Below are 143653 nucleotides of genomic sequence, written 5' to 3'. Positions count from 1 at the left end.
CGTGAAGAAAAGCTGTCTTCACATCAAGCTGCTCTAAGTGAAGATTCTCTACTGCCACCATGCTCAGCACCGCCCGAATAGAACTCATCTTGACTACAGGAGAAAAGATCTCCGTGAAGTCGATACCTGCTCTCTGCTGAAATTCTTTTACAACCAGCCTGGCCTTGTACCGTTTCTTCCCATTCTGCTCTTCCTTCAGCCTGTAAACCCATTTGTTTGACAGTGTTTTCTTCTCCTTGGGCAGATCCACCAAATCCCACGTTTGATTCTGCTCCAATGACTCCATCTCATCATCCATGGCCAACTCCCACTCCTTCCTGGTATCAACCTCCAATGCCTCCGTGAAGCATTCAGGTTCGCCATTATCTGTGAGCAGTAAATAACTAAGAGTCCCATCATACCTTTGAGGAGGCTTCCCATGAGTACTACGAGTGGACCTTCTTAGTTGTGGAGAGGGTGCCAATACTTCAGGTTCTTGCTCTGACTGAGTCTTCTGACCAGAATTTGTAGACTCCTCTTCAGGATCCACAAAACACGGCTCAACAGGTTTTGTTTCTGATTCAGTGCTCTGCTGCATTTTCTCATTAAATACCACATCATTACTACGAATGATCTTCCTGTGTTTGGGATCCCAAAAACGATACCCAAACTGTTGACCTCCGTATCCAACAAAAATGCACTTCTTTGATTTGGCGTCTAATTTGCTTCTTTGATTGGAATCAACATGAACATAACTGGTACAACCGAATACTCGTAAGTGCGCCAAATCAATCTTCTTCGCTGTCCATGCTTCCTCAGGAATTCCAAATTCAAGTTTCTTTGATGGCCCTCTGTTGATCAAGTAGGCAGCAGTGTTAACTGCTTCTGCCCAAAACTGCTGTGGCAATCCAGCATGTATCCTCATACTCCTGGCACGCTCATTAATTGTTCTGTTCATCCTTTCAGCAACTCCATTTTGTTGTGGTGTCCCTGGAACTGGCCTCTGCCTGACGATCCCAGCTTCTGCACAGTAGTCCTCAAACTCTCTGCTACAATACTCACCACCGTTGTCTGATCTCAGGCATTTTAACCTCCTTCCTGTCTCGAGTTCTACCATTGCCTGCCATCTCCTGAAGACCCCAAATACCTCTGACTTGTGCTTCAAGAAGAACACCCAAAGCTTCCTGGTAGCATCATCAATAAAAGTAACATAGTACTGAGATCCACCAATGGAAGAAACCGGTGCAGGCCCCCACACATCCGTGTGCACGAGATCTAGCTTTTCTTGCTTCCGAGGTTTACCTTCTTTGTTGAATGAAACACGCTTCTGCTTTCCGAGAATACAATCCTCACAGAAGTCCATCTCAACACTCCTGAGACCCTGCAGCTTTCCCAACTGGTGCATCACCTCCAGTCCCTGATAACTCATGTGCCCAAGTCTGCAATGCCATAACTTGGCGTCCACATCTGCTGCAGCAACTCCAATAGAGTTTTCCGTGCCGTTGGCGATATAAAGTGTCCCAACCTTCTTGCCACTAGCCACCATCAACGAACCCCTGGATATCTTCCACTGATCAGCTATGAAAATAGTCTTGTACCCCTGGCTCGCCAACTGTCCAACAGAAATCAGATTCCTCTGCAGTTGAGGCACGTGCCGTACGTCCTCAAGCTCAAGTGAAGATCCAGAAATCAACTTCACTTCCGCGCTTCTCCTTCCTTGTATGGTGCAAGGCTCTCCATCCCCTAAGTAGACTTTGCCGAAATCTCCCTTCTCATATCCTCCAAGAAGCTTCCGTTGGAATGTAGCATGGAAAGACGCGCCTGAGTCTATCACCCAAGACTCGTCACCGGTAGATAAAGATAGAACGAGGGCATCCATGTCACCGTTTTCAGCAAGATTTGCCAGATCCTTGCTGACTCCTTCGGTGTGGTCGCCTTGCTTCTCTTTAGGAGATTTGCAGTCCCTCCTAAAGTGCCCCATCTTTCCGCAGTTCCAGCACTTCGCTCCCTTGTTCTGAGGTGCTCGAGACCTGCTGGATCTCGACTTCGAGTCGCTTCAAAATCGACCGTCCTTCTTTTGTCTTTCCCGGTTAGAGATGTTTAGTGCACTTCCAGACGACTCCGTAGCTCCAGAAGATTTTCTTCTTGCTTCTTCACTCAGAAGCACTCCCACAACGTCATCAAAGATCAACTTCCCCGTCGCCGAAGAGTTGCTCACCGCCATCACCAGGCCCTCCCAGCTATCAGGCAGTCCGGAGAGGATTAGCAATGCCCGAATCTCATCATCAAAACTAATCTCCACTGACTCCAACTGGGCCGTGAGTCCGTTGAACTCGTTGAAGTATTCTGCTATGCTGCCGCCATTTTTCATACGAAGATTAAACAACCTCTTCATGAGAAATACCTTGTTTGATGCTGAGGGTTTCTCGTACATCCGCGACAATGTTGCCATCAACTCCATCGTCGTCTTCTCGTTTTTGATGTTGAATGCCACTTGGGATGCAAGTGACAATCTAATGGTGCCGAGCGTCTTCCGATCGAGGACCTCCCAGTCTTCATCGGACATCTTCTCTGGTTTCTTCGCTCTACCTCCAAGAGGTAAATAGAGATCCTTCTAGTAAAGATAATCCTCTATTTGCATCTTCCAAAATCCAAAGTTCGTGCCATTGAACTTCTCAATTCGCAACTTTTCTTCATCCGCCATTGCAGAATACCAATAGCTCTGATACCAGTTGTTGGCAGCGACCCGCACCGAAACCCACTCACACCGGTACAACCACCAACGTCGGACAAGCAAAGAGAGAAGCAAACGGATAAGCACTCTCTCGCTCCCTCGACACCGGACTCAAGGATCACCGCTTCGCTTCCGCTACGAAGGGCAAAAGATTACCCCGTGGTATCAATAGGGTAAAACACTTGAGCACCGCAGCGGATTATCAAACCAAAAGAAGAAGAAATAGGAAGAAAATAGCAAAGCAAACACAAAGATGTAACGAAGTTCGGCTACAAGTAGCCTACGTCCTCCACCGCTCCAAATCTCAATTAGGATGAACAGATTACAGAGATAGCACACACCCGAACGATCACACGCGATCGCTCTACAAGAGATTCACACAGAATTCTCTTTGCACAAGAAGTAGGATCCCAATCCTCTTCTTCTCTAGAACCCTAGCCGCACAAAACAAGAGTCTCTCTCAAAAATATCCTTGAATATCTCACCTCCTAGGGCTCTCTTGAGTCCTATATATAGTCTCAAGACCTTCAGATGATCATAGCCGTCGAAACGCCACCAAAAACACCAAAAGAAAATCGTTCGTACGATTTTTTGCGAGCCCGAGTCGACTCGGCTGTGGTTCGAGTCGACTCTGGCACGTCTGGACAAAACTGGCACGATCTAGAGTCGACTCGACTGTAGCTCGAGTCGACTCGACGATGCTTCGAGTCGACTCGACTGTATCTCGAGTCGACTCTGACAGTCGAGACAGAAACATGGTTTTCTCGGTCTTCTGGCCTTTCTCCTCCCGGGTCGACTCGACTGTTCCCGAGTCGACTCGACTGTTTCCGAGTCGACTCGACTGTAGCTCGAGTCGACTCCGACAGTCCGCCAGACAGAATTATGCAGAATTGATTCTCCTTCAATTCTCTTCATCACCAATGGTCTCCACATACCCCAACACATTGATAGGCCGATTAGCTCACCACATATTCAACATGAGGGTCGATTTCAGATGGAGGTGTTGCCTCCTCGAGGTCATGAAATCACTCGTCCGACCTATGCACCTCAGCCATCTTGATCTTGAGAGGTCAGTTAGCTCGCTAGGTCTTTGGCACAAAAACCAATTCAGGATGCAGGTGTTGCCTCCTCGAGCTGTGGAATGGTTTGCTCGACATGTTATGTTCAAAAGAGCCATCATCGATGGTCAGTGAAGGGACTCACCTGACAATAAAATTTCTGATTGGCATTTATTGGAATAGACACCCAACAAGGATGACTTAGGTTCACGCTCTTGTTATAGGTATTGTGATTAGTGGTTTTTGAGAGACACACTTGATCACCTTCGGCTCATTAAAGAGCAAGTTGCTCATTAGAGAGTAACACCCCTTGAAACACTCTTGACAATTTTTGGAGGAAATAGTGTTTCATTCATTGAGGTTGTGTTTACATAAGATATCTCTTACAGATAATACACTTAGAGATCGGCTGAATTCGATGTCCCAAGTATATGTGACCTAATGAAATGTTGTAGGCAATAAGTTTTGGGGCGGATGACCTCCAATACTCGATATGGTCCTTCCCTATTTGGTGCAAACTTACTTTATTCTACTAGTTAGGTCACCTTAGTCTTTTTAAGCATCAAATCTCCAGGTTGGAAAAACTTAACGTTCACTCGAGCATCATAATATTGAGATACTCATTATTGATATGTGGCCATTCAGATCTAAACTCGTTTCTTTGTTTCTTCCAGTAGATCCAAGTTAGTTCGGAGGTCTTTTGAATTTCTTTACTCGTTGAAGTAGTCCACCTACTGGAGGGTAGACCAATCTCCAAAGGGATCACAACTTCAGTGCTGAAGGTGAGATTAAAGGATGTTTCTCCTATTGGAGTTCGATGAGTAGTTTGATAAGACCAGAGAATATTGTGGAGCTCGTCCATCTAGAGCCTCTTTGCTCAATCTAGTTGTGCCTTCAGGACCTGCAGAATAGTCCTATTGGTTACCTTGGCTTTCCCATTGGCCTGAGAATGTTCGCTCGAGATGAACCAATGATCTATATGAAAGTCGATGCAAAACTCTCTACAGTAGGCAATGTCGAACTACCTTCTATTTCAGTGATAATGGCCCGAGGAAGTCCACACCGGCATATAAGGAACTTCTATACGAAGTCTTGGGCGTTCTTCTCAGTGATCTAAGCTAGTAGCCAGCCTCAATCTACTTAGTAAAGTAGTCGATGGCCACTATTAAAAATTTTCTATGTCTAATGCCATGTAAGAATGGTCTGATAATGCCCATCCCCTTTTAGTAATAGATCTTTTTGATATGTCTCAGTCTCCGCGGCAAGGAAGAGAAAATGCATCGAGTCCTTTATCAAGAAAGTGGACGAGCATGGTGGTCCCTATATCTCTGAGGGGTGTACCACTGTAGTAGTTTTCAAGTCAGCTTAAGAGAGAGCTCGGCTCAAAAGAAAAAGTCACTCTCTTTATTCTTTGCTAGTGGAATGGAAGCAAGACTCTTTCCTATCCACTTTGCCGAGGAGAGAGAACTATCAGATAACTCAAGCTAGACAGAAAGGTGCAAAAGTCCACAGTTCCTTAAGGATCCTGTAAGCAAGTAGGTTCAGATTGTCATTTAGCTTCAATTTCTTCAGTCTCACAAGTGGGTCCGCATGCAACAAATCAAAAGGCCGAGGAGCGTTGATTCGCATGAGAGAGGCTGTCAGCTGTCACTAGATGTTCACATTGTCACTGACATTAGTTGCACCTCTTTATCAAGTTAGATGCATCCTTCTAGATGGTCAGTTAGTAATCGCCTTGTTGGAGGACCATGTAAGCTAAGGCCCACCCTACCCCCCAAGTGGTTTTGGCAAATTCCTTCATCGACTTTTTGGAGTGCATATTCGACTTCAGATGGTTAGAGACATCAAAGGAAGGTAGGATGAATGACCTCTTATGGAGCTTTCCCATCGGGAGGATGTAGCATGGGGATTGAATTTTAAGCCTCCGAGCTTTTTTCTTGTCCTCGTGAAGTCTTCTATCTTAAAGATAATTGATGAGGGGGTCAATCCAACTCAACTCAAGATTAGCTTGTAAAACTCAAGCTAGCTCATCCTCAATGCTCGACTTGTCGGGCACTTCAAGACATGACATTGTTGCTCAGAGATGGTCACCCAAGAGGGGGGGTGAATTGGGTGTTTTAAAACTTTTGTCTAATTAAAAAATAAAACACACAAATGTATGAGCTAAAGCTAAAATAAAGCTATGAAGACAAACAATCGCAAACACAAGCTTTTATAGTGGTTCGGAGCCTCCACTGCTCCTACATCCACTCCCCAAAGCACCTTTGGAAATTTCCACTATAATCCACGATTACAGTACGGTAGTTTTGCGAGTTCACTACCCAACTCGTTGTTTTACACCGGGCTAACAACAAACCCTATAACCCCCAATTTCACTTAGGCTTGGGACGCCTTTCCCTTGTTCCAAGTCCCTTGACTGGAACAAGCACCACAATAAAAGGTTTTACAAAGGATTGAAAAGCTCTAAATAAGCAAATATGACAATGATAAACAATAGAACCCGGAAGAATCCTTTTGCCGTTGGAAGCGTGGAAAATGATGATTCTTCCGATGTGGATCGCGTAGGCTTGAGTATGAGCTTTGAATCCCGAGCGGAAGAGAGTGGTTGAGCTTGAAATCACTTGGGAAGCTTGAAAGCACTTGATTTCTTCACTTGAATACACTCACTCCCTTGAACTTCTCTCTCTTGCTTCTCTCTTAAATGATCTAGCTTTTGGTTGGTGAAGAGTTGTTGAGAAGCACTTAAGAGGTCCCTTTTATAGCCCAAAAAGCAAATATAGCCGTTAGAGATAAAGTAAAAGAGATTTGAAATTCAAACCAAACCTGCAAAAGTTGTCAGTCGCGTCCCAGGCGCTCCGGAGATGTCTCCGCTTCAACGCGAGACGTCTCGGCTGTATAAATTTACTTTTCACTTTGTTTGGGGTCGACTCGGCACTTTACGGGGACGACTCTGGAATTGTATCGTTTGAATCCTTGTTTTTCTGTTTTTCTGAGAGGGTCGTCTCTGTACTTTACGGGGACGTCTCGGCTTGTTTGCACTTTTTGCATGGGGACGACTCCGCTGCCTTGGGGACGACTCCGCTGTAATAACTCCGAAAAACATGTCTTCTGGAATTCTCTGAGAGAGTCGACTCCGCTCTTTCAGGGGACGTCTCCGCTGCCTTATCACCGAAAATGACATCCTCTGGAAAACCCTGAGAGAGCCGACTCCGCTACCTCGGGGACGACTCGGGAAGTCTGCTTTTTACTTGCGGGGACGACTCCGCGTACGGTGGGGACGTCTCGCGCATATCTCTTGAAAACTGCCTTTCTGCCGTCACTGAGAGAGTCGACTCCGCTACTGAGAGAGTCGACTCCGCTATCGCGGGGACGACTCGGCAGGTGCCGGGGACGTCTCCAGACGTGCCAGTTTTTCCTGTTTGTGCCAGAGACGTCTCTGAGACAACCCGGAGACGTCTCGGCTGTCCCTGAACTTTTTCTTTCATCTCAAAAATTCTTCAATAAGTCCTTAAAAAATCATGGGAACTTGCCTAGACATTTCTTAACAATATTCTTAATAAAATACATGAAATCCTCAATTAAATTGTTAAGATAAATGGAATTATACTCTAGTGTTTTGTATTCATCAAAATCCATTAGGGGGTCAACAATCTCCCCCTTTTTGATGATGACAAAACACTGAGTATATGCAAAATTCGAAATTTAAACATATACACAGTATTTGATCAGATGTACAAGCATAATGTTTTGATTAGAGCTAGATACAGTGTGCATAATTCAAAATAGTCAATTTTCAGTTCTATCATTATGCATAAGATTGATCTTTATAGCTCTTAAGCAATTTTAGCATATCAACTGAATTTGAATTAAGTTAAAATTTGAAAGCTAAGTTCTTTTTGACTCCCCCTTTCTTTTCCAGAAGGGCAATTATCTAAAAGCCAATATTTTTCAATTTTATCTTTTCTAATTCAACTTTGGAGTATGAATTTCGTATTTTGCATTCCAATGTATCCAATATCCATATTGGTTCTACTCTTGGTTCTACTCCCCCTTCTATATATCTACTCCCCCTTTTTGTCATCAACAATGAAGGGGACAAATTATCCTTCCATGAACTACTCAAGGAGATTCAAGTTGTGCTCCCCCTGTCCAAGTTATTTCTATTAAAAAATTTTAGTCATTCATATCACTCCCCCTTTGTTTTGGAATTCATTTCAGACTCCTCCTTTTGTTTAACATAGTTATCACAAGATGTGCTCCCCCTGTGTCATATGCATGGATAAGTTGTGTTGAATTTGAATACTTAAGGTATGTTATGAGATTTTTATGGCACATCACAAGAAACACATACACAGTCACAGAATCACATACACAGTAGCACATACACAAGGTTTCAAAAGAAATTGTATTCATGTATCATTGTAAACCTTTGAAGTCAGTACATAGTTAAAAGAAGAAATCATTACAAGTATTGATTTCTACTACAAAAAGTGTTTCAAAATAGCCTAGGGTATACAAAAAGAAGATCCCTAGATGTCTACAAAAAGTCCCTTATCGGCGACGTTGCTCATAAGCCCTACAAGCTGCATCTATAAATGCATTGATTGAATCCATTAGGGTCTTGAACTGATCTCCCTGTGACTTATGGAAGGCGGCCACGAGTGCTTCAAATTCTATGGTTGCCATTTCAATTCTTCCTCTAAGTTGGGCAACCAAGGTGCCCACATTTCCTTCTGGGCTTGTCAACTCTTTAAGACTCTTTGAAATGGTCTTCAAGCTGTCCTTTAGCTCAATTGATCTGAATGTTTGGGTGGCACCCACACCAACTATTTCTTGCGTTGTAGCTTCAATTTGAGCTATAATTTCCTTCAGCTCTTGTAGAAGCCCTTCATGTGAAGCTCTGATGGGGGCCAACTCAGTAGAGATCATGGATTTCATTTCCTCCCTCATCTGCTGGCAAATGACAGATGCTAAGGTACGCATCTGGTCTTCTGATAGGAAGGAGGGCCCACTGACTGGAGGAGGTGGTGGCATGGATGTGGAAGGTCCAGCTGAGCTGGAGGGTATATCAGGGAAATCCATGTGGCTGGGTGGAGGAGAGTGGTGGTCAGACTCCTGATGTGGGATCTCAGGCTCTAGGGTTTGAGCTTTTCTTTTTGGTACCTTGACCCAAGACCCATCTACCTTTTGAAACTCCATTCTTCGCATTGTGCCCTCATTATAGTAGTCGGTGTTTCTCAAGGGTTTTGCAGGTTCATTTTCGGGAATGTGAACCTTAAAGTGTTTAAATACTAGGGTAAATATCATGCCATAGGGTATACTAAACCTAGAATACCTATGACATAGAGCAATGTAGTTTAACATGAGTCTAGGGAGGTTTAAAGGAATCCCTAGTAGGATATGGTGCATGATAACTAAATCTCGCTCCGAAATAAAATCGAAGCGACCGGTTTTAGGAAACAAGACCCGGTTGACAATACTTAAAAGTAATCTCATCTCGGCATTTAGGTCTTGTGAGTTCACTACATCAAGAGGGCCGCAGTCCTCTCGTCCTAAAAGTAAGTTTAGGGCTATTTCCCTTTGGGGATGTGAGGTTGGAGCCTCACCGTCCTTAGGGATTTGCAAAACAGTGGATAAGATGTCCTCATTAATTTCTACTAATGTCCCCCGGACATATGCAGTGTACCCTAAGTCCCCTAAAGCCATATTACTAAACATTTCTCTAACAAGGCCGGGGTAGGTCGAGGTATTGAGGGTACAAAGGTGCTCCCACCCTTGGGCTCGGAGTCTCTCTCCAATAGAGAACCCCTCATTATCTAGAAAATGAAAATCTATGTACCTCCCGGTTGTTACTGTGCGATTTGCACAGGAAATGGTTGTGGTCGGCGGAGCAACCGGAGGAGACGGCGTGGAAGGTTCTTCCCTCCGTTCCTCACCGTCGGCCGCTGCCCTAGGACGCCTCCCACCAGTCCTCCTAGCTCTTTTGGGTGCCATTGAATGGAAATCCTAGGGAAATGAGGAGAAAGAGGCTAGGGTTTGTGTTGGAGAAAAATGGAGGCTAGGGTTTTTGTTTTTGTCGGGGATGAAAGGGAAAGCTCGGGTCGGCTCGAGCTGTTTCGACCTATTTTAAAAACCCTCGTTCGGTCCCCGAGACGTCTCCGCGACTAAGGCGAGACGTCTCGCCTGGGGGGACGTCTCTGCGATTAGCCAGAGACGTCTCCGGCACTGAAAAATTTCAGACTGAATTCTATCTTTTCCAAATTTTTTATTTAATCACCCTAATCAACATGATTTCTTTTGATAAACACAGAGTGAATTTGTTTGTGATCCTCCCCCTTAATAATACATTCTATAATAATTTGATAATAATTTTTGAATTATTAATATTGAAATGAGGAATGTTTGACCAAATTTCGAATACCTATGAAATAGGCTCTGAAAATATCTCCATGAAGAGTCCAAGGGAGGGTAACCATCCTCCGGAAAGTCAAACAGTTCGTCATTTAGCTTAGATGAATTCATGCTTTCACTTACGTTTACCTTGAGGTGGATTACTAGTTTGAGTAGCAAAGCAATGCAATACAAGTTCAATTTATTTGCTAGGATCATACAAGCTCAAAGCATTCCTTAAGAAGTTGAATCTATCTTTACAAAGAGGCTTTGTAAAGATATCGGCCAATTGATTTTCAGTACATACATATTCAATCATCACATCATTTTTCAGCACATGATCCCTAATAAAATGATGCCTAATCTCTATATGCTTTGACTTAGAGTGTTGGACAGGATTTTTTGTTAAATTAATTGCACTTGTATTATCACATTTAATTGGTATATTATCCATTTTGATACCGAAGTCTTCAAGTTGTTGCTTAATCCAAAGAACTTGGGCACAACAGCTTCCAGCTGCAATGTACTCAGCCTCAGCTGTGGACAAGGCAACTGAATTTTGTTTCTTGCTAAACCAGAAAACCAAATTTGCACCTAAGAATTGACATGTGCCACTTGTGCTTTTTCTGTCGAGTTTGCACCCGGCAAAATCAGCATCGGAATAAGCAATTAAATTTATGTCAGATTGTTTAGAATACCATAAGCCTACATTAGATGTCCCTACCAGATATCTAAAAATTCTTTTAACAGCTTGCAAGTGTGATTCCTTAGGACATGCTTGGTATCTAGCACACATACAAACACTGAATAATATATCTGGTCTACTAGCAGTAAGGTAAAGTAATGAGCCTATCATACCTCTGTACAATTTGCAGTCTATACTTTTACCTTTTTCATCTTTGTCAAGCTTGCAACTTGAGCCCATGGGTGTGCTGATTTCCTTTGCATCCTTCATCTTGAATTTTTCCAACATTTCCTTGACATATTTGGACTGACTGATGAAGATGCCTTCCTCTGATTGTTTTATTTGTAGCCCAAGGAAGAAGTTGAGCTCACCCATCATGCTCATTTCAAATTCTCCCTGCATAAGCTTGGCAAACTCTTGACAAAGACTATCATTAGTAGCACCAAAAATTATATCATCCACATAAATTTGTACAAGCAGTAAGTCATTTCCTTTTCTTTTAATGAAGAGGATTTTGTCTACATTTCCTCTCTTAAATTTGTTTTCAATTAGGAAATTACTTAATCTTTCGTACCATGCCCTAGGGGCTTGCTTAAGTCCATACAATGCTTTATGCAATTTATACACATAATCTGGATGTAAGTGATTTTCAAAACCTGGAGGTTGTCCTACATAAACTTCCTCCATTATATAACCATTTAAAAACGCACTTTTTACGTCCATTTGATAGAGTTTAAAATCCATGAAGCATGCATATGCCAAAAGTAGTCTAATAGCTTTTTTAACCTAGCAACAAGAGCAAAAGTTTCATCAAAATCTATTCCTTCCTCCTGATTATAGCCTTTGGCCACTAGCCTAGCTTTGTTTCTTATTACTATTCCATCTTCATCTAGTTTATTTCTATATACCCATTTGGTGCCTATAATTGAAACATTAGGGGGTCTTTTCATTAAAGTCCAAACTTCATTTCTTTCAAATTGGTTTAATTCCTCTTGCATAGCATTCATCCAATTATCATCTTTTTCAGCTTCTTCTAGTGATTTAGGCTCGATTTGTGAAACGAATGCAAGATAATTACTAGTATTTCTTAGAGAGGATCTTGTCCTTACCCCTTGTGAGGGATCACCAAGGATTAGATCCCTTGGATGACCATGTGCATACCTCCATTCCTTAGGAAGATCTTGATTTCTCAACGGAGGTTGGTCTTCTTCTTCATCTTGCTGAATTGTATCTTCTTTGATCTCATCCTCTTGTTGTTTGTCTTGTATGGAGAATTCCTTCATTCGGTCTTCAAGTATACCAACACCAATGATTTGACCTTTAGCATTGTCTCCAAATGTGACTACTCCTCCTTCTTTTGATTTCAAAGTGACGAAGAGACTCTTGTCACCGGTCATATGCCTTGAGCAACCACTATCAAGATACCACATTCTTCTTTTATTCCCGGCTGCAAGGCATACCTGCAAAATGATCATGTGAAGCTCTTAGGTACCCAAGTTTTCTTGGGTCCTTCGTGGTTAGTGTAGTTGGTTCCCTTAGGCACCCATACTTTAGTTATGTTTTTAGCTTTCACAAATGTACTCTTGTTAGTTTGGATCTTTCTTTGAATACAAGAGTAGGCTTTATGTCCATTCTTTCCGCAATGAAAGCATGTAGGTTTTTCAGTTTTTACATCTTTTGCTTTTACAAAGAAATTCTTTAGATACTTTTGTTGTTTGTTAGTTTTATATCCTAATCCGGCTTTATTAAAAACAGCTCTTTGATTTGAAAGAATAAGATTTAATTTTTCAGAGCTTTGTGTGAATTTTTCAACAATTGGTTTGTATTTATGTACCTCATTCTTAAGATTTAAATTTTCTTTAACTAGTTCTTCCTTATCCTTTTTAAGGGATTCAACATTTTGTGCAAGTGAGGTATTATTATCGAGTAGAGATTTTACTTTTAGATTTAATTCCTTAATTAGTGTTTTTCCCGTTTTATTTTCAATGCTAAGTTTTAAGTTTCTATTTTCTAGGTCAATGGTGTTAATATTTTTAACGCTCTCCTTCTCAATCAATAGGTTTTCAATATCTTCTTTCAGTTTTTGATTGGAGGCTTTTAACTCTTTATTCTTTGCTCCTAACATACTACAATCACCCATAAGTTCTTGAAAAGCTTCATACAATTCTTCTAAAGTAAAATTTATAGTTGAGTTTTGACATACCTCGTCGTCTTCGAATGCCATGAAGCACAAATTGGCGGTCTCTTCCTTCTCTTCCTCGGAGGATGATGTGTCACTATCATCCCATGTTGCTTTCAATGCCTTCTTCTTCTTCTTTCCAAAAAACTTCTTTTGTTGAGGGCATTCGGAACGAATGTGTCCCGGTCTCTTGCAATCGTAGCATATGATTGGGTCTCTTTCTTTTTCTTTTTCTTTTTCCCAATCATTTCTCCCTCCAAACTTTTTCCTTGGAAAGGGTTTCTTTTTTCTCATGAATTTTTTAAACTTCCTAACTATCAAACCCAAGTCCTCGTCCTCACTTTCTTCCTCACTCTCACTACTTTCTTCTTCACACACACTCGAAGTAGCCTTGAGTGCAATTGTCTTTTTCTTTGGCAAATCATCTTCATGTTGCTTCATCGTGAGCTCATGTGTCATCAATGAGCCCAAAAGTTGTTCTAGCCCCAAGGTGTTGAGGTCTTTGGCTTCTACGATCGCCGTGACCTTTGTTTCCCATGCTTTCGGCAAAGACCTGAGAATTTTACTTACAAGTTCCGGATTAGTATAAGATTTACCCAAACTCTTTAGACCATTAATTATATCGGTAAAGCGTGTAAACATGCATGTGATGGTTTCATTGGGTTCCATCTTAAACAACTCATATTTGTGAACTAGAATGTTCACTTTGGACTCTTTGACTTGATTTGTACCCTCGTGGGTAACTTCAAGCCTATCCCATATTTTCTTAGCGGAACTACATGTGGAGACTCTATTAAACTCATTTACATCTAGAGCACAAAATAATGAGTTCATGGCTCTTGAATTGAGTTGAGCCATCCTATCATCATTCTCATCCCAATCCTCCTCAGGTTTGGGAACTTGAATGCCATTAACCATGTGTGATGGTTCTTGTGGTCCCTTGACTATAACCCTCCACAAGGCATAGTCTTGTGCTTGAATGAAGATTCTCATTCTAGTCTTCCAATAGGTATAATTTGTCCCATTGAAGAGTGGAGGTCTATTGGTTGCTTGCCCCTCAGCAGGAACATTGTTAAAGGGTGTTGCCATCTAGATCTTTGGCTAAGACGATTAGGTCTTTCAAGAAATACACAGAACACCTGCTCTGATACCACTTGTTGCCCAGAGATGGTCACCCAAGAGGGGGGGTGAATTGGGTGTTTTAAAACTTTTGTCTAATTAAAAAATAAAACACACAAATGTATGAGCTAAAGCTAAAATAAAGCTATGAAGACAAACAATCGCAAACACAAGCTTTTATAGTGGTTCGGAGCCTCCACTGCTCCTACATCCACTCCCCAAAGCACCTTTGGAAATTTTCACTATAATCCACGATTACAGTACGGTAGTTTTGCGAGTTCACTACCCAACTCGTTGTTTTACACCGGGCTAACAACAAACCCTATAACCCCCAATTTCACTTAGGCTTGGGACGCCTTTCCCTTGTTCCAAGTCCCTTGACTGGAACAAGCACCACAATGAAAGGTTTTACAAAGGATTGAAAAGCTCTAAATAAGCAAATATGACAATGATAAACAATAGAACCCGGAAGAATCCTTTTGCCGTTGGAAGCGTGGGAAATGATGATTCTTCCGATGTGGATCGCGTAGGCTTGAGTATGAGCTTTGAATCCCGAGCGGAAGAGAGTGGTTGAGCTTGAAATCACTTGGGAAGCTTGAAAGCACTTGATTTCTTCACTTGAATGCACTCACTCCCTTGAACTTCTCTCTCTTGCTTCTCTCTTAAATGATCTAGCTTTTGGTTGGTGAAGAGTTGTTGAGAAGCACTTAAGAGGTCCCTTTTATAGCCCAAAAAGCAAATATAGCCGTTAGAGATAAAGTAAAAGAGATTTGAAATTCAAACCGAACCTGCAAAAGTTGTCAGTCGCGTCCCAGGCGCTCCGGAGACGTCTCCGCTTCAACGCGAGACGTCTCGGCTGTATAAATTTACTTTTCACTTTGTTTGGGGTCGACTCGGCACTTTACGGGGACGACTCTGGAATTGTATCGTTTGAATCCTTGTTTTTCTGTTTTTCTGAGAGGGTCGTCTCTGTACTTTACGGGGACGTCTCGGCTTGTTTGCACTTTTTGCATGGGGACGACTCCGCTGCCTTGGGGACGACTCCGCTGTTATAACTCCGAAAAACATGTCTTCTGGAATTCTCTGAGAGAGTCGACTCCGCTCTTTCAGGGGACGTCTCCGCTGCCTTATCACCGAAAATGACATCCTCTGGAAAACCCTGAGAGAGCCGACTCCGCTACCTCGGGGACGACTCGGGAAGTCTGCTTTTTACTTGCGGGGACGACTCCGCGTACGGTGGGGACGTCTCGCGCATATCTCTTGAAAACTGCCTTTCTGCCGCCACTGAGAGAGTCGACTCCGCTACTGAGAGAGTCGACTCCGCTATCGCGGGGACGACTCGGCAGGTGCCGGGGACGTCTCCAGACGTGCTAGTTTTTCCTGTTTGTGCCAGAGATGTCTCTGAGACAACCCGGAGACGTCTCGGCTGTCCCTGAACTTTTTCTTTCATCTCAAAAATTCTTCAATAAGTCCTTAAAAAATCATGGAAACTTGCCTAGACATTTCTTAACAATATTCTTAATAAAATACATGAAATCCTCAATTAAATTGTTAAGATAAATGGAATTATACTCTAGTGTTTTGTATTCATCAAAATCCATTAGGGGGTCAACAGACATCTTCTATAGGTCAGTACATTCTGAGGTGGCGAACTTCAAAAGTAGATTGGCCCTAAAATTTTTTGGCCGAGGAATTTATATGACCTCAAACTATTCAAAGGTCGAGGTGATGTCCTTGACCTTTTGAAAGTATTTCATCGTCATAAGGAACCTTGCTTTGAAGTCTCCTCAAACTTATCCGACGACCAATTAGGATTTGCTGAGAGCCTTTAGGTGCCGAACTTCAAATTCTTGGGCAAGTTTAAGACCGGTGAGGAAGGCCTCACACTCATCTTTGTTCTTGGATGTCTTGAAGCCAAAATTCATGGTATACTCCACCACAACTCTGTCCGGCCGGTAAGAAATAGCTTGACTCCACTTCTATTCGAGTTGGAGGACCCGTCTACATGGAGCGTCCAATAGTCTCCCAGCTTGTGCTCTTCGTGGTGACCACCACATCTTTGGAAATTGTGCACTCCACGAGAAAGTCATTCAGTGCTTGAGCTTTGGTGGCTTTCAGGGTTGATATTAAATGTCGAACTCTTCAAGCTCAACTGCCCATTTAGTCACCTTCTTGATGCATTCAACTTCTACGAAACTTGCCTCAATAGTTGGTCGATCAGAACGGTGATGAAATGGGTCTCAAAGTACGGCCGAAGTCTCCTAGCCGAGGTGATGAGAGCACAAGCTACATTTTTTAGCTTAGGATACCTTATCTTGGTACCTCGGAGAACTCGGCTCATGTAATAGATTGGCCTCTGTACCCCATATTCTTCGTGCATGAGAATTGAGCTTGCAATGAAAGGAGATACTACCGCGTAGAGATAAAGCATATTCCCTAGACTTGATTTGGTGAGGAGGGGTGGCAAACTGAGTTATTGCTTGAGTTAGTCAAATACAATCTGGCACCCCTTGAACCATTGGAAGTCTTTAATTTGCCTCAGTGCTTTAAAAAAGGTAAGCATTCCTCAGCTAATCTCGCCACAAACCTGTTCAATGCCACAATTCGACCTACCAAGCACTAGACCTCCTTCTTCATCTTCGATAACATCATTTCCATCACCGCACGGATCTTTTCTAGATTTGCTTCAATGTGATGTTGAGTGATCATGAACCCAAGAAACTTTTCTACATTGACTCCAAAGTGTACTTGATTGGATTGAGCTTCATAAGGTACTTTTTCAATGCAGTGAATGCCTCTTCTAGGTTGGTGACATGCTACTCGGTTTTCTTGCTCTTTGCCAGTGTGTCGTTAACGTATACTTCCATGTTGTGATCGATCTAATCCTTAAACTTGTTGACCCCGCGCTGATAAGTAGCTCTAGCATTTTTTAGTCCAAATGGCATGACTTTATGGTGGTGTAGCCCTTAATCAGTGATGAAGGAGGTTTTTTCTTTATCGTCGAGTGCCATCCATATTCGATTGTAGCCTGACAACACATCTATGAAGCTTAGAAACCCATACCCCGAATATTACATCGATGAGATGGTCAATCCTCAACAATTGGAAGCTGTACTTAAAACAAGCTTTATTGAGGTTGATGAAATTTATACACAAATGCCACTTTCCATTGGTCTTTTTCATGAGGAAAACATTTGCTAACTAGTCAAGGCAGGAGACTTCTTGAATGAAGCCGGTTGCAAGGAGCCTGTCCACCTCCTCATCAATGGCTTGTAGCCTCTCTGAAGCCAAGCTTCTTTTTTCTATCGAACTAGTCTAAATGCTAGGTCCATGCTCAACCTATGAATAGTCACATTAAGCTTGTACTAACATATTATAGGCTAAGCATGCAAAAAATATTAGTGTTGTTCTGGAGAAAATCCATCAGCTGGGCTTTGGTAGTTTCGTCGAGGTTGGCCTCAATCGAGGTTCCTCAGCTGGTTCCCCTCACTTCTGCATTTGCTCGTCACCAGTATGAAGCCTACAATTTGGAGTGCTTCCATAGACTCCTTTCTTTAGAAAGATGCCACATAGCACTGATAAGCTAGTGCCTAGTCGTCATGGACTTCTTCTACGCCATATTTGGTTGGAAACCTCATGAGTAGGTGGTTGGTAGATACTATGGCATGAACCCAAGTCGGCCCAAAATGGTGTTGTATGCCGAGGGTACTTTTATTATCAAAAAGTTGAGCATCATAATTGCTTGCTTTGGAGCCCGGTCAGCTATGACCTAGAGGGAGATAACCCCCTCTACAGAGATCAAAGGAGAGTTTATCCTCTTTAATCAGTCAGTAGACAGATTCATCTTGCAAAAGCCTTATTAAATAATATATCTGTCGAGCTTCCATTATTCACTAAAATATATATTTTACATCATAATTAGCGATGGTAAGGAACCTACAATGGCATCATCATGCGGAGTCTGTACACTCTCAATGTCAGCAGTCGAGAAGAAAATCATCTTGCCCATCCTCTACCTCTTCGAATCAAAGCTTCCTATTTAGGCAGAGCATGCATAACTCCTACAAACGAGCTCATTCCACCTGTCGTTGGATCACCGGAGATAGTATTGATGATGGCCGCAATAAGTCGGTTGTCAATTTGCTGTTCGAGGCAAGCATCTCTTGCCCCATATTGTTTCGATCTTATGGGTGGTCAATGAAGCGCCCAAGGTACCCTCACTGTATGAGGGCTTCGATATTGTTCTTAAGCTGCTAACAGTCCTCGGTATCATGACCGAAGTCTCGATGGAATTTAAATAATTTGATTTTATCCTTGTTTGTAGCTTCCCTCATCTTTCGAGGCCATTTCACATAGCGTCAATTTTCGATCTTCATCAAGATTTGTGAGGTATTAAGAGAAGGTGGACTCCTCAGGACCTCGATTGCTCATCCTTTGCTTTTTTTTAGACTTGTTTCTGTCCTCCCAATCCCGCTTATTCTTCTTCTATTTGGACTTGTTTCTATCCAACTCTTGTCGAGCTGTTATTGAAGGATGATTCTTTTCTGAAAACCAGGTTCCTTTCCCCGCAATGGAAGAAAATCAAGAAAAAAATTCCGCAAAATAATGAACAGGTTGATAGAAACATAGATCTCACCACTAACAACCCAAACGTGTTGCCTCCCAAGAGACCCATGCTCAGTGCCTCTCCTTGGGTTTTTGTGGCTCTTGCAACTTTTGCATAACTTATGGTTCTAATGGTCAACCCTGGCTATTTATAGCCACCACATAAGATCCTAGGTAATGATATGCGTGGGATCTTTAGGGATCTCTACTCTCGGTCGTAGGATCACTGAAAAACAGTTTTTTCACAAAACCCCTTATATTCTTTTAATTTTACATTTTGGGCTTCTACAAATTGTAAAAATGTTCATCAACACTTTGCAATTGACTCCCAAGAAAAGAAGATTAATTTAATGAAATTTCTTTTGCTTACAATTTTGTTTATTTATTCTTCCACCACACTATATTACACATAAGCCAATAGGATCGAAAAATATCACTGATTAAATCCTTGACATATATAATTCTTATTCTGTAATTCACTTGGACCCCAAAAATTATTTCTAAAACAATTTCACAAATAAATATTTTATTTATAATAATAATAAAATATAATAAAATTAAGTTTCATAAATCTCACTGGTTAGTTATTCTTTTGGTCCAACCTCATACAGATATACTGAATATACTACCTCAAATTGAGACCGGTGAATTTTTTATTGAGCATCTATACAAATTTATCTAGTGCACTCAAGATCCAACTTTTGTATATATATTTGATCTTAACAAGATCATCAACAATTGACTCAGTCAAAGCACAAGAACACACCAAATATATCTACATAGATCTCTCAAATCAAAGAAAATATAAGCTAATTGTGTTGAATACTCTTTCCAACATCAGTGATCACTTTCAAAAAGTATTAATATTTGAATTTCGTTCAGTACATGTACCCACTCATCTGCTTAAGGTTTCTACCTCAATGACAGAGCCTGGCATAACAAGTGTAGGCCTTAAATATGTAACTCGGTCTAGAATAAAATGAGCTAATAAAGAACCGAAAAACTACTACTCCGCGCCTATGATTCATTAATCGTCGGTGTGGTCCTTCTACAATGTTACTCAAGATATATACCATGTGAACATCTCATATCACAATCAAATACCCAATAAACAAATAAACATATATGTAAAAAGGAGAAACAAATAATTCAATAATTATTAAAATTGATTTACAAATTGGTTTTTGAGGACATATATCTAACAATCTCCCATTTGCACTCAAAACCACTCATACACATATCTGATTCTCATTGACTCAAGATGGTTCTCAAACATCTTTTGTATCAAGGTCTTTGTGAATGGATCTGTAATGTTCTCTTTTGATGTTATCTTTAATATCACCACATCGCCCCGGTTCGCGATGTCGCATACGACATAAAATCTCCTCTCTACGTGCTTTGTCCTCCTATGAGCCCTTGGTTCCACGGCTTGTGCAATTGCACCATTGTTGTTGTCACAATAAATGGCGATAAGAGACTCAATCGATAGGATGACCTCAAATTCCTGAATGAACTTGCGAATCCACACAACTTTCTTTGCAGCTTCAATTGTAGCAATATATTCTGCCACAATGGTAGAGTCTGCTGTGGTTTTTTGCTTAATGCTTCCCCAACTTATTGCCCCTTTATCCAGTGTAAACACATATCCAGATGTAGATTTTCTATCATCAATATCTAATTAAAAATCTGAATCAGTATAACCTTTGACAGCTAGTGGATCCTCACCTCCAAACACTAGAAAATAGTGTTTAGTTCTTTTCAGATACTTGAGGATATGCTGTACTGTTGTCCAATGCTTAGGGCCTAGATTAGACTAATATCTACTCACCACACCGACTGCATAACTGATATCTGGTCTCGTACATAACATTACATACATGGGGCTCCCAACTGCTGAGGCATAGGGACACCTCCTCATCTTTTCTCTCTCCTCTTAAGTCTTAGGACTCATTTTTTTTGAGAGATGAATGTCATGCCTGGAGGGTAAGAACCCTTTCCTGGCATCTTACATGTTGAATTTGAAGAGTATCCTATTAGTTAAGCTGTGAAAGTCCTGAAAGCCTCTTCTTTCAGTCTCTAAACAATTTGATCCCAAGAATGTAAGATGCTTCCTCGTTATTGAAAAATAGTTCGACAACCATACTTTTCACAGATGACATCGCTCCGATGTCATTCCCTATGAGTAGAATATCATCTGCATAGAAGACTAGGAATATAACAGTACTTTATAAGCATAAGGCTTATCCATATTTTGTGAGAAACCAAACTCTTTGATTGACTCGTCAAATCAGATGTTCTAGCGAAGTAATGTTTGTTTTAGTTCATAGATGGACTTGATCAACTTGCACAGCTTAGATTCACTTTCAGGAGATATGAAGCCCTCATGTTGTTCCATATAAATCTCCTCTTGGATATACCCATTTAAAAATGTGATTTTAACATCCATCTGTCATAAAGAACAGAATACTTATAGACTTCAACATAGCCACTGGCGAGAAGGTATCCTCACCAGACTTCTTAGTATAATCCTTTGCCACTAGTCTAGTCTTGCTCCTCATTGTTATTATTTTTAATAAAAAAAATTTTTTTTTGCTATCCTTCTAAGGATAAAGGCGCAATCAAGCGCTCCCGTAGCATTCTCTAAAGGCACAAGCTCACATCAATTTTTTTTCTCTCCACCCGACAAATGCTTTTATCATTTAAAGAATCTTGATATATGAACCTTTGATAAGCATGTCATGAAGGCAAATAATTTCCAAGATGAAAAAGCATTTGAAGATTTCACATGGTTGCTAACAAATTTCATTTAGTAAAGAAAGTTACTTATTTAGAGTTGAGACATTATCAATAAGTTGGGTGTATAGGCTGCCTGGGATATAATCTCGAGCTCAGCCACAACCCTTCTTGGCCTCAACAGACCGAGATTGAGGGTAGAGCTTCAGAGGGGTGCTCAAAGGCTGTCACATTACATAAACAAGTTAATTGTTCAGAGATTCACTCATACGTTCGATGAGTTACGCCAAACTAATGGACTCACCAACTGCTAGACTCCACCCAATCCATCTAGCACTCAGCCTGGAGTAGGGCATGAGATGATCCAGTCCAATCTTCCTCTCTTCCCGTGACATGAATGAGACTTGTTTACTAATCTGCATCATAATCTCACTCCAAAAGGAGGAGAGGAATAAACATTGTGGCTCAACTCATAGTCAAACCCTAGTCAGTGCTTTCTGTCCAAACAAGTGTAAGGTTTTCTGTCAAGCTGTTTTCTTTATGTGAGAAAAAAAATACAGGGAGCATATACTTGCATCTGAGAGTGATGAGAAAGACAGCAACCTTTTACCTACATCATCCACAAAATAAGCTGAATAAGGGGTGCCAAATTACACCCTCGCAAAGAATGAAGACAACAAAAAGCTGAAGTTAATCAATCAATGTTCATCACTCCCACCCCACCTTTCATCATACTTAATCCCTCACAAGACATCACAGTCCCAATACATTCTATACCCATCCTATACAATTTTACACGCATGCACTGGTTACCACCTATTTACAGCAAAACAGGTAAATCCAGCAAATAGCGCACAGCATAAAATTAAACCAACTCCCTCACCTTGATATATTAAAAATCGAGTGCCTCCCTTCAATCTGTTAGCAGTCATGGACATGCCATATTGGTGTTATTGTTTCTGTTGCATGAGCTTATTAGAACTCTTCTGCGGCCCTTCAGCAAAGCCCCTTGTTTTATGTGTCACGTCTAGCCCAGCTCTTGACGATGCTCTTCACTCAAACAGGCATCAGAGTCGAGAAAACCGAGTCCTAATCAAAGGATCCAGATTGCTGAGGTATCTAGCAGCTGAACTTGTTCGAGTATCATCAACCTTGACCACGGGATGCTCTCAAGCTGTCTTCTGGTATGGTCCAAGACAGCAGGTGCCCACCAACATCCCCACTCAGCAACTGCTTAAGGTCAGATGCAAGGTGAAGCGCTGTAACTGGATGCTTGTGGGACTTGAGTACCTTGTGTAGAACCAACCTATACTCTGGTGCCCTGGTTAAGCCCAACCCACCCACGCCATTGGTTGGAGATGAGCTCCTTCCACTTGCCTCAGAAGAAGAACAATGCACCATCTTCCAGATCTTCACCGCCCCACTCTGATGACCTGTTACATACCAATTCGTATCCAGCCAATCAGAGTGCATTGGGCTTGTCACTGACAAAATAAGATCAGAAGGGAGTTGTGAGGTGTTCACAACTGCTAGACAGTCTCCATTGACGCTCCACACTGCAAGGAGAATTCCAGCAGCAGTCAGAATCTCCCCTGTGAGATCGTTTACATGGACAGCCGACACTCGTGCCGAGAACTCAGGGAGCTGCTTCACAAAGACCAAGTTAGTCAGATCCCAAAAGATGACAGTGCAGTCTTCAGAGCCGGTCACAATCAGCGAGTAAGGCTGGCTAACATAGAGGCATGTTATCTTGGCGGTGTGGGCACAAAGGGCGCGCTCCAATCTCAGGCGGAGTTGACCACGGATCCCATCTTTAACAAATCTCCAGACTGCAACTACTCCATCATCAGCCCCAGTGATCAGAATCTGACCATCATGACTTACTCCAGCGCACTGGATCTGGTTCCCTCCATGAAGGTTCTCATGAGTGGAAAGGAGTCGATCCTGGTCATAGCTCATTATTCTCAAGCTTCGATCAGGAAACCCCCATGAGATGTACTTGCTGTATGTTACCGGCTTAAGAAAGCTATTTGTCCCAGCAATAAGGACCTTTTCATGGAAAGTGACAATCTGAGAGATAGATGAAGAGAGCTTTCGAATCTGCTGGGAGACCAAATGGGCACAGTATCGGAGGGGATGAGGGAGGGATTTTCTGTCAGTTCTCCTCTTCGCATGGGGCTTGAGAAATAGCTGCTTCGGGGTCTGACCAAAATGATTGATTTGGGCTAGAATAGATGCCTTCATGGTAGGGTCTGTAACTGAATCTATGTCAACACTTCCTTCATAAGTGTAGTGATAGAAAACATTAACAGCTTCTTCAGCTGCCTGCATAAATAGTAAAAGAACACTAGTTATGAACCACTATGAAATCAACATGTAAATGTAATATGTAGCAGATATCAGGCTTGAAATCAAAAGTTTGCCAAAGAAAATGTATATGAATTAGAGACCGAAAGTTTTAATTATTGTACTGGGTGGACCTATTTCTATGACACTCTTCTACACTTCTCCAGAATTATTACCAATATTTCCGAAGAACACAATGCAACTGACAGTTAAGTTCAGTTCTAACAGCCTTATTTGTTTCAACAGTTAAAAGAAAAGCCATCTCTTTTTCACTAATAGTTATTTGACAGGGCCAGGCCTAGCTTTAACTATCATTAAGAATCCATTGTCTAATTCCTAAAGCCATTTTTCCTGCCACCACAGTTTCAGAAATCCAAAGAAGACCACCTAAGCCAGCTATGGAGTTGATTCCCATAATGAAAAAGCTAGATGGAAGGTTGATATAGCTATTATTTGCCTCATTACCATAACGTCATTTGCACTCTGTTCAGGCAAACATATGCAATTGCATGAATATATAGAAGCTATAAGCAGTGTTTAGAAAGGCATTGGTGTAATGCAGACTTTCAATGAGATGAGGCATACACCTAGTGGTGTAAGGAGTGAGCTTCATAGATGTTTCATTTTCACACAAGATATAAGAAAACATTCATATACATAAAGGAATATAAAAATTGCATTTGGACTTGCAGAACATATTGAGCCCAACTAAGTCTGTGCACCTCAATTGTGCAATATTTTGAAGCAGATCTATCAGAAGTTAGTTATTTTGTTTGATATAACCAACATTTTGTAAAGCTCAATGTAAAATAACATGTCCTACCATATTGATGTACAACATATGAGTCCATAGAAACAAAAATTTTAGGTGAGGTGTGCGTCAGGGGTGCAGCTTATCTCTTCCCATAAAATGATGTTAATGGATGTACGTATTTAAATGTCCTGTGTCAGTTTTTTTTTTAATGTGTAAAATGGTTGTGAAAGTTAGAATCACAAATTACTCAAAATTATGCAACACACATGTATCATTGCACTTAGCTTGGATATCTAAAATAATCTATAACTCTTTTTTAATAGGGGAACTTGCTCAGCGGTCCATTTATTGACCGAACTTTAACATTAAATCCCTGTTGACCGGTTGTTTAACAACCGGTCCATATATATTTCAACATTGCTTTATGGGACCAAAATGCCCCCGCCTCTCCCATTCCCACCGAAGAAGGAGAAGAAAAAGGCAGCCGCCAGCCACGGCCCACCCCCTCCCGCGCCTGCCGCCGGCCACAGCCCGCCCCCTCCCGCACCCGCTGCCCCCTTCCGCGCCGCCGGAAATACCTCCGCCCCCACGGTGGGGAGGTGCCAAAGAAGAGGAGCCGCTGCCCCCCCGGTGGCCCCATCCTGTGGCCGCCACCGTCCGACCCCCTTCCGTAGCTGCCGGCCTCGCGAGAGGAGAAGGAAGAAGAAAGAAGGAGAAGGGAAGAAGAGAAGAAAAAAAAAAAAGAAAAAGAAAAGAAAATAAAAGAAAATGAAAGAAAAAAAAGAAAAGAAAATAAAATAAAAATAAAAATAAAGTTAACTGTGTTCCTAGACAAGTTAATTGTGTTCACAGACAACTTAACTGTGTTCACAGACCTGGAGTCGACCTCTGCTCATCTGGAGTCGACCCCTTAACAGCACGAGTCGACCCCTGCTCACCTGGAGTCGACTCTCAGGCTTTCCTAGACAAGTTAATTGTGTTCACAAACAAGTTAACTGTGTTCCTAGATAACTTAACTATGTACCTAGACAACTGTGTTCCTAGACAAGTTAACTGTGTTCCCAGACAACTGAACTGTGTTCCTAGACAACTGTGTTCCTAGACAAATTAACTGTGTTCACAGACAACTTAACTGTGTTCCTAGACAACTGTGTTCCTAGACAAATTAACTGTGTTCCTAGACAAGTTAACTGTGTTCACAAACAAGTTAACTGTGTTCCTAGATAACTTAACTATGTACCTAGATAACTGTGTTCCTAGACAAGTTAACTGTGTTCCCAAACAACTGTGTTCCTAGACAAGTTAACTGTGTTCATAGACAACTTAACTGTGTTCCTAGACAACTGTGTTCCTACACAAATTAACTGTGTTCCTAGACAAGTTAACTGTGTTCCTAGACAAGTTAACTGTGTTCCTAGACAAGTTAACTGTGTTCCAAGACAACTGTGTTCCTAGACAAGTTAACTGTGTTCACAGACAACTTAACTGTGTTCCTAGACAAATTAACTGTGTTCCTAGACAAGTTAACTGTGTTCACAAACAAGTTAATTGTGTTCCTAGATAACTTAACTATGTACCTAGACAACTGTGTTCCTAGACAAGTTAACTGTGTTCCCAAACAACTGAACTGTGTTCCTAGACAACTGTGTTCCTAGACAAGTTAACTGTGTTCACAGACAACTTAACTGTGTTCCTAGACAACTGTGTTCCTAGACAAGTTAACTGTGTTCCTAGACAAGTTAACTGTGTTCCCAAACAACTTAACTGTGTTCCAAGACAACTGTGTTCCTAGACAAGTTAACTGTGTTCCTAGACAACTGTGTTCTTAGACAAATTAACTGTGTTCCTAGACAAGTTAACTGTGTTCCTAGACAAGTTAACTGTGTTCCTAGACAAGTTAACTGTGTTCCCAAACAACTTAACTGTGTTCCAAGACAACTGTGTTCCTAGACAAGTTAACTGTGTTCACAGACAACTTAACTGTGTTCCTAGACAACTGTGTTCCTAGACAAGTTAACTGTGTTCCTAGACAAGTTAACTGTGTTCCTAGACAAATTAACTGTGTTCCTAGACAACTTAACTGTGTTCCCAGACAAGTTAACTGTGTTCCCAAACAACTTAACTGTGTTCCTAAACAACTGTATTCCTAGACAAGTTAACTGTGTTCACAGACAACTTAACTGTGTTCCTAGACAACTTAACTGTATTCTTAGATAACTGTGTTCCTAAACAACTTAACTGTGTTCACAGACAACTTAACTGTGTTCTTAGACAACTGTGTTCCTAGACAAGTTAACTGTATTCCTAGACAAGTTAACTGTGTTCCCAAACAATTTAACTGTGTTCCTAAATAACTGTGTTCCTAGACAAGTTAACTGTGTTCCTAGACAAATTAACTGTGTTCCTAGACAACTTAACTGTGTTCCCAGACAAGTTAACTGTGTTCCCAAACAACTTAACTGTGTTCCTAAACAACTGTGTTCCTAGACAAGTTAACTGTGTTCACAGACAACTTAACTGTGTTCCTAGACAAGTTAACTGTATTCTTAGATAACTGTGTTCCCAGACAACTTAACTGTGTTCACAGACAACTTAACTGTGTTCCTAGACAAGTTAACTGTGTTCCTAGACAAGTTAACTGTGTTCCCAAACAATTTAACTGTGTTCCTAAACAACTGTGTTCCTAGACAAGTTAACTGTGTTCCTAGACAAATTAACTGTGTTCCTAGACAACTTAACTGTGTTTCCAGACAAGTTAACTGTGTTCCCAAACAACTTAACTGTGTTCCTAAACAACTGTGTTCCTAGACAAGTTAACTGTGTTCACAGACAACTTAACTGTGTTCCTAGACAACTGTGTTCCTAGACAAGTTAACTGTGTTCCTAGACAAGTTAACTGTGTTCCCAAACAACTTAACTGTGTTCCTAGACAACTGTGTTCCTAGACAAGTTAACTGTGTTTACAGACAACTTAACTGTGTTCTTAGACAACTGTATTCCTAGACAAATTAATTGTGTTCCTAGACAAGTTAACTGTGTTCCTAGATAAATTAACTGTGTTCCTAGACAACTTAACTGTGTTCCCAAACAAGTTAACTGTGTTCCCAAACAACTTAACTGTGTTCCTAAACAACTGTGTTCCTAGACAAGTTAACTGTGTTCACAGACAATTTAACTGTGTTCCTAGACAAGTTAACTGTATTCTTAGATAACTGTGTTCCTAAACAACTTAACTGTGTTCAAAGACAACTTAACTGTGTTCCTAGACAACTGTGTTCCTAGACAAGTTAACTGTGTTCCTAGACAAGTTAACTGTGTTCCTAAACAACTGTGTTCCTAGACAAGTTAACTGTGTTCCTAGACAAATTAACTGTGTTCATAGACAACTTAACTGTGTTCCCAGACAAGTTAACTGTGTTCCCAAACAACTTAACTGTGTTCCTAAACAACTGTGTTCCTAGACAAGTTAACTGTGTTCACAGACAACTTAACTGTGTTCCTAGACAAGTTAACTGTGTTCACATACAACTTAACTGTGTTCACAGACCTGGGGTCGACCCCTGCTCACGTGGAGTCGACCCCTTAATAGCACGAGTCGACCCCTGCTCACCTGGAGTCGACTCTCTCAGGCTTTCCAGAGAGCTGTTTTTCTACCTGATTTCAGGGGTCGACCCCAGCTCTTCAGGGGTCGACCCCAGCTTGACCCCAGCTCAGCATAAGTCTACAATAATTTTCTAATAACACTTAACTGTGTGCACAGTCGAAATAACTGTGTTCTGGGGTAGAATAAGTATGTTCCGGGATGATTTAAATATGTTCCAAGCTTATTTAACTGTGTGTCATGTTAGATTAAGTGTATTCCAAACTTATTTAATTGTTCCAAGCTTATTTAACTTTATTTTTATTTTTTCCTTTTTTTCTTCTTTTTTTTTCTTTTTTTTTCTTCTCTTCTTCCCTTCTTCTTCTTTCTTCTTTTTTCTCCTTCCGCGAGCTGGCGGCACACAGTTAAGTTGTCTGCGAACACAGTTAACAGGACTGTGCACACAGTTAAGTGTTCTTAGAAAATTGTTGTAGAAGTGAGCGAGTCGACCCAAGATTCTCACGAGTCGACCCCAGCAGAGCAGGAGTCGACCCCAGTTCAAACTTTTTCTTTTCTTTTTCTTTTTTTCCTTCTCTTCTTCCCTTCTTCTTCTTTCTTCTCTTTCTGCGAGGCCGGCGGTGCCGGAAAGGGGCTGGGCCACGGCGGACGCTGGAGGAGGGCGGGCCGTGGCCGGCGACAGCCGCAGGATGCGGGACGGCGCCCTTCTTCCTCTTCTTCGGCACCTTCCCACCATGGGGGCGGGGGCGGAGGCATTCCCGGCGGCGCGGCCGCGGGAGGGGGCTCGGGAGGAGGCGAGCCGGGCCGGCGGCGGCCGCGGGAGGGGGCAGGCCGCGGTCGGCGGCGGCCGCGGGAGGGGGCAGGCCGCGGTCGGCAGCAGCCGCGGCTCGGAGATTACAGTTCGGAAAGTCTCTGAAATTTTTCTTCTTCGGAAGGATGGGAGATCATGAGGGAAGGGGCATTTTCGGTATCTTATTTCAAAATAAAAGGGGCTCAGGGACCGGGAATTACAGTTTGGAAAGTTTCTGGACCGGTTGTTTTAGATTTAATTAACAAGGACTTTTTGTTACAGTGGAGTCTTTAGAGGGATGGGAAAGTAAATTCCCCTTTTTAATAAAACTTCAACTATGCTCATATGTTTAAAATGTGTTTTATATCAGTGCACATGTTAATATATCAGTGGTGAAATTAAAACCATAAATTATTTCAACGCCTGCAGGTTTCAAGTCTTCGCATGACACAGCATGATAAGCATGGGCACACTGCCAGCCCAGTCCCTATCATGCAACGCGTTAGTCCTTTCATAATAAGGATACCTAGATGGAGGTCATGACAAGACTTAAAAATGCTTAAGGTGATGGGATAGGAATGGATGGGAAAGGATTCAAATATCTAATTCTTAATAATTTAAACAATATTTGGTAGTCTTATGGTTATTATGTAATTGCCAAAACCCTAAAGGTCACAGTCATAACGTGTGAAAGAAAAGGAGGGGAAAACATAGCCATCTTTTGAAGTATAGCTGTTGTTATGACAGACTAAATACAAAAGAAACAGCATTTTTGCGTTTAGTCCACTTTAGTTATAGGTGGTGGGGTGGATCACTAAAAAAAGGTTTTGTTAGCTTCAAGTTACATGCCCAGGTAATGGCTTTCGCTACAAGATGGAAAAGGAAGTGGCCAACTTGTATGCCATATTAAATGATTCAGAATTTTAGGATATTGTAATTGTAGATCATGGATTACAAATAAGGAGTTACTACTCACCTTTCCCCTTTGTTTATATCCAAAAATGAGGTCTATCCAGTGATGCAGATTCTCAGAAACATAATCACATTCCAAGGCCTCCCGGTGTTTCCTTATAAACTCTCTGGCACTGCCTTTGGCCCAAGGGGGCAAAACAACATCACCAACCTGAAAGACAGTACCTTGTGACTTTATGTAAAGTAGTCAAGCACTTACACTAACAACTGCAAAAAATTTACATAGTACATTTAAACTAATCCGTTGAAAAGTTCAAACGACGGAATCCTGGTGGCTTTTATAAAATATACCTTTTCTCCTGACTGTTTTTCTCCCAAGTCGAGGTTAAATCGATTCTCCAAAAACTCAGGCATGTAAAAAAATTCTGGAATTAGTTCCTTCACATCTGATGTGTTACTCTTTCCAGCTGCACTGGACCACGTATCTTTCACACTATTGAATAAGCGATCAGCATGATCAAACTGACCACCTTGCAATTTTTGGTTTTCAGCACTCAGTGGCGGCAGCCTTACAAGATAGAAAAGAACAATCCCAGCACTAGAATAATGAGAACCATAGTGAAACTTTGGAACATCAGGGTCATCCCAGCTTTCATATCTGAGAATAGATAAGAAACAGTCAGACTAGTTGGTGATGAAAGTAACTTAAACTTAAATGGCTATCATAAACTAACCTCTTCTTGAATTCATCCTCTCCCTCTGCTGTTTGGCATCCCATTGGTTTGTCAAGTTTACGGAAAGTTCGAGGGTTCGTCAAATCCAGAGTTTCACTCTCATAATCTGCAAGAACCCATGGAAAAACTGGATATTGTGTGAGATCACTATACCCCCTTCCTGCAAGAGTGTTAAGATGCATTAGGTACTGGAAGTTGCTTATCTCTCCATTTTGCCACCTCTTTGAAAATGACTTGGCCAATATTTTAAAAAGACGGCTTCCCTCATTGCTTTCTTGTTTTGATGAGCCTGAAATTGTTGTATCTAACCTGTTGAATATATGCTTGTTAGTATTCTATACAATTAGTTGATTCAGAGTTTCAAGTCATGAGCATATATTGAAGACAATTGACAGAATTGCTAGCCAAAATATAGCTTCAAGAATTTGACAAGTGCCATTTGTTTAAATTCTTCATTGATACACAAGTCACATGAAAGTGAACAGTGAGAAAGCATCGGCCAAATATATATAGGGGTACAGGAAATTTAGGTCACAAATAACTGATAATTCAGACCATATGTTGCAAACTACACCAAGAAAAAAGTCAAGAAAGGCTACACCATCCAACATAAAAACTATTTCAAATATCCATGCCTTTGTACAGGTTCTCTTAGGTCTTCTCTTCCTCTTTTCTGTCACTTCCACATAGATCTGAGACCCTTTAAATCAAAAATCCTCCTCTTTCACATGATCATAATATCCCAAGAAGTTCTCCATAGCATGTAGCTCTAATTAAGGGACTGGCCTTAATCGTAAGCACCTTGGTTACTAACTAAATTTTTAACTGAAATAAAAAGGACATGTATTTCTTATATATCTCCTTATAGTTTGCAGCTTTAGACTACATGTGGATCTTAGGAGATAGTTTACTAGGAAAGAACAACAAACAAGGTACTATATGTGGAAGGAATAAGATTGACAGCATGTTCTCGTCACAAGAAAAGTATCATTAGAATTCATGAGCTGCAAATGAAGTACCATTTGATGTGGCAAAAAGTCATGAGCAAAATGGCAGGCTGCCCATAAATCATAGCGAAATAAGAGAAAATAGCCTTCTTTAGAGGTAGCCAATGGCTAAAGCCTTGCATGTAAAGTAAGCGCCTGAATTCTTTAGGATTGCATGCACAGGAATTTTGTATGATAAAATTAATAGATATGAGGCAGCAGTAGTTCCTTGATTTGATTTTTGGATGGATTTATTCAGGTTTTTTAGGTATCAAGTTTTGCTTTCTCAATGAGTCAGCACCTAAGCAGCAAAGCCTGAAGTTAGAGCCAACTATATTGATCCCATTTTACCTACCAAATAGCAAGTTTTAGGCATGAGAATTTTGTATTGTATTATAGTCATACAAAATTCAAACTAATTAGTTGCGAAGTTGGGTGCTGAAAGAGACGATGATTTATAGAATTGATCATTGTTAACTCTATTTTCTACTTCTCTTGTCAAGATCCCTCCATCAGCAAAGCTCGGGTTTGAACTTTAGTTTGGAATTACTCAAATAAAATGAGATAAAGAGCATCCTAGTGTGTACGGCTTCTGCTACCAGGAGGTCTAAGGAGGGTCAGATGTACGCAGCCTTATCCCTGCATGCAGAGAGGCTTATTTCTATGTTTAAGACCCGTAATGTCAAGGTCGCAATGAAGCAACCTTCCCGTTGCTCCAAGGCCCTCCCTCTATTGGCAAATAATAAGAGATAAAAAAAAAAGAATAAAAAGACTTCAATTGTAAATGTCAACTTTGGTTTATAGTCTTTGAGATGATTATAATTCTTCTACTTGCTGTTTGAACACATTAATATCAATTATGCGGCATTTATGGGACCACTTGGGGAATTATTTCTCCCTTTCTCAAAACATTATGGTTATTTTAGCTATAAAAACACCAATAAGGCAAGAAAATATATGATGCATTGCATACACAGACAGATAGTCCATAATACCAAAGATATTGATTTACAAATTCAAGATTAATGCAACATATTGAGCTTTGTCTACAAAAAAAAAAAAAAAACTTGTAATGATCATATGAGATTGTGCGCCAAATTATTTCTAAGAATTATGATAGTAGATTATGACAAAACTATTATAGATCTTGAAGATCAACCGCATAGTGCTTCAGATGCTAGTACTCCTCTAATGACAACCACAGCAATAGTGACAAAATTAGTAGTAGTAATAGTAATTAACAATAATACTAATAATAACAATGATTATAATACAACTTAAAAATGAGGTGTGTGGTTCGACAATTCTATAGTTCTAGAGAGCACATTTTGACAAAAAGCTTCCATCAAAGTATACCACTTCAACAAATTGTTTGTAACAGTTCTATGGAGTCTCAAACAATAAAGGTGTTGGTTTCAAGACCACCAGCAAATGGAAGAAAGAGGAATAATTGATAGCCATTAAAGATAATTATCTATACTGCAGAGAATCATGATCAATTTTGTATTTTGTAAGCATCACAAGACAATCTAGCAAAAGCTATCCATAGCTGTTTGTTTGTCGTGGATAAGAGTTAGAGAGATGTGCCACAATGATAGCATTCTATAATGGCACAAGAGTACAAGCATGCAAAGATTCTTAGAGAACCAAACAAATATGCTAATCAGGGAGAGGAAAATTAACTTTTCATGTAGAATGTGAAAAAGCCAGGCATGAGCTAATATAATAGAGTTCTATTCTCTTAGTTTCTAGAAGGAAGACAAAAAAATAACACACACATGTACAGAAAAGACAACTGAATTGATGAGAGATAAGGTGTTCAGTAGCAGCATATGTTTCATTTAGCCAACTCCATGTAAACAAAACTTATGGCTTAAAAAATAAAAAATATTATGTGATCAAAAAACATGTGTAACACTTAAATAAATGCATCTGCAGACAGACAAATGAAACTAGATTCATCAATCTATATCTACCGCATAATTTGCATCAAACTCAAACACTATATAACCATCAGCCTTGTCCCAACCATTCGAGAAACTTGAGTAATATGTCTGCAAGGAAAATAGAGCAAAGGGTAAATTAGTGAAAGAAAAGGCCTGTGCAAGAAACATACATGCTATTCCGTGGGAGATTCATAGCAATCAAGTTTTTGAACACTTCCTCCCGCTCCTTTTTGTGGAAAACCAGAAGATCATTACATCCATCCATGCTAAATATCTCAATAGCCACAGGACGCAGCTGGTAATCACGTTTAAGGAGTTCATGAACACTATCAAGTTTCCACATATGCCATGGGTGTGGCAGATTTCCACTACTGCACACCTTCTCCTTGCCCCAAGCACCCCCATTGTATGCCCATGCTCTTCCACCAACCAATGTCTTTGCCATCATGCCCCATGATGAGGGTGATTTTGACTGGAATTCACTGCTTCCTGAGACATCCTTCTTCACACCCAGAGCTTGGTCAATCACAGAGAGATCATCTTCACTACCCTTTTCACATATGCACCCAGAATCATCAATATAGAAGTTTTCGATAACATATAAACAGAGATCTCCTATAAGAAATATACCATCATGCTTGTCGAGACCTACAACACGTTCACAATTATACCTGAACCTAATCTTTTCAGAAGGTTCAAGATAGGGCCTGATAAGATATTCACCATTATCATGTAACTCCTTCTCTGACTTCTCTTCAGAAGTTTTTACATCATCAACCCTAACAGAGGATGATTGCCTTGGAGAACCTAGATCAGATTTCAAATTGAAGCTCTCTGTAATTTGTTCAGAATAGGCACTTGACTTAACACCAAACTCCAGAGCAGAGTGAAGACTTTGTTCATTTATACTGCTAGAACAATCATCATTCCACCCCATCTGAGCAGAGACTGGGATTTCAGCTGTGAACCCTTCTTCTTTGAATGATTCCTCATAGTCACCACCATCTAAATACTTCTGATTAGCACCATCTGACAAAATATTAAAATTTGAATTTTCATCAGATCCAGATGTACCCACACCACTTTGATGCTTTTCCATAACAAGCTTTGCATCTTCCAGTTCAAAACCTCTGCAAAGAACATTTTGAATTGTATCAACTTTTAGTTTGCAGCGCTCAAGCTTCTTACGCATTCGATATGGTCCTTCAATAGGACAGAGCTGCCATTCTGGATCTTGTCGAATAGGAAAAATTCCTCTTTCATGTATCAGTTGCTGGAGTTGAGTTTGCCATTCACTCTCAGCATGAAGAACCCATCCATATTTATCTTGACGAATGACTCTAAGTTCAGTGGACATTAGATCTCGAACCAATTCAAGAGCATATCTTCGTTCACTAATCTGCTCCCAATGTTTTAAGTCTAACTTTGCAGCATCCCGTGATTTTCTTCCCATTTCTCTCTTCCGCCGGACTTCCATGCCCTTTATTCTCACCCCAGGAAACTTTGCTGACCCAGCAACATACTGTACCCACATAATAGAAGCACACTGCTCCAAGACCTTATTGATAGTCTGCTCGGAGCTCTGAAGCCATTCAAAAAACATGGAGCGATTTCCAGTCAATAATTTGTCAAATCCCCCATGCAGAACATCCAATGTTTGTCCTTGGTTTGGTTTAGAAACAAGTAAGTCCTCAAGTGCGGGCCGACGATGCAAAAGCAGATACTTAATGACATCCACTGCCAGGTTTTTGACTGTTGGTCTCTTGTCATGGAGAAGAGCAATTAGATTTATACAAAGACAGCAAATCAAATCAGTATCAAGATTGCTTGGACACAATATGAGTCGCTTGTTAGCAATTAATAGCCGCAAAACTGTGCATATATTGATAGAAGAGTCATCTTCCGATGCTTTGATATGTAAGCCTTTCCCACTCTCTGTCTGAAAGCCCAAACCTAAAAGCAGATCATCCTCTCCAATAGACTTCAGAAATAAAGGCAGAAAACAGTACATGATCATGCGGTTAGTGTTTTTCAGAATGGCAAGAATATATGCCTCAAGGTGCCTGGTTCCCCTTGCAATGGACAATATACCTTTCCCTACAGGTGCTGCTTCTTCAATACGGCCATCTTTATTTGCAAGCTGTAACATGGACAATAAGAATTCCAGCATTCTTAATACCCCAACTGGCTCAGGAAAACAGCCCATATATATACGATCCACAACCAGCCAGCAAAGCGAGTCCAAATTTACAGACCAGCGATTCTTATCAAGTCTCTTCCCATCTTCTTCATCATCACGCAAAAGATGCCTTTCCAGGAAGTTCATCAATCTACTTAGACACAATCCTTGGAAAACTAAAGCAGATTCCACATCCACATATAGAGGAACAGCCTCTAAAATGCCCTCTACAAACTGGGTTGCTTTCAATTGTTCCGAGACAATATCAGCAAGAACTTCTGCCACAAAATCTAAAACAGCAGCAGCTCCAGCAGAACAAGGGCCGCCTCCATAGCCTGAATCGTCAATTTCAAGTAGCAGCTTTGGATTTATTGGGAAGAATGTTTTTGCAGCAGATGATTCTTGTGAATGCAATCTTAAATCAGGAGATGCATCATATTCATTCACAGAGATAGAAGATCCTATGGACGGAGTAGCCGTTCGTACTTTTGCATCATTGTTACTGCTTGTGCTGCCAAGCCAAGATGTTAATGCTACCATAGGAGATGCAGTTGGTGTCACTACTGCTTTGGAATTTGATTTCTCTGAAAGAACAGGAGAATCAGGCACATTCATAGATGCAGAGCTAAGGGAATCTGTTTGTTGTTTGGGATCTGAAGTCCTAATGGAATCCTGATATTTAGATTCAGGAGAAGGAGCATCGGGAGCAACCGGGATTTGCCTGAGGCTCTGCTCATCAAAACTTTGAAGAGTTTGATAATCTTCTCCTGTGAAAGGTTTGCCAGATTCCACAAGTGACAAATGATCTCCTTTGACTTCATTGCTACTTGATAGATAATTCTGCAACCTGAGCATATCTTCAGAGCTGGTACTTTTCTGCTCATGAGGAAAGCTTCCTATGCTCATAGAAGCTTTGGTAGACTGCTCCTGATCCAAAGGCAAGCTAGAGAATGTATTATGAGAACTTTCATTATCATCAACATCATTAAAATTCTTCTCATCTGGTGCTCCAGTTGTGAGATTTTTTGCCATCTTTAATGCGCAATCAGCCCTGAAAAGCAAAATACCATTTGTCATACAAAAATGATGGGTTGAGCTGGTTAGATACAAAACACAGGATAATGACTTCAATGTAAAAGCAATATGGAGCCTACATTCATAATGAAATAGTATTTGCAGTCAGGAGGAATAAACACATAGCTAAGAGCATCTGGCAACAAACCTTATGCAAGAAAAGTATAGATCAACACAGCTTTCAAGAAATTCTGTTCGCCTGCATACAGAAGAGAAAGGGGTACACATTTTTGCCAAGTCAACCATAAACCGTAATATTGAAGTAGCAGCAGCAGGGGCTGCTGCTTCCCCACCCATTAAGCGTGCTGCATATGTCTTATGCATTAGAGCTTCACCTTGCAGTTCACCTGTCATGTCTGTTGTCGCTTCTACAAGCTCTGCGACTAAGGTGCCATTGAGATGTGAAAGATTACCATTTTGATGGGCAAGCATTGATTGCATGCTCAACCTATCAAATGTAGCTTTCGCCATAGCTATTATTGTTTCCAGCAGCTCAACAAACTTCAACTCCCCATAGTTTCCATCACTAGGTATAAGGGCATGGAAGTCAAGCATGCGAACTTCTGGCACCCTTGGATAGACAGCCTTCCCAAATATCAAACAGAAAAGGATGTAGTATATTTCAGGAGAATCATAAAAGCTCGGAAGCACACGTGTCAAGCCTTGGTAACCTCCACTAGTTCGAAATTTGAGAGCAAACGTAGGAGAAGAAGCAAGGCACACTCCAAGAAGAGTCATGATCCATCTCATACTAGTTGGATGTACAGCTTCATCAAGAAAATAAGTAATCAACTTGGATGAAACAATTTTATGCCATTGCTCAAGCAACTCTTCACCATTAATGGTGACTTGTAAATCAATAAGCATCTCCAATAACATATTCCTCACAATAACATGCTTTCCCATAGTCTCTCGAACAATCTCATTGTGTGGAGCCAGTTGCGGAGGATCAAATGTCATGATTACAAACCTCACAACGAGTTCCAACTCAGAAGCTAAAAACCCATCCTCCAAAATAACACCAAGCAACACTACCAGTTTCTCCAGAACAGGAACTTCCACATCACCACGCTGCAGAGTTACAAGTAAATGCTGGACAAGGTTAATTCGACGTAAGATTGTCAGGTTATGATTCCTGTACCAGTGCATAGATACCAGGCGTTCAAGAAACCCAAGCAGTGCAATTTGAAGTGAAACAGGAGCAGTAACCCACAATGTCCAGTCTAATAAAACATGCTCTACCATATCAGCATTTGATAGAACGATGCAGTTTGAATTTTCTTCTGACAAATCAGTATTCTCAAGCTCTGAAAGATGACTAAAGGAATCCTTTTGTGCAGAGAAATCATCCAGATCTCCATGAGATCCAACTGAAGATATTTCATCAGAAAATTTTGGCAATGATAAATCCTCAAAGCTGGACTCAGGGTAAGTTCCAACAGGGAAACTTATAGCTCGGTTTACTTGGGATTTTTGAGGTTCAGAAAACGAGGCTTCACATGCAGCAATCTGGAAGAAAATCTCAAGTGATTGCATGTCAAACAATGACATCCTGCGGTGCAAGAAGAGCGCAAGCAGATGGTATCCTCTCAAGGCTTGCATGTCCTTCACATTCTGAGGACTCTGGTTAAGTGAACATGCGAGTAACTCCAGTGCCATGTGCAGCATGTCCCTAGTTTCAGCAGCTTCAACAAGAGCAAGCACAACAGCCATTCCGCCAACTGTGCCAATACAATCTCCAATTGTGCATTGATTGCAGATGTAGATATCACCATTAAAACGACCATAACGTGGTATACCTGTAAATCAAGGAAAGAGGCATTGATTTCTGCATATTCCAGACAAGGAAATATGATGCTATAAGATAAAATAAACTAAAGGGTCTATATACCACCAATAGGGGAAGCAGCAGCTGACGTTGGATCGACAAGATTGAGCAAGGACAATGTCCCAGATGCCCGAAAAGCTTCTGAAGATGTTCCATCAAATGCAAATATGAGTTTCTTTCCAGAGAGCTGTAAAGAAAGACTTGTCAATCTTTCCAAATCCCAAACAATCCCACTGCCATCTGCTTTAGTTATCGCTTGTTTACTAGAACCATCAACCCGCTGCACATTTGAAGCCAAGGGCAATTCAGCTTCCAATGAATCTAGGATTGCCATACTACCCCCACCACAAGCCTTGTTTGGGACAAATCTTAAAAGATCAGTGTCCTGGAAGAGCCCCCTATATCCTCGACCAAGAATATACATGAAACATATGCTGCTTGATGTGAGCACCTCCTCGAAGAGATAACAAGAACGAAGCCTCCATGATAGTTCGGTAACTTTTGCACGAGCAACGGGTGTACCAACAGTAACTTGCAGTGATTTACCAAACGGAGACGGTGAGTACCCAAGCTTTCCCGTGTGTATTAGCTTTCCATTAAGATAAAGATACGCTACACTGGCTTGGAAGAGTCCGGCTAATGCATTAGGCTTGCTATGGACAACTGCAAGGTGATGCCACCGTCCTTCATGCATTTCTATGGCAGGAAATGACAGTGAGCAGGAGTTGCTTGTTGCAAGAGTTAAGACACCATTGTCTTGGAGGTAGAGTTCTGCATAAATCGTGTTGGCATCATCCACAGCACCAACAGAAAATATACACAATACTTGTCCACTAGAAGTGCTCCTCCTCCCCGAACCAGCCTTAGATACCTGTTCTGATTCTTTAACTTGACTTTTCAAGAAATTTTGATACTGAAACCAACAGACGAAAGAATAGCCAGCAGCAGGAGGCCATGTTCTTTCTCCCAAGGACACCTGAATAGATGCATGACCAAATTTGCCCATGTCCATCTCAACAAAAGGAGCTAGAGAAACATTCTCCAACCTCATATCTTCCAATTGAATTAACTTCTTCATCATATCAACAAGGAGATGGCCTGAATTTTTCACTTTTAGTTGAAGAATGCATCTTACAAGCACTCGAAGCTCTGAAGAAGACAGCCTGTTATAAAAGCATGACATGTTATTATAAGCAGAAATAAATATCTAGTAAATAGACATGATTAACTAATGGCATGGATATATCTTCTTTAGATATAAGATCTAGACATATTAAGCACGGAACCGACTTGTATGCTCCGAGGACCTCCACAATCCGCAAGGCATGTGTAAGTAATGGAGATGAGCCTTCAAGAAATGGGGCAATTGTCTCCAGTAGAAGGCCAATGCATCCTAAATGGTGAAAAGACAAATGAGAGATGGATTGTGATTATCATGCATAAAAAAATAACTCATAAGATGGAAGCATTTGCTGCTCACCGGCAGAAGTCAAATTTTCCTGATTGAAGGGGCCAGAATGGGCTAGCTTCTCGATGAACTTTAGTATATCCAGCTGCACTTTTGGAGTAAAGAGTAACAATGAACGAATCAGCACACCCACAGCACTTGCATTATATATCCGCTCTCTATCAAGCCTAGAGGAACCAAGTAAGGCACTTGAAATAAAACTTGACTCGTCCTCAAATGAATCAGATGAAGAAGCTCTCTCAGTTGGTAGAACAGTTGGTGGAAGAACAATCTCAAGTGCAAGTTCCAAGAGCAACTGGATAACTTGTTTTTCACAATCCACAGAAAGCAAACCAGACTCACACAGAAGATCATAAAAAGTTTGCGATGACATGATCGTGTGCAGCCTCAATCGATTAATGGCATTGTTGTACACTCCAGCTGTTACAGCTCGCATGAGAAAACTGAAAACCTTCATATGAGCCACTAAAGACAATTCAGTGTCTACCTGGTCACCACTTTGAAAACTATGCAATGTTGTCAACAAAAGGGAAAATCCAGTGGCTTCTCCAAAAACCCGCTGTGCTGAATTATTCGACCCTAGGGTACGCCATAATGCACCCAAAATATCACATTTTGCATCATTCTGAAGCTTGTATTGAGATCCCAAAATGCTCGAGACCATCCCACTCTTAAGAATCTCAATCAGTGCCCCTAGTTCTTCTGGATGAGCCTGGGAGGAACATAAAGGATATTATCTATAGGAGGAAGAGAATTGGCATCATCTAGTTCAACTGAAATACTTCTATAGAATTGAAATTAAGGTCATATATTATGAAACAATAAATTTCCAGTTAGGAAAGTTAAATAGAAAAAATCCCAGTTGAAAAATCATTTATTTCTATACAGAAAAATCAGAGATGCATACAAACCTGAAAAGCATCTTCAATTATTAGACATGATAACAACCGAAGAACCCCAGAACGATGGTTATCGGATACCAAGAAAGGAAGAACGATGCTGACCCCGTTAGATGATCGGAATGACAGTTGGTTAGCTTCAGCTCTCTTTAGCAAAGAGAAAAGACAATCCCATGCTATAGCAATTGTGCCCTCATCTTCGAATATAGGAAACTTCCCAGAACCAGAACCCACTAATTTGGATGAAGAAAGAATTGTATCTTTGTTATCCATGTGTTTCTTGAAGCTATTTGAACTGAACTTTCTCTCTAAACTTCTAGGAGTCTTATTTTGCTGCTCTACTCCAGAGAAAAACTTGTGCTGCTTCAGATCATCCAATAGAACTTCCAGAATGCCTACTTCCCTCAGAACTTTCTTATACTGCTGATCAAAAGATAGAAGCTTTACAAAGAAAGCAAGAATTGTATGCTTCAGGCTAGTAGTAATTGGTTGCTGTAATAAACAGCAAAGTGAAAGCAATTCTTGTTCAGGAATACAGTTCACAACAGTCACAGCATACTCTAATATTTTCAGAATGTTTTCCTGCAGTGATGGAGGAAACCCTGCCATATTTAGGATGAAAAGAGGCATTGTCCGAAGTTGTTGACACAACTTGTAATTCTCAAGATGGCTCGAAAATATTTTAAACATTCTATTCAACACCTCCGCCTGCAGTTCTACATTGTCTGCCTTCAGAAAGATATCCTGCAGCATCTGAATAGCTTCAAGATCTTTAATCTTAGTATTACTATTTTCCCAGTTCTCGTCATTGAACTTATCGGCTGAAGGTGTACGGCTTCTGTTATGGCCTGCAGCCTTGCTATAACTAGATTTTGAGGGCTTCCCACCAACAGGTTCAACAGGACCTGTTTGTGCTAGATTGACAAGAACATCAAGTAGCCTGGACAGTGCTGGTGAAAGACCGAATAGTGAGCTGTCCCCTCTGCCTTCTTGTTTGAAAGATGGTTCCAGACCATCCAGTTCAGAAGTCTCTTGAGCTGCTGATTTTGAACTAGTAGATTGAACAACCTGATTCTTCTGCAAGCTGGATAGCTTTAATGCAAACTGAACAAGAAAGTGATAGCCATGGGCATTATGAATATCTTCCCTGAGCCTGACAAGACCAGACTCTACAAGCAAAACATAAAGAATACTACATCAAGATAAACCCTTCCTAACAATTGGTGCAAAGGACAAAGCTTTTACACTTTAAAGAACCTAAATCTAAATCATACTGCTTCCAAAGTCCATGAACTGTAGAATGAAGCTAAATGTAGAAACTTATATATCAGAAGAGGAAACATCAGCAGATATTTACCAGGTCTGTATGACAGTTCGACGCATTCAAGTAGTAAATCTACTATGCCCATGGTGTAAGCAGAATCACCTTTCTCAGAATCGAAATCTTTCACAGCCATTAGAAGGACTTTTATCTAAACAAAAGATCAGTAAACCACCTGATAAGATGGGAAAAATAGAAAAGAAGGCAGCATAGATGATTGATAAAAAACAGGAGGAGATGTATAGAAGCAAATAGGTTATTTAAAAAAAAATCAGTGTACAGGGTAATCTACTTCTTCCCCATTCATACAACCCTCATCAGAAAATACTAAAAAAAACCATCAGATGAAAGGATGATCCACAACAACAATTATTTTTAAGTCCTAGGTACCTGAGAACAGTGCCCGTTGTTTTGGTAACACATCTACAATCACAACAAATAGCTCCTATCCCAATTATTTGGTCAGTTTTTATGAATCATTCTTCATGACTATATCCATAGACAGAATTAGCTTTTTCCAAACCCATAAAAGTTCCGCCCTTGTTAATTTAAGCCACTGTCATATTGACCAACCCCTAGATACAATGCTCTTTTGTCAGTATCACTTCTAATTTTTATACCACGACAACACCTTCAACTTAATTTTTTGCCTCCTCATGCATTCTCCAATATTATAAGTAATAACCCAGGACCTCACCTAAAAAGACTTAGACAAATGTAGTATTTCAGTTCCTCGGACTTGTATAAATACCCAAGATCTTCCTAGTGCACAATCAATGCGAGACTAAACCTGCATGGGTCCTCGCATACTTCCCCACTTTAAGCCTTGGAATCCTTGCCATGCTAAGGGTCCAATCTCAAACACAATCACAAACAAATCGCAGATACCATGATTAGTTAGTGGTCGGCCCCAAAAGGGCCCATGTAGTTGTCCCCTTGTCAACATGGGACACGGGACAAGTTCGCTATCATACCACTTGTAACAGCCTAGGATCTCACCCAAAAAGACTAGATAAAAGGTATTATTTGAAGTTGTCTTATTTAAGTATCCACGATCTTCTTACTGCACAACTAATGTGAGATTAAACACATGCATGTACGGTTCCTCACATCTCATGGTACTATTTTTAAGTCAACCAGATTAAGGGTGGGAATAGAACAAGTAACCAAGTGTTTGAGGGTCATAGTTCAATGTGATGAAAGTCCTAGGGATCAACATAAGCTTGAATCAGGTTCCCAAAAGAAAATTCAAATTACAGGTCTTCTGGTATTTTTCTCAGACCAATAACCACATTTTTAAGGCAATTAATTTAATGGCAGGTCAGATAGGGGAATAGAATTCGATTAAGGAATTGTTAGTCTAAACTTAGCCAATCATGTTAGTTTAGCATTGCACAGACTTTAGTCAGATGCTCCTCTCGAACGAACCACATGGATTTCACATGTCCAACACTGCTACGCTGATCTAAAATTTGATATGCATAGGCTTGATCGAATAATTAATCAATCATCAGTCCAGCACTACAAATTGATATTTGAAGTTCCCACTACAATGGCTGTTAGCTTCCACATAAGACACACATATAACTTATAGGCATTATGAAAGGGTTATTTTCAAACAACCATTGGTAAAGTATGTTATGAAAGGGTTTGATATACAATTATACATAAGATTGACAGAAAAATTAATCAATCATTAGTCCGGCACTATAAATTGATATTTTAAATTCCCACTGCAGTGGCATTTAGCTTCCCCATGAGACACATAAATAAGCGTTATGAAAGGGTAATTTTCAAACAACCATAGGTAAATCATATTATGCTTCAGTTTCTTAATCTGGATTTGGAAAAGTTTATAATTGTATGGGAAATTGTACAATTGACAAATTGATAATATACATGTGTCCTTGTTTATACAATTGATTAATCACTGTCCTGTCCTTGCAAGTTAACATTGTATGGTTTCCATCTGTTTCATGTTGATTCCACGGATCTGACTGATGCAGAAAAGAAAACCCTTCTCCCTGATTAATGCAGAAAGCAAAACACTAACGCCACTGTTTCATTAGTTAAAATTATGTGACCATTTGGCTCTTTGGCTTGTAATCTGCGCTCAACAATGAAATAAGTACCCCCCCCCCCCCCCCCCAATTTCCTACCTTGCCTTCTAACTTCTAAATTATTCATATAAACCTTATTTAGATAAGTGAAATCTTGGAGGAAAGCTGTCAAATCACATAAGCAATAGCTTTCTAGATAACAAAGCAGATTTCTTTTCTCCCAATTGATCAGCACCAATTTACAAAGGATTGGCACCAAATAGTATTGGAAAGTTATCAAACCTTCATGGATTATGCTTTGATCCATAACATGGGCATCCATCCATCTAGAATCCAGCTTACCAGTTAAAGATATGGCTCAATCACCTTTTCTCAAGCAGCTGATTTTTTGAAACAATTGATAGAAATTCGATAACTGATCAGATAGTTTAATTGTATCTACACCTCAAAAGTGTCAAAGATGCTAAATTATGTAATTGAGAAAAAACCAAAAAGAGTTATTACAGCACCAGCAAAAAAAAAAATTGCATACATGACCTTGTATGCATGAATTGTGGATTTTACATGATACAACTTAGGTATATATGTAATATTAAAATTTCTTTATGTTTACTGGTTACTGAAAATCATCAGTGCTGTCAAAATGACTTGGTGGTCCTAGGATGTGGCCCTGCTTAAATGCCTAGGTGGAATACCTAGGCAATCATGTGGGCCGCTGGAGTTAAAAATCCCTCAAAATTAGTATACCAGACTTGTATAATCAAATTATGCCAAATACAATAGTCCTAATCTCTGGCCTCCCCACTTTCTCTTGTTCACTGCCCTAGATCCGCCACTCATGTTGGAGAGGAGGGTCTAGATTAAGAGAGGCCTGCATAATGGAAGCCTGTCATTTTATTAGATGTGGGAAGACACAAGTTGGAAGTTGCAATCTTAAGCATGGAAGTCTTAAAGTGGTTTGATATTCACCCTCCAAGACTTACTAAATGTACCACAAATTACTAGACAATAGATATGCTTCATAAAATATGCAGGAAGATGGCTGAAATTTGAAGTGTTCAATTGATTTAGAAAAAGGTGTCTGCCTAGTAATAAAGCATCTGATAGGCAGCCAGACGCCACACCCCCTAGCAGCCTAGAAAGTGCCAGGTGCCTAGGCAGTTTCCTGGCACCTAGGCAGGACCAACTTGGTGTTTATGTGGCAGCTTATGACAATCTTGAAAGTCATGAGCTCAGCTTGCATAGGATGTTTAGAGCAAACAAAATGTTGTATAAGTGTAGTCCTAAAGTTATGTTACCATCCATACAACATAATAATACTTACTATTTAAAGCCACTCATTTAGCATATAATGCAATGATTGAGAAGTCAAAGGAAGAAAACATACCAAATGATGTTTGTGTATATATTTTGCTGTGCTTCCATTGTCATTGACAAGAAGGAGACTAAGTATCTGTATTACAATCAAAGGAAATTATGCATTAGAAAGTTGAGATGTGATTCAAGCAAGAAATGTTGAACCAGCCCGTACTGGCCGGTTCAGCCCGTACCGAACCGGTACCGGCTCTGACCGGTCCAGTTCGCTGTTAAAAACCGGTACCAGCCCGTACCGGCCCGTACTGGTTCCAATTTTTTTTTAGAACTTTTGGATGCGTGAACTAAGCCGAACCAGTAATACTGGTTCAGTATCGGTCCGCACCAGTTCGAACCGGTACCGGTGCCCACGGTACATCGGTACGGCAAACCTTAGTATCATTCAAGTTTCTTGTTAAATTCAAAGAAGTTGCTGTTAAATATGCATGAAACAAAAACCTGCATAGCGTGTCGATGAAGTTGAATGGTATGCAAAGGAATAAGGCCCTCTTTAAACTGAGCAAATACATTCAAAGAACCATTTGCAACCATATGAAACAGAAGCTGAAGTGAGTCATCCTCTATCAAACTTGGTGCAGCTGAAAGATGGCTTGCTAGTGCCTTCATAATATGCACTATGCTTCCCTCAATCTGTATGGAAAGAAAATATCAAAAGGTAGTCAAACCCACATAATATCTTTGTGTATACAAAGATTACATGTACATGCAGATCTATGTTAGTGAATGTGAGAAGAAATGGAGGCTAACATACATGATTCCAGCAGAACCAAATCAGGGTGAAATTGCAAACATAAAGATAAATTTGCAGAGAATTTTCATGTTAGTAATATTTGAAAATATAGCAATAGGACACTAATTGTGTGAAGGCAGTTAGTACAGTGTTCTGTGACTGTCAAATGCCAGGAACTTAGAGCAGGACAAACAGTCATCTTGCTAAATGGATAGGATAAATCAGGTTATTTGAACCTACAGGAGCAAGATTACATCTTTGAAGAAACAGGCAGAATGGAGAAAAGGTGCTGAATTATAGTGTCCTCGATGTACTGAAATATAAGTCTTTGGAAAAATAAATAGTTCCGGCCCATTTTCAAGCTTTCCTTTTGTAAATTCTCTCAAAAGTATCCCATTTGATATCTTCGTATCCTAGAATCAACAAATTCCACCCCGCATTGTTCACAAAATTTCGGGTCTTCTTTTTCAGCTCTGATCACTCGATAATTTCCATATAGCATTTGTCCAGGCAATCTCACATGTTTTTTCCCTCAATCCAGGTTGTACATGAAAAGTGTATGTGAACATATCCATTGCACTCAATTTCATGGTACCATAAAATGCTACATATGTACATATTTCACTACCCATTTAAGAGTTCTTATGATCTTTCTTTCCCAAGAAGGTTAATCACATCATGACAGCACTTAGCTTGTTGTCGCTGCCCCTTGTATATTTACTAAGACAATCTTCACGCAAGTGTTCACACATTGGATAATAATAGAAACTCAAACCCTCCACTAGTTGCTAAAGAAACATTGAAATTCAAGGACACTGACTGAAATCCAGTTCTCAAAATATCAGCAGTTCTGAGATGCCTGAAAATGTCATCTCTCTGCTTGATATGCTAGGCCCTACATAATAAGCAATGTCACCATATGTAAACAGAAGCATGAAGAACACCTAAGAGTGACACCACAACATATAATTTGAGCAGTTGTTTGCACTAAATCACCAAGATCATACTATTGTTGATGTTGTGAAACTAACAAATATATGTACCCAACAATGCAGTTTCATCTAAGGGACTAAGCATATCACGATATATTTTATCTATGACCAGAAAACTACTATCATGAACATTTGTAATATTTAAATCAACCGACCAAGCACAACTCCCTGAAGTGGGAAGGCCAACAAATTCACTAGCAAGAAGAAAAAGATTTCCTTCTCATGTCCATGAGATAAACATTAAAATAGTAACAATACCAGTTATTATTCCACTAACAAAAGGCATGTCCCACTGCAATTTAAATTGATATTGTCTAGATAGTGGGTGACGTTATAATCGATTAGGATACATATGCTTTGCATTTTGCAGTGTTAACTATTGAACTCAACCATATCTACATCCCTATGGTGACAACTTTATACACGTACATGTTATTTGTTTAAAAGAGGTGGCAACTACAAAAATGTCACTCCGAGTTAAATTTCATTAAAGAGACATTTTGGACTTTTTGATCGAACTAGATTATGTTCTATCAACACTATGGCTTGAGTCAATCACATTAATATCCTATAGTGTGCAAAATGCAAAATGATAATATTTAGTTTGATGAGAACTCATATGGAAATCTGATTGACTGATCACTTATAGAACATTATACATTATTGATCATTATTGATCATCATAACAACATTTCAAGATATTCCTACTGAAGAAAAGATACTTATTGGAGGAGATTTAGAAAGGCATTTGGGAAACTACAATACAGGTTTTGAAAGGGTGTATAAAGGTCACAGTTTTGACAATAGAAATATGGAAGGAGATGCCAGATTAGACTTCACAATGGTATATGATTTAGGCCCTGTTTGGGGGAGCTTTTGGAGGGCCAGAAAGCACTTTCTGGCCCTCCAAAAGTACTCTTAGATGAAAAACTGTGTTTGGTAAATTTTTTAAAAAGCTGTTTCAGCTTTTGCGGGAAGCTGAAAACAGCTTTTGGGAGGAAGCTCCAATTTGGAGCTTTTGGGAGGAAGCTATTTCAGCTTTTTCGGAAAGCTATATTTTTGACCAAAATACCCCCATTTTAAAAAAAAAATTACTCTCCCAAAACCGTCTCACCGCCTGTTCCTCTCCCCTCCTGTTCCTCTCCCAACCCACCTCCCAACCCACCCGCACCCCCCCCCGCCCGCCTGTTCCTCTCCCAACCCACCTCCCAACCCACCCGCAACCCCCCCCGCACCGCCGCCGCCGCCGCTCCTCCCTCTCCCCCGCCGCCGCACCCCCTCCCTCTCCCACGCCGCCGCTGCAGTGCCTCCCTCTCCCCCGCCACCGCATCCCCTCCCTCTCCCCCGCCGCTGCAGTGCCGCACCCCCTCCCTCTCCCCCGCCACCGCACCCCCTCTCTCTCCCCCGCCACCGTAGTGCCGCACCCCCTCCGGCGTCGTCGGCCACCGAGACTGCTACCGGCCACGGCCCAGCCCCCTCCCGCGGCCTGGCCCCCTTCCGGTGCTGCCGGCCGCGCAGGAGGAGAAGAACGGAGAAGGGGGCAGAGGAAAGAAGGAGAAGAAGAGAAGAAAAAAAGAAAAGGAAAAAAAAGAAGAAAATAAAATAAAATAAATGAAAAGAAAAGAAAAGAAAAGAAAAGAATAAATAAATAAATATTTATATAAATGAATGAATGAATGAATAAATAAATAAGATAATAAATAAATACATTTCAATGGATAAAATAATAAATAAATAAATGCATAAATAAAAATATATATACGAATGAACGTATAAATAAATAAATAAAAAGAAAAATAATGAGTGAGTGGCAAATAATCTGATCCTTATGATATTGATAAGTATAGTGAATTTGTCGCCATTGCAAATAGTTAAATAAAGAGATAATCTATTAAACAGATAAATGGTTATTTATTGTTGTATTATACTATAATATATTATTATATTACATTATATCATAATACATTAATATGTAATGTTAAATAATTTAATATTATGTTATATTATGAGAAATTAATTTATACTAATAATATATTATTTTATACCTTTATTATTGTATTATACTATACATATTATATTATATTACCTTATATCATAATACATTAATATGTTATTTTAAATAATTTAATATTATGTTATATTATGAGAAATTAATTAATACTAATAATTATAATATTTTATATCTTTATTATTGTATTATACTATAAATATAATATATATTACATTATATCATAATACATTAATATGTTATGTTAAATAATTTAATATTATGTTATATTATGAGAAATTAATTTATACTAATAATATATTATTTTATACCTTTATTATTGTATTATACTTTACATATTATATTATATTACCTTATATCATAATACATTAATATGTTATTTTAAATAATTTAATATTATGTTATATTATCAGAAATTAATTAATACTAATAATTATAATATTTTATATCTTTATTATTGTATTATACTATAAATATAATATATATTACATTATATCATAATACATTAATATGTTATGTTAAATAATTTAATATTATGTTATATAATAGAAAATTAATTTACTCTAATAATTATATTACCATTATGCTATGCTATGCAATATCATATTACTATATTATAATAATAATATTTTATATTACAGTAATATTATACTATATCGTATATTATGTATTAATATATATTATCTTTTATCATGCTCTATTGTATAATACTATGCAATGTCCTTTATGGTAATTTTGTCATATAAAAGTACTTTCTCAGTTTGTTTACCAAACATATGTTAAAGTGCCACAGCACTTTAAAAATATAGTTACCAAACAACAAACAGCTTTTTATAACAGCTCTACTTCCAACAGCTCTACTTCCAACAGCTCTACTGCCAACAGCTCCCCCAAACAGGGCCTTAGTACCAGGTAACACCTATTGTAAGGACTTTCACTTTATAACTTTTAAAAATGGGCATAATACTAGTCAATTAGATTTCTCACTTGATCATTTTTAAAAGTGGGCAAAATACTAGTCAATTAGATTTCTTCCTTTCTAGAAAGACTGATCAAGTTTTGTGCAAAGATTATAAGGTTATACCGAGTAAAAGTTTAACCATCCAACATAGATTGGTGGTTTTGGATGCACATATTAGGAAATAGAAGAGACTGACTACAGAAAATAGGAACCTGAGGATTAGGTGGTGGAATTTGTAAGTATAGAAACAAATAGCATTTTAGAATAGAATGTTAAGGGAAGGAAAATAGGGTCTAGATAGAAAAATCAACATTATATGGGAAAGATAGCTAACAGTATTAAGAAAGCGGCTACAATGGCATAATGAGAATCAAACAAAAGAGCTATCTAGTAAGAAAACTTGGTGGTTAAATGAGAAAGTTCGGTTGGCGATTAAGACTAAAAGAGAGTGGCATAAAAAACTACCCAAATGTAAATAGAGAAGCGTATGAAAGCTATAAGATGGCCAAGAAGGAAGTTAAGGTGGTGGTATAAGAGGCTAGATTCAAAGCACATATATATAGCAAATTAGAAACTAAGGGTGAGGAGAAAGAAATATAGAAGATTGCAAGTCTAAAAGAAAGGAAAACTAAAAAAGGACAAAAGAATCAAAGATGAAAATCACAAAATTTTTGTTAAGGAGGACAAGATCAAAGAAAGATTGAAAAGTTATTTGAATAAGTTATTCAATAAAAATCATGTAAACAATTTAGAATGCCTTACTAGTTCCATTGAGATTGAGGATAGAAATGTTAAGTATAGGGGTAGAAATAAAGTATCTGAGATAAAGAAACATATGAAAAAGATGAAAATAGGAAAAACAGTTCGACCTGATGGAATTTCTATGACGACTTGGAAGTATTTAGATGACGTGGGAGAAACTTGGTTGACAAATTTGTTTAACAAAAGTTTAAAGACCAATAAGATGCCTAATAAATGGAGGAAGAGTATTATAGTACCAATTTACAAAAATAGAAACGATATTCAAAATTGTTCTGACTATTGTGGTATTAAATTCATAAGCCACACAATGAAACTTTGAGAGAGGGTGATTGAGCACAGATTAAGATATGATATAAAAATACCAGAGAACCAAATTGATTTTATTCAAGGAAGGTCAACCATGGAAGCTATTTTCTCCTTTAGAAGTTAATGGAGAAATATAGAGAAAAAAGAAAAGATCTTCATATAACTTTTATTGGCTTAGATAAAGCATATGATAGATCCCTGAAGAAGTCTTATAGTGAGTGTTAGAAAAGAAATGAGTTTTCAATAGATATATTAATATGATTAAGGACATGCAAAATTGAGCAGTTACTATGTGAGAACTACTAGTAATAATACTAGTGAGTAGTGAGTTTCCAATCATAACAATTTTACATCAAGGAATTGCTTTAAGTTCTTACTTTTTTGCACTAGTTATGGATGAGCATACTAGCAATATTCGAGACAATATTCGTTGGTATATACTATTTGCTGAGTCTTGGTGGATGAAACTAAAGTCGGAATTAATCATAAATTAGAATTATGAAGAAGTGTATTAGGATCTAAGAGTGCATACTATTTGTTGATGATATAGTCTTGATGGATGAAACTAAAGTCGGAGTTAATTGTAAATTAGATTTATGAAGAAGTGTATTAAAATCTAAGAATTTTAGGGTAAGCAGGACCAAGATGGAATACATGGAATGTAGTTTTAGTAAAAATAGAAATAGAGATGAAGGTGGAGTGAAAATTGAGGATCATGAAGCTCCTAAAAGTGATCATTTTCAGTATTTAGGAAAGAGAAGAAAATTATCCAAGGAAAGTGGAACCATTCCGAACCATCCAATTCAGGAAATACCAAGCTGTCTGGCAACCAAGCGGGATGATTCCGACAATAAAATCGAGAAACAGACAAAGAGGTAGAAGGAAAGAGAAAGAGAGAGAGGTGGGAGAGAAAGGGAGAGGAAGAGTGAGGGAGGGTAGAAGAAGGCTCGAAGGTCGGCGGAGGGCCACAAAGGACGGGGAGCCGTGCGGAGGGGCGGAAGAAAGGCTCCACCTCCAATTTTCCTATTTCATTCGAAACAGCGGTCCCGAAGGGGTGTCCTTTTTAATTTCGAAAATTTTAAGTGAAGTCGGCAAGGGTTGAAAAATTAAAGGTTTGGAAATAAAAAAAGCTTTTTATTTTGAAAAAATTAAGTGAAGTTGGTACCAACTTCACTTAAATTTTTCAAAATTAAAAAAAAAGGCTCCTCTCCAGGATCTTTGTTTCGAACGAAACAGAGGAACTGGAGGTGGAGCCCCTCCACTCCTCCATGCAGCTCCCCAACCACCTGCAGCCCGCCATCGGACATTTGCCACCCTCCTCTCTCCCTCCCTCCCCCTCACTCTCCCTTCCTCCCTCTCTCTTTTTTTCTCTCTACCGTTCTCCCTCTCCCCCTCCCTCTCTATCATATCAAGATGTGCTTCGCCGGTCTCCTCCCTCCCTCCACCCTCTCTCTCCCTCTCCCTCGCCCTCTCTGTTGTGTCAGTATGGGCCTGGCATAGAACAGCACAAGAACACACCCAACCATGCTACCAGGCAGCCGGTCTAGGCCTTGGTACCGACACAACGATCCTTAATCTTATCCATAAGATTAAAGCAAGTTGTATAAAATGAAGAAGTGCAACTAGAATATATGCGATCATAGGATGCTTGCCAAGTTGAAGGGAGAAATTTTACAGACAGCCATACGACCAGCTACACCTTATGGTATAGAATATTAGATAGTTTAAAATAAAATGTGCACAAGATAAGTTTGACTGAAATAAGAACGTTGAGATGGATGCATGGTAATACAAAAAAAAGTAGAATAAATTAAGAGAAGCACAACTTAGAAAGTTCGGATATGTAGAACATAGGCCAAGAAATGCATTAGCAAGAAGGAAAGATTTAATACATGTAGAAAAAAAGAGGGATAAAAGTAGACTGAAAATCATATGAGATGAGGTAGTAATGAAGGACTTGATATCTCTGCATCTTTTAGAAAGTGCAAAAATTTAATACATGTAGAAAAAATGAGGGGTAAAAGTAGACTAAAAATCATATGAGATGAGGTAGTAATGAAGGACCTGATATCTCTGCATCTTTTAGAAAATGCAAAGCCAACTAGAGGAAAAGGATTCATGTAGCCAAACCCAACTGATTTGGGAATGCTTAAAATATCTAAAGAAAAGGGGAAAAAAACATATTTTTGGGATTTCATACCATAGAAAGTACTAGAAATGCCAAATGGCAGGTCCAAAGCTAGACCAATGCAAGGCAAATACATGCTAGAAAGACCTACTAGCCAGTAGTGACCTATGCTAATACCTCTAGGTATCCATGGCAACTGGCAGAGACCGATACAACTAAGCATTGCTTAGTTTAAGCCCAAAAGGTTTTCTTCTCCATCATTTCACTGCCTTGGAGGAGTGTGTAATCTATGACTCAACAAAGCTACAATTAATTCAAAAAAGGCTGGTATGCAGGAATATAATTTAGATAACTTTCTTAACAGAGTTACTACATGTAAATAAGAAACTAACCCCATTTGAATTCAACAAAAATAGTCAAGATCTTGGACTCCATTAAAAAATAAGGTCAATTTTTCAATTCAAGAATAAAATCAAGGCTTTTTAGGGTTTGAATTTTCAGGATTGGATCAAAAATAATGACTTTTAAATGCTACATAATTTCCCATATCATAAGATCATAAATTTTGTAATATCCAAATGTTGTCAATATCCAGAGCTCCAACAAAAAGTCATATCCTAGTCCCAAATTTCTTTCATCCAAAATTTTATGAATGATTACGATAAACTTTTATCAAGAGATGTCATGAAATTAATATTAGTACATTGTTTAGACGTCACGTTAGCTTAAAGCCACATTGCATCAACATCCATATATATAAATATCTTTGATTTAAGAAATTTTCTTCATGTATGAAGTTATGCTTGACTAGAAAGAAGTTTAAAACATCAATTTAAAAAAAAAAAAATCCCAAACCAAAAGTAAACGCCAGCACCATGCATATTGCTGTTCCAACACAAGTTATATGTCAGCACAGCACATTTCACATGTCATGCTGGCCATAGGCCAGGGCACCACATGCCACTAGCACTTAAAAATCCTTGTTTCTAACATATGCATCAAATTGAAACTAAACAGATAGTACCATTAGTGCTAAATTGACAAAATGCAACGTTTGCCACATAAAGTGAAAATCCAAATAGCTGATCAAGATCTAATATTTTAAATCATATGTCAACCAAATTTCTGATACAGAGTTCTTAACCATAAATTGAATAAATTATGTATCTCACCATTATACTATCCATAGGTGAGGAACAGCTCAAAATTTGAACATTTAGTTTTTCAAAATTTTAGATGATGTAAATCATGACTGATGCTTCAAATTTTGATGAAAAACCCACCACATGTGCAATAGGAGGGGAGCGTCCCAAATATTGAACTTCTAGTTTGTTGGAATTTTAGATGATGTAGATCATGACCGATGCTTCAAATTTTGAGAAAAGACACACCACATATTTTGCACCAATCAGATTTGGGAATACAGGCTTGTATCTCTCTCACTATGTGCGTGCTTGTGCATGCATATGAATGCCTAACAACTATACTCATGTCACCATGTAAGACCTATTTCTGAGATGTCATATCTTAAGTAGAACCCAACTGACTAATTAATGAGACAAGTGCATATAAATCAACTTTCACTAGGTTAACATTTGTAAGCATCCTAGAAAGGGAAAAACTTTTAAATCCAAATGAAATGCCCAGAAAACAAACATGACAAAAGAAAATAATGAAACAACAAAAATGAAACAGCTACAAGTCCCAGCATAGTAGTAATTTTCTATTGGATAACATACACAAAACCCCCAACTTCATTTAATAAGAAATGATTATTTGTATGCAAAAGGATAACAACCAACAATTTAGGCTTTGACAAATATCAAAGCACATACAGGCCGACGAAGTGGACAACTTTCAAATACCAATATCAATCACCTCAAAATGGACCTTAACACCTCTGCAATGGGGTAAACCTCTATTTCCAAAAATGTGATAGGAGTGATGAAGAAAAGGATATAGCTGTAGGATTGACCTTCGTTGGAGAGAAAAGAAAAGCAAAGTCCTGGACCAAAGAGCATCAGCAGTAATTCTCATTCAATGCACCAGAGAGCAACTTCAACTAGTAGGTCAAATCAGTAGACAATTACTCAATAACTAAAAATGGAATCAAATTTGCAGTACATAAAATTTCAAAAAATATTTATCAACAACCACCTAACGTACTCAAGCAACACAACGCAATCAGGTTAATTTAATAACTAAGAGGGATATTAAGCTTTTCAGTAAAACAAGTTCCATGATAAGGTGAACAAGGTGATATATCAGACCACATTGTCAAAAAATTCGCCCAAACATTTACCACTACCTTACAAATCCTAAGCATCATAACACTTCAGAATTCAGATATGCTCATAAAACAAGATGGTCCAGAAAAGTTCAAAAAACATGCACTAGGAAGGTATGCCATACCGTACCAAACCGGGAGGTACGACGTATACCATACCACACTGGTTCGGGACTGGTATGTGGTACGAGAGGTGTACCGACACTCAGTACACTGAAGCAATCCCTATATTAAGCATACCAACATAGTAATAAGGTGGCACCGGTATGGGATCCGGTACCAAGATGGCGTACCTTGTGCACTAGTATTCAAGAGCCCAATAATATTATTTCAACAGAGCGCTAAGTTTTTCTCCTAAATAGTTGAGACAAAATAATCATCTACCATACATAATGTAAAAGGCTTTGAAGTCCACTGCATTAGAGCCTGACACCACAAAAGCCTCTTTCGCATCTTGCTTTCCTGATGCTGTGACATTTTGTGTAGGGAAAGAGTTTCAAGCCATGAACGCTTCATTTCCTTCTCATCTCAGTTTCAGTTTGACAAAAGAAAAAAAAGAATGGCGTCTCCTACCACCAGAATATACCGCTCGCCTATCTTGGACTGGTTGAGAAAAATGAATCAAGTGGATTTTGTATGGGCCCAGGCCTCTCATATTTTTTAATTATCTTATCTCAGAAATCAAATCAGAACCCTTTTATCTTATAAAAACTATTGTCAATATCCTTTTAGCATATAAAAAAATATACTACCCAAAAAAAAAGATTGGTTTATCAAATTGTAAATGATGAATAAAATCTCCACTTTGTATAACCTGATTCTACAGAACCATGGAGAACCAAAAAAATTGCTTGCTCGATTTTTTCAAAAGCACTTTCTGATAGAATCCCAACCATGGATGTGTGTGCATGCATCCACATGTTAAATTCTAGTCAGTATAACTTTAAAGCAAATCAGAAGAATTTGAGTTCAAATGATCACAAAGATAACGCTACCTCAAGCCGCCGCACTCGTACAGGATCACCATCCATACTCTTTTCACTTGAATTTGATTCTTCTAGGCTAACCCCAGATTGTCTTTGATCCAACTGATCAGGGTTCAGAAGTGCATTGAGGATATGAATAAGACAGCATAGAATGCCAGAATCCAACAGAGGCTGCTTATCAATTGGCTGTAGATCAAAGACGAATGTAATATTAATTTATAATTCCTTCTTCCTCATTAGGGTGCTTGTCCATGTGAGGTAGTGCTCGTGCAACTAATGGGTTGTCTGTGACTGTGTTTTAATTGTAACTTGTGCCAAAAGGGAAGTCAATTTTTAATACATCAACCAACTGGATAATATTTTTTTCTCCTTGAAATTTTCACCAGTCAAACCACAAATACAAGTCACTCGGCCCAAACAGAAAAATAGAGAATCAAAAATGGCAAGGAGATCCATTCAGATTTATGCTCCATATTTCTAATATAGTGCAGAAAGAAAATAAAACAGGAAGCAAATTAACATTGCATTTACACTCATCACTTTTCAGACAAAAATAAAACAAGAAGTAAATTAATGTTACATTTACACTCATCACTTTTCAGACAACTATCAGGATATAACTTGAGACTACATTGGAGCTGCCACAAGTCAAACAGCAACAACAGTTAACAAACACCTAAAGATATTTCCCAAAATTGTTGATTAACCAGCTCACGTCATTCATATTTAAAGTTTTATTTGGTAAACTAATAACTCTTGAATAGTACTCAGAATATTTGCTCTACATATGAGAGAAGTCAAAGGCACCAATACAACCTGGACTGTGGTTTGACATGACCCTGCTCATGTGACATTCATGCAGCTGTGTTTAGACATGCAGAATGAAAGGTTGCAGATCGCTGCATGTATCATTTGACTAAAGCATTCTAAAGAAAAATTGAAAGCAAACATCAAGAATATCAGAGCACTAACTGCACATCCGAACACAATAATGAAGCCTCATATGAACTGCAGTGCAGTTGCACCTACAGAAACCCATGCCACTCAAGTCAATTATCACTTAAGTCAAAGTATCTGTTTAAATGCAACAGAAATCAGGATGTATTTCTCCTTTTACTATAAGGAAGCTGCTGCATGTTCAAAAAACCTAATTTACACTCCCAAGAGACTTAATATGGTACTCTCATGCCCAAAACAAACACCTGAAGGATACTAGGAGAACATTATTTTTATTTTCTTTGCTTTTTCAAAATTTGGAAAAGCAGCTATGGTGAGCAGCAGTTGAAATACAGCATAGTATAAACGCATTATGTGGGTGTATATGTAGATACCTTGGTATTTTAAAGATTTTTAAAATTAATTAAATTCAAAAATATAAATGAAAATAACTGAAAAATCAAAAACCAAAAAAATAAAATTAGAAAAAATAAAATTGAAATATACACTCCAAATTTTTTTGAGAGTCAGATTTTAACGTAGTATGGCATGTTAAGCTTGAAAAAAATAACAAAATTGCCCTACAAACTATGCCCAAATTTCAGGTATAACACCACAAACAAATCTATGATTTGTCAAATAATAGACAATCAAAAAACAAGCAACAACTATTCATGACTTAAAACTAGGTCTGAAGTACTCACTTCAATTAAAAAAAGACATAATATTTAAGCTATTAATCTTCAAAAAGGCACTCAAAAGTCAAAATTTTTCTATAAGAAGTGAATTATCAGAAAACAAGGGACTGTCATCAAATTTTTTGTGTGCCTAGGTTGCATATGCAAGCAACTTGGGCCTTTATAGGTTCCTAGTGTCTCACTATACAGCACAACCCCTACTGCGCCATCACCAAGCTGCATGTGCATATGCAAGACCATATGTGAAGGCATAGACTGCTTCTTAAAACACTGGTTAATTTGAAAGTAGCCAAGATGATCAAATAAGCAATGTGATGAAGCAGATCTTAAGCCCAACATTGTCTAATAAATAAACCAATAAAAAAATTACAAAAAAACTTCAAATTAATTAAAAACATAAGGACATACCCCTGTCACCAAAATTTCTACTGCAAACAATAAATTTGAACCAGGGCTGACACCATCCTGCAGATAGGCAAAAACTTATGAGCACAGACCCTTTATCATTATAAAAAGTTCAAGAAGGTTTGGAAAATGCACTAGAGCAGAAGTTGGCAGGAGGGAAGACCTTTGTTTCTGAAAAAAAGCTGATAACATCTTTGACATGCAAAGATCTTCCTTTGCTATAGATTCTCAACTTCTCCACATCTGTTACAAAGGCCCTTCCAACAACAAAAGAAAAAATGTGTGCTTCAACTAACCTGTCATCAAAATTATGAGTTTAGAGAGCTTCATATCATTGCAAACTTGATGGTTACTGAATGACAAGAAAATAAATTTCATTGGAAGCTGGCATCCCGCACCAAATTTTATATAATGGAAATTTTCTTGTCAATTTTCAAACTAAGCACAATGTTGGTGCCGGCTTTTGGAATTTGTATAAAGAGCTGAGTTTGTTAACCTTATTCAAGTTGCAAACTGGCTTTAAATAAGTAAAAATAATTACTTTCTTCATTATAAGTTTGCTTTTAAGAACTGATTCATTATTTCAAAAATTTAGGCATGGATTGCTTATGCAATTATGCCTATTTAGGTCTGGATTGCTTATGTAATTATGCCTAATTTAATAAAAGCCTCTCTTAAATCTGGTAATCATCTCTGTCAGCGTACCAAAATCCCATGGCTGTGTTCAAAATATGTGAACAAGATTTTGAGGATGAAAATTCACCCAACTAACAAACATAATTAAGGTAATTATGGTAATGATAATATGGTCCAGGCAACAAAGGATTTTGAAGTAAACATGATCTCCAGAAGAAATGAGAAGAGAGATATATTAACTTGAATAGGATCCTTCTCAAAAAAAAAAGCTCAAAGAGCATATTTGTAGTTGATAGCCAAACAAACATTGAGGTTAACTTACTTTTGGCACACATATAATGGTTCAGAATATCAGAACATCCAACAATGTTAAAATGAGGTCTTCTTCATATCATATATAAAGCAAGAAGTAGTGGTTTATTGGTAGCTAATTTTTACCTGTATCATGGCATTAGATTAATAAGCTACTATAGTAGAAATATTTTAACTTTTAGGCAATATCAATACACTTGATGGTCACTAGACATTAAAATATGCAAACATAGTTTTCATTCATAGTTTTTTATCTAATTATGTTGTTGTTGGTTCAAAGTTTGGAGTTCTCAGAGCTTGCATCCTTTGATCATGCCTATCAGAAAAAGCAATGTATATTCTAAAGTGTGCATGATGTGTGATGTGTTTATAAGAATTCAATGTGCATTTTAGAGGACCAAAAAATCATTTGACTACAAAAAAAAGGAAGAAGAAGAAGTTTTGTTTACATGGATTTATGTTTATTAAATTACGTAACGGTTTTTTTTTCAACAAAACAGGCTAAGCAAGGTTGGAAAACTCGGTTTTGGTTTTGGCAGATTCATCCCAAAAATATGAAAAAAAATATTGAAACCAGGAAAGCTAGGGAGGGCAAAGCACAATAAGTGAGAACATTGCAGTAGAGTACATTATACCATCAATAATCTTTGGAATTATGATTTTACTGTTTACAAACTGAAAGTCTGTGAGTACAAATGATCATAAAAATCTATCAAAAACTCATAAAATGTTTGAGATTAATGTTACATTTGATTGGTTGATGGCAATTTAGTTATCAAACATCTAGACAAATAAATATCTATAGAAACATATGCAATTATATAAAGTTGCAAGTAAATATGAAGTAAAAATAAGGATCACCATTATATCAAGCACCAAGCAACAACAATCAAGGTTGCCACAGGCAGCCACCAAGGCACCTGCATGATCCTGCCTAGGCACCTGGGCAACCCTACCACATAGGCTCCCGGTTCTTTCCAGGCCTTCAAGAGAGGCAGGCCTTCAAGAGAGGCAATCACTCAAATGCCTAGGTTGGCAACTAGGTGAGAACCTAGACGCCTTGGGACTGATTTTGCCTTGAGTATGCACCTTATTCACTGATTTATGTAAGGCATCGAATCTTTTAACTAACTCAATTTTTAATTGTTGAAAAATATTAACTTTAAGAGAGAAAAATTGACTTGTTTATAAGGTATTCTCCTAGAAGCTAACTGATGCTTGAACATATTACGTTTCTAAGAAGCTTTAAATACTGTAAAATCATTTAATAGAAAAACTACTAAATAATAATTAAATCAAATTATTCATTATTGTGTAACTAAAGTAGTTGACAGCCTTCAATTGTTGTTCTGTACTGCATTATGAACAGCTTTCAGAAAGACAAGCGATTGCTAGTCAGTATGTGCTGAGGCTCTGAACGCTTCCCAACTTGCTTCAATAACGGAATAGCTTGATTGATCAATCAAGAAGTCCTGCAGCATCTTCCAACTCGCTGTCCACTACCCTTTGCTTTCTTTGCCAGACAGGAAGATGCAAATTGCGAAGGCCATGTGCTTTCTATGAACTATATATGACATATACAAAAGGATAGGCACCCACTTTGCCACCTATGTGTTTTGCATAGGCCTTTAAAGAGGTCAATGCCTAGGACCATCTATGCAGTTTAACAACTATGCAATGTATGTTTTGCGATTTGCACGGTTTGAAGAATAAATTAACACCTAGATGTATCCAAATGCCCGCAAATTTAAACTAACATCTAGCAAATCCGAGATTAAAAATTTCGAGTCTACTAATTGATACATAAACCCTTTTCTCCTCTTATCCCCTTAAAAATCTCTCAGAAAGCCTAAAAAGTCTTTTACATCTAGGAATAACCATATTGCTCTTGAAGTTTGTAATTCCAAATGCTTCCTTCTAAAGGTGGCAAAAATTCATGTTCAATTCCAAGGTAACATTTCTCTGAGCCTTTACTTAACATCCAAGAGTAAGTAGCCCCATTTAAACTCAAAAAAAAAGGACCCAAAATGAACACTACCTAGCCTACGTACTAAGAAATGAAGAGATGGCCCAAACATAATAGTATTACCAAAATAATGCTTTAAAAAGAACATCTAATGCCAATTCCATTCACCTTCAACTGGAACAGGCTGAAATCACCAAAGCTGATCCAAAACCAACCGAAACTAATGGAAACTGAATTTGGGGCTAGTTTTTCAGTGATTCAGCCAAAACTTCATCTTGAGGCTAGATGTCAGTTAGGTGTGTCTACTATGATGGCTACTTGGTTTTGGAAAGGCATTACAGTATGTCTTTGCATCAAGTCAACTTGTTTGTGTATATTCCACAAGGCAATCATCTCAAGCTACTTTCAAGTCAATGAAATTATACATCAATAGTAAAAAATATGCATGCACAAGAGCATTGCCTATTCTAGTTTTATAGCATAAGCATAGCCTTGCATAATGAAAATAACGAATGAGATGTTTTAGAGGCATCCAATTAACCACTTAGCCATAATAATGTCAAGATCGTAGTCATCTAAATTGGGTCATCTTATTGAGTGGTCCTGTCAATCCAATCATGGCACAGAAAATGGATTCATTATATTTCTAGCTCACATTTTGAAGGAGATCCAAAAATCCATTTGGAAGATTAAGAACTAGTTTAAAGGGATAACAAGAATTATTAAGAAGGATAGGAAAAATTCGAAAAGCTTGTCCTAATCCTTCCTTCCATTCAAAAGGATGCAAGTAATATGATTTTGCAACATCAGGTTCCCCTCCAATAAGAGCCAAATTGGCAACTGAGCTAAAAAGTATGCAACAGCACAAGTAGGCATAATTAGATCCATGAGATCATGCCTCTGTGCCAACTGCTCAAATGAAGATCTAGTTACAAGTCACTAATGGTCACAAAATCTTAATGGATTCTCAAGCACCTAACCATTTCAACAGTCAGTACCTCAAAAGGATTGCACGGAATCATGGAATTAAATAAATTTTCCTTAATGAGAGGGAATTGTAAAGGATTTTAGTAGCTAATGAAAATTTTTGAAATACGCTCTTTCCGTGGATTCTGTATAAGGGCAGTACATTTAAAATATATCCTTATTAGTACATCCTCCATCCTTGTAGGAGAACCGGGGAGATGCAACCTTTTGCGAGGTGCATAGAAAAGGTCAAAATCAAGAAGGTTTTGTTCAAACTTAATGACCAAATCTGCTATTGCATTAGCACCATGCATTTTGCAGATAGATACGAAACCACGAATTCACCAAATAAGGATAGAAGCCAACAAGGTGGTTTTCCTTCCAATGCTCATTTGATGAAAGATTTCAAGGTCATTGTCCTTGTCCGATACAGACCTCCATCCTTATCAAGGTTTTAAATCCTATAAGATAGGAAAGTCCCGGTTTTTCCATGGAACAGGACGTGCCGCCGTCCCACCCGATCCTGATACTTGGGACAGGAGATGTCCCAAGACGTGCCAATGAGGGATGGCAGCCCAGCGGGTTTTCTCGAGTATCCGACCCATCCCGAACCCTAATAGGATCCGTTTAGCAAAACCCTTTATGGTTTGGAAAGGGTTTAGGATTTAAAATTAAAATCTGTTAAGGTTTGGGACAGGTTTGAAATTTGCCCCTCAGGTAGATTATTTATAACATATATCTTTTTTATAAAATTTTACAAAAATATACATACAACAGAGGAGTGAGGGAATTTTGAACTTAATGTTGGTATAATGGATTATGGTTGTTTGTTCAAGTTTGAATTCGAAGTTTGATGTATTATCGATTTTTACTTGATATTAGTTATATTCAGGTCATTATGCAAAGGTCTTTCCCTCTGTCCCCCCTCTTCTTTTTTTTATAATTCCAGGTCAAGTACCCGACCCGAATAACCCAATCCAATTAAAGATTAATCGGATAGATTCGGGTACCCAACAGATTTACCATTTTTTGATGGTGGACGGGTTTGGAATTTTGGGTAAATTTTTAATCAAATTAGCGATGGGTTCAGATAGTAGGATTTAAAACAGGTTCGAATATGAGTAGGGCAAATTTTGTAGGTGCCCTATCCGTTGCCATTCCTAGCGTCGATCAGGATGCTGGAACAATGGCAGGACACTGGGACAACGACAGGCCAGTTCTATCCCGACACTTGGGATCGTACCCCATCCTTGTGTCCTACAAAATGCAAGTGCAATCAAAAGCAATAGTTTTATGTTCAACACTGTGGATCTCACTGTTATGGGACAGCATTGTACGGAGCACAACCATATGTATACATCGTAAAGGAGGTAAATCAGCATAGTATCCATATCATGTGCTGATTGGGTATTGTGCCAAGCCTTTGTGCCATACCAGTTCCCTACTAGTATGGTATTGTACTATAATATTTCCAGTATGGACCGGTACGGTCCGTTACGTAAATATTTGATCAAAACCTCTAAGATAATTGGCATTTGTTTAGAATTAGGTCCCTAGTATCCATTGTTGATAACGGTTTCCTTGGCATTAACATGAATAGGAGAACCAAAAATCTACCTTCAGATCTGCTTGCAGCATAGAAAACAAATTGTTATTTCCTAAATGCCTCAACATTTTACCCAATCACATAAATATTGATTAATTCAAATTATGTTTTCCAACACATAGGAAGGTTCAATAGGAGGTACAGATGTTTCGAGAAAAATAATATATGTGGAAAGAGATAAATGTCTTCATAAAAACTTCCACAAAGTTATATGCATCCACCATGATTAGTTCATACCAGCATACAAAGCAATATGGAAATTTAAGACTCAGCAACTAAGGGAAGAAGTGAGTTCATACTTAGCGACTAACTGAGCTACATTAGACTGCTGCTTAACTAGTCTACAAAAGATGTCTACTGCCATATTTAAGGCCATTTCTTTCTCCTGCACAAAAACAAAATTGCAGCATAAGAATCTGCATTGTAGTAAATATCAAGTACTACAACTACTATTAAAGTAATAATACTGACAGAACATGACCAAGTACTAAAAGACCTTTTCAGAGCTGGAAGAGCGGAATTCTTCCCAGAACTTCTTAAAGTCCAGCTCCAATTCATGTTTGCCTCTGCATTCATTAAAAGACGAAAGAAGTCTCTATAAATAATGTGATGCCATGCACATAGAAGTTCAACAACTAACCCATGGACAAGAAATAATGTTTTAAGCTATTATCTTCCAAGTACAGAGTAAAGGTTGATAAAAAATGGAGAAACAAAAGAATAGAAATGAGACACACCTAAGACGTGATATGGTGAAAAAAATCCCAACATCAAGCCACTCTTTTCAAATTTTAAGCGAGTCTTTGTGGCTTCATAACCAGAAAACACTAGAAAGTTGGTCAAAAATTACAGTGGCCTGATTCCCATTGCACATCTATGAAGTATGTTGATGGATGTTAATGAAGCTTTGATAATTTGTGAGTATAATCTAGTGAATATTCTACCTTAAACCCTGACAACCATATCCTATCTACAATGTCAGCTATATGAATCGCCGAATAATCAGTTTGATAACATTTTATAACTACAATCAACTAAGCAACTATTAAGTTGGTCAAAATTACATTGGCCTTAATGCCATTGCACATCTACAAAGCATGTTGATTGATGTTAATGAATCTTTGATAATTTGGGACAATCTAGTGAATATTGTACCTTGAAACGTGACAACCTTCTCCTATAGACAATGTCAGCTATATCAAGCCTGACTTCTCTATATTTGCTGCAAACTTCTAGCTAATGCTACTTTGGGTTAAAAAGGGGCTTTAGAAAAATCTTAACATAATAGATGATGCTATTATGGGATGAAAAACTTTCCTTGCTGGTCACATGGTTTCAGCACACACAAGGAGCAAACCACCGTAGAATTTCGATATTCTCTTTTAAAAGGGGAACGCTTAAGGTGGGCGACATCAAGACCAACTTCATAAATCATTTCCTAGATGAGAAAGGGTCCAAAGGTTATGAAAGGAATGTTCAAGACCAAAAATGTCTACCATTATCCTCAATTAACTAGGCTTGAACTGAACCAAGAATATCATCTTGCCAATATTCTAAGTAGTTGTATAAGGATGATGGTAGCCCATAGGCACTCACAAATGGTAAAAGCCTTCAAGAGGGGGTGACTGTGCAAGAACCAAATCAATAGATCGAGAGGCTAGGAGGCATATCTATGAGGGGCAATAAAGATTAAGAATGGAGAATATAAGTAGAATGTACTCAAACCGTAATTTGATTGTTTTATGGTCTTGTTTTGTAAGACACTAATGTCGGACCATTCAATCATCAATTACACAATAAATAGTATAAAATACACTCAGCACATCTTAAAGTCCTCGGGCTTCCATGATCTTCTAAAACCTCAATAGCTCTGATGTTGACTTAAACAAGTTCTACTTAACGAAGCTCAATAATGGCTATGACCCTGCAGGACTTGGATCAGAGTCGGGATGTAGATAGATCGAGTCAATCTCAAGGCAACCCAATAATTGCTTGAGTTGACTTGGTCAAACTCAGCTTAATATGTCAGGTGGCCCAATCAGTGACTTGATTAGTTTTAAAAAAGTAACTATGTAAGAGTGCCAAAAGTTTACAGGTTATAAGTGTGTAGGTTTGGGGTTAGATAAAGATTGTTCATTTTATTATTCGATCAACAATTACAGGTCATGGAGAAAAGAGTGGGGACCTTGGAGTCATTGTTGCAAGAAGAGGAAAGGACCGCCGGATGCCATTGTCATTAGGAGTGAAGAATAGTACACCACTAATGTTAAAAATTGCATGGGAGCAAGTGCCAAAAAAATGAGGTAGAATCAACCTTTTGAGCACCTATCAACTTGATAACACTCATCCCCACATTGTTGTATTAAGAGTCGTGTCCTGGATCTCCACATAAGTTAGGAGATCTACTAAAATGAAAGAATTTCTCATAATTAAAGAAAGCATAGTAGTAATTTATAAAAACCTTACTAAAAATAACCAATTGCACTTGTTTATGATGTCTTAATATAGAAGCCTATTTAAAATAAGGGCATTCCAATGCACAAGCCTCTTGCCTCTACAAGGTCTGAGAAGGGTCAAATGTACGCAGCCTTACCCTTGCATATAGAAAGAATGATTTTGTGTTTTCAAAACTGTGACACCTAGGTCACAATGGAGCAATTTTACCATTACACCAAGGCCCGTCCTCTCATGAACCATAGTTTACAAATTAGAAATTATGTTTTTTGCTAAAGTACAAGAGGACGGCAATATTTAGAAGTTGCATATAGTATGTGGGTAGCCAAGGGATCAAATAGCACTTCCTTCAAAAAATATAATTTGCTAAAAATAAAAGAGTAAAGATTGTGAAAAGGTTAGTAGGAACAAAATGGAAAAGACAATGTTTTAATAAGCGGCCACAATATAAGGGCGGTCAAGGAACTGCATAGCACAAATGCAATATGCAGGCCGCATAGGCAGATGCATACACGGTTGATATTTTAAATGTTTACAAATACATAAAATGTATTAATATGATAATAATCATAGCAATATTTTTTTTTAAATAATAGCAATATTTTTTATAAATAATAGCAATATTAATAACAATAACATCTAGCAATTAATGCTTAATACTTAGTACCTAATTCTTAATAGCAATAATTATAGCATAATAAACATATTGACATTATTAATATACATCTGCTTGGATGGCTTGAAACCCACATCCAATCCAACTATTAGCTTGAGTATGCATGATTTACATAGGTCTCAATAAAAGTGCCGATATATGTGAGCGCACAATCCTAAAAAAGGTCCACATATACGGTCAGTCAATGATAAATAGGTTGCATATGTAGCTAAGCGATTCTCATCAAACTGCATGTGTCCGTAAAGTACTAAAGTAACCATCTTTTTGGCCCATCTGTGGCCTGACTGCAAATAGCAATTGCATGTAGGGCATGTGGTGTGGTCAGGGGACAACATATGCATATCCTCCCACATAAGAAGCTTTATGCACCGCATTTTAAAACAGTGTGAAAAGGCACCTATCGATTTGATTAGACGCAAAGTAAAAGAAGATCCAGAAGAAGGGTTGATCAGTAAGCCAATTTGGGATGGAAGAAGAACCAAACCAAAGCAATTATGATCCAATGCTGGCATATCAATAATTTATTTAACTCTAGCATCCCACAATCATCAAAAAATTTAAAGGTGTGTGCAAGCTGAAAAATGTACAAAGAACCTCTTTTTATCTAAGTTCTCCTCTCTTCCATAAACAAAAATCTCATGGACTCATCATTAATCCAATAGAAATGGCCAAATCTCCATGCTCTAGTGATTTCTCAGCAAACACATGGCTCAAGGAAGCAATCTGATGCATATTCCATAATAAATATGGGCAATTAATAAGCTAGTCACATATTTTCTCTCCCGAACCATTATAAAAGGCCAAAGGACCTCTAATAACATGTCACTTCGTGAAAAAGAGATGAACAAATTATGAAATAAACTAATAAAGCATTAGCTAATGAGGGAAATGGTTCAATATATATACATGTATAATAGTGGTGACATCATACATGTAAGCCTACCAAGATACATGATATAAAAAATGAAGTATCTACATCCCATGCATGGTACTATGGCATATGCTCCCTCATTTATACCCTAACCCGGTACTAATGGCATATTCTCCCTAAATCATTGATACCCTTATCCCTAAATGTTTATAGACTTTATAGCACATTCCTTCCCAAATAGATTTTCTAATTAAGGAAGTACATTAGGGAAGCCAAACAAACTGGTGAATTTCTACAAGAAATTACCCTTTTGTCTTCTTTTCCTAGCTCGATTTTCCAAAATCTTCAAAGATTATTTTGCTGCTAATGTAATAATTTCCTAGTTCTGACAATTTAAACCGTTCTTTTTTTTCAAATTTTTCATGAAATTACACACTCAGATGTAACATTCCCAACCAAATTTAAATCCAAACCAAGGCACTTCGCCAGCTGAGCCATGCATATTGGTAAAAGCACGACCAAAAACCAGTCATACATCCGCACATGTAATATTGTCACTTTCCTAGTTGATTTCTTTTCCTTTTTTTATTCAAAAAAAAAAAAGGATTGGTCGCTTCATTGATTATAAATTAGACGTCCCAGCAACACTATGCACAATTATTGGTATTCAAATATATGCAACAAATCCAACAATGGAGAATCCACTCTGCTTCTGATACACCTTGCAGAATTGACCAGAAATTTGAAATTTAATTGCTTGAGTTAATAAGTACTCGAGGATCTATTCTATGCTGCCAGCCGTCACATGTCTTATAGTGTGTCCAATATGATTGGAAGTAGCTGCCTTGAAATTCCCCAAAAAAAGAAGGGATAACCATTGTTCACAATTTAATCTGTCAGCAGAAAAATTAAATAAATCTATAAAATGCCCATAATTTTTTGATCGAGCATTGCATCCCTGACCTGTTGAAAATATTCTTGTTGCATAATATAGAAGTTTTTTAGCTGTAAATCTTTGAAATTTTGAAATGCAGATTCTAGTATTTCCTATCTAATTTTCTCCTCAAAAACAAAACAAAAAAAGGTCCGCTTTTGCCGGTAGTTCATAGTAGCTGGATCAGAAAGAGTCGATCTTTCTTCTTCTTTCGTGATGACAAGGCATTGTACGTTTCCTTGGGGCCATCAACAGGCTAACAATCGGAGGCAGCTAAAGGAAGACGCACATATCAGTCGAGACAAGTCGGAACTTGAAGCGAGAGAGAGAGAGAGAGAGGGAGGAAGGGAGGGAGGGAGAGAGAGCGCAGACCTGGAAGGGGATGAGCCCAGGAAGCCATATCGTGGCGGCGACGCTTCCGGCGTTCCAAATTCATAAGTCCCGTCAGCGGCAACGGCGGCAGGCCCAGAAGCAAACGACCCGGAGGACTGGGATTGGGACTGGGAGAGGCCAACCTTCTCTTTGATGTCCTTAAGCAATGAGGCCCATTTCATCGTTTTCCGCGATGACTGGAACATGTGGTCCTCATCCGACGAATCCCCACCACCTCCCGATCAAACCCTAGATCCGATCCCCGGATCCAGAGACCCCGATCCCCTCCTCCTTCTCCTCGACCTCCACACCCAGCACCTCTAATCAAGAAACAACCAGATCAAAACGCGAAAGAAACGATGGCGGCACGGCTGGGATCGATCGAGACGCCAGATCTCGTCCTCCGCCGCGGTGTTCCGATCGGAATCGATCAAAAATCGGGTTTTTATAGAGATTTAAAGGGATTTCTTTTGGGGGTAGGGGAATGAGGTGATTTCTTGGGGGAGGGAAGGGAGAAAAATGAGAGAAACATAGAGAAAGCTGAGAGAGACGCGATTTCGGTTGGGGAGGGAGGGGTCGAGATGGAGAGGTTTTCTTTTTCTTTTTTCTTTCTTTTTTTGCCCTTTCTCGTCTCGCCGTCCGAGACGCAGAATACAATGAGCTTCGGCCAGGACGCGCTCTCTGCTTGCCTCTCGATTTATTTCTCCCTCTTCTCCCTCTCTCTCTCTCTCTCTCTCTCTCATCAGCGGGCTATATCGCCGCCCGCGCCGGTGCCACGTCGGACGTGCTTATACTGCCACGTGGCAACGCGGAACAAACGTGCGAGCCTCTCATGGTGGCCCACCTTGCCAAATACGGTCAATGTGTCATCGCAATAAAATACAAATTCCACGTTAGATCCGTGCCAGGTGGAAATTATGATTCACGCATTTATTTGCACGACTTGTAAAGTCAAGATGGAATAGATTGAAGAGGAGTGCAAGAGCTGTTTGGGCCTGTGGCGGAGGGGAGCTGGGCCGATGGTGGCGTGGTGGAGACTTCAAAAGAAAAATCTTTTTTGATGACGGTGTTGGGGCGGTGGTGATGGAGGAAACGAAAGACTTTATCCTGCTGCAGTGACCTACGGTGAGAATACTTGCCCAGGATTGCCTTGATAAGTGCATGTAATTTGGTAAGTTTATTCCTGACACCAAAGCAAGCTAGGTCATGACAGTAATAGATCAAGGGTGAAATTGGGTGCACTGGTTGTTTGTTGGATGTGTTGATTGAGCTTGGGTTGATTTTAGATTGACATTTGGTGTTGATTTTGGCCCTCGTCCGGCAAGTGTAGAATAATTGTGCTTGGATCTAGGGTGGGACTCGAATCTAGATTTTGTAGGTAATATGTATTATTTATTTCATGGCTTGAGTTTAATAGAATCCCAGGCTAAATGGTATTCAGGACTTGATGGAATTGAGTTGGATGGGGCCTACTTCATTTGTTTTATTAGATTTGGTTCAAATCACGTAATAATTGAATGCCATTGAAAATGGAGATACCCCAAGAATAAAAGGGGAAAAAATGAAGTTTGGAAGTGTAAGAAGGAAAGTAAATTGCTTTAATTATATAAGATATGGAAAAATGCTCCTCGTTATATAACACTCAAGTATATGCATGCATGTGCTATGAAATGGATTTCCAAATTAAGCTTAGTGCGCAAATTAACACTTCCCACATTTTTTTTCTTATTTTCTCTAATTAAGACTAGTTAAAATTGATTTTAACCATGGTTAATTATTCTTGTAATTGAGTCTAGATGATTTAGATATTCCACTGTTTAGGGTTTATCTTACTTGGGTTTTTCCATATTTCCTACACATTACATATATAAAATAGTTATACTTGAGAAAACCAAAAGAATCTCCAGCAATACATAATTGAAAAATGATCTTTTAACATAGATTGACATGGAGACCATCCTTGGAAATATCTAGCTCGAGTCATAATATTGATTACATTTTTACCCAATTAACCAATGCAAGTGGGACATTACATAAGGGGATATATAAATGTATTGCGAATATATTTGCTAAGAAAGGGCCTTCCATGCCAACAAGCTTTTTTGCACACCATTGCCTGCTGACATCAAGATTCAATGCTCCAATGATTACTTATGGCCATGTCAATAATTGGAAAACTTTTTCGCCAAAATAATTGGTAAATATTCTTTGGTCTCTTTGCATTAAAAGGATTCTCTATAAAGTTGTTGCTTCGTGATGGACTCCGCATTATTGATTTTTTGATCATAAAAAAACTCAACATTATGCATGATAAACTTGATAAGAATTCTCATGAAAAGCATAGGAATTTTCCTCCTACATTGGAGTAGAAGTTGAATTTAATTATGAAAATAAAAAATAAATGTTAGTGGGGGAGAGAGCGAGAGGGATAATCTAGACATGGAGACAACCTCAATAGGCAAGATTCTCTATCAAAATGTGAAGGATTCAAAACCTACGGCACTTGCATCGAATAACTATACAAATAGGCTTGCTACGCAAAGGACCTAGTCTTCTGATGTAACCAATAGAGAAGAAAGACCCGCAACTGATCATCAATGGATAGTTGACAATTTAATACCTATTCTTAACATTCAACCTGTGTAATCAGTTCTCAACAGTTGTGCTTAATTGTCTTTTTTAAAAAAAATATGTTCACCAATTTGATGGTGGCACTAGCAAAGGGGTGTGGGTGGTGGCTTTAGACACCAGGTGCTTTAGTTGAGGGTTCAAGAGTCAAAGGCCAAGAAGCTTCCAAAGAACAACAACCCAAGCTTTACCTTAGCCGCAACTCTTCCTCCCTTTGTTGTTCCGAATAAAAAAAAGAAAAAGTAAAAACTCCATCTTACTTTCTCCTTTGGTCTACATCAAAGTTAAATATATATTTTGCTACCTTACCCACCTACCCCTCAACATTGAATCACTCAATGGCAAATTTAGAATTGGGTAAGCTTTCATCATCCCACTCTGTTGGATTTTGAAGACTAGAAATTTGTCACACCGTAAAGCAATGGATCTGTACCGGCTCCATTTGATGACCTCTCAAGCCTCGTGGCCAAGACCGGATCGGGTCACCCCCGCCAGGTCAAAAAAAATCCCACCGCAAACGTGCCAAACTCCAGGATCTTTAAGCTGATCTTTTGCGCAAAATAAAAGCAAGGGATCCATCTGTGATTTTTGGAGAATAAATGGGCTTAATTTGTGCTTTTACTTTTTAGGCTAACTTTTCCTCCTTTTTAAAAGCCTTACTAGTTATGCGCAGGCGTCAAGTCTGTATACGTCTCCGCCAATCTCGTTTCAAAACTGATCTGGTGCTTTGCCGGGATCATTTAAATGCCAGCACGCAGACACCATAAAGAAACTCAAGCAGAAAAACGCAACAAATAATAATAATAATAATAATAATAATAATAATAAATGCCCACTTGACATCATTTTTATTTTTTTATTTTTTAAAATAAAAAATAAAAATGATGTCAAGTGGGCATTTATTATTATTATTAAAAATTAGTTATATCATTTTTATTTTTAAAAAATATTAATATATTTGGATACAGTCAATTATTTTCTAAAAATAAATATGGGAATGATGATGGAGAAGATGGTAGGATAATAATATTGGTGGTAGGTTTGACGAAGGTATAGCAGAGATAACGATGAAGAGTACGATAGTATGGTGAAGGCGAGAATGGTGACAGTAGTGAGAGTATCGCCAATGTGATAGAAATGATAATAACAGTAATAATGGTATGGTAGAGGAAGTGACAATCGTGATAGTGGTGGCAATGGTGATAATAGCAGCAATGATAATATTGGAAGAAGCAGTAAAGATGGATGTGGCGGCAGCAACAGTAAGGATGGCAATGGCAGCGATAGTTTTAATGGTGGTGGTGATGAAGGAGGCGATGTTGATGGTGCTAATAAAAAGATATAAATTTTTTATTTTTGAAAATATTGAAAATAGGAATTTATAAAGATTTTTTTCCTCAAAAAGATTATTGTTTTATTTGGATTGCAATCAAGACAGAATGATAATTTGCTAAAACCGTGCTTGTTGTATGACAAGGGGTGATTAGATTTGAGTCAAACTCGACAATGAACAATTAAGCACATTTAATTTGTGATCTGAATTGAGTTTGAATTTGCGATTAACATGGCAATTTATCAAATTTCATAAAAAAAACATCCATTATAGCTAATAAATTTTTTTCTTAGAAAAGAAATATTTTCCCCAAGGAATACTATTTTGGTAAGTCCACACCCACCCCCCTACTAAAATAGGTGCTCTAAATACTAGTTATATCTTAAATGACTTTGTCTATTCCACAACAATGAAAATACTAAATGAAGGTCAAGATTCTACATTGGATAGCAGTTGACATTACAGCGTAACAATTAAAACGGCCTTTTGTTTAAAAAGTCCGGCCTGCATTGCACTCGCCCAACTCACCAATGGAAGGCCTGCAGAGACCTCCGGCAGCAGCCACCGACTGCCACCAACCTTGGTACGAACGAGTTCACGAGTACCGGGCCGGAACCCAGTCGTCTCCAAATAAGACAGCCTCGAGATTCGTGCAAGAGATGTGCCGTACGGCAGCCGAGCAGAGATTAGAGATAGATACATCTGTGGTGGGCCCCATGGAGCAAGACTATGTGGGCCCCAGAGAGGTAGGGAGCAGGTGTGGTGGTGGTGGTGGGCTCCACGTGGCGTGGGTTCGGAAGGGAAAAGTGCGGGATCGGAAGCGCGGCCGAGGACGCGGAGATGCGGAATAACGGGCGGCATTGGCGGACCCTTTTGAACGCGTAGAGATCGGCTATGGGGCATCGAACGCCAAACAGCAGATTTGTTTCAAACTCATCTGGGATCCGTGAATTGCATTGAGATCAGTGTGTCATATATATATCACACGGAATTAATAATAAAATAATAATCTAATCATCTACAATCAAATTAGTTTTGTGTCACGCCCCGAGCCCGAGGCGTGGCAGACGCCGCACGCCCGTGCGGCGGGCCGCCCAGGCGTGCAAGGCAGCTGATCATATCAAAGCAATCACATATATTTAAAGATGACATAATTATTCAAAAAGCAGTCTTACAAAATTTCAGAATAGCATATTTGCCAACATAATTCAAATGTCCAAACTAATCTAACTAAAATGCCAATAACTGAAGAAATCATCAGGAATCTAACGCACTCCCCAATCCCGTGCGATCAAGCCTCTGGATCTGAAAAACAGAGAAAATAAAATAATGAGCTACACTAGCCCAGTAAGCAACAAAATACCCCAAAGTGGGGTCAGAGCATATCAGATCAAAATACAGGATAGTAACTGGAATAATTCATAAATAACATTGTTTTACTGTTCTCAAAACTTATTATCATTTTTCCAAAAACTCTGATATCATAATCTCAACACAAACAGGCTACGGCCACGTACCCCAGTGGCATGGGTTGCACAAAGTGCCAAATCCACTATTATTACCACCGATGGCAGCCGGTGTTGCACAAAAGTGCCAAATCCACTATATTTACCCACCGATGGCAGCCGGTGTTGCACAAAAGTGCCAAATCCACTATATTTACCCACCGATGGCAGCCGGTGTCCAGAAACCACTATTCTAATCACCGGTGGCGCGGTGTCGAAACTGGTTCCTCACAGATTACAAGTCGACAGGTCCAACGTATAATCCCCATTGGCGGGGCCAGAACAGAACAGAACAGATCATAGCCATGCTGAGAATGCATATATATATATATATATAAACAGATTTCATAAATTGCCCAGTCATAATTTATGGATTTCAGAGCATAATTTTCAAATAAAATTTAACATGCTAGACCCATTTTACTAAATACAAAACATATGTCGAAACTTAATCAGTTTATCAAACAATTTAGAAATCACACTTGAAGTATTAAGTTACTTACCTCTTCTCGCTTAATCCCTACTTCAGATAGGCGGATCAGGTTCACCTGTTTAAATTTAATTAATTTCTTTGTTAATTTCAGAGCTAAGCAAAAGTTCAAAAATAATACTACTGGGCACGGCCCAACAGGGCCCAGAGTTGGTCCATAATGAACATGGCCCGATAGGGCCCACATCAGATACGGCCCAATGGGCCCACATAGACTCGGCCCAATAGGGCCCTCCCAAGGTTGGCCTCTAATTTGTTCATTTATGCAATAAAAATTCGTTTCAGGGACCAATGTCTAATTACATAGCACCGTTCTGTAATAAAACTTGGGTAAAAGGACCAAACAAATATAGTTGAGGGACTTTATGTAATAAATCTTTCCTACAGGGATCAAATACAAATTACAGAATACCTTTTTGTGAAATAATATACTGCCAAGGGCTGAACTGAAAAATTTCATTTATTGGCCAAATGGGTTCGGATTTTGGGTTCCGGGTTCCGGGTTCGGGTTCGGGTTCGGGTTCGGGTTCCGGGTTCGGGTTCGGGTTCGGGTTCGGGTTCCGGGTTCGGATCTGAACTGGGCCCAAGTTGGGCCCACAAAGGTACTGCCCAACTGGGCCCAAGTTGGGCCTGCAGTGGACTGGGCCCAACGGCCCATCAAAGTGCTCACGGCCCACAATGGGCCTTCTTCCTTCCCGATCTCCCCATGGACAGGGGAGATGGGAAAACGAGGGAGGAAGGAGGGCAGCAGGGTGGCCGGCCTAGGTGGCCGGACAGTGGCCCGGCCCGCGGCTCGCGGGGGACGCGGCTGTCGGTAGGGCGGTCGTGGCCGGCGGCAGATTGCTGCGGCGACCGGCGTCGAGGAAGAACCGAGAAGGATCTCGGTTTGGGGCAAAAACAGGGGAAAATATCACGTTATTTGGCAAAAAACGAAGGCAAGGAGAAGGAGGCTCACCGGCGGTCGATGGAGGTGGCAGATTCCGGCAGCAGGTGGCTCGGTCCGGCAGCTAGCAGCGGCGACGGCAGCGGTGCTTTCCGGAGAGGAAGGAGAGCTCAAAACAGAGGAGGCTCAAGTGGTGATGGTGGTTGGCCGAGGCGGCTCGCCGGCCACTTGGGAAGCGGGAGTAGAGGAAGGAGAGGGAGAGGAGAGGGAGGAGAGGAAGAAGAGGGAGCTCGGCGGTGATCTGGAGGAGGGGGGGAAAAGGCTTTATAGCCCTAGGGCAACGGCTCTCCGCCGTGTGAATCGCGGCGGTCGAGCGAAATCCGTGGCCGGATTGGCCGCGGATTAGCTGGAGGGGGGGGGGGGGTGCCGCGGATGCCCACGACGCCCTCGCCCCGATCGCCCCCGGAAGGGCCGGAGAGGATCGCGTTCGCGATCCTCTATTCCGGCTCTTCCCCAAAAAGAACGGGGCTGAAGTCGGCTGGGGCTGCCGACTTCAGCCCGTATCTCACATTCTCTCCTCCTTATAAAAATTTCGTCCTCGAAATTTAACATACCTTAGTTTACAAAAAAAAGGTCCGGATATTTTTTTTTTTTTCATCATCTTGTCCTCCAGTTCCTGCGTAGCCTCATGTTCTGAGTGATTGCTCTACTGGATCTTAACATAAGGAATCGTGCGCCTCCTCAACGCTTGTTCTTTTCTATCAACCACACATACAGGCTGCTTAATGTGCATAGCAGAGAACTCGAGGGAAAGTATAAGCACCACTACCTATGGAGCCAAATTCAGTGTCTCCACGGATCTGCTTTTCATGGCAGTTAATGGCAACAAAGTGTGATGCTAACCAATCCATATCGAGAATTGTGTCAAAGTCATACATATCTATAACTATCAAATCAGCATGCAAGTCTCTACCTACTATCTAAACTGGACAAGTCTTGCAGACCTGATTACCAATCATCTCACTTCCGGCAGGGGTGCTAACATGCAAATCATACTCTAACGGCACACAAGGTAGGTCATATTTTCGCACAAATATCGATGACACAAGGAATGTGTAGCACCATAATTAAATAGTATATAAGCATAAACAGAAGCAACCGGTAGTGTACCTGACACCACAGTATTGGATGCCTGAGCATCCTGATGAGTCAGTACGTAAATACGACCCTGTGTGCGCGGTCTCCCCCTTGTCTGCTGCTCAGGAGAAGAAGGCTGAGCCGACCGAACCGGAGCAGGAGAAGCTTGTACTTGTTGGATTCCTGTAGCTTGGAGCCTCTGATCTGATTGTGATACTTGCCGATTACGACGGCACTCTGCTATCTTATGACCCTGTTGACCACATCTGAAACATGCGCCAGATAATCGTCTGCAGAGTTCTGTCTTATGGGCACCTCCACATGCTTCACATTTAGACTGGTCTTGTTGAATAGTCTCTCCATAAGATCCCTGCTTTTCTGATTGCCCAGACCTATTACGAGATTTTGTTGTCCTACTAGAATTCTGTCCACTATGAGTATCATCATCTCTGCTCCTCTTCTTTTGTATTCTATCTTTTGAATCTTGTGTTTCCTTCCAGACAATTTCCATATTCTTGGCCCTGTCTACCAGGTCATCATAGTTGGTTGAGTGCACTACGGCCAAACCCCGACGTAATTGAGGCTTCAATCCTTCTTCAAATCTCCTCATCCGGGACTCTGCATCTATGACGAGGGTGGGAGCAAACCGAGCTAACCTGTCAAACTCTGCCTCATACTCATCCACGGTCATAGTTCCTTGAGACAGATTTAGAAATTCTCTCTCTAGCTCCCTAAGGCGACTTGAAGGGAAATACTTGGAGTAGAAGGCTGTGCGAAACCTCTGCCAGGTAAGTGCCTCCTGCTCGGGTGCCAATGTGCACTCCACAGACATCCACCAATGATGAGCTCGGTCCTGAAGCATATAGGTGGCAAATCTGACCTTCTCTTCATCGGTGCACTCCATTGCTCTGAAGGCTTTCTCCATTTCATCTATCCAGGCTTCGGCCTCTTGAGGACTAGTAGTGCCTTTAAAAGCCGAAGGAGCCATTCTCTTGAATTCAGCTATACTCCTTCTTTGCTCCGGAGGATCAATGACTTGCTGGATTGGTTGCTGAGGTTGTTGCCTCTGTTGGCGTACTAACCCAACGACCTCCTCAATCAGTTCGAGCACCCGAGTTTGATTTCCGGCGGCAGTTTCTAGAGTTGATTGACCCTGGGGTCCTGAGCTATGCGATGCCTCGCCAGCTTGGTTAGTAGGGGCTCTTCCCCGAGAGCCCCTGACCATCCGATTCAGGCTACGGACACGACGAGGCGGCATTCTGATTCAGTAAAAATATATAGATGTTATAAAATCATCCAAACAGAATAATATGAGATAATTAGCAAAAACAAATAAACATTATCCCCTTGTTTAGTTCCTACCCATCTCTCAACCTTTCCGACGAATCCTAGGAATTCTAAAACTTAGGCTCAAATATAACTGTTTCTCTTATGATCCCTAGTGATCTTAAACCTGAGCTCCGATACCACCAAATCTGTCACGCCCCGAGCCCGAGGCGTGGCAGACGCCGCACGCCCGTGCGGCGGGCCGCCCAGGCGTGCAAGGCAGCTGATCATATCAAAGCAATCACATATATTTAAAGATGACATAATTATTCAAAAAGCAGTCTTACAAAATTTCAGAATAGCATATTTGCCAACATAATTCAAATGTCCAAACTAATCTAACTAAAATGCCAATAACTGAAGAAATCATCAGGAATCTAACGCACTCCCCAATCCCGTGCGATCAAGCCTCTGGATCTGAAAAACAGAGAAAATAAAATAATGAGCTACACTAGCCCAGTAAGCAACAAAATACCTCAAAGTGGGGTCAGAGCATATCAGATCAAAATACAGGATAGTAACTGGAATAATTCATAAATAACATTGTTTTACTGTTCTCAAAACTTATTATCATTTTTCCAAAAACTCTGATATCATAATCTCAACACAAACAGGCTACGGCCACGTACCCCAGTGGCATGGGTTGCACAAAGTGCCAAATCCACTATTATTATCCACCGATGGCAGCCGGTGTTGCACAAAAGTGCCAAATCCACTATATTTACCCACCGATGGCAGCCGGTGTTGCACAAAAGTGCCAAATCCACTATATTTACCCACCGATGGCAGCCGGTGTCCAGAAACCACTATTCTAATCACCGGTGGCGCGGTGTCGAAACCGGTTCCTCACAGATTACAAGTCGATAGGTCCAACGTATAATCCCCATTGGCGGGGCCAGAACAGAACAGAACAGATCATAGCCAAGCTGAGAATGCATATATATATATATAAACAGATTTCATAAATTGCCCAGTCATAATTTATGGATTTCAGAGCATAATTTTCAAATAAAATTTAACATGCTAGACCCATTTTACTAAATACAAAACATATGTCGAAACTTAATCAGTTTATCAAACAATTTGGAAATCACACTTGAAGTATTAAGTTACTTACCTCTTCTCGCTTAATCCCTACTTCAGATAGGCGGATCAGGTTCACCTGTTTAAATTTAATTAATTTCTTTGTTAATTTCAGAGCTAAGCAAAAGTTCAAAAATAATACTACTGGGCACGGCCCAACAGGGCCCAGAGTTGGTCCATAATGAACATGGCCCGATAGGGCCCACATCAGATACGGCCCAATGGGCCCACATAGACTCGGCCCAATAGGGCCCTCCCAAGGTTGGCCTCTAATTTGTTCATTTATGCAATAAAAATTCGTTTTAGGGACCAATGTCTAATTACATAGCACCGTTCTGTAATAAAACTTGGGTACAAGGACCAAACAAATATAGTTGAGGGACTTTATGTAATAAATCTTTCCTACAGGGATCAAATACAAATTACAGAATACCTTTTTGTGAAATAATATACTGCCAAGGGCTGAACTGAAAAATTCCATTTATTGGCCAAATGGGTTCGGATTTTGGGTTCCGGGTTCCGGGTTCCGGGTTCGGGTTCGGGTTCGGGTTCGGGTTCCGGGTTCGGATCTGAACTGGGCCCAAGTTGGGCCCACAAAGGTACTGCCCAACTGGGCCCAACCGGACTGGACTGGGCCCAAGTTGGGCCTGCAGTGGACTGGGCCCAACGGCCCATCAAAGTGCTCACGGCCCACAATGGGCCTTCTTCCTTCCCGATCTCCCCATGGACAGGGGAGATGGAAAAACGAGGGAGGAAGGAGGGCAGCAGGGTGGCCGGCCTAGGTGGCCGGACGGTGGCCCGGCCGGCGGCTCGCGGGGGACGCGGCTGTCGGTAGGGCGGTCGTGGCCGGCGGCAGATTGCTGCGGCGACCGGCGTCGAGGAAGAACCGAGAAGGATCTCGGTTTGGGGCAAAAACAGGGGAAAATATCACGTTATTTGGCAAAAAACGAAGGCAAGGAGAAGGAGGCTCACCGGCGGTCGATGGAGGTGGCAGATTCCGGCAGCCGGTGGCTCGGTCTGGCAGCTAGCAGCGGTGACGGCAGCGGTGCTTTCCGGAGAGGAAGGAGAGCTCAAAACAGAGGAGGCTCAAGTAATGATGGTGGTTGGCCGAGGCGGCTCGCCGGCCACTTGGGAAGCGGGAGTAGAGGAAGGAGAGGGAGAGGAGAGGGAGGAGAGGAAGAAGAGGGAGCTCGGCGGTGATCTGGAGGAGGGGGGAAAAAGGCTTTATAGCCCTAGGGCAACGGCTCTCCGCCGCGTGAATCGCGGCGGTCGAGCGAAATCCGTGGCCGGATTGGCCGCGGATTAGCTGGAGGGGGGGGGGGTGCCGCGGATGCCCACGACGCCCTCGCCCCGATCGCCCCCGGAGGGGCCGGAGAGGATCGCGTTCGCGATCCTCTATTCCGGCTCTTCCCCAAAAAGAACGGGGCTGAAGTCGGCTGGCTTCAGCCCGTATCTCACATTTTGTCCACCAAATATTCTTATGCGGCCCAATTAGAGTTCGGAGTTGGAGGTCACATTACCTCTATGTCGTAGATTCCAAGCATGGTTAGGATTCTGATGAAGATTCTGATTTGGTAGATTTCTAGCCAAATCAAACTCTACTTGGTCCACTTATACACCTAAAATCAGATACCCTGTCACGAGAAGACTGCTATATCAAATGAGATAGTCTAGATTCCAGAACTATTATTGTTTTGTTCTACAATTCCACTAATAAGCAAATTGGGACACTACTTTTGTTTCATTAGTTATTTTCTCAAAATATGCACGCGCATAGAGAGAGAGAGAGAGAGAGAGAGAGAGCGCGTCATCTAAATTCCAACTCAAAAAAGATTATATTTGGTATTTCAAAGAATCAGAGAAAAATGGCTAGTAGTTTGAAAAAAATTTGAGATAATTAATTAATAAAAATGTCAATAAAAATAAGTTGACTGACATACTTATTTACTTGTTCATATGAATATAGGTGTAACATAAAAATAATAAAGAATATATAAAAAAAACAACACCACCACCATCGACGACAACAATTAATATTAGGATTTTTTTTTGTACATATAATTCTTTATCCTGTTTTACCTTATATTCTCTTTTATGGCAACTGTTGCGCTAGACTTTGGATTGAGGTCGGACTCCACCTACAAAGTGTTTAGATCAGTCGAAATCGATGTGTGTTAAGATTGGATGGGACCGAGATACTCTGAGGTCGGTTGAAACCAAGGTAGAAGGCGTGATCAACTTGCGAAGAAGTTCACTTATCGGAAGGTTTCTGGCAGAGGACTCTCTGATGCTTAAGTCAGAGATTTAGTGCAACAAGAGTAGTAGATTGCTTACTTGAGGGTCCCTCTATTGTCTCTATGTATAGGACAAGAATGATGTCCTTTATTTGATTCATCGAGTAGTGCTATAACTGCACGGTAACGGATTATCGTGCATTCAACCGCATAGTAACAGCTCCCCACAATTACTATTTGGTGATAACTGTGTCGATCATATATTAATTGTCATATTAGTGCAATCGTCGCTAAAGCCATTATTGCTATTGATGTAAAGATCCTCAGTGTTATTCTCGACTTATTTATCTCGGCTAAGACCGCAATCAAGGAGGTCGGATCAACCCGATATTAGGATGGCTAATATTCTTCTCACCAACAACAATATATTTTCTATAAAGATAGAAAAGTAATTTTATCTTATTTACCTTTTTTATCTCTATTTTGAAATAAAGATAGATAAGTAATTTTATTTTAAAAAAAAATAGCGGCATTTTGATAGTTGTCTGTGCAATAGTAGGGAGGGGAGAGAGAGGCCATGAAAAGATGTTAAAATTGACTTTTTGAACCAGTGGGTTGCTACAAGATCATATGGTATTCGTGTGGAAGTTAGCACAACTTGTCGACTTCCCAAAGCATATTGAAAAACTTTTCAAGATAGGTGGGAAACCATGGCGGTACCATACACGTATATAAACTTTTGAAAAATCCAAATTAGTGTATAAAGAAAGATCTAACCTCTAACTTTTCATGCTTCTAGCACCTCTCTCACCACCAAGACAAATAAACAATAATAAAATATTTCATTACTATTTTGATATATATCCTATTAAATGGACTTATGTACAATAATTCTATTTTTTCCTTTGATAAAAGATGAGGAAAATCAACTTTACTAAATAAATTTTATTTTATTATTTATTCTGACCAATTAAGCTTGACCAGACATATCACTTTTCATCAAATGTTTTTCTACAGCTTTAGATGATAAGTAAAAAATAAATTATTTCCATCCAAAAAAGTAAAGAGTTACTTATAGGTCCCCTAGCAAATAGTACTTTACTTTAAAATGGATCCTCACCAAAGAAAAACTATTTATGCACTCCTTCATATCAAATTATATATATTTGCAACTTATGTTTTAAGACTAATTCATGAATGATCAATTCATTCCTTGATATGTTTTTTTGTAATTGGATAATTGAAGATCCATTTGCAAGATTACATTTATTGCAAACTTTTTGTCGTTTTGATGAGAAAGTATTTGGAGGTTCCTCTTCAATTGTTAAATTGTTTGTAGTTCTTGCCGGTATAATTTCTCAATGTGAAACCTTCCAGTGTGTAGTTGGACTTTGAATAACAATATGTTACCTCTTTCTAATTAATAAATATATATTTGATACCAAAATATATGTAATGAACTTTTAAAATCTCAAATGATCATTTTTTGAATGTTTTGTAAAATGCATTGCTTACTATTTTTGTCGACGAAAAAATAATTTATCGTCATCATCATGGTAGATAACATTTTCATGTGCTTTGGTCCAATCTTAAGCCAATTTAATTTAGCTATACTCGAGGTGAAATCCAATTGGTCATTAAAATCATGTATATTGTGGTAGTTCAAAATTATATTTGCTTCCTGCTTAATGACAATGGATTTGTTTCTTGTTATACTTGAAATCAATGTGGAACCTATTAATGTAGTTCCAACCTAGCTTATTTATATTTGTGATATGCCTAATGCGACATTTGTTTTAGCTATGATCAAGCTTGAGCTGGCTATATCAAGAAAAGCAGAGTTATTACAAAATCTTATGAAATTTTCTTAGGTCCAAACTTTATACTCCATGTAGACTCTTCATCTTCTAAATGTACTCCATAAAAAATAATATTTTGCACCACCTTATTATTCCAATTATGTTTGGTTCAATATAATCTTAACCCAACCTATCTCACCATTTTGTGAATCCATGCTGTTTGCACATGTAGTCATGACCAATAGTCACAAGTTAATTTGGTTGGAAATCTCTCACCCGATTCAAATAACAATTGAATATTAACCAAGGCACCTAAGGGACTAATTGCGATGCTAGACTAGATTCAAGTTCAAATTAGAGCTAGTTTGAGAAAGACACTATACTAGGGCTATAGAGGGTATAGGTTGAACGCTGCCAGGTTTCATCTTAATCCAACAAATTTTGGACCCATAACCAACCATTAGCTAATCAGAGTAGGTTAGACTAATGAAAAATATTTTAGATCCATTTACTTTTTTAGGTCCGAGTAAATTAGAATGCCAGAATTATTTTTATCTCGGAAGGATCATTATTATGACCTAGATTAAATCTGAAATATTCATGTTTGAGCCAGAATCCAGTTGGGTTCAGTTTGTAGTCCTGGTAAACATTAGAGCTTATCAAGTCAATCTATAATTTGAGGGAGAGGCTTGATAGGAAGCTTGAATTTCATGGTTCATGCAAATAGTGGTTCTCAAACTTTCCATACTCACCTATCACTCATGTTTAATTAATTTCCATCACAGCCAGCTACCATGCGTAATTACCAATCACATAATCTTTTAAAAAATTGAAACATCAACAAGTCTCTCTTGTTAGACATGGACCCACTTAACCCATAAATGCACAATCTTTGCTCGTAGACCCCATTGTAAAACTTTTAAAAATCCCACCTAGCGAAAACTCCCCATTTATTGGTAGATTTAAATTTCTTACAATACAAATCTTATTGGGAAAAAATAAAAAAGAGAGAATCATTTGGTTTCAGAATTTACATTTTTTCCCCACATGTGATAAAGTACAATTAGGATTTAGATTTCTTTTCTAAAATATAAATTTCACCCAAAAAAAAAGAAAAGAGAAATGATTGGGATTTAGAATTTACATTTTTTATTCCCACTTTGTGATAAAGTATGGTTTGAATTTAGATTTTCTTTTAGAAATACAAAAATCATCAAAAAAGAAAAGGGATAGAGTTAATGAGAATTCAGAATTTTTTTCTTCTCTCTTCAAAGCTAACCCTATTTGTTCTTCAAATTTCATAATTGTCACTTAATTTGAGCCTTTTCTCTTATAAGTTAAAAAGGGAATGAAAAAAATCCAACTATTTAAGATACAATTAGAGGCTGATATAAACTAGTTTTTGCTTGAAGGGGGTGGGAGGGTTACAAAATAGAAGATGATGTAAAGGTAAAATATATCATGAAATGGGAGTGTGATCCTTATTATTATTGTTTTGTCATTCACAAGGACTTCTTGAATTAGGCTCTAATAATTTATAAATAATTGAAGTAACCAAAGAATAACTAAATAGTTTTATATCAATTTATTTATTGAGAATGGTTTGAAGAATCATTTGATTAAAGAAAAGTTGAGAAGAACTTACAATTTTTTTTGATAATTTGAAGAATATTATCATCATGTATGGAATGCCAATTGCATATCGTCATATTTTTGATCTTCTAGTGGAACTAAAACTATAAAGTACTTTAATATAATATGATGTTGAATTAATGATAAAATGCTAGTGAAAATAAATAAGAGTAGGATTAATAGGGAATCCAACAATTTCTAATTAATACACAAAAATATTTACGGACTGAAATGTTGAAAATATCATTACACTTTTGTTACATCAGCTATCTATCCCTACTATACTAATCATAGTGCTATGCACGGTTGGACCTTTTGCTCTATAGCTAGATTGCTCTTCTATAATAGAAATCTTTTGGTAATATAGAAAATATGAAATTTTTTAATTTGAATGTGCATGTGCACATAAGAAAAGTAAAATCATATTTGACTGCCCAACTAAAGTCTAGTAGAATTTAATCTGATTTACTAATATATGCAATGCAAACTTCAGATATTCAACCATCTTAAGTTTTCTATGTGATTACATGAAAAGAAAAAGGAAGTAAGAATGAATTTGCCATGAGATTAATGTTTGACCAAGACTCTCAAGAAAAAAGAAAAAACAAGTGAAGGAATACTGTTGTGACTGCGAGTCCAAAATATATAAAAAAAGGATGTAGATAAAAATGAAAATATATATACCTAGTTCGCATCCACCAATATTTGTCTCTTTGTTTTTTTTTTCCTTTTGTTTGGCAAAGCAACTCCTCATAAATCAAACTTTCATGGGTGCTTAAGGGTGAAACTTTTCTTGCATATGCATAGCAAGATAGCAAGACTTGGATCATTAATCTTGCCTAAAACATATCTGACTACTATAAGTAAGAAGAAATAGTAGCAATCCATTTCATTTTCATGTGCAATGCATGAGTGTTACAAATTACAATATTTATTTATTAGTATTAGGCATGCAACATATGTGCTTGTGCAAGAAAAAAATAAGAAAACATATTTAGCATCATTATTTGATTTATTTGTTGTAATGGGTTGTATATATTTAGACTATTTATTATTGCAAAGGTAGAGCTAGAAGAAGGGTGGCGTTCTACCTCTAAGAGTTTCAATTATAATAGTATAGGTGAGATAAGATTACAAACATTGCTAAAAAACAATAAAATTGTAATCGTTTGTCATACTCTCTAATATAATATAGAGGTGCTCTAATATTTATTTATTATCATTGAACATTAAATGAGAATGTGTGCTTTTATCTATTGCAAAGAGTTGCATATTATATTAGTAATTGCCTCCAAGGTGGAGTTAAAAGAAGGGTGGAGTCCTATCTCTAGAAGTTTTTATTATAATAATAGAGATGGGATTGCAACCATCCATTATACTCTCATGTTCAATATAAGGATATGCTCTAGCTATTGTAGATAGTTGCATATTAGATTAGTGATTATTGCAAAGATGGAGTTAAAAGGATAGTAGACTCCCACCTATAGAAGCTCCTATTATAATATTAGAGATGAAATTAAAATCATATATCATACTCTCATGTAAACAATGGATGGATCAGAGAGCTATAATGTAAGATTATAGAATATCTATCTTGGCAAGAAATTATTCATATATTAATATATCTACGACAAAAGCTATAGTTTAGTTACATAGAGCATCTCGTTTACATATGCGCCAATACTTTTCAAAGGAGCCCATCATATAATAAACATAATTGATCTTATTGACAAGTCGATGTCTTACTCTATATTTTCAAAGGAACAAAAGGATAATAGTCTAACAAATATAGATTCAGTCTAATTTAGGTGTAAAGTTAGATGCCAAAGCAAATAGAATTCGCTATTGATTTGATAGTTGAGTGTTTTAGCTATTGTAGAGAGTTGCATAGTAAATTAGTAGTTGTTGCAAAAATGGAGTCAAAAGGATGGCCGAGGCCTGCCTGCAGGAGTTTCCTTTAAAATATAATAGATAAGATGGGATTGCAATCATCCATCATACTCTCATGTATGGATTCTTTAGTCTTTAATTACTAGCATTGGGTATTAAATAAACATATATGTGAAGAAGAGAAAAATGAAAATGTTGAGTATAAGTAGCTATTTTAGAGAGATATATGTCAGATTAAAAGGTGTAATTAAAAGGATGGTGGAATCTTGAGGTGTAACTAAGAGGAGGGTGGAATTCTACTCGTATGAGTGCCTAATAGGAAAGTATAGATCTGGCTCTATGTTTTCTCTTTTTTTTCTTAGATTCAGAAAGAAAATCAAACCCTCACTGATATTCAAGATAGAACTCCATTGCATATTTATAGAAACATCACAAAATTTGAATTTCTAATGTTATTTAAAAAAATATCCAACTACTAGGAATTAAATGAGATCACAATAATCCATTGTATTCTGGTGTGCAATATGTAGTTGCTCTAGTATTTATTTCATGGATGTGAAATGTAGTTATCTATAAAATTTAAAAATAGTGCAAATATAACTTCTCATTGCATACTTAGATCTATTGCTTAGAGTTGCATAATAGATAAATAATTATTGCAAATAGAGTTAAAAAGAGGGAAGAGTCCTATCCTCAAGAGCTCCTCATAATTATTTTAATAATAATTATTACTATTTATTAATTATAAATAAAAATACATTGTAATATGGGAGGATATGATATCAAACAGAGATTATAAATAAAAATACATTCTAACTCCAAATTTTTCTGTTGGGCCGGCAGCCTGGGTCCAACTGATGAGGAGCTCATGAACCAGATGATTAGTAGCCGCGAATCCTCAGAGCGATAGATTGTATTGCCTTGGAGCGGAGCTACAAAATGGCGAGGGCCGCCAGATTCCATGAAAGCGAAACCTCGACGGTGGCCCCTCCGCTCCTCTCCTCCTCTCCTTCCTTCCCTCTCCCTTCGCCATTCGTATATCTGTGGCTGAAGAGCTCTCTTCTTCCTCCCTTCTTCTGCCCTCCTCGTTGCCCCATTATTTGCTCGCCGGTTGGCTTTCTCTCGAGAACTTCTTCGTCTATGTTGAATCCCCAAGCCTGGTGAGTCTCAGAGGCATCTAGTCTTCCCTTTCTTCAAATTTATTAGCTTTATTAGATTTCTCATTCGACCTGACTCTCGAATTTTGGTTAACTGAATAAAATTTCTGGTTTTGAGTTCTAAGAGTTGTGGTTCATGGGTCATTTTTATCAGCCTATCCATTGTAGCTTCAAATTCGCACTAGTTTTGGTCGTTAACGGTAAAATAACCCCATGTTTGTCGGGTTGCTCGAAGTAATTCCAGTAGTATAAATGCCCTTTGGTATTGTTCGATGTCTTTTATTAGATACCAAGCTTTCATCCCTATCAGTAATCGTTCTTTTTATTAGGGGAGAGTTGTACGACTTTGAGTTCTTCTGAAAATGTTGTCTTTAGCTGTAACTGCAACCCTGAATGATGATCTTGTTCCCGTACTTGAAAATATATGCTGACCATGAAGATAGTAGGAAGATCTCTTTTATTTTTTTTTCTCCTTATTTGTTCAGTAGACTTTAAATCATCGAATTAGTCAGCTTTTATGTAGATTTATGTTGTTGGAAAGCTGCAAGATCATGCTTGTGGTGATCGCTGGACATGCTGCACCAGTACAGATATTTGTCAACAAAAACCCTGTCAAATTGTTGAAAAACTAGCGCTGAAGTTGATCATTTGGCTTTTTCTGCATATTAAATGAATGGAACATTCAGGAAACTGAGTTGTTAAGGTTATGGATCAGATTTCAGGCTGTTTGAGTTAGTTGAAAGATTAGAATTTCTAGGTAGAAACATCATATATTTTCGATGGTTCTTCTCTTTCTTCTTTTGGGTGATAGAACTTGGTTACGCTCGATAGCTTCTGGCTTACTTTGATAAGTCGTTATTCCACAGATTAATTCATGCAGCATGGTTTCCTCTTCTGAAATAAGTGTGTCCCTTTTAAATTTGCATAGCTTGGTGCATTATGTTTTCAATCATTTTACTTTTTTTTTGATTGATTCTTTGGATAACTTTATCACAAAAGTTGGGTCTTGACGGGTCTCTTCCAGTTTTTATTATTCCTTTATTTTTGAATGAAAGATTGGCTACTTGGTGATCTGCACAGTTGTTTGGCCTGCATGTCTGTTTACCATCCTGAAGAAATTTGGATTGAAGGAAACATAAAAATCATAGTTCAATAAATAAGTTGCTCATGGATTATTGAGGATGGATAGATGGTAAGGGCTTGACACTTGAGCTGGTTTTCTGTTAGTAAGGAATCTGCTAATCTCCCTCCAGACTTTATTGTTGCCAGTGCGCTTTACTTTTCCCATGCACAACAGCTGTCTGATGCCAGAGTTCAGTTCAATTCCAGTTCTGGAATACTAGATACTATATGGCTGCATAATGGACAGCTGTATCTTTCCCTTTTACGTATCACCAAATTTCCACACTTATATTTTATAATACCACCAGTGTCAATCCTAGGCTTAAAAAAATGTGTATGGTTGATGGTAGGTTTACAGCCACTTGTAGAAAGCATGGCAAACTCTGAAACTCATCCTGATTTTATATTTATTATGATTATGCTCATTTAGTACTAGCCTGTTTTACAAATAGGGGGTCTATATGTTAGTACACCTCCGAGCAAGCTTTACTTCAAACATTAAATAGCTGCATTTTTAACACAAAAAAATTAATTGCTATAGGTCACCTTTGCTGTGCTGTACGGGCCACTGACTTTCCTGCACTAATTTGTAAAGATATATAACCTTGCTAACAGTTATGGTAATAAAGATATATACTATAAGAATGAAGAATCTGTCCTTTTCTAATATAGACTATTTGGGCTTATCTGCATTCAATGTTAATCATTTTAACATCTAAACCAGTACACTAAGAGATCTTACTTCCTACATGAAGTAATATGTGTATTCGTGGATTGAATGGATCTAAGCTTGATATGTTTGCATGAGCAGAAGGTGCCATGCATAAGTTTGGAGTAACATTCCAATAGACATTACAACATTTTTCCTTTATTATGACATTGTACATACTGCATTATGAGGTGTTATGAAGAAAATGCCCTTGAGCTGGGAAGAATTAATGGCTAACTACATCATCATTTACGATAACACCAAACACTGAACATGAACTGGGAAGAATTAATGGCTTTATGTGATGATATCTGATGAAATCCTATACCTGTCTATGTGGATGATATCTTAGAAGTATTCTTGATTTTATGTGTTTCTGTAGATTTGCCATCATTATTTGACATGTTTAACTTTGGGATGCATTTAATGCACTTCTTACATGATGAAAGAACCGTTCTTGGATTTTAAGTGTATGGGAATAAAGAAAAAATAACTTTAAGCCATTTATTTTCCATACACGTGCCTCTTAGTCCTTCCCTAGAAGCCTTTTTTGCTTGTGCCTGCACGAATTTTGATGTCTGAATCCTACAAGTGCAAAATAACTAATGCTTAATTTGTGGATTTACTCCATCAATCATGATATAGTATTTATAATGCCTGAAAAATAAAAAAAACTCGTGTTTTGAAGATCATGTGCGTATGTACCAAGTGAAGGATATACAATGGACAATGCCAACAGTGTTATTATATTAAATTGCATGTTAACATTTATAATTTTTGGATCCACACCATTGTTTATGATTTCCACATCTTTGAACATGCATGAACCAAATTTAATTTGTATGGGTTCTTCCAAATCATAAATCAAATTAAAACATTGCATCAAGCCATTTAAACTATTCTAGGACCACTTGATACATATCTAAATGGCCTTTAAAACACATGGTTTTTGGTTTCTAGGTATTTTTAGATGTTCTGGGTCATGATCAAAGTGCATATCCTGGATAACTTTTCATTATTTTTGCCCCTGTAGGATTGAAGCCTTAATCATTCCAAAAGGAGAAGCATGTGCATGCGTGCACATGCGTGCGTGTAAGTGCATGTTTGCATGTGCATGTCTGTGCATGCATTAGGGTTGATTAATGTTTTGTCTTGAGTGGTAATGATGCGATGCCCTAATACAGTAGCTGCGAGCAATACATAGCATGCACAAAGAGAGGAGGGGGACAGGGAGGGGAGAGAGTTGAATGGTGTGTGCTTATTTAGTTATTGAGAACTCCAGGAATTCAATTATGTGACATGTAGAATGTTTTGTTGCATTTCCTTAAAAACTGTAGGAAACAACTTTAGAAGGTTTGCATGGATTATGCAATTCGCTGGTTTTTTTGATAGTCTTAGCAGACATTGGAATGACTAATTTGCTGTAACCATTTTTGACTATCTGGAGTTATAAAATATTATTATTTCGTTTGTCCTTTTCTCCTCCTCCTCCCTCTTCCTTTTTCTTCCTATTACCATTTTTATTCTTGCGCGTCGCTTTCAGTAGCATTGATGCAAATAATGGTACCTAAAAATCATATATATCTAATAGTAATAGCCAAAATTTGCTATCATAACGGAAAGAAGTGCTTACTGTCATTGGTGGAGTTGAAAGCTTGCTGCTTTACATAAATAGAAAAAAATAATCTATATGGATCTTTAGTCATTCTAAATTTTCACTCCAAAAAATACTTGATTTAACAACAAATCTATACTGTACAACCACATTAAGAGCCAAAATATCCCTTGATTTTTTTTAAATGATTTTGAGAATTGTATATGTTGGAAGAGCAGGAATTGGAAATATTCGAAGACTAGGAATTCTCAACCTTTGCTGTATTAATGCCATATTTGAAAGGACGTCCTAATTGTTTTCCATAGGCAAAACAGGAAAGAACAATATTGAAACCGTGCATTAAGTGCAAGTGGAAGATTTGGGAAAACAAAGGTTAAAACGTAGGTTTGCTAGAAATTGAACTCCACCGCTCCAAAAGTTGAGTGCTGAGAAATTTGTTAGGATCTTTTGCTTCCTGAAGCCACTCATAAAGGCAGAGGTGCAATCTCTTATGGACTAAAAACTCCCAATGAGGTAGATTTAATTGCTACTAAACTTGAGCAGCATGGTTGCATTCTTTAATATTGAATATTTTGTGTACTAGATTTTACTGGTCTGTACCAGGCCTACCACATTATACTGGTAAGGAACCAGTACAATATAGGGCTTGATTCATTATTGTACGGAAACATAGTTCGGGTGCTGTTTTGACTTAGCATTTTACCATGCATTGGTATGGGGATGTACCATACCATGCATGGTTGGAGACCTAGTACTGAGATGTAAAAACTTGATTTAAACAAACTCGTGGCAGATCTATTTTTCTTGTAACCTGAAACACGAAAGTGCTTGAGCTCTGCAACGTATCTTATTAAGCAATCGAAGATGATTACTTGATATGAAGAAAAACAAAGGTAATTGAGCTGTGCAACATATTGAGCGAAAGGTGGTGTTTCAACTCAAAAAAAGTGTGGAGTTCCTATTTTCTTTTTATTGCAGTCAACTGTGCCTCATGCATGCAACCTAAGGGTCCATCCTGTTGTAGAAATTGCAAGAATATGAGACTTCCAAGTCATGAGCTTTTTCTTTAGTGGGCATCTTCATTTTGGTTATAGTTTGTCATCAATTTTAAATCAGCCTCCTGCGTATTCAAATAAATTCTGGGTTATAATTCTCATTATTCTATCTTTCTTTGAATATAAATTAAGGTATATGCTAGTGAAAGGCTTGTTTGTTTGTTGGAGAATATGCAGATGTCTGGAGTATAACTTGGAAAACCCCAATGTCTTGTTGGCTATGAGGCAACCATGTTGACGATGTATGCTTCAACGGCAATAAAAAGTGTGTGGACTGATGGAGAACCAAAACCATTTCTGCAAGCCAGTCCAGGCAGCATTCTACATGCTCATAACACGAGTAACACTGTAGCTTGTCAGAATTCCTTGGAAATCCAAGTGCAAAAATCTTGGAACTTTTCAAGCTTTAAGTATCACTCTAGCAGATTAAGAAGTCATCATCTGTGGGGAGCGTCCAAAGAAGGAAGCACAAAGAATTGGCTGGTATACTATCTTCATTCCAATCTGTGAATTATTGTTTAGAAAAAAGTAATGAACAGAAGGTTCAATGAGAAAGTTTTCCTGAAGTAGTAAATGATATGTTCATCTCTTAAGTGAGTTTTTATATTCTTGTGCAGCGCTGTTTGCATATTAATGCATCATCAGATGAGGACTATCGCTCATCCCGTAACATTGCAATCAGCCTATTTAAACGGTATAGGAATGTAGTTGATCGTGGAGGTGGCGACAACTTAAAAGTATATCATCTACCTCAAATTTTATGTACCATATGTGATCTACATTTCCTGATGGTAAACTGACGTATAGTTTTCCTTTTCCACATGGTACATTCATTTAATTCTTGTCAGGAATTTATCAGTGCTGGGGTGAATGCATATGCACTTGGATGTACTGATGAGGGTTTAAGAAAAGAACTTATGAATATAAAGGATTCTGGCATTGAGATTGAAGGACTACAAACTTACGGTGGAGGAACAAGTGTGAAGTTCAAAATTCTTGCTGAGGAGGTGAAATTTTATTTGAGTCATTGATATTTAACTTGAAAAATGTGCTGTTACTCTTCATTTCTTAAACTAATTGTCTTATCATTTGCATGTAAATATACTCTCTATATGCTATCTTGTAAGTTTGTTTTCTTGAGTCTCACATATCATTTGTTTTCATTTATTTATTATGGTTAGTGCACTGTGCACACAAGTTTTAGTTGATAACCAGAAATATGACTAGAACAATCATTAAATATATTTTTCATCATAATCCTTTTCAAATAATTTGCAGTATGTATATGGGAAACATCATAAAATTATGAGTTTTTTTTTTCTTTTCTTAAGATTGAGATTGTATAATGTTGTATATTGTTGCTTTGATTCATGCAATGCATTGATCAATTTACATGCATGTTTGGAATAATTTGTGTTGCAATTTTTTTTATGAGCTTGTATTTTTGGGGGTTTAAACCATGTCTATTTATCATTATTTTGAGTGATTATTTGCATTTATTAAAGCATCAATTCACAATATTGCATATCTTGTCAATAAGTGCCTCCAGCATAGCAGGACATAACACATTTTTTTTAGCACTGATTGGTTTTGGCTCAGTGTGGGCCTTGTTGGAATCTTATATATATGGCATGGTGGGTGTAACTGTCACGCCCCGAGCCCGAGGCGCGGCAGACGCCGCACGCCCGCACAGCGGGCCGCGCAGGCGTGCAAGGCATCGGAACATATCGGAGCAAATACAGATGTTCAAAAATGACATAATTATTTAAGTTGGTCAAAAGCAGTTTTACAAAATTTCATAATAGCATATGCTAACATAATTTAAATGTCCAAACTAATTTAACTAAAATGCCAATAATCGAAGAAATCATCGGAAAATCTAACGCACTCCCCAATCCCGTGTGATCAAGCCTTTGGATCTGAAAAACAGAAAAAATAAAATAATGAGCTACACTAGTCCAGTAAGCAACAAAATATCCCAAAGTAGGGTCAGAGCATATCAGATCAAAATACAGGATAATGTCTGGAATAAATCATAAATAACTTTGTTTTACTATTTTTAAAACTTATTATCATTTTTTTCAAAAACTCTGATATCATAATCTCAACATAATAGGCTACGGCCACGTACCCCAGTGGCATGGGTTGCACAAAGTGCCAAATCCACTATTTTTATCCACCGATGGCAGCCGGTGTTGCACAAAAGTGCCAAATCCACTATATTTACCCAGCGATGGCAGCCGGTGTCCAGAAACCACTATTCTAATCACCGGTGGCGGTGTGTCGAAACCGGTTCCTCACATATTACAAGTCGACAAGTCCAACGTGTAACCCCATTGGTAGGGCCAGAATAGAACAGAACAGATCATAGCCATGCTGAGAATGCATATATATATAAACAGATTTCATAAATTGCCCAGTCATAATTTATGGATTTCAGAGCATAATTTTCAAATAAAATTTAACATGCCAGACCCATTTTACCAAATACAAAACATATTTCAAAATTTAATCCACTAATAAATATTTTACCAAATAATTTAGAAAAATGCACTTTGAAGCATTAAGTTACTTACCTCTTCTCGCTTAACTCCTACTTCAGATAGGCGGATCAGGTTCACCTGTTTAAATTTAATTAATTTCTTTGTTAATTTCAAAGCTAAGCAAAAATCAAAAATAATACTATTGGGTTTCGGGTTCTGGTTTCGGGTTTCGTGTTTCAGATTTCAGGTTCCGGGTTCGGATCTGAACTGGGCCCAAGTTGGGCCCACAAGGGTACTACCCAACTAGGCCCAACCGGACTGGACTTGGTCCAAGTTGGGCCTGCAATGGAACAGGGCCCATTGGCCCATCATTCTGCTCACGGCCCACAGTGGCCTTCTTCTTCACCGAGCTCCCCATGAACAGGGGAGATGGGAGAACGGAAGAGGAAGAAGAAGGGGCCGGCTGGGGTGGGGGTCAGCTAAGGCGGCCGGGGGCTGTTGCTCGGCCGACTGCAGTGGCGGCCGGCGGCTTCTGCGGCGACGGGCGTCGAGGAAAAACCGAGTGATCTCGGTTTGGGGCCAAAGCAAAGGAAAGGAAGTCAAGCATGTTCCGGCTAGATCGAAGAGCAAAAAGGGAAGAGGGCTTACCGGCGGTCGACGGAGGTGGCGGATCTCGGCCGCAGGTGGCTCGATTCGGCAGCTAGCCGCGGCGACGGTGGTGGGGTTTCCAACGGCCAAACTAGATCGAAAAATAGGGGACTAAGAGAATCAAAGGAGCTAGGCTCCCTGGGTGGCTGAACTTGATTGGAGTGGCGCATGCGGTCATCGGAGAAGGGAGAAGAGGGAGGAGAGGGTCGATGGTGGAGCAATCACAGAGGAAGAAGAATGGGGGTTTTTAATAGGCCCCCAATTCGAACGGTGGACCGCCATGATTCTCGCGGCGGCCATGATCAGCGGCCGCTCGTGCGGATGCGGAGCGGCCACAAAACGGCCGTGGGGTTGCCGCGGATTGTCCACGGCGCCTCCGCTCCTGTTGCGCCCGGAGAAGGTGGAGGGGGATCGCGTTTGCGATCCCCTGCTCTGCCCCTTCCAAAAGGGGCGTTGGGCTGAAGTCGGCTGGGGCTGCCGACTTCAGCCCAGTATCTCACATTCTCTCCTCAAGAAAATTTCGTCCTCGAAATTTGAGAGATCCAGGCCTTTCAAATTTAAAGATGCTTAGCCCATTGAGTAATATAAATCCAAGATCTCATTCTTCTTGATCGAAATCAGTGTGATAGATAACTTTGGATCAACTATCAACAATTTCATAAAACTCGCAAGATTAACACTAGATAAGTGACTAACTAAAATCTTAGATTGAAATTATCACCTTGATGCATGTTCACTCGAGATCAGATCAGGATCGATTCACAACAGGATTGATTAGAATTAGTTCCGTTTGGGATAGAACTTGAAGTAAAATGAATTCAATGCCCATATTATGGTAGTGAGCTGATCCCATAATAGATAATGACCAACCTTAGGCCCTGTTTGGGGGAGCTTTTGGAGGGCCAAAAAGCACTTTCTGGCCCTCCAAAAGTACTTTTAGGTAAAAAAGAGTGTTTGGTAAAATTTTGGAAAAGCTGTTTCAGCTTTTGCGGGAAGCTGAAAACAGCTTTTTGGCAGAAGCTCCATTTTGGAGCTTTCCGAAAACGCTGTTTTCAGCTTTGTCGGGAAGCTGTATTTTTGACCAAAATACCCCCATTTAAAAGTTCATTTTTCCTTCCAAAAATCTCCATCCCACCGCCTCTTCCTCTCTCACCATCCCCCCTCTCTCTCTCTCCCTCTCTATCTCCTTCTTCTCCTCAATGCCGCCGGCCCTCCTTTTTTTTTCTTTTTTTTTGTTTTGGGAGGCAGCCCGTGGCTGCCCAGCCACCCTTGGCCGTGCTCCCCAGCCACCGCTGCGACCCACCAGAACAAAAAAAAAGAGGAAGGAGCGGCCATGGCCGCCGCTTCCCCGGCAGGCGCCGCGGCCCGCCGTCCTGGCCCCCTCCCGAGGCCCCCCTCCCTCGCGGTCGCCGCGGCCCGCCGTCCCGGCCCCCTCCCGAGCCCCCTCCCCCCGCGGCCCGCCGTCCCGGCCCCCTCCCAAGCCCCCCCTCCCCCCGCGGTCGCCGCGGTCCGCCGTCCCGGCCTCCTCCCGAGCCCCCCTCCCCCTGCGGTCGCCGCGGCCCGCCGTCCCGGCCCCCTCCTGAGCCCCCCCTCCCCCAGCGGCCCGCCGTCCTGGCCCCCTCCCGAGCCCCCCTCCCCCCGCGGTCGCCGCGGCCCGCCGTTCCGGCCTCCTCCCGAGCCCCCCTCCCCCCGCGGTCGCCGCGGCCCGCCGTCCCGGCCTCCTCCCGAGCCCCCCTCCCCCTGCGGTCGCTGCGGTCCGCCGTCCCGGCCTCCTCCCGAGCCCCCCTCCCCCCGCGGCCCGCCGTCCCACTCCCCTCCCGGGCCTCCTCCCGCGGCCGCCGCGGCCCGGCCCTCTTCCGGCGCCACCGGCCTCGCGGGAGAAGAAAGGAGAAGGAAAAAGAGGAAGGAAGGAGAAGAAGAGAAGAAAAAAGAAAGGGAAAGAAAAAGAAGAAAAAGGAAAGAAAAAAAACGGAAGAAAAAAAAAGGAAAGAAAAAAAGAAAATAAATAAATAAATATGCATATAAATGAAAGAATAAATAAATAAATAAATAAATAAATAAAAATATTAGTAATTATTTAACTAATTTTTTATCTAGCTAGAAAATTTGTTAGAGAAATAAATGGTCATCAAAAGAGTGAAAAATTAATTTATACTAATAATTATAATATTTTATACATTTATTATTGCATTATACTATAAATATAATATAATATAATATAATATTATGTTATGTTAAATAATTTAATATTATATTAAATTATTATCCTATAGTATACAATGTTATAGTACTATATTATAATAATATAATATTATATTACATTAATATTATACTATATCATATATTTATGTATTAATATATATTATATTTTATTATGCACTATTGTATAATACTAGTAATGTCCTTTATGGTCATTTTGTCATACAAAAGTACTTTTTCAGTTTGTTTACCAAACAAATGTTAAAGCGCCATAGCACTTTAGAAATGTAGTTACTAAACAGCAAATAGCTTTTTATAAAAGCTCTACTTCCAACAGCTCTACTTCCAACAGCTCTATTGCCAACAGCTCCCCCAAACAGGGCCTTAGAGTCAAATCATTATATGGCTAGGAATGTAATTCATAAAATGAACATGTACTGATGATCATTAGTTAGCAACGGTCTATCTCAAAAATGATTTGCATCAAATCACAAAAGCAGGTCTGAGAAGGCAAAGTATAGATACCATGATTCAATATGCCACAAAGCTTTTAACTTAAACTTATAAATCATAAGATAGGAGCAAATAATGCATGATTTGTTCAGATACTTAACAAATTAGACCATATTTGGTCAACAATCAACTAACCCAAGTCATGATACGCTCAAATTATTATTATTATTATTATTATTTTCTTAGCATACCCAAAAATAGCAAAGTCTATCCAAGAGATAACATAATCATATCATGATTGACCAGAGAATCAATAGTATTCACCTTCTCTTATTAACAAAATCATTCATTATTGAACAACATAGTCTTTCATCATAACATGTTACCAAAACACAGTCAATATTTTTGGCCAGTTTAAATTTACTCAGTCCATCATACTTTCGCTGCGCAACTCTGATGAATATTCTCCAAAATTTTTTAATAATCCCAGATCATCAACATTTTTTTTTTTAATATCCAAGCAAAATTTTATCGTTGCTTCCCAAGTACACTAGGTCATGATTAACCCTTGAGATAGTTGCCGTATTTGTACTATCATATGATCAAGTAATCATATTCTAGATCCAAATTTGAACTAAACCAATTCTAGTTTCCCTTGACAATTTTATTATACAAGTTGATATTTATTCTAAGCTTCGATAATTAAAAGATTCTAGATTAACTTACTCAGGAGCCTACTCAATCATCCCAAATTTTTTTCTTTTAGGTTAAACTTATTTGGGCCTCTCATGAAATCCCACTTGCATTTCTCATATGGCGTTACAAAATCCATAATCAACTCATGGCTTTGATTTATAAATATTTAACTCACAAAAATCTAATAATCTAGTTCAAAGATTTACAAGAAACTCCACCAAGATATAAGCTCTATGATTTTACTTTGAGCACATCTATCTAGAATTATCCTTGTCAACGAATACATTCAAAACCCTCATATAGGCCAATTACTATAATTCAAAATGAATTGAATCTTAATTTTCTTATCAATTCAAGTAGACAATTTCAAGTCAACTCCTATAAGTAAAAACATCCAGAAAATTTTCTCAAAGCTCCACTAAGTTAGAAGACCTTAAATCAACACTTTATATGTGAACCTTAACATGCCACTGAATCAATTAACTTCAAGCTAGAAGTAACATCACAGTACCCCATATCAAGTTAAACTTCCAAACTAATAATTTATAATGCATGATAATATTCCATGGTTAATATTCCTTTACTTAATTTTATCAAAATCTTATTTAATCATAACCTGAAATACAAATTACTCCATCAAGAAAACTCTCTCAAAATAGTTTATTCACACTTCGGTTACGACCATAATTAGGTTGCATTCTAATTGTAGCATTTCAAAATTACTGATAAAATAACATAATTTTATTAATAACAAAAGCAAATAAATACCTTTGTCTAATGGTCTAATGTCTACCCATCTCTCAAACTTTCCGACGAATCCTAAAGATCATAGAACTTAAGCTCCATCTGACTATTTCAAACACAATCCCTAGGAATCTGAAACCTGAGCTCTGATACCACCAAATCTGTCACACCCTGAGCCCGAGGCGCGGCAGACGCCGCACGCCCGCACGGCGGGCCGCGCAGGCATGCAAGGCATCGGAACATATCGGAGCAAATACAGATGTTCAAAAATGACATAATTATTTAAGTTGGTCAAAAGCAGTTTTACAAAATTTCATAATAGCATATGCTAACATAATTTAAATGTCCAAACTAATTTAACTAAAATGCCAATAATCGAAGAAATCATCGAAAAATCTAACGCACTCCCCAATCCCGTGTGATCAAGCCTCTGGATCTGAAAAATAGAAAAAATAAAATAATGAGCTACACTAGTCCAGTAAGCAACAAAATATCCCAAAGTGGGGTCAGAGCATATCAGATCAAAATACAGGATAATGTCTGGAATAAATCATAAATAACTTTGTTTTACTATTTTTAAAACTTATTATCATTTTTTTCAAAAACTCTGATATCATAATCTCAACATAATAGGCTACGGCCACGTATCCCAGTGGCATGGGTTGCACAAAGTGCCAAATCCACTATTTTTATCCACCGATGGCAGTCGGTGTTGCACAAAAGTGCCAAATCCACTATATTTACCCAGCGATGGCAGCCGGTGTCCAGAAACCACTATTCTAATCACCGGTGGCGGTGTGTCGAAACCGGTTCCTCACAGATTACAAGTCGACAGGTCCAACGTGTAACCCCATTGGTAGGGCCAGAACAGAACAGAACAGATCATAGCCATGCTGAGAATGCATATATATATATATAAGCAGATTTCATAAATTGCCCAGTCATAATTTATGGATTTCAGAGCATAATTTTCAAATAAAATTTAACATGCCAGACCCATTTTACCAAATACAAAACATATTTCGAAATTTAATCCACTAATAAATATTTTACCAAATAATTTAGAAAAATGCACTTTGAAGCATTAAGTTACTTACCTCTTCTCGCTTAACTCCTACTTCAGATAGGCGGATCAGGTTCACCTGTTTAAATTTAATTAATTTCTTTGTTAATTTCAGAGCTAAGCAAAAATCAAAAATAATACTATTGGGTTTCGGATTCTGGTTTCGGGTTTCGTGTTCCAGATTTCAGGTTCCGGGTTCGGATCTGAACTGGGCCCAAGTTGGGCCCACAAGGGTACTACCCAACTAGGCCCAACCGGACTGGACTTGGCCCAAGTTGGGCCTGCAATGGAACAGGGCCCATCGGCCCATCATTCTGCTCACGGCCCACAGTGGCCTTCTTCTTCACCGAGCTCCCCATGAACAAGGGAGATGGGAGAACGGAAGAGGAAGAAGAAGGGGCCGGCTGGGGTGGGGGTCAGCTAAGGCGGCCGGGGGCTGTTGCTCGGCCGACTGCAGTGGCGGCCGGCGGCTTCTACGGCGACGGGCGTCGAGGGAAAACCGAGTGATCTTGGTTTGGGGCCAAAGCAAAGGAAAGGAAATCAAGCATGTTTCGGCTAGATCGAAGAGCAAAAAGGGAAGAGGGCTTACCGGCGGTCGACGGAGGTGGCGGATCTCGGCCGCAGGTGGCTCGATTCGGCAGCTAGCCGCGGCGACGGTGGTGGGGTTTCCAACGGCCAAACTAGATCGAAAAATAGGGGACTAAGAGAATCAAAGGAGCTAGGCTCCCTGGGTGGCTGAACTTGATTGGAGTGGCGCATGCGGTCATCGGAGAAGAAGGGAGAAGAGGGAGGAGAGGGTCGGTGGTGGAGCAATCACAGAGGAAGAAGAATGGGGGTTTTTAATAGGCCCCCAATTCGAATGGTGGACCGCCATGATTCTCGCGGCGGCCGTGATCAGCGGCCGCTCGTGCGGACGCGGAGCGGCCACAAAACGGCCGTGGGGTTGCCGCGGATTGTCCGCGGCGCCTCCGCTCCCGTCGCGCTCGGAGTAGGCGGAGGGGGATGGCGTTTGCGATCCCCTGCTCTGCCCCTTCCAAAAGGGGCGTTGGGCTGAAGTCGGCTGGGGCTGCCGACTTCAGCCCAGTATCTCACAGTAACTTATGCATGAACTTGATAAATTACAGGTTATTCAAGCATTGCATATTACCATGGCTAGTAATTTGTTCTTAATCCTAAGCAGCAATATATCTAATCAAGCACCAAAGTCATAAATATACTTCTAAGGCAAGCAAAGAAGATCAGTTTCATGTCATCTGTTAAAATGGAATCCAATTCATGTTTTACTTTGGAAAAACGTAGCATGATACAGGGTAAGGTTTTAAATACTAGTGGGATGGTGTGGTGTCCCACCGTCCCAAGTGTTAGGATGGAGCACCATTCCTAGTGTCAGAACGTGGAGCATCTTGTTTCACAGACAAATTGGGGCATCCTTATCCCATGGTATTTAAACTAGTAGGACGATAGTGTGTCCCATTGTTCCAAGTGTCGGGACGGGGCACCATCCCTAGTGTCAGGATGGGAGAAGTTCGGAAATGGTCTGAGATGGGACGGGACATCACCCATCCCGAATGTCAGGATGCTGGGCATTCATGGAAAAACTAGTACAACCTTGCTCCATGATATTTAAAACCTTGACACAAAGACTAGATTATCAATGTAATTCACATCCACATCACTATCATGAAATCTAACACGAATAGACCGTCTCTTTGAAAATGTTAACTTAGGACACATGTCATCACTATTATAATGTAAGATCCATGTCAAGTTTAGGAAACACGTATTTCAAGCCTAGTGGAAAAACTTGTGCCTGGCCTTCTTGAAGTTAAAGAAATGAAACTAGCTGCACGTGCACAACTAGCTCAAGGATTTGGAAGAAGCTTTAATTTTCTTACATGTAAACTTTATATCTAAAGAGAATCAAGCCTCATGCTTGACAACCTCTCATCATAGGACACTAATTATCATGCCTTTCAATAAATCAAACTGGTAAAACCATTTTGTACAAATGTCTTTGATTCTTCAGGAACAAGCTGGTCGCTAGATATATCACAAGCCTTAGTATCCAGAAACAAAGCAAGTATGGGAATGCGGATACTTTAGAAACCCTTTTAGCAAGGAAACACTTAGGAAGTCGCATGTTGGAGATTCTGGGAAGATTCTGAAGCAGGCACGTCACCCTCAGCAGAAGATCCCGACTACTAGGTCAAAAGCATAAAAATGGCACTATTGAACGACTTTAACCAATCATTTTTTGGGATTCGCTTAAAGGCAGATAGTGTCTAGCTCGCAAACAACTTGTATTGGGTTTTAGATTTGCTGAGTATATGGGTTGGTTAAAAATCTTGAGAGTCTGACACTTATGGCAATTGTTTATTCATGATGACCTTGATCTTCCATTTGACTCTTCACGTAGTAATTATTTGAAAAAACACTATCTAGTAAATTTTATGATCCAAGAGAGAGAAATACCTAGCCTTATTGCCATGTTTATTTCTGTTACTGCATAATAAATGTAGAAAAAATGTCTTGAATAAGCAGGAAGGGACTTGTTTTAATATTGTACTCCACTTGCATATTTTTTCTTTCCTTGTGAAAAGCATTATCTTTCATTTTTCAAATTCTAGATAGTTGTAATGAATACTAATTGCAGTTGCACAAATTAGTTTTGGTGAGTACTTTGACCAGGTAACTTGTGATTCTGATTAATAAATCAAAGATTTACAAATTTCATGTCATCTTATTTATGCAGGTCCATGAGTGCATTTTGTGGTTGAGCATTGTCTTTATCACTATCCTGTGCACACCACAACCAACAATTGTTAGGTGGTCTTCTACATCACCAGTTTCATCTGAAGTTATGCATCAATGGCGAGGATTTTGTGCTCTCATAGCCAATGCTTATTATACAAGAGGAATGGCATGGTGAGTATTAACTAATATTTCACTGTAGCTTTCTTCTTCCATCTCAGTTATATTGCTTCTATTTGTTTGTGATTACTAAAGTCATGTGTTTTCTGCTTTATCTATGTAGTTTATAAGGTTAAGGCAGATAATTGTGCTGCTGTTAGGAGGTAGCTGATAACACGTTTTATTTTCTTTTTGCGGCTAAGTTGAAAAGAAACTTTGATCCTGAAATAGTATATAGATCTATCATTATAATCTGCACAACTAGATTGAATTAGGTCATGAACTTGTTGACGTAGTTAGCCTAACTAGGCTTGAATGTATTCAGAAAGATGGATATGCACACGAGGATAGGATAAGTGTATTTAATTCAGGAATTCTTTCCCCAAATAACACATGCATTTTCTATTATTATTATTACTATTATTATTGTTATCATATTTTAGTACTTCAAAACAAGTCGTGAATTGCTTGTTGGGGGGTTGGATGATTATTATTATTATTTCAAAACAAGAACTGAACTCCTTTTTTTATTTGGGGTGGGTGGGGTTGTTCTAAAATCTGAGAGGAAACACCATAGGAGAAAGTATGTTCACCTAAGCTTATAACTTGCTTTCCACAATTATTTGGCTTCAATTTTATTAGTCCATCAAACTTACATTTCACATGAGGAGTGGACGAAATTTTATGGACTCATCTGGCCAACCTGTCTCTGTGTTTAAAATCTTGCATGCAAGACATTAAATCCTGCTATTATCAAGGGCATTAAAAAGTTTTATTGACATGTTGTATCTAGTTTTTCATTGATGGTGAATTTTAATAACTCATTATTTCATTTTGAATATTGTTTTATTCGGAACATGGTCCGCACTTCATCTACTTGTCTAATTTGAGCTCAACTGCATTTTTAACATGTCCTTACACAGGCTACCGGTGAAGACTCTGCAACTAGAACAAATGGCTGTATTGGGTAGTTCTGAGGAGCCATCAGTTGTAGCAAGTCGGATGCGATTAGTGTTTAGCACACTGGAGGTCTGAGAATCTTGTCATCTTTAATGCATATGAATTATAACTTATTATTTTGTGATGTTTCAATATCTTGCATGTTTTAAAGGTGTTAATACCATTGACCCCACTTAGCCGATAACTGTTCAAGTTAAAGATAATTTGCATTTTGCACATCAAAAGTCTACAATATGTTTCTGCAAATGTCTCTTATCTTGCAGCGGTTCCTCCATTGTGGACCTAGACATAATTAGACCTGGAAAGAAAATCTGGCTTACTGAATTTTGGATTGATTTACTTATTTGCAAAAATGAAAACAGGCCTCTGTTTTTCCCCATTGACCAATTATCTATCACTATAGATACATGTTACCATTCTTGTTGTAGAAATTTTTAAAATTTAACCAAAATCCAAATGTATCTCTATATCCAAAGCAGCTGGATACAGTCCTAATCTGTCACAAAACTTGTCAAACTGCTCGATTCAAACGAAATTTGCAGTCAGATACATGATTGTAGGAAGCATACATCTCTTTATGCTCAAGCAGAAACTGGTCAAATACCAAATCTGGGAATTGGATTTCTGTCAGATTTCTGCTTAGGCCATGCTAGATCCTTTCAGACTTATTAGATATCTCATGCTGATTATGAACTTCATTCTTTTCTTGTAGATGTGATTTTGCCCTTTATTTAAATAATTGGATCAGATGACACAGAACATGTTTGATATGATTTTGTGCTTGCCCCTTAATTGATGATATCCTTTCATGATCCCTCTATGACATGTTTGCTTGCAAATCATCACTATACTCCTTGTTCTGGACCTTCTAAAACATTTTATTTTATACTATGCTTTCGGACCTTCTAGGGCTTGTAGGTAATGCTTTAGTTGATTATGTATATGTGTCTGTCTGCCTGCTTATCTAGTTTATCTGACAGGGGGGCCAATTTCTTATCTAGTTAAAAATATAGGTATCCATTCATGAATTTTGAAAAGGGGCAAATCACTACCTAGGTAAACTGAGCAGAAAAATTCTTGGTCAAAATCCAAGATGTCTTCTATGTGGGTGTTTGGAGATGAGTCCTTAGGGCTACCCAAGGAGAGAGGTTCTTGGCATCAAGAAGCATTAGTTGGCTGGTCCAAGTCTAATGCTTTCTCCCATCTTCCCTCAGCTCTAGGGAAAAGTCTCCGACGTTAGGAGCACTTTTGTGCGTGTTCAACAATTTGAGAGAATCCTTTTCACTGGCGAGTATAAGATATTAAAATATTAAAGCTTAGTGAGCTCTCATGGGAGTTTATCAAATCTTGTATCAACGTCCAGGACTATATCATTATTTGCCAGTACATCGTCCATGCATGTGAGAAGCTTGAGTAGTACAAGACCAGGATGCGAGTTTATGGTGACAACTAAACCAACTTTATCCAATGTATCGGGGCTTATCTTATGCATTGCATTCTGGCATGCATGGTTTTGACCTAAAGTTTCTGCCATGAGGAACTGGAATCCTAATACACCATTGATATTCATTACGTTAGGTTTCTCCCATATTTGTAAATGCTTCGATCCAAATCCAAACATTTACTCATTTTTGTCCTTCATTGAAGTTGGCTGATGCATCTTAGTTGATTAAGTTCTAATTCCTCATGGCTAAATTTTTTCATATGCTCAGTTCTGAGTGCTGACAAACTTTATATTTCATGATTCATCAAACCTGCCTGAATATTATCACTTTTGCACCCTCACACCATCCTCAACTTCAACAACACGCCAACTAGCATAATCTTTCTTGTTCTAATGTCGTAATCTTCTCTCACATTAGCAAATGCTTTGGTCATGCAACAACACGAATGAGCATTCTGCTGCTGCAGCCTGCCCATCCTATCAGAGACATCTATTATTTCCAGTTCTCCTGCACTATGAATCGAAGTATAGCACCTGTTCCATTCATTCTGTTGAAAAGAAGTTGATTAAAGATGCCCCTTAATTAACATCTTTGACTAGTTCTTTGCATCGATTCGCATAAACTCTTATCTGTTGTCTTCCTATTTTTCGTGGTTAATAATTTCGCTGACTGGATTTCATAATCTCAAGCGTTGCACAAATTTATCATTTAGCATTAATCATTGATGCATTTTTGATCTGCTTCCCCAGTCAAGCTTGCATGTGGACGTTTTTAAGTAAATTTTTATTTCTTTACTTTTATCAAAATTCAATTTATTTATGTTTCCGTTTTTAAGAGGTTTGTGTTGTTGGCTGGTTGCTCATAAATGGAGCCAAGTTTAGAATTAGGAAAAAAGAAGGAAGAAATTATGATACTCGAAAGTTCATGGAAATAATCTGTTGTTCCACATTTCTGTGGATTGTGCAACATAACAAATAATGGATTGATAAAAAATCTTAACCTTCTCGCAAGAAAGTTGAGATGACAGGTTACTTTGATTTAATTTTAATATATCCAAACATTTGCAAAATGTGATCCATTAATTTATCAGCTAAAGGTATATTCCTTGCAAGAATGTTCCAATTTCAAATGTGATGGAGGAAATGGGTAGTTGTTGGAACAAAATTTTTTGGAAGATCATAAGTGAGTATATGATACTAGAGCAGTATTGGCATTTCAGATAGATGTACTTGAATTGCAACTCTAAGAATCCAGCACATATCTTGATAAAATCTTAAGTTCCTTGTAACAAAACAGAGATGAAAAGTTATTTTGATTTTTATATATCCAAACATGTGCAAAATGTGATCCATTGTTTTATCAACTAAAGGTGTATTCCTAGTGCAAGGATTTCCAATTTCAAAATGTGATGGCAGAAGTATGTAGTGGTTGGAATAAAAAATTTTGGACGATCATGAATAAATACAGGATGCTAGAACAGTATTGACATTTCAGGTAGATATACTTGCATGATGAATCTGTTCATACAACTAGAGTTACTTGCATTGATTTTGACTCACCAAAATTTCTTTCATTCTTCAGTGATTTTGATATCAATAATGGAACATGTAGTCATATTCATGATCTAGAGACAAGGGATATGCTATTGTTATCACTAGACATAATCAAATAAAAGATAGAAAATAAAGTACAAGACTATTATTATTACTGGTCATTTAATGTATTCAGCTTACCTTTTGTATTTACTGACTATATGTTTGATTGCATCCAAGAGACTTATCAATAGTTGCGTGTAGTTTTCATATGGTACCGTATTATAGTAACAATACAATGCTGAACTTCTATTCACTGCATTTTCAAACAAGGTGGAAGCTACCATCTAAATTTTATTAAAGTAACAATGGCAGCACGCCAAGGACATAAAGTTCTGAATTTCCATGTATCATCCAAGAGAGAAAAAACCTATTTATGTTTAGTAACTATTAAGAGTTGTAAGATACAAAGGATAAAGGGTTTGCCTTCCCCTTGATGAGATTATGCAACCTTGAATAGGATACAAGGCAACACCAACTTTGTCTTGAAGAGGGGATGTCATATATGAGTTCAGAATTATGGAGGAGAAAAATATTTTAGTCTGCCATGTGCTACTTTAAAGATTAAGTAGGGGTTTCAGCTCATCAAATAAGGGTCTTACAGAGCCACAGATGTGCTTGGACAAGCCAACTTAAAAATAAAAAGAAGTGTAAATCAGCCAGAAGACATGCATACCCAGCACAAACCCAAGTTCTTAGTGCTTTCTGTTGCATGGTATAAATCTTCTCTAACTATATAATCCAGACTATGGTGTGTGTTCATGAAGCTCTGCTCCCCTATATTTCCATGTTTATATGGCCACATGCGCATACATCATTAATTGAAATTTTCTGATGTGATTATTTTGGTCTCTGCAGGTAGTGAGTCCACAGTGGCCAAGAGTTTAGCATAGTTTTTACTACAGGCATACTGCTCTTCCAAATTCTCTTTATGTGTGAACTTCCATCTCAGCAAAATGAAGCACAGTGTTTGCTCCATAGGGGAGCTTTTGAATCCAAAATCATTCAAGTTTGGCGAAATCAGATGTAACCTTGATAAATTGACACAGAAATTTATTTCTTAGTATGATTTCGCAATGTTTATATTTGTTTTCAGTGTACCATTTAGATATTAGACCTAAAGTTGAGAAGGAATCCTATTACATGTATACTGGTTCATCTGTATCTATTGTCTCCATAGGCTGGTTTACATTAAATTTATTTCCAAACAATACATGCTTTTATTTGTTAATATATCTGTATCTATTGGTTTATATTTGTTTGGCAAAGCTTGCAGTACCTACTCCATGTGTATCCTGTGTCCAGATCCGCTTATCTCCTAAGAAAAGAGGATAGTGGGATACCTACTCCATGTGTATCCTGTGTCCAGATCCGCTTATCTCCTAAGAAAAGAGGATAGTGGGATAGACTGAATGATAGAAGCAAAACAAGAAGTTTAGCATTTTGATAGTGCTTATGCATTCCAATCCCCATTATTCCAAATGCACATAAGCAATCTGGTCAATCAAATCCATGTTAATAGAGACAAATGGTTAAGGACTATGGATACAGGCTTATTACTCAGAGGTAGGTAAAGCTTCTCCTCCATATTGCAAGCAGTACTATAGAGGGTCCTCCCTGAAGAAGAGACACCTTTTTACCAAAAAAGAAAGAAAGAAAAAGGAAGAGACACCTCTAAGATTATATCCCATCCAAGGACCAAGCACACCAAATTCATATTCAATATAAGCAACCCAAGGAAGACCATCATGTTGTAATGCATTAACAACATCATGCTTAGCAATCAAAGCAGATGTAGCTGTGCAAATGTCCTTGACAGCAATTCCCTGGAATTCCTTCGGCAGCCTAATAATGTCCCAGATAATCTAATATAATCCTTTTTAATTAATTCCTCCCTCCTCTCAGATAAATGTGGAGAACTAATCAATTCTGCCAACAACTGTATTAGGAACTCGTATCGATGCTAACAAGAATTTGGTTTCACAAACTGTATTCACTAATGAATCCTGGCTGCTAAAGAAAGGCAATAATGTCTTTTCTACCCAGTATCTTGAACCTTATGAACTGCGAACTAGATGAGTATAATGCAATTTGTGGCTGGATATTTTAACACAGATGAGGCTACCAATTAATGTGTGCAGCTATGAGAAGAGAAGAGACAAGCTCTGTTTCTGCAGTGAGAACATAGCAAAAACAGCACAAACAAATAAGGCAAGTAAAGAAGGGGATGTTTTTAGTGGAAAAACTTAATTCTTTGTATTAATGTGCCTGTAAATTAGGGGTGAGCTAAACCCAAAACTGAACTATTTAAACCATTTTTTTAAAACTGAAATCGAAACTAAACTGAGCATCTACAAAAATTGCTTGAAACCGACCTGAAAAATTTGGTTTGGTTTGGTTCAGTATATCAGGTTGTTATTTAATAGGTTGAGCTAAATAGGATGGATTAAATCTAAATTAAAAAAAAAATTATATAGGGTTGATATTTAGGACTGGATTAAATAGGCTGAGCTAAGTTTAAATATAATATATATATATATATATATATATATATATATATATATATATATATATATATATATATATATATATATATATATATATATGTATGTATAAACTTATAAATTCATGATTGTGCACAAAAGCCTTCAATTTCTAAACTAAAATTAGAAAAAAGGTGACACTATTTTTTTTGATGGGAAAAAAATTAGTGTCCCACTGCTCCTTGAATGGTTAAAACAAAAAAAAAAAGGTAATGCATCTGGTAGGCCTATGAACCTATGATATTTCACAATATTTGGTCAGTTATACATGCCAAAATTTTTTTTTTTTTCAGTGGAATTGTTCGTTTCCCTCTTTACTTAGAAATTACAAGATTTTTTGAAAGATATTGTCTTCCGTTTTGATCATTCATTTCCATTCAATTTAACCTAATCTTCACGAGCTCTATTCTATCTTCAGAGCAGGGAACAATGCGAGTAGATGCGATCTTTTTCCTTGGGCCATAACAACATAAAAACATCTCCAGGATCTCTTCACCAACAGAATAAAAGGCTTGAAGCTTTGGAACGCCGTATTCGTTGTACCTCTTGTTACTTCCAAGCGGTCAAACTAACTGAAAATAACATCAGATATTTTCGATCTCCCCCCTGCGTTATCTCCGGCTATAGATATTCCCTCCTTGGCCTCCTCCCATCATTACACCCTCCAACTCCCATCTCTCTCTTCTCTCTCCATCTCTGCATCCTATTTTCTTCCATGGAGAAAGTTTCAAAGTTTCTCTTCTTCCTCTCCTTGGTTCTCATAGCGAGCAAGTCTCACCATTGGATACCTCTATTCAAACTTATTTGTTTTTGTTCTCACCTTATATCTAATCCTTCTTCTTTCTCTATTATATTCTAGGGACCGAGATGAATGGTTGTAGCGAGACTGAAGAGCGTAGAAGCAGTAGGCATCATCCTCGGAAGCTTTTTGTTTTCGGTGATTCATATGCTGATACCGGGAACATTGGGAATCTAGGGAGAGAGATTACACGTGAATGGTATGAACCATATGGCATGACGTTCCCTAAGAGGCCGGCCGGCCGATTCTCCGATGGAAGAATCCTCACTGATTACGTTGGTCAGTATTTCTGATCTTTTCCTCCTTCCTCAAGCTTTTTCTTGTATCCTAAAGTCGGTCTCTTCTTAGAAAAATACTTCCATTCCTTGATCATAGTATAGTTTGATATGCTATATATTCTTCTCAAATATTTTTTTGCTAACTTCAATCTCTTTCCTTGGCAAAGTTTCTTTCAATAACTTGCATCCCGTGAATGCCACTATTTTTTTTCTATTTTATATGTCTTTTACGTCAGGCATCACACAAGATTGTAGTATGAACTGCCTAAGATTTTTATTTTCCCTCCTCATGCAATCCTTTAGGCAATACTTTAATCACGTCATGCATGGATGTCTAGTTTTCATCCAATCTGTTCTCATGGCCCAGTCTATCATCATCACTCCGTATGCATCTCTACCATCTTTCGTTGATTTCCAAATGCTGCAAATGCGAAACTAATTAGAAAGCACGATATACCTATGTATGTCTTCTGGCTATAAGAATCTATTGGATGCCTGAACTCTAAAGTTTCAGTGCCTAGTTTTGACACGGTGTTGCAGCTTCATTTCTGGGAATCAGATCTCCTGTGCCTCACAAGGACAGAAGGGTAGCCTACAAGTTGTTTCCATATGGCATGAACTTTGCACTGGGTGGCACCGGCGTCTTCGACACGGGTAACGGTCAAAGCAACCTCTCCGTTCAAATCAGTACATTTCAGGAGCAGATCGATGCAGGTATCTTCTCCAAATGTGATATCAAGTCCTCAGTTGCACTGGTATCCGTCGCTGGCAACGACTACGTGCGTTATGATGATATACATGGCGCTACGGTAAGCATCCTCCAAGGTGATCTTATGCAACCGCTGTTTTTTTTTTTTTTTTTCGTGTGATAGAAGTCGATATATTGCCTGCTATTTTTTTTCATTCATCTCTTTCCTTCCTTTTTCTCAGGGCATTTTTGATTTCATTGACCTCGTAACCGAGCAACTAGCATTAGATTTAAAGCGTATCCATGATCTTGGCGTTTCCAAGGTGGTGGTCACCAAGCTGCACCCTGTGGGTTGCAGCCCCTTCTTGACAAGGAAGTACAACTACACAAAGTGCAGCACTGAAGGCAACTTGGGGGCGAATATCCACAACCAATGGCTTGGAGTGGCAATAAAGAATATATCAAGTGAAGAAGACGTAACAAAGACCTTTCACATGCTAGACCTCAACACAGCCTTCAGCTCCCTACTCAATCAAGGTAAGCATGCTATCTACCAACTTAGCATTTTTGTGCTGCATGTCTCTTGTCACAAACAACTCTTTAGGTCAGGTTGGGTCCAAGTTTTCACCCTCTCAGTTTGATCAAGATACTTCGATATGAAATAATGCTGTTGATGGATCTGTTGTTCATGTAGTTGAATGTATGCAATGTTTCCTCTTAGCTGAATTTCTTGGGATCTTGATAAATTTAGCTGGTGTTTTGAACTTTGATGTCATTTTTTTTCCTCTTCTTTTGCAGTGGAAGGAGCCAAGAAGTTTAAGCATGTCCATAGGCCGTGCTGCGAGAGCAAGACCAATGAGACAAACTGCGGGAACCTAGATACCAAGGGGATCAAGCAGTACACACTATGCCATGACCCAAACTCCTACTTCTATTGGGATGATGTGCATCCCACCCAGGCTGCTTGGGCTGCAGTTTTCAAGTACCTCAAGCCTGAGCTTCGCCAGTTTCTGTCCCTGTGAATTTGATGTTGGCTTTCTTCCTTCTAGTTATTAGATTCATTTCTTTTTCTTATGAATGTTTTGGTAGGACTAGTTTAGTGAAGTTCAAGCCTGAGTTTTGTGTATGTGCCAATTATTGTTGGCCAAATTTACTTCTGAAATGCAGAATTTATGGACAAAACTGTCGTTTTCATATCTATTAAAAGCCACAACCTCCAATTTTTGTTAATAATAAATAATATTATCTTAATAACTCGATTACTTTAGTGGCACCTCTTGAGAATTGGACTTCCTCCTATGTTCTTTGTTAATATCTTGCATTCAATGGCCGATTTCCTAAAAGGAAGGAAAAATAATGGTTGAGAATCTTTATACTCTCGCTAGGAGAGTTCCCATGCCAAATATAATTCAGTGCTAGACTGAATTGGTTCCCTCATCTGTATATTGCTTCAGGCATATATTTTGGACATTCATCAAAAGTCTTTATTTCTTCCATAATCATTAATAAATCATCGGCTGTTTCTGGAGGACAATTTCAAAGAAGAAAAAAGTTTTTGCAGATCTGGTATTCAGTCAATTCTGTAAAATCCCTAGAATAAAAAGAATATTTAGGGTCTCCAAGGCGCAACCTGTAAAGAACTCCTTGAGAAACGCCTTATTTAGAGGTTCCTGGTTTGTTGCAGTATAGGAAAATAAGTTTGATCACGGCCCTCTGACAACAATTCAAATGTTGAACATCTACTTGGATCTCGATTATTCTTTGGTTGATCCTTGAGCAGAGGAGATTGCTTTTCTTACCTGCATATATTTTGCCTGGATATATTATTATAGCTGAAAAATTTGACTTCAACTACTAGAAAAAGGATCCTTTCCTATAACACAAAGGAGAGTTAAGTGCATCACATCTCCCCAAGGTACTCTCCTTGAGGCCCGAGCTGCGAAAGCATGGAGCTCAAGTGTTAGGGCCAGCTAGCAGCATCCAGAGTTGATATTTATTCAGTTAACTAACATTGGTGCAGGAAAAAAACCCATCAAAGCATTACCTGCTCTCCAACAAAAAAGCTGAAACCAAGTTATCTGGATTGCCAATGTAGACTTACTACAAGAGCACTTCAATAGCAATGAAAGAGTTAACTAACTTCCTGCAGGAATAAGAAGTTAATGCAAGTTATACACCATATCCAGTTTTCCCAAGCATTCTGTTTGTTCTTGTTACTCCACATTCAGTGTGAAGCCATGTTCTAAGAGCATACGAATATCTCAGTCCAGCATCAGTGCTAATCAGTGAGAAAAAGTGGGACAAACATTTAAAAGTTAGTTGATTACAATCCAAATTCAGATACCAATGCTACATTTGTTGGTGTTGAATCCCCATGAACTTTCTCCAAATCATGGAACATAAGGTTATCTTTCAAATTTCAAGCACCACAATTTGACTTTCATGGTCATATGACCCAATAAATAAGTTTGGTGGCAGTCTGCAACTATGATTTGACAAAGAGGAGATTAACAGAAAGGGAAAAAAAGTACAAACAATCTGTTTGATTGTTAATTCCATGAAAAAAAAAATCTAAGATGTTAAAAATTGTTAGATATGACAGATAAGAATACACAAGTTAGTAAAGCCTGTTGTATGCCACCGTCTTGCTGAATAGGCGGCGGATGTAAACTACCTGAAGTACACTAGCACAGACCAGTGTAAGATACTCTAACACTGTGTAAAAGACGAGACGCCTCCTAGTGCTCTTATTTGCTGCATCAAGATTAAATGTCATCACATGAGTAATATCACATACATGTCAAACCAAATTTGAGAAAAAGAAATTAAGACATCAAAGAACAAGTGTATGTTTTGCAGAGAAAAAGGTGACATACAAGATATAAATAAGCCATACAATCATTTGCTGAGAACCTATGATTCTGCTAGGTTGGAGTTCACTGTTTTGATCTGAACAGAAGAGAAACGGTTCAGAACGCTTTTGTCATTTTACTTGATTGTTATCCTTTAGTTTACCTACGTGCATGACATCCAGATTATGTTGTCCATATGACACTTGAGAATAGGTCTGCTAGAAGTTCATAGATATTATAAGGATCTCATACTTAAGCCACATCAAAACCTGACACTAGTACCTGAATCCATGTGACACAAGTTGTAGTACATCAATACTAGTTATGAACTCGCTGACCTAATCTAAACTGTTTTGGTTGCTGGATCACAGGTTTACAGTTCAACCATGTATCAACCAAGGGCCAGAGCCTCAGAGGTCCATAGTGATGCATCTTCAAACTCAACTCAAATCCCATTTTTCTCTATGACATATCCTGCAAGCTGCCCTCTTCTTTTCCAATGGCACTGATGAAGAACCCCACTGGCGCCAATGTGGAGCGCCATCCTTGTTGAAACACCCTCGTCTCCCTACTTCGACTGTTAGATTCATGATGGGATTTGAGAGAAATGTGAGAGCAAGGTGCACGAGAGTATCGTATAGCTTTCTCTGTTTTTTTCCTTTCTCTCTTGGAGGCATGCTGTTATAATAACCAACCTGAGCAAGTGATTCGCCTGGATGATTTGGCCATCCGTCTGGTTCAAATGATGGAACCAAGTTTTGATAATATAAGCTGACATGTAATTCCTTATGGATGACAGGTTGGGTGGGTCGGCCCAATCGACCTACACAAGTTTTAAAACATTGTGGAATACAGGTAGACATCTTTTCTCATGTGCCCTATATAATGATCAAGTGACTTGACAAATATGGTTTTCTGATCAACTATTTGAGCAAACTAGCAGATCTGCTCCAATGAGCACTTACTGCAGTTAGGAAATGAAATCTTCTATTTACCATTTTAGGGTTCCAGATCCAGACGAAAATAATTCTCTTAATTTGGGATAACCAGGGTTTGGCTGAGCTTGTGTTGGGCCTCTTCAAAAATTTGGCTCTCCTACGTCAAATCTGACCATTAATAGCCTTGCACATAAACAAGACGAGGCTTCTTGGATGTCCAAGTCAGATTCAATAAGACCTCCCCATGACTGAAGGTGGTAATCAATTAGATAACAACACCTCCACAACATTCAGCATTTCTCTCTCTATCAATTGTTATGTGGTTACATCTTACCTTTCTCTCAAAGAATATCCTTTATCCTTCACTCCAAAACATTCTAATTGATGTCCATGAGCACGGGCTTTCAGCACATACAATCTTCTCCAGCTAAGAGGTTAGCAAATAATATAAGCCTTCAAACACTGTTGAAGCTAAATTTTAGAAAAAGCTCCAATTCTTTTGACATGAAAACCCACATTCTCCCAGTTTTCTTATGTTCTCTTCATGGTTTCGTTCTGGTAGCCAAATTTTCTATTCTTTGATTTCAATTGGCACCGCATGCTAACCACAGTTTTGAGGTGGTCTTCATGGCAGTGAAGCCTAATGTCATGATCTGTCATGATCTCCAAGATGCCATGATTATAACAACTGAAGAAGTCAATGTCAAATTTTCCAACCTTTAATACCAATTGATAGAACCACTTTAGGTTATAAGGCTGTTTTAAATGCTTTGCTCACTAAATTTATTTTCAGAGGAAATCTGAAATAACTCCGACGATGGAACAAAGGCTGCTGAAAAGAGAAGAATATCATCGGATTAGGGCAGAAAGAATACGAAGATGGAGATACTTAGAGAATCAGATGGCAAAAGAAAGAACAAAGAGCACTTGAGGACTAGAAAGAGAAGAAGATAGCACTCAAATTTTTATTTATTTAAAAAAATTATAGAACCTTATGAAAACATCACTGTTCAAAGTTGCTAGACAGCAAAAAGATTGTGTCTGAACAATGTTTTCCAATTCTAAAAGGACTTTCAACTATTACATAATAGATCCCTAGAAAGAATGGACATGGATATAAGATATGAATATGACACGATGACATGAGAAATCTTGAAAAGTAAGATAAAATACCCCAACAAAATAAATAAATAAAAAATAATTCTTACATAAGAAAAACCTTTACAACACAGTAGGCTAGAGGGTGAGTCTTGGTGCAATGGTAAAGTTGCTCCATTATGGCCTGGATGTCAGAGGTTCAAAACATGAAAACAATCTCTCCACAAGCAGGGATAAGGCCATGTGCATTTGATCCCTCTAGACCCCATAGTGGTGGCAGCCGCATGCAGTAGGATACTTTTTTTTTACAAAGCTTAGTAAGCTAACAAAATAACAGTCTGTACTACATATGCTAGCATGAACTTCCACAAACTCATCACCTAATGATCATTTAAATTTGTAAACTAGAATCTGCAATCCATAGTTGAGTATCCACATCATAAACTCCGAAATTGACCATTCATCATTAAAAGACTAGTATTTGTAAAGTAAAAACTCTTCCCCTCATTTTTGATGTATCTCAAAAGAATATTGAGAGTATTTGGGAAGTATCTAGATTGTTTTTTAATTTTGAAAAATTGAATACTTAATATAAATATCAGATATGTATCCTAGAAGTATCTCAGTTTCCTGCTTCCCTCCTGCACCCCCTTCTCTAAATACACACACACACACATCAGAAAACACAATAACAAAATTAAACATATTCTTTTTCATCACCATGTCCTTAGGAATCAAATTGTAATAATAGACTATATATCAACTATTAACAAAGGACCTCTTTCTACGCAACTCTCCTTTCCTTCATCCTAATCTCCTCCATGAAATTTTTCCTTCATCTCTCACTCTAGCTACCTTATAGATCACTTTTTAGTTAACTACCTAATTTGATTAACTTTTGAAAGCAAGGAAGTACCTTCACTATGACGGCACATTCAAATCTCATGGCTACTCACATCATAATAATGCTTTATAATTTCTTATTCATAAAGCACACATAACCAACGTGACTAATTTCAATTATAATTCTTTCCTAAAGTATATATGTCCATATCCAACATGCACTTGATACTTCCTATAAGTATCCATATATTTTCAGTCCGTTTACTTTTAAAGTTGGTGTTTGATATGGCAAAGATACACTAGAGATAAGTTTGAACCAACAAGGCTAGGACGTAACATCTAAAGCCATAATTTTAAGGTGATTAAAGCCATCTTAGGTCTTCATTGTCATGTCAGTCCTAATTTGAGAGATAGAGAACCTATGAAAGAGAGTTGGCAGACCTAGAATGACATTTTTTAAGACTAAAAAATTTAAAGTATCCTGTATAACTTAGTTATATATGCTGAATATATGCTAACTGAGTGAGAGTTAGCATAGGGAGATGATGTATCACCATCATCTCCCTATGCTATTGCCTAAAGGTTGCCACATTGGCATCTTTGTATCGTGACTCATCAATTTATGATATCCATATATATGCTTCATACTAAATAATTAAACTCTGTCATTCTTCTAATAATCATCATGCAATAATCTATGGCTAGACAATGGAGCATTTACCCCCAGCCCCAGATAAGCAAACCTCCGACCCCTCATGTGTACGCAAGGGATGCATAACCTCTATGATGCCCGTGATATTATTAGAGATTCCTTTAAGAAAGATCTTGATGGTTAGACTAACAAACAACTAATTTTCTGCACTTAGCCATCTTCTCATGGTAAAAACAACATAAAGGTCCGGTATTTCATGTCTTAGACAAAAATCTTCGTCATGTCATATGTAGTTGAGAAGAATGCCTCAAGTCACATTGAATAAACAAATTTTAGCTCTTGGACAAAAAATTGCAAAAGATACTATTCACTAAACTAGTATCAAGGATCATATCAGCTAGCGACCGGTTTGGTATGGTATCAGTCATACCATACCGGCCCAATGCATATAGGAACCATGAGGACAGGGAGGGAGAAGGGGAGAAAGAGGAGGATGGGGGAGAGATCAACTTGCTTAGGCCACAGATGACGCCTCCCTCGAGAGGGCTTTCAGCCAATTCGATGAGATCATCAAATCCACGGTCCCGATACGTCGATCCAACCTAGAGAGATCCTTGAATCCACGCTTTTCATGTTTCTTGATCTCAGATTTGATAGCTTTTGGTTACTTTTTGGTGCAGATCATCATCGATAGAGAGATTGGGAGGTCAAGGGGCATTGCAGTCATGACCTTGAGGAATGAGTAGTTGATGAGGGACACTTAACTGAACTACAGGGAGGGAGAGGGAGAGGAGCGAGAGGAGGGGGGAGAGAGAGATCAGCTCTCCTGGGCCACGAACGATGCCTCGCTCGAGAGGGCGGTGAGATCCTCAAACCCAAGGTCCCGATCCCTTGATCCAACCCAGCAAGATGCTCGAATCCAAGCTTTTTGTATTTCTTGATCTCAAATTTGATGGTCTTTGGTTGTCTTTTTGTTGTAGATCATCATTGATTGGGAAATGGGGAGGTTGAGGATTTTCGGATTTCCAACCTTCAGGAAGGAGTAGACGATGAGGGATGCAATCGAAAGGACAAATAGGTAGACCATAGATGGGAGGAGCATCACTATTGGACGAGGTCCAATCTCAAGACAGTAGTGGCATGTTTCGCAGTGGTAGAGGTTGTCATAAGAATGACGATGGTGGCTGTAGTTGAAGCATGTGAGGAGGTGAGGACAGTAGGGCGATAGAGGAGGGTGGTGAGGAGATGAGCCGAAAGCTTTGAGAGAGAACAGAAAGTCAAGATGAGTCAGAAGCTTCAAGAGAGGGCGCGAAATAGATATGAGCTGATGAGGAGATGAGCCAGTGAGGAGATAAGGCGAACCAAATTATAAAAAGCTCCGAACCAAACCGAGAGGCCTTTTCATTCAGGCAACTGACTGGTTCAGATCAATATGTCCCGACTTGGTGGTTTGGGATGGTTCAGCCATTCTTGGATACTGCTAGATTTGTCCTCAAATTTAGTCACAGAAAAGGTTGACCAAATCCAAGATTAAAAAGCTTCAAGATCCACAAAATTCCAACCATTCAATCTTAGTAATGTTGATGCCACTTCAAGGCTCATAAGAAAACAAATTCCTCACAGTTTGTCTAAAAGGATGCGTTAAGCCACAATCAAGACTTGAATTCATAGTTCTAAGTATGATTTTACTTCATTTGATCAATATAAGCTGCCATGAGAATTGCTTCATCTTGAATTGATGATTTGAATTCGTAAATCAAATTATGGCTTTGCTTCATTTGATCAATATAAGCTTTCAATATTGTTAGAGTTAATAAGAATAGAAAAGGGTGAGATTACTTAAAAGACGTACAAACATTCACGAATGGTCAATCTTAGAGAAATATAGTCTTTGAGATATTCAAGGCCCATATTGATATGTCTTAGTTTCTTAAAGTCAAAAGCATGGAAACTTCATTGAAAATATAAGCATATGCCAGGGTAAATTAACTTTTGACTACAACAATAAAAAATATTGGCAGGACAATGGCTCTCTAGAGGACATGGATTATATGTTGATGTTGATAATCTTGGTAAAGGTGAAATTTTATTGGCCCAACTTACTCTCAGGCGGTCAAATAGAATGACTGTGGGATGAGCACCTACTTTGCTCAGTTAGGTGGTAAAATGCCAAACACAAGCAGTTTATGAACATTGACATATAGTTTGCCTTCCTCCGTGTCAACATAGACCATGGGATCACAACAAGGAGACCAATCATAAGCCACCTCATTGTCTAGTGCTAGTATAGTAGTTTGCTAGTTCTGCATCTCATGCTGTCACTTACATAGTGAATTTTATTAAGTGTTTCATGCTTTTGTTTGGGATAATTTTCTTTATTACTTCATGAAAACATAAGAGAAATGCATTTTGTATCAGATTCATCAAGTTAATCTACGAATCAATCTTGCAGTATTAATGTTTTGGTTGAAGCATGTCTATTTTCATGCATTTTGTATCAGATTCATCAAGTTGATCTACGAATCAATCTTGTAGTATTAATGTTTTGGTTGAAGCATGTCTTTTTTCAGTCCTTAAACTGGCCGGATGTATTGCAGAACCAATACCTCTACCCTTCACAATAATAATTAAAAAGTGGAAGGAATTTAGAACCACCTTTGCATTTCCCTTCTAGTGGTGATTGAAGAATGTTTTAGATCTATACTCGTAATAGTGTTAAATGGGAGATGCAGTCTTACTATGGCGGTGCCGAGCTTCCCGTGCTTTCAAGTATCGCTGCTCTCCTGTAACAGACTCCAGTGCTTCCCTAAGCTCTGCAATCTTCACATTTATAGGATCCACATGCTCTGCAACAAAAATAAAAAGAGTACATAAGTGAATACAGAGCACTAAATATGACCAAGACATTTTGCATAAATCTTATTTGTTAAACTGACAAAATATTGAAATTCCGATATTCGACCTTTTCTCTTTTTATCAGATCTACAGTGATTTTCCTATTGATTAAAGAGTAGAATTACGATATGATATAAATTCAGAAATTTTACCCTCTCCTAATGAAATTATACTTTAAAAGTGCAGTCTTAGTAAGAACACAGCTTGGTGAAGGTTTCAAATCCCAGTCCCAAACCCAGCACCAGTCAGGGACCAGATTGAGATGGTACTGTTCTAACGCTTGGAACAAATAGGTGCCTCGATATTCACTGGGACGACAATTCTTTTTTCTTTCTTTCTTTACTGTTTGTTGTTGTTAATAACTATTGGGGTTTCTATGGTTGGTTTGTGATAATTTAGGACTACGTATTCATGTTACTAGTACCAACAGGTATTGGGATTATGATGCTCATTCGTGTAGCTTTCTCCCTTTCTTCCTCTCTTTCACCTTCCTCTTGTTATCCGTCTTATCATAGGTACTGAGGTCCTAAACCCATCATCGGGTCCGGTTGCTCACCAATCTGATTCAGGATGGTAGGGACAACATCTTTAAACCTTGCTCTTGGTACTTAAGAGACATAATGAAGGAAATGTTGATTGCCCACACATAAACATGATGATCCTAGAAAGCTGACATAGTAAATCTACCAACCATCTTTAGCGAGATTATGTTCGTTTGGAATATGCCCAACATGTATGTAGAAAGATACAGTTTCTGGTGTTCCTTGTGGATTATGGAAGCAAAACTTGTACATTCCAGCCCCTGGAACTTTGAACTCAAACTTGTCACCAGATGTTCCCTGTAATGAGTGCACAATATTGCCTCCTGGAGAAGTCACCTGAATTTTATCACAAGAAGGATTTAGAATAGAAAATATCTAAATAAATTGCCAAACCATGAATTATAACTACTGCATCTAGGGAGTGTATATGCAGTAAAAAAAAAATTGCCCTTGCACTAAAGGCATCATGTAAACTAATTGAATCACAAATAACAATTATAAACAAAATAGTTAAATAAACAAAAGTTTTCTACTCATCAAATTTGAGCATTTTGGAAATTATAGCTTTAGAAAAAATTAATGCTCAAAATCTAAAAATAGATAATTAAATGAATTAATGGAGAATTGATGATATATGCCAAATGAACAAAAACATACCATATGACTAACCAAGCCAATGTAGTAAGGGAGTATGATTTTTGCACATAAAATCACATATATTATGTGCACGAACGTGCATGAAATTGAATTTTGAATATACAAAAATAACTTTAGTTCTCCGACTAGTTTTTTCTCCAAGGGTTGTATAGTATCTTTCGAAGCTCATTTCACTTTTTAAAATTTATGTCAAAAAAAAAATCTTTCGCATTGTAACTTCCAAAAGTCCAACATGTTCCCCTGTTGCAACTGAAGCACATCTTTCCAACTTTGTTTGTTATATTTATTTGAAAGGATACGAGAATCTAGCTCTTACCCAACCAAGACAAAATACGAGATGAAGTGTGATCACTTACAACAATATTGATCTTGATAAGGCAAATGATTAACCAAGACAGATTCTTCTAACTCCGGAAATGTTAAGCATGTAGATAAATAGGTAGATGAGCATGATACACAAATTAGGAACTATATAAAGATCATAAAGAATAGAGGTGGTAGTTCTGGTGATGACTATGCTATCTCTATTACTAAGTTTGACATGACAACAAGTTCGAGGCAATGGTGAGGAATGACTCTAATGCTAGAGGCTTGAGTGTTAGAAAAGGATTCAAATCTGATGTAAGATATAGAGAATTTCTAAAAACCTAGATACTATAGCCTAGGAGAGAATAAAGATTATAGAGAATTGCTGTCCTATTGTAGAATCTTCAAGATCATCCAAGATATCCTTCAAACTCTCATGGCCAAGCATAACCTATGATGAGATTAAGGATACCCCTACAACATCACATAGCAATAGCCATACTTCAAAAGATGATGATTACCAAATACTAAAGGTCTTTGAAGGGTGTGGCTCAGCTATTCGTGCTCAAATAAGAAACAAATTGGGTCTCTCCTTTCGAGTGTTGCTATTTGGCTTAACTATTGGGTCCCAAACTTCCAAATTTAGGAGAAACTATCGACAAATAGCATTCCATGCCATTTCTCAATGTCATTAAAAAAATAAAAAGCAAAACAAAGGTGAGAAGGTAAAAAAACCTGTTGCCCCTTCCACGATGCCTTCACCTCCCCACCCTTCCTTGCCGTCCTCCCTTTGCTCCACCTCCTTGCTCCTCACCACCATCGTAGCCACCTCACCCCCATCCCTCTATGCTTTCAACCTTGCCCTTGGCCTCCCTCTTTCCTTGTCACTGCCTCTCCCTCCCTCTTATATATCTCTAAGCTGAGACCACTGCCCTCATTGTTGATGTTACCTATGGTGACCCCAAGAACCTCACTTCCCTTGTCCTTTGTGAGCCGGTAGCCCTCTCCTTTCACATCCTTCCCCTGCTAGGCTTCGCTTAGTCTTGCCACAACACCATCCTCACTGGCCGTAGTGGCATCATCAGCATATCCTCTACCCTCGTCATCTCACCTAACCCCCTAAGCCCATGCGTATGTAAACCCTATCTACTCATTCCCTAAAAGCACAAACTCAGTCTCATCCTGAATGGCAGGTTGCATTAGTAATTGAGCAAGCGGTCTAAAAGTCGAAGAAGATTGGGGGGGGGGGGGGGGTAATATGTGGCACTGGTGGGAAGGATTGGATGAAAATAATGGGTTTTCACTTCGTTCCTTACTTTTTTTAAAAAAATTATTTAAATGGGTTTAAGCAATGGCGTGGAGCACCCTATGTAGACAATTTTCTCAGCAATAGGGGCCAATCACAACCCTCCATGCAAGCAACCTAGCCTGTTTCTTGTCTGAGCAGAAACAATTGAACTATACATGTTTTTGAAGAAGGTTGCAACGTTTCATGGGTAAAACTATTTAAAAAGCTGATGGCTTTAAGCATCCAACTCAAGATTCTAACTATGGTTCGCTTGAGGCAGATGATGTGCTACCTTGTATAGTCATATATATAAAACAAGGCAGCAATAAGACAAGACAAGGAGAAAAAGCAAGTTCTCACAAAACAGCTACAGTTCATCAGATTAGAGTTTTGATTCATCTACTCTACACCAAGATCAAGATCTGAATTGAGGTTCAATTTTAAACGTGGCTACAATGAGAAATGATATAGATTTAACTTTTTTGCTTGGGGGTCAAATCACAATTTTTAGGAAAGAGACGAGGTTATATAACTTAACAACAAAAGAATTTGAAGAAATAAGAAAAATCTTTTTTAAAAAATCTTATTGGTGAAAGCTTTCCCAAGAGAAGTAGCAGATTTCCCTACATGGAGATCTAATAAAAAAAATAATAAAAGAACCACCCTGATAATATGGATGAACATAGAGAGCATCATAAGTTGAGAACATATTGTGGAAAAGAAAGATATCTTTCTTGAGTTGAAGTGATCTACATATGGCTCACTCCTTTCTTTTGTACTTTTTCTTCTTTTTTTTCTTTTGACTTTTCTCTTCTCTTGTTCCTATCCCCTTTCTCCTATGTTTCTATTCTCATTTTTGTCCTCCTTTCTTTCAATATTCTATACTTGACCGGGTCCCTTCGTTTCTTAGGGAAGAGAGTGTTTGATTGCCTGGAATCATTTATTCCATTGTTTAATTGTGGGTCCCCATGTCAGCAGGCTACTTTGGTAATCTTTATTGTGGTTTCTACAATGTACAATAACATGTAAAATAACTAGCAAATTCCAAAGGAGCCTCTAATCATGACCATGCATCAGATAAGCACCTAAAATTAATGAAAACCAACCTAATACATCAAAAGCTTGAATACTATCACCGCAGGCCTTAAATTGATTAATAAAGAGCTAAGAACTGTGGCTTGTTAGCAGTAAGGGGCTATGTTCATTATTTTCAAAGGGACAGGCTTCATATTTATAATCATTTGATAATCTATTTATGATTTTTTTCTGCACAAGAGTCAGTTGCTTGTGTCTCTACAATGCTAGCCTATGTCATTTGCATATTTATGAACATTGTATTTCAATCCATTCTATGTATCACAGCCTACCCTAATAGGATACATAATGTCATCAACTAATGGTGTTGATCCGCATCTTCATGTGTACGTGGAGTTCATAAGACATTTTTAACAGCATTTAAATTTGCACATGAGCTAGGCCTAGTGCTTCCTATGTATCTTTAAGAGAAGCCACTTGAAATAGGTATACATAGATAAAGTGCACTCCTTTTCAGAGAGGACACGAAGACAGAGGCATGGAATGCGCTTACATCTCTTTATCAATTTGTATGATGAATTAACTGAATGTATTCCATCCTCTTGTACTTTAGTAACTTAAAGACATTATTTGCTGTCTTGCAATTTTTGACTTTTATTCAGTTCTTCAACTTCGTTTCATTTTGTTTAATCAATTCATACCAATTTGCAGGCTAGACTTATTAATGCTGAACTTTATGTATTTAGCTTATCTTAATCAACAATGACTTGCAGAGTTAGTTTGATTTGAAATTCCATAATTGTCTAAAACTTTAATTGAATCATATTTCTAGTTCAAATCTTCAAGATATTTCTACTTGTTATTATTAAGCCTTTAAAAGTGTTATTTTAGAAAAAAATGAGGTTCCAGTGCGGAGGGAAGATGTGTCCTCCCAATTTACCCTAAATTTGAGCCCTTGCCGTATGCTTCACCCACGGTGTCCCAGGCTTGTTTTTGTACAATGCTCAAACCTTGGCAACTCACTTGGTACCCACACCCTCATTTTGATAAGGAGAGAAGAAGAGAGAGAGTCAAATTCCTTGTTTAGATAGTGAATTAAGGACAAAAGAGAAGAGAAACAGAGAGAAGAGATTTCTCCATGAGCCCCTTTTTTATGTGCTGTTTCGGGGGAGATAATAGAATAGAAGGGAAACGAGGGAAGGGAAGAGAAAGAAAGATAAGAAAACTTGGAACATGAAAGTAAACTAAAGAGAAAACGAGATTCTCTTCTCCCTGCATAACTCCACTTATAAACAGATTACAAATTTGGGTTAGGAGATAAAGCTCTTCTCTCCTTTTTCTTCTCTCCCTTCCTAATGTAACTACCACACAAGATATTTTCAGTTTCTTTTCTCTTCTCTCCAAACCAAACAAAAGATTTTGACTCTCTCTCCTTTTTTATCACTTCTCTCCAAATCCCTTAACCTAATAAGAGTGCTAATCTCTGTGAAAGTGGAGAGATTTGGAAAGAAGAGATATTGAAGTTCTCTTCTCATCTTTTTCTCTCAGAAGTTCTCTTCGCCTGTCTCACTTCCTTTCTTTCTTTTCTTTCAATCCATTGCTTATCCAAACAAGGAACACGAAGGTGATCATCTTTACCAAATGAAGCAGTAATACGTAGGCAACAAAAGTGTAGCTATCTAATTAACTCTAGTGGGGCACTGAAGCGAGCAACATTCTGAATCCATTTATATATAAAGAATAAGTCTTTTTTTAACTAATTGGCATTGGCATAATGTCACATTTTCTTACTTGCAGCACAGCATCAAAATTGCATTTTTACTATCCTACAAAGGAAACAGGAAATTAAAAATAGTTATTTTCAAGTTTACAGAGCTACCCAGCATTGACAAAGCCAACCTACCTGTATTCGGTGACCAAATTTTGAAGGAAAATTTAGGAAAGACGCCAATTTTATTTGCTTATAAATATATCAAAATTCTCAAAAAGTTCGAAACTTTAGGGCGAATGTAACATGAAACGAAGGGGATTAGTGGCACTAACGACTAGATCGATGCCGGGGTGATCCGAACTCCAGAAGACATCGTGATCGACGACAACGAAGTTTCCGGACACGGTGTCGCCCTCGTAGAGGATGTACTCATAGACGCACTCCACGTCGGTCACAGTGACGGAGAGTGCGGCGGGGCGGCGGAAGCAGCCAGCGAGAAGTGCCAGAAGGAGAAAGATCTCAGGCGACCGGATCAATCTATTCCTTTTTCTCTCCATCGATCCGAACTACTCGAGATAGATCAATTGATCGGTAGCCCTCATCCTCACTCTCCTCTTACCTAGGCGTTACTCAGCTCGAATGGGGAGGGTCTGGACTCTGGAGAGCGAGGGTTACGAAGATTCGGAAAGGATCGGAGACGAGGGCCTTCCGACGAGAACTCAGCTCACGCTGTCGAGAGGATCTCGTTTACAATGAACCGTCGGTCTAACTTAAGCGGGGTTATCCTTGGGTCGGCTCAAGAAATGGAAATTCAGCTCATCACCGGTCTATTTTAGGGCCGCTTTGCAAGGTAGACCTGTTCGCGGGCCGGCCCAGACTTCCGGCCTACTTGCTAGGCCCAAGCCAAACTTGGGCTTCCTGTCGCAAGTACAAAATGCTTAAAATATTAAAAATACTTAAGAGTAAGAAACAAAATGAGGTATGCTAAGATTCTAGAACTTCTTCCATTAAGTTTACATATGAACAAAACTTAGTGTTTAATCACAAGAAAATAGCGTAATAAAATTTTAGGTTGGGCAGGCTCGGGTGGTTTTAATCCACATTTGCAAGGCCCGTAGCAGTTCCCTCTTGACGTTGGAAGTTGGGCAAGGGGATTAACAGGCCTTACTGTTCGGCAAGGGAAGATGTGCGGACATGCCAGTGAAGTTGGATTGGCCGGGGAAAAAAAAAATGTGATTAAAGAAGGATAATAAAAGTAGTGCGGGTTAGACGCCTTGCTTTTAAAAACTTTTTCTACCATAGACTGTCCGTTCAAAAAAAGATAGAAAGATAGGATAAGGTGTAACTAGGTATATAGTTGAAATAATTCCATTGTTATTGCTATTCTTAAGATAGAATTCTACTTGTAACTGTGTTAAGGAAAAGTAAAGGTAAAGATAATTAAAAATAAGCTGAATTTATTGTTGTATCGAAAGGTTTTTTTTTTATTTCTTTATTTGGCTTGCAGGAAGAATTTTTTTTCCACTTAAATGTTTTTTTGGAAAGCTGATGTCTGAGTATATGATGTCTAGAAAAATGGTTCTCGCATATTTAGTTAACCATGAGAAGGTAGCACGTTTCGAAGTGGTTTATGTTTGATTTGAGCATCTATTTTAATGAGAAAATTATATAAAATACTTTTTATGCTCTTATTAAAGGAAAAAACCTTACCTCATTCTATCTAAAAAAAACTTAAGAGTATTTTTGAAAAAAAAATTATCTCAATTCTTAGACTGTGGGAATTGGATTTTTTCATATCCCACATTAGTTTTTCTTTCCCAAAAAGGACTCAGGAGAGCGGGCTTTGGAGAGAAGATGCCTGAGACCAAGCTCTAAAAAGGCATGTAGGATTTGCTCCCATTGGAGCCCCCTTTTTTCCATTCTTTTCTAAATATTTTTTTATGAGAAGTTGATGCCTTAAAAAGTGGTTTGTGCATGTTTCATTCACCATGAAAAAGTGGCACATTTTAGAGATGGCTTATGTTTAATTGAGTATAAACTTTCATATGAAAGTTGTGTAAAATACCTATGATGCCATTAATAAAGGAAAAGACTTTATTCCATTCTATCTAAAAGCTTAAGGGCATTTTTGAAAAAAAAATATCCTAATTCTCAGTTGGTGGGAATTGGACCCGACGATGTCAGGGCTTGAATGGAAGGAGTATGTGAGGACCCGTGCGAGCGTGTCTTTAGTCCCACATCAGTTATTCACTGAAGAGATCTTGGGTACTTATATGGGACTAAAGATTCCAAAAAAAAATACTTTCAGGCTAACCATTTTAGGTGAAGTTCTAGATTGTGACGAATAGTATTAGAGTGAACTCGGCTCAGCTTATGTGGACTAGAGGATACTGCAGTACGGGTTCATGGAGGTGGACCATGGGCCGATCGTAGTGCTTGTGATTAGATTTGGATAGATTTGAACCCTTAGTCCGATGAGGATGTCGAGGCTTAAACGGAGAAGTATATGAGGACCCCCTACGGGCGTGTCTTTAGTCCCACATCAGCTATTTGCCAGAAAGATCTTAGGTACTTATACGAGACTAAGGAATCCAAAAAAATACTTTCAGCTAGCCATTTTGGGTAAAGTTTTGGATTGTGACAAATGGTATTAGAATAAACTTGACCCATAGCCTATGTGAACTAGAGGACATTGTAGTATGGGTTCATGGAGGTTGACCATAGGCCGATCATGGTGCTTGTGATTAGATATAATGGATTTGAACCCTTAGCTCGACGAAGATGTCAGGGCTTAAAAGGGGGAGTATATGAAGACCCGTGCGGTTGTCTTTTAGTCCCATATCGGTTATTCACTGGAAAGATCTTGGGTACTTATACGGGACTAAGGAATCCAAAAAAATACTTTTCGGCTAGCCATTTTGGATGAAGTTTTGGGTTGTGACAAAAGAAAATCAGAAACCCCAGACCCAAGAAAAGGTTTATGCTCTCACACAACAAGATGCACAAGCTTCTAATACGTTAGCGATTGGTATTACTCTAGTTCCAGTAATTATTCTTATTTATTATTTAGTCATGCCCACTAGAAAACCTAGACTTAACACGGGTATGTTGTGGTTTAAATCAGAGTTGCACAGCGAAAGCGTGGTGAATTGAATTATTGATACTGGTCAGTTAAGATGATTTTGATTTGAGAAGTATTATGACTTGATTTGAAAGAAGTATCCTCTATTCTTTGAACTATAGGTACAAAAATTTTGTGGGCGAAATTTTATTCTAGGCAAGGAGAATGTAAGACCCAGTGGATTGGGCTTGGTCCACTTGACCGCCCCAGCCCTTTTTGGCCTCCCTGCCCCTGGAGGAAAGAGACTCCCGAGCGAAGTCTTTTTCCTCTCTCAGAAGGTCGGATGGAATTCAACTCTAAGCCAAATTTTGATCGCGGCGGCTGGGCTCTATTTAGAGCTCCTCCCCATCTTTTCTTCCACCCCACCAAAGAAACAACCCCAATTGGTGCCCATCGCCTAAGTAATTCCTCAACATTTCTCTTCGAACGTCGGTCGTTATCCACACCGTTGACGCAACCAAACGCCGCCGGAAGTTAGGTAAGAACCTTGCAATCTTTGGTTAACTCTTCTCTCCCTCTTCCGTGACTTTTGGAATCTTGTTTTTAGCCGACAATCGCCGGATTTTTTGACGGAAAAGGGCGATGCCCTGTTTCCTCCGTTTTGATCGACTGACCCTATTTTCTTCCGATTTCAGCTGCCTCTGTCACTGGCGCTTGTTGCCGGAGGCTTTTCTTGATCCCTCATGGTGGCCGAAAGCTATGGCTAGAGAGAGAAAGTTCTGATAGAGAGAAACTTTGTGGAATGAGAAATTAGAGAGAGAATAAGAGAGAAAGTGGAAAAGAGAGAAAGAAAAGAGGAAGAGAGAACAAAGTTTCTCTCTGGCCAAGGAAGAAGAGAGGAGAGGAAAAGCATCGCTGTGGTGGTGCCTAGGGTCAGGGGACCTACGACCGCCCACTATGGACGACGACTGATAGCGGCCGGCGGCGAGGGAAAACAAACTGAAATAAGGCTCCTTTATTTCAAATGGTTTTCCGATGATTTGCCGGCCCAAAATAGGGTGAATCCTAGCTGCAATATCAGGAGAGAGAGAGAGAGAAGAAGAAGAAGAAGAAGAGCACATACCTCGGTCCGGCGAGGTGGTCCGATGGCTCCTTCCGGTGACTAAGCGAGAAAGAAGAACCGAAAGAGGAGTTTGGGATTGGTGGCTCGATGTCGGGTGAACTCGAAGGAGGAGCAGAAGGTTTTTAACTAGATAATCCTGACCTTATCCGGCTGGTCTTTGGATCACGATGAACTTCCGATCTCTGACGTGATTGGAGAGGAAGAAGACTCCGGCTGGGATTCTTCTTTCTTGCCTTCCGCACGTGCATTGCGTGTGAAGCTTGGCCCAAAAATGGCTGGGCCAAATATCTGGGCCGATCAAATGGGCCAAGCAAGATACGGGATATCACAAATTTAGTGGGTTTTGATAATTATTTATTTGAGAGATAGGATGATATAAATTAGTTATATAAGATATTAGCAGCAAGATACGCACATAAATTAATAAAAAGGTTAGAGAGATTGAAAGATACTAGAAATAAGACAATTGATTAAAAAAAAGTTAAAATGGTTTGAAAGACGAGAGAGAGATAAGACGTGCTCATTGGAAAGGGCATCATCGTTTTTTTTTTTTTTTTTTAATTTTAAATTAAGCCCGTCAGGGTATGGATGAGAGATGGGTAAACATTTTTCTGAATATAGTCTATTTAGGATTAAAAATAAAACTATGTAGATAAGAGATGAAGGGATAGAAATAAATAGAGGTCCAGATTACATACCTAGTATTTTAATTTTTTTTTTTTTTTGACAAACGAGAGAAACTAGGAAGCAAGAAAATTCTGCTAAGAAAACTTGATAGATAGAATATAATATAGAATATACCTTAAAAAACCTTGCTCAGGGGGCCATGGAGTTTGAAAACCGATGGCAAGAACATGTGAAAGGATAGCCAATATGCTTAGCATGCAATTTCAACATACTCCGCCGTCTCTTTCGGATGAAGGGTGGGAGAAGAGCTGAGAAGGGAGAAAGGGCAGTGAGCTAGGGGCCTGGCTTATTTTATTAACCAGAGGGAGCATTATTAATATGGTTCTCTAGTGGTATTGTACTTAACTATGGGTATGGGTTAATCTATGTAAAGGACCTCTAATAGAAAGTCGCACATGGAAAGCTGGGTTGATTTGCAAAAATATGAGTAAGGGGAATAAACATGTAACCTAGGGGAAATATGCTAAAAAACCTAAACTTTTTTGACCATAACACTTCAACATATCTTATGAATATTGAATACATTTAGATCCATTTAAGTTGCTCACCCAATCTCATTTAGTCATAAAAATTATAGGAGAGAATCGTGCAATTGATTGAGTACATTTTGCGTAATGTTGTCTGTAATGCAATGTGCAACAAAACCGCTCGAAAATTCAGTGGATATAATAGGTACGTCAATACACCATGATTAATCCTTAAGCCGGGTCATCCTTGGGTTGGCTCAAGAAATGAGTCATCACTATTCTATTATGGTGCTGGTTTGGTCAGGCTGAAAGTAGACCTATTCACGGGTTGGGCCAGGTTCCGCCCAAAAGTTAACACAATCTATTAGACTCGGGCCTACTCCAGCTTTAGGGCCTACTTTCTAGGCCCAAGCCCGGTCCTTACTCAGGCTTTCTAACCAGGGTAAAAAATGTTTAAAATATTAAAAAAATACTTAAAAATACTTAATAAATGCTGAATATAAATAACTAAATATTAGAAATTCAATACTATAAGAACCAAAATAAGGTATTCTAAGATTCAAGAACTTCTTCTTTTAAGTTTATATATCAACAAAATTTTGGATTTAATCATAAAAAACTAGGGTTAAAAAATTTCTAGCAAGGCTAGGGTCAGCCGACTTTAATCCTCAAGCTCGAGTCCGTCTTGTTTAATAAACATGCTTATTTGCTAGGTCTGTCTTGGTCCACTGGGCTCCAAAAGTTTTTGAGTTCGGGCTAGGCTACTCGGCATGCGAATAGGTCTATTTTGAAATTGGCTCACGAATACTTTTTTTTCCAAATGACTCCTGAAAATTCTGGTTGTTGAGATGCGAGATGGTTTACCATGAAGGTCACTCTTGGAGTCAAAGTCACTCTTGACTCACTTTCAAAATTTTGGTATATTTTCCTACTTTCAATGATTTTGAACCATCCCCGACGCTGAAGTCACTGAAAGTGAATGTTAACCTGTAAGCTACTCGCTCCCGTATCCTCACTTCACTTGTCCCTCAAGTAATTCAGATCACCTCTTCTTCTTCTTCTCAACCTCGAGCTCCTCCTTCATAGCCTAATCTCTAATAAGTCGAATTTTCCCCTTCTATTTTATTGGAGGCAAGCCCTATTTCATGATTGGTGATCTAGGGTTTTATTTTTTTTCCCTTTTTGGGGTCGAATCTGCAGATCCATCAGTTGATTCACCTTGAACCCAAGCTAGGGATTCTCCCTACAATCAAGGACAAGGTTTCTTCTTCCGGTGCAAGCAAGGTTTCATCATTGAACCTTGGCCTGATTTTGCAGGGCTTTCTCTGTTTATATGTATGGAAGCTAGTATTTTTCTATTTGTCATGACTATTCCACCCTATGATCATTTTATTGTTATGAAAACCTTTTAAGTTTTGTTGAAAAATTTGAGCTTGGAAGATTTACATGTTGATTTTGCGACAAGCAAAATCTTGTCATTAAAAGTTTTAATGACCAGATTTTGGTTGTGATGAGGTCGTCATGTGTACCTCTATGGATAAAACATTTCACAAGATAGTCATCAAGCGTGTCTTCACAGCTAAAACTTTTATTAAAACTTAAAAGGTTTTCATGACAATTTTTTTTTGTTGGCCACCAAACATGTCTATTTTCATGATAAGAAATATTGTCACCTAAAAGGTATATAAGTATATATTTTGCAACATAAATTACACATACATAACCAAGTTTCATGAATGGTGACAAGCTTTTATTGTTGGTGAAAACAAAGGCTATTGAACACAGGTTTGGACTCTTAATTATAAGATAGATCATTAATTATTAATGTGATAATATAACTATGTTAAAACATCAATATAAATTTCTCAAAATTTTTTAATAAAGCTAAAGTCCAAGCTCTTAAATGATATGTTCTCTACACTCAAAAACTATTCTCATAAATCGCAAAAGTACCTGTAGAAATGCATAAATGAATGTTGGAATCATACTTGTTCAAGCTTTTCTTATTATTAGAGGAAAAAGATCAAACCTTTTCTAGATCAATTTTTTATTAGCAATGCAGGACCTTAGATATCATATAAGTAAACTCTTTATTTATGAAATATGAATTATTATTAAAATATTTAATATTTAATATTTTTTGAATTAGATAATTCATCAATGTTAATATAACTAGTATTTATCCTACATAGTCGAATATATATAACTCAAAATAAAATAATAGAACTCTATACATAAGTTGCAACTAATAATTCAAACTCTTTGATTTCAGTTGAATGCTAATGATTCCCTAAACTAAAATTAGTAGTCAGAAATATCTGCAAATAGAAATTTATAATCCCTTTCCTTGTTTGTGTTTGAGGAGGAAAGTTATTTTAAAATAGTTAGTTCGGTCGATTTCACAAACTTGTTTCAGTCTGAATTCAGATTCCTTTGCGGATATATATTTTTTATGTGATAATTAACCATTTGTAGTGATGAAAACCTTGCAAGGTAATACAAATGCATCAAAAGGAATAAGCTGCATTCTACTTTTAGCAGGACAGGATAAATTTATTAATAAAAGAACTTGCACAATAAGGGCAGCTATCAAGTAATACCTACTTAGCAAGAGAGATATAAACATGGGATTTAATGCTTCCATCACAAAGTGAGACTGATTTTAAGTTTGGATGGGGTAAAAGGTCTAAATTTTAATTAGGAAAAGATGATACTTTAGGCCACTATACCATGGTAAATGACAATATATGCTGTTTCTGTTGGACCCTGGGCAAAAAGTGCTTCAGTTGAACCCTTTTTTTTTTGTTCATATCGTATTTGTTCCTTGTCTCAATGAAGAAGATGGGCGAGCATCTTTACTTCCAAAAGAAAAGGGAGTTTTTTGTTGGAATTTGTTAATACATAGAAATATAGGTGTGAATGGAAATGGAGAGGATGGATTTATTTGCAATATCCTTTGCAAAGTTCTTTCTCTTGCTGAATGATTCTATGGATGGCTTATATGGGAGCTAAAGTGACCAAACCTGAATGAGTGCCACATTTAAAATAGTCAATTGGAAAATATGATTCAATATGTTTTCCAACGAGCAACCAATTAGAAAAGTCTATGAGTGGAACGGGTGAAGAAATCTTTTTTGTGAGCATGTGTGTTAGGCTTATTATTATTATTATTAGTATTATTATTATTATTTTGGGTACAATGGTTACTCACACACAACGGGTGTAAGTGTAGCCCATCAAGTCAGAAAGAAGTAGAAAATGCAAAGAAGATGGTACAGGGTCGTGTCCCTTCCAGATGACATCTTCGGAGTGTTAGGCCGCATAAGAAGCCACCCAATCCACAGCACTGTTGGCTTTCCTATACACAGTAGATGTCGGAAAGGCAGTGCATTCACCTAAAGACGGTGAATGTCGTGAAGAAATTTTTTTGGTAAGCATGCGTGTTAGGCTTTTGAAAAGAAGAGTGGTAGTGTTAGCGCATAGCTGCCATGTAGGAGATTTTTAACCTCCTTACTCTTTAGGAGGTCTATTTTTTTTTATATAAATTAAAGGGAGCCAGGAGCTCCCCCCAATTCTATTAAATGATTTGCAAGAATTTACATATGGTGCAATGAAGTAAGAAGGTGCACAGAAGAAGGGGAAGGAAAAGCAAAGAATGGAATTTACATATGCTTCCCTGCCTGCTTGACGAGGAGGGGCTGATTCATTTGCTCTATATTTTTCATTTCCAAATCTCCTTGCTACTTGGATCGACACACACTATCCCAATTCACCAGATAATGGAATCCATTGACACTGTTCCATTCTTTCGAAAGAAAAGGCCGTCTCATTTTCTCAATTCTGCAAATTACCCATCTAGGGAGCTTGAACACCAACATGAAGTATGATGGCAAGGTAGATGAGAAAAGTATATTTTTGATTGGGCAAATACATTTTTGATTTCATAGTAGAACTAGTACTCATTTGTTTTCTAGATCTTGCAGTTCCATCTAAATATGTACTTCAATTAGGAGGGTGGTCAGGGTCTATTTATAGTGTTAAGGTAATCAGGGATCAAGCTTGCTTAGACATCATTCCTGGAATTTTGTAGTACTTGTGTTCTGCTGAGGCATAGGATGCCAAAAAATGTTGCTAACTTTATCTGGTAGTTTGACAAGCATCAATTTTCTCATTGCCTGCTATTTCTCCTTCCACAGAAGTCACCCATGTTAAGCAAACCAATTGTTCATATCTGATCTTTACACTTTCAAAAACCCACATATCATCTCCTTCTCTAGGGTTGAATTATTCTCTTCAATTGGCAAAACCTATCTGTCAAAGAAAAATTTACAAAATCTACCTTCTTTTGTAAAGAAAAAGAAATAGATTTTCTCCTCCTCAAGCATAGCCTCCTCTTTGCAAACCAAATAAACCTTGTAATCTCCAATGAAAAGTGGAGAATCCAAGGAAGATGGACTAAAGTTTTACAAGATTGTTTCTGAGGTGCCTTCAGGAAGTGGAGCAGTCAGTATCCAATCCTCATTATGTTATCAAGATTCTAAAGGTTGACCGAACGGAGAAATTCAAAACCAAATACATCCTGAAGATGGTGGGAAGTTGACAAGTGAGCTACATATGATAGGATGAATTGAATTTATTTTTGAAAATTTGTAGAACTTGATTTTATTTCAGAATCAAGCAGTTCCAGTGTGGGAGTGAATTGATGAAATGGTTACTGTGATACTTGGTGATGCAAAACCCAAACTCAAGTTCGTAGGAGACAAAAAGAACTAATAAAATGTAAAGATATAGAAAACAATGATGAAAATATAGACCTATTCCAACTATATTCAACTCCAACTTCAAAGCAATAAAATAAACAAAGTTCCATTTGACATTAATTCAGATTTTTCATTTTCTAATTTTTATAAAAATCAAAATCAGTTTCTTTTTTGAAAACAAAAAATCGAAACTCAAAACTTGTTTGATGGTCACTCTAATTATATTGCTGGTGGTGGTTAGCATCGACAATTGTAGTAGTGTGTGGCCAATGATGGCAGTAGTAGGTGGCAACAGTGACAATGGTAGTGTCAATGATGGCTATTATTAGTTTCTATTTGTCACAAAAATTTAAACCGTTAAGTATGTGAAAGGTAGTATGGAGCTTTCACTTTTCTGTATAATTAAAAAGGGCTTTTGCAAAAGAAAAATCAAAAAGTGAAATGAGTCTTTTTCTTATTTTTCATACATATTTTAAATTTATTTTTTTAAAAAAGAAAACCAATGCCAAGCAGGTTTGTTCTTGTTCCTGTCCTACTACTAGTATTTATAGCTAGAAACCAAGACTCCTAAAAAACCTTGAATTAGTATGCTCAAACCTATCAAATATTTATTAAAAATAAAAAAGTAACTAGTGAAGCTAACGGGACAGGGAGGGGCCAAAATAGGACAAATGGACCATGTATTTCTCCTTCCAAGTCCTCCATATCCCCACTTTTTAGAAAGAGGACTCTTGTATGTTGTCACCTTGGTAATATAAATGTTACGATTGAACATTTAGGGCTTCTTTGGATGATTGGGTTGAAAATTCTATTGGGTTTATGGATTGAGCTAGGACAACCAGTAAAATCATATAATTATAGGTTGGGCTAGACATATATTCATAAGTACCCAAAAATAGTTTTGGAGTGGGCTGGTCTGAATCTCATAGGAAAAAAAAAGATATGAATATAAGCCTAGCCCAGCCTATAATCCTATAATTTTGTTGGTTGTATTGGTCTAATTCACAAATACAATTGAATTTTCAGTCCAATCATCCAAACAAGCCCTTAGAGTTTGCTTGGTTATTCCTACAAGATTGGGTTGAAAATCATGTAGGATTTGTGGATTGGGCTATCCATTTAAGCATTGCCTTGTATCAACCAAACTTCATCCTACCCAAATCCTGTGGGAAGAAAAAAAAATCTCCACAGGTCTTTTTTTTTTTTCCTTCTGTCGCCCAATGACTAAGTTTGATTTTGGACAGGATTTTAGAAAATAAAAGCTAGATAGGCCAACAAACCCAATTCCTATAGAATTTTCAGCCCAATCTTGTAAGAATATCCAAATAGGAGGCTCTTAATAGGATTTTAACTTCTAAAAACATGTTATTCTTAACATTTGAAATAATAAGGTGTTAGGGCATTCGAAGCAGAGGTGGTATATCACATGGTCTATCAAGGATAGTGCAATCAAAGAGCAAGGCGGGTATGCACAAATATGGATGATAGATCCTTGATACCTCTTTTTTGATTATTTTTAAATTTTAATTATGTTTTAGTTAAATTTTGGGTACAACTTAAATTTCAAAAATCATTTATTTTCATCTTGGATTCATGCAATAGTCTATGAATCTAGTGATCAAATAATTTTTGATCCTCATTGACAAAAATGTCTCAATGATTTTATCAATTATGCTCAACTTTTTGAAGAAATAAGAAAAAAAGGAAGGAGATGATTTACGTTGCTAGAATAAGTATCTAGTCCCAAATTGAAAACCTTGGTTCTACCATGTAAAGCAATCTCTTCAGGCGATCTTCTAATCTCCCTCACTTTGTTTCCACTTTCAAATGGTAGAGAATAATTGCAAAATGAGTTCTTTTAGTTATCTGCGGTACTAGGCTGTATTCCTCAGTTCAGGCTAGTTTGGGTACTATTTGTTGATCGATATTTCAAACCATGTTATGATATCATATTAATAGAAATTTTGAAAGCCTAGTCTTCAATGGAATAAGAATAGATCAAATCTTCTATGTTTGTCTCAAATGTTCCAAAGAACGGTATGATACATCTGCTTTAACGAAAAAAAAAACAAAACTCCAGTCTTAGCAAAATCTTTTAGATTATGAATATTCATCTCACCAAGCTTACACTACAGAAAAAATAGTTATTCTTGACACTTAACTATTGACGCTGGAGAGAAGCGTCGGCAATTTGGCCGGCGCGCCAAAATTTGCCGACGCTTCTAAATAGCGTTAGGAGATATGGATGCTTTTCCGCTCCTGTGACGGAAGGTGGATTTAGACGATGCTAAAAAGCATCGTCGGAAACCAAAAACCGCTCCTCGCCCTAACGATGCTTTGAAAAGCGTCGTCGGAGGCCGATTGCCCAACACTGTGTACGCCCCCGCCCCCAACGATGCTTTAGAAAGCATCATCGGAGGCCCTCCTCTCTCACTCACCTCCCGATCCCCATCTTCTCTATTTATTCTGTTTGTCTCGCTCAGAAGAAAGGGGTATGAGAGAGAGAGAGAGAGAGAGAGAGAGATCCGGAGGCTTCGAAGGAGATATCGGAGCAATATCTAGGGTTTTGGGGGAGTTCCAGCGACAAATCTTCGAATTAGGGATTGCTCTCGTCTGTGATCTCGTCGGATTAGAGGTTTGGGAGGCGATTGACTGATGGCGTTTGATTTTGGGGCGTGGATGATAGATCTCCTATGGGGGCCGTGATATGGTGTCGCCGGAGGTGACAATGAAGGGAAACGGCGGTAATGAGAAGGGGAAAAGCTTCTCCTTCATATGCAGCGAGTCTGGCGCTGAAACTACAAGAACCCTGGCCTCCGCTGCTCCTAGGAGAGGTAGAGCTCTGCGCCACCGAAGGACCCCGACTTCTTTGTTTCAGACGCGGAGGACGCGCGATGGGGAGATGATCTTCTACTTTCCTCAAGGTCATATAGAGTAGGTGAAATTCCTTTCGATTTGAGATTTAAAAAATAAAGTTGTGGAGTTGGGGATCATCCCCATCTCGCCGACCACTTCCCTCTTGCCCTAAATCTAGGTCTAAGTCTTTTTCTGGATCCGATTGCAGGACAGACCTAGCATGGTGGGTGGAAATCCGGCGGTGCTCGTGGATGGTGGGTCACGGTCTGGATGCTAGATGTTTCTTAGCAGATTTACCTCTTACTTGGATCTCTCATCTTCTCGCATGCATGGGGTAATTAGCATCGTCTCATCTTCTCTCTCATCGGATCTCTTTGGGGTTCTTCCCTTCTTTTCCTTTTCTTTTACTTCCGTTCCCCCTTGGCCTCTAGATCTCCACTTTCTTGGCTTCGAAGCCGAAGTTAGGGCAGTTGCTGAGGGACCGAGCTCCGGCTCGTCTTCATCTTCGTCCTTGCCGGCGGTGGATTCGTACATCGGGAGACTCATCAGCCTCACCTCCAAAGCCGAGATCTGCTACGAGGGTGTCCTCGTCTCCATCAACCCCCAGGAGTCCACCATCGCCCTCCACAATAGTACGCCCTACAGCGAAAAAAGTGTATGTAAAAAAAAATATATTTTTTTTAAAAAAGAAATTATAACGATGCTTTAAAGTGTCGTTATAAAAAATTAATTTAACCCTCGTTAAAACCGAAGTTTACAAGCGTGGCTTTTAGGACGCTTTTAAGCGTCGCTAAAAATCGACTCTTTAGCGACGCTTTTAAGCATCGGCAAATTTTTTACCGATGCTTATAAGCATCGGTATATGCTTAAAAAGCGTCGGAAAAGACAAATTTTTTTGTAATTATATTACCTATGAACTAGCACAAAAGATAAGGAGAGAGTAATGGGTTCCGAAATTAAATAGACGTGGAGAAAATTAAGTGACATAGTGGATCTAAATGAGAAAAATGACCAGCTTTAGCTCTATATTTTGAATGGTAGCTAAGAAAGTTGGCTACATATGGGAAGATCCTTTCCTTCGATTGTGAGAATGAGACAACTTATTCGACTTTTTTTGCATGCAATTCCAAATTATATGGTAGGTTTGAGTCTTGAAACGGATAGTGGAATTATTGTAAAGGAGAAAAGGATATGGCTGGAGTGACTCTAAAGTTAAATCATGTTTATTTGTTGGGGTAGCATCCGGCAGTAAAGGAAGGTGGAGACATTTGGGCTGAAATATTGACTAACCTGTCTCCTTGCTAAGAAAATCTGTGGGCCAAGTGGTCAAGGTCGTAGTTATACCGTGACATGGAAGAAGCCTAAAAAGAATAGATGCTAAATTAAAAAATTTCACCATGAAATTTGCTCATATCATGAAGCAGTTCTCATCTTGATTCAGTCAATCAAATAATTAGGTCTATCTACATATGCTTAACTTCAACCCTAGCAATGCTTGGTTTAACATGAGACAGAAGAAGGCAGATCTCCTTAGTGGACAATCTTTTGACAGCATATTTAATTTGTTCTTTGACATTCTATCTAATGTATCACATAAGGTTTAAATTACATAAGCCACCTAAGTCAACTAGGCATTAATATGCCATGCTTATGCAACTAGATTTGCTTTTGTATTTTTATTTCTCTATATATTAGTAAAATATATAAGGATATTGATGTTAGATAGGGATGTAAATGAGCCAAACAGGAGCTGAGCTATGTTTAATAATCTAGTCGAACTCAAGCACTCACAAACAGCTTGTTTAAGAGATCTTATAAGAATATGAGATAATTTGAGACTCTCATTTACATACTTTATAATAATAATCTTGATTGTATTTTAATTTATAGTTAGAACACATTTTATTCTACATTATCCTTAATATATTAGAATAATTATACAATAAGATAATTACTTATATAACTAATAATTATTAAAATAATATATAATATATGTAACTTATGTATATATAAATATTTCAAGTTTATTTAATTAGATCGGACATTTTTTAACTAAGTGAGCTGAACTTGAGTTATATATCAAGTTGAACTTCAATCAATTCATGATAGGGTTGGCAATGCTAAACCCATTTAATTCGATTTAACTATTTCTAAATCAGGTTAGGTTACCTATTTAGTAAAATGATTAGGTTCAGGTTTGCATTTTTGACCCGATTAATAAAAAGATTGAGGTTAGGTTGACAGATTTTTGATCTATCCTGTATTTGAGCCAATCTGTATCAGCTCCAAACTAACATGATTGCCTCCCTTAACTCACGAACAGCTTGCTTGTTTACCTGTTCTAGTTGTTACATGGAATTTTGGGCATTCAATTCCTTTATTTATTTTTATTAGTTATTTTTTGACGCTGGAGGGGCCAATCCCCATCTTTTCTATTTTATACCTCCCTCATCCTTGGGGTTTGGCTCCAACCTAATTTAGACCCCAACTTCTTGGCCAAGTGGCAAAAGGCGATCCATAGAGCAAACACTTGGTGATATATTTACTTTTTTTTATTTTTCCAAAAAGATATCAATCATTGCTGCCAGAAACTCTTAACATTAAACAATTTAAAAAAAAATAGGTTTCATGATATATATCTATTCACTCTATAGTTCTTTTTTTCTAGATTTTTTTGAAAACGAAATCAAAGAAACAAAAGCAATACCAGACATACCATACTATTCCGAAATTCTTTCATCTCACTTGCTCTCCAAACTACTCTTGTTGTAAAGATTGCAGTATTTTTATCCAATAAAAGCTACTAAAATAACCTATAGTCTAAAATCTCAATTTTCGAAAGAATCAAAACATTTTGAGATCTAGGACATTATATAGGAACCATGATATTGATACCTTGGCTACGCTGAGATTCACCAATATTGTTCAGCTATAATTTTAATATTTTTTTACATTAAAAAATGTAAGATAATAAGAAGAACTAAAATTATCTTCCCCAATGAATGTTGATATCATAAAAACTAATATTTCACCATATACC

At 38.6% G+C, this 143653-nt stretch overlaps 4 protein-coding genes and 1 long non-coding RNA gene across 7 annotated transcripts; 2 read left to right on the top strand and 3 right to left on the bottom strand.

The window, feature by feature from the left end:
• Positions 1–21999: 21999 nt before the first annotated feature.
• LOC103723915 (protein SPIRRIG) lies at positions 22000–70466 on the bottom strand. Of its 2 annotated transcripts, none has more exons than XM_039128936.1 (19): positions 69744–70466; positions 64933–65002; positions 64736–64821; positions 59114–59246; positions 58954–59010; positions 56921–57097; positions 46190–46381; positions 45765–45830; positions 42354–42468; positions 41009–42165; positions 40110–40809; positions 39920–40022; positions 38693–39792; positions 36950–38600; positions 33719–36778; positions 30617–30925; positions 30234–30540; positions 29947–30093; positions 22000–23807 (listed from the first exon to the last, which is right to left on the bottom strand). In XM_039128936.1, exons 1-19 carry the CDS (start codon positions 69947–69949, stop codon positions 22629–22631), a joined length of 10815 nt encoding a protein of 3604 aa, XP_038984864.1. In that variant the 5' UTR covers positions 69950–70466; the 3' UTR covers positions 22000–22628. The 2 variants fall into 2 exon arrangements, with proteins under 2 accessions (XP_038984864.1, XP_038984865.1); XM_039128937.1 differs by having other exon boundaries at positions 38696–39792.
• An 18138-nt stretch (positions 70467–88604) lies between these two features.
• LOC103696249 lies at positions 88605–109767 on the top strand. Of its 2 annotated transcripts, none has more exons than XM_008777796.4 (7): positions 88605–88843; positions 93519–93824; positions 93959–94078; positions 94190–94348; positions 104380–104552; positions 105461–105566; positions 109393–109767. In XM_008777796.4, the coding sequence occupies exons 2-7, from the start codon at positions 93573–93575 to the stop codon at positions 109420–109422; spliced, it is 840 nt and encodes a 279-aa protein (XP_008776018.2). In that variant the 5' UTR covers positions 88605–88843; positions 93519–93572; the 3' UTR covers positions 109423–109767. The 2 variants fall into 2 exon arrangements, with proteins under 2 accessions (XP_008776018.2, XP_038984863.1); XM_039128935.1 differs by lacking the exon at positions 109393–109767 and adding an exon at positions 107360–109196.
• Positions 109624–110898, bottom strand: LOC120111569. Its single transcript, XR_005512781.1, has 2 exons — positions 109878–110898; positions 109624–109813 (listed from the first exon to the last, which is right to left on the bottom strand). It is a non-coding gene; the product is annotated as an uncharacterized LOC120111569 (long non-coding RNA).
• Positions 110899–111256: 358 nt separating this feature from the next.
• On the top strand, positions 111257–114888 carry LOC103696250 (GDSL esterase/lipase At5g03610-like). The gene is made up of 5 exons (XM_026800815.2): positions 111257–111844; positions 111937–112155; positions 112695–112963; positions 113085–113379; positions 113641–114888. Exons 1-5 carry the CDS (start codon positions 111517–111519, stop codon positions 113862–113864), a joined length of 1335 nt encoding a protein of 444 aa, XP_026656616.2. The 5' UTR covers positions 111257–111516; the 3' UTR covers positions 113865–114888.
• Positions 114889–115128: 240 nt separating this feature from the next.
• Positions 115129–128441, bottom strand: LOC103696247 (transmembrane emp24 domain-containing protein p24beta3-like). Its single transcript, XM_008777795.4, has 4 exons — positions 127992–128441; positions 122812–122998; positions 121964–122071; positions 115129–115596 (listed from the first exon to the last, which is right to left on the bottom strand). The coding sequence occupies exons 1-4, from the start codon at positions 128214–128216 to the stop codon at positions 115460–115462; spliced, it is 657 nt and encodes a 218-aa protein (XP_008776017.2). The 5' UTR covers positions 128217–128441; the 3' UTR covers positions 115129–115459.
• Positions 128442–143653: the final 15212 nt, after the last annotated feature.

This window comes from Phoenix dactylifera, chromosome 8, assembly GCF_009389715.1.
Source record: "Phoenix dactylifera cultivar Barhee BC4 chromosome 8, palm_55x_up_171113_PBpolish2nd_filt_p, whole genome shotgun sequence".
NCBI classification, from domain to species: Eukaryota; Viridiplantae; Streptophyta; class Magnoliopsida; order Arecales; family Arecaceae; genus Phoenix; species Phoenix dactylifera.
The sequence above is the reverse complement of the archived record's forward strand: the minus strand, read 5'-3'. Positions and strand labels throughout refer to the sequence as shown.

Coding starts and splice junctions, on each gene's coding strand:
- LOC103696249 (XM_039128935.1), top strand. CDS start 93,573: ATGTTGACGATGTATGCTTCAACGGCAATAAAAAGTGTGTGGACTGAT. Junction 93,825..93,958: donor GAAGCACAAAGAATTGGCTG/GTATACTATCTT, acceptor ATTCTTGTGCAG/CGCTGTTTGCATATTAATGC. Junction 104,553..105,460: donor TATACAAGAGGAATGGCATG/GTGAGTATTAAC, acceptor GTCCTTACACAG/GCTACCGGTGAAGACTCTGC.
- LOC103696250 (XM_026800815.2), top strand. CDS start 111,517: ATGCGATCTTTTTCCTTGGGCCATAACAACATAAAAACATCTCCAGGA. Junction 112,156..112,694: donor AATCCTCACTGATTACGTTG/GTCAGTATTTCT, acceptor ACGGTGTTGCAG/CTTCATTTCTGGGAATCAGA. Junction 113,380..113,640: donor CAGCTCCCTACTCAATCAAG/GTAAGCATGCTA, acceptor CTTCTTTTGCAG/TGGAAGGAGCCAAGAAGTTT.
- LOC103723915 (XM_039128936.1), bottom strand. CDS start 69,949: ATGTTCCAGTCATCGCGGAAAACGATGAAATGGGCCTCATTGCTTAAG. Junction 65,003..69,743: donor CTGGGCTCATCCCCTTCCAG/GTCTGCGCTCTC, acceptor TAATGAATGCAG/AGGCAAACATGAATTGGAGC. Junction 42,166..42,353: donor CGAACTGTCATACAGACCTG/GTAAATATCTGC, acceptor TTTTGCTTGTAG/AGTCTGGTCTTGTCAGGCTC.
- LOC103696247 (XM_008777795.4), bottom strand. CDS start 128,216: ATGGAGAGAAAAAGGAATAGATTGATCCGGTCGCCTGAGATCTTTCTC. Junction 122,999..127,991: donor ACCCCGGCATCGATCTAGTC/GTTAGTGCCACT, acceptor GATAAAATTCAG/GTGACTTCTCCAGGAGGCAA. Junction 115,597..121,963: donor GGAAGCTCGGCACCGCCATA/GTAAGACTGCAT, acceptor ATCTTGATGCAG/CAAATAAGAGCACTAGGAGG.